The 115,958-nt window shown below is 54.2% G+C and overlaps 4 protein-coding genes across 7 annotated transcripts; 1 reads left to right on the plus strand and 3 right to left on the minus strand.

The window, feature by feature from the left end:
- Positions 1 to 4,390: 4,390 nt before the first annotated feature.
- FMNL1 (formin like 1) lies at positions 4,391 to 27,035 on the plus strand. Of its 4 annotated transcripts, none has more exons than XM_040989316.1 (27): positions 4,393 to 4,759; positions 12,081 to 12,164; positions 13,257 to 13,370; positions 13,882 to 13,955; positions 14,237 to 14,320; positions 14,571 to 14,699; positions 14,958 to 14,975; positions 17,171 to 17,279; positions 17,636 to 17,712; positions 17,831 to 17,924; positions 18,901 to 18,975; positions 19,268 to 19,378; positions 20,894 to 21,043; positions 21,369 to 21,470; positions 21,588 to 21,804; positions 22,114 to 22,425; positions 22,560 to 22,684; positions 23,253 to 23,455; positions 23,765 to 23,999; positions 24,131 to 24,199; positions 24,675 to 24,755; positions 24,842 to 24,971; positions 25,084 to 25,247; positions 25,446 to 25,547; positions 25,681 to 25,776; positions 26,010 to 26,130; positions 26,644 to 27,035. In XM_040989316.1, the coding sequence occupies exons 1-27, from the start codon at positions 4,631 to 4,633 to the stop codon at positions 26,736 to 26,738; spliced, it is 3,300 nt and encodes a 1,099-aa protein (XP_040845250.1). In that variant the 5' UTR covers positions 4,393 to 4,630; the 3' UTR covers positions 26,739 to 27,035. The 4 variants fall into 4 exon arrangements, with proteins under 4 accessions (XP_040845253.1, XP_040845250.1, XP_040845252.1 ...); XM_040989318.1 differs by having other exon boundaries at positions 13,257 to 13,340; XM_040989319.1 differs by lacking the exons at positions 14,958 to 14,975; positions 26,644 to 27,035 and adding an exon at positions 26,311 to 26,625 and having other exon boundaries at positions 4,391 to 4,759; positions 22,093 to 22,425.
- Positions 27,036 to 27,114: 79 nt separating this feature from the next.
- On the minus strand, positions 27,115 to 29,963 carry LOC121162292 (spermatogenesis-associated protein 21-like; the record flags this gene model as incomplete). The annotated part of the gene is given in 9 exon segments (XM_040989210.1): positions 27,115 to 27,134; positions 27,583 to 27,642; positions 27,784 to 27,946; positions 28,147 to 28,265; positions 28,342 to 28,413; positions 28,604 to 28,732; positions 29,335 to 29,387; positions 29,500 to 29,694; positions 29,914 to 29,963. Coding segments are annotated over 9 exon segments (861 nt in total), but the record flags the coding sequence as incomplete, so codon positions are not given.
- Positions 29,964 to 31,915: 1,952 nt separating this feature from the next.
- Positions 31,916 to 37,795, minus strand: SPATA32 (spermatogenesis associated 32). The gene is made up of 4 exons (XM_040989211.1): positions 37,783 to 37,795; positions 34,477 to 34,531; positions 32,537 to 33,517; positions 31,916 to 32,000 (listed from the first exon to the last, which is right to left on the minus strand). The coding sequence occupies exons 1-4, from the start codon at positions 37,793 to 37,795 to the stop codon at positions 31,916 to 31,918; spliced, it is 1,134 nt and encodes a 377-aa protein (XP_040845145.1).
- Positions 37,796 to 38,997: 1,202 nt separating this feature from the next.
- MAP3K14 (mitogen-activated protein kinase kinase kinase 14) lies at positions 38,998 to 83,995 on the minus strand. The gene is made up of 16 exons (XM_040989320.1): positions 83,924 to 83,995; positions 58,072 to 58,346; positions 57,005 to 57,074; positions 55,452 to 55,665; positions 54,802 to 55,368; positions 53,859 to 53,996; positions 47,868 to 47,997; positions 47,532 to 47,663; positions 47,061 to 47,165; positions 45,081 to 45,244; positions 44,503 to 44,653; positions 42,808 to 43,146; positions 42,067 to 42,173; positions 41,621 to 41,765; positions 40,721 to 40,821; positions 38,998 to 40,430 (listed from the first exon to the last, which is right to left on the minus strand). Exons 2-16 carry the CDS (start codon positions 58,325 to 58,327, stop codon positions 40,266 to 40,268), a joined length of 2,784 nt encoding a protein of 927 aa, XP_040845254.1. The 5' UTR covers positions 58,328 to 58,346; positions 83,924 to 83,995; the 3' UTR covers positions 38,998 to 40,265.
- Positions 83,996 to 115,958: the final 31,963 nt, after the last annotated feature.

The following is a 115,958-nucleotide window of genomic DNA, read 5'->3' on the forward strand; positions in this document are numbered from 1 at the left end:
AGGAGATCTCATAGAGGATGCGACAGGTTGTTGATGCCCCGTGTCTGTGTGGATGTGCAGAAACAGGTGTTGGCTGGGGGAGACTCTTCAGAGGGCAATTTTGTGAGAATCCACCAGATGTGTAAAAGCACACAACTTCAAAATAATTTTAAAAATGCTTTAATAGGGGTCTGGCATGGTAGCCTAGTGGCTAAGTCCTCACCTTACAACTGCTGGGCTCCCATAAGGGCGCTGGTTCATGTCCTGGCTGCTCCACTTCCCATCCAGCTCCCCGCTTATGGCCTGGGAACATAGTAGAGGATGGCCCATAGTCTTGTGACTCTACCCACGTGGGAGATCTAGAAGAGGGTCGTGGCTCCTGGCTTTGGATCAACTCAGCTCTGGCTATTGCGGCTGCTTGGGGAGTACATCAGCAGCCAGAAGATCCTTCTGTCTGTACCCCCTTCTCTCTGTATATCTGGCTTTCCAATAAAAATAAAATAAATCTTAAAAAAAAATAAGTAGAGCAGGGACTGGTGTTGTGACCTAATCAGTTAGGCCGTCGCCTATGGTGCCAGCATCTCCTACGTCTGCCAGTGTGAGTCTCAGCTGCTCCATTTCTCAGCTGGCTCCCTGCTCATGTGCGAGAAGACAGCAGAAGATGGCTCAAGTGCTTGGGCCCCTGTATCCTCCTCTTCAACCATTGTGACCATTTGGGGAGTGAACCAGAGGATGGAAGGTCTTTGTCTTGTCTCTCCTTCTTTATCTATAAATCCTCTTTCAAATTAAAATAAAAATGGGGCAGCTAAGATTTGAGCTGATGTCCGTATGGGATGCCAGCGCTGCAGGAGGCAACTTAGCCAGTTACGCCACATAACTTAACCCTGATCCCCTTGGTTCCTGACTGGCATTAGCAGCAATGGCTCAAGTATTTGGGTTCCTGAACCCTCTTTGGATTCCTTGGCTGAGTTCTTGGTTGAGGTTTGGCCTCAGCCCAGGCCTGGCTCAGCCATGACTCACGTACGCATTGGAAGAGAGTAAAACCTGTAGATGGTCTCCCTCAAAACAAACAGGGCCTGGCACGGTGGTGCAGTGGTTAAGGTCCTCGCCTTGCACGCTCGGGATCCCATATGGGTGCCGGTTCTAATCCCGGCGGCCCCACTTCCCATCCAGCTCCCCGCTTGTGGCCTGGAAAAGCAGTCAAGGACGGCCCAAAGCTTTGGGACCCTGCACCCACGCGGGAGACCCGGAAGAGGCTCCTGGCTTCGGATTGGCCTAGCATCGGCCGTTGCGCTCACTTGGGGAGTGAATCATCGGACGGAAGATCTTCCTCTCTGAATATCCGCCTTTCCAATAAAAATAAAATAAATCTTTAAACAAACAAACAAACATTCCATGGCCTTTACACAAGCTTTGTGCCTCGTTTTCTTTTACTAAAAAAAAAAAAAAAAAGATTTATTTATTTATTTCTTTACTTATTTATTTTTGCACCTGGCATGAGATATAGTGGCTAAAATCCTTGTCTTGTGTCTACTGGAATCCCATATGGGTGCAAGTTCATGCCCTGGCTGCTCCACTTCCCATCCAGCTCTCTGTCTATGGCCCAGGAAAGCAGTAGAGGATGGCCCAAAGTCTTAGGACCCTCCACCCACATGGGAGACCCGGAAGGAAGCTTCTTGCTCCTGGCTTCAGATTGACTCAGCTCCAGCCATTGCATCCACTTGGGAAAGATTTTCTTTGTGTATCTCCTTTCTGTAAAATCTACCTTTCCAACAAAAATTTAAAAATATTTAAAAAATTATTTTTGTTGGAAAGGCAGATCAAATTTAAGGAGAGAAGGGGATAAGGCAGATAGAAAGGCCTTCTGTCCACTGGTTCACTCCCACAATGGCCAGAGCTGAGCCGATCCGAAGTCAGGAGCCAGGAACTTCTTCCGGGTCTCCCACAAAGGCGCAGGGTCTCAAGGCTTTGGGCCGTCCTCTACCACTTTCTCAGGCCACAAGCAGGGAGCTGGATGGGAAGCAGGGCTGCCGGGACCCGAATCAGCACCTGTGTGGGATCTCCACAATGGAAGGTTGAGGATTAACCAGTTGAACCATGGTGAAAGGCCTGGGCCTTGTTTTTCTTAGCTGTGTACATGTAACGCTGTTTCTTTTTTTAAAGAGGCGTCTGCTCAGCAGTGGGGAGGAAGAGGGAGGAGATTCATGGGAAGATCTGTTCTGTTCCCTGAGCCCTGAGTGTCCCCAGGGCCTGTAAGATCCTTTCATCAGATGGCAAGGTGACAACAGCCTATCCATCAACACAAGACCTCGCCCTGTCTTGGCTGTCATATCGCCCCCGCCCAGAAGAGGGCAGCACAGACCCACCTAAGCGTTGGTCCCACGTTGACCATCAGCCTTTTACGATTTCCTGCTTTGTGGAGCATCATTGAAAAGATGATTCCTGCCAGGCCAATCACGTTTATTAAGTAACAATTGACTGCATTTTCACCTTTTTTTTTTTTTAGTAACTTACATTTCCAATTGGAAAGAGAGAGCGAGAGAGAATGAATGTAGGCATGTTAAAAGGATGTGTTACTTAGCCCAACCTTATTTCTGCTCTGTCTTGGGTGGCATCAGGAATGGCCAAGACACCTACCCCCTCCCCAAGCTGCAATCAGCTGCCCTGGAGGGTCCCTGCAGGCTGTGCTGTTGGGCTCTCGTGCCTTGCCCCCACCTACCAAGGCAGCCCCTCTCCTGCCTCTGCAGTGTCTGCCCCTGCCAGGCTGTGGGGTATGGGCAGGGAAGGCGTGGGCACTCTGACAGGCACACTTCACCCAGGACCCAGCACCGCGCTGGGCACACAGCTGGGGTTACGTGAGGCCAAGTTAAAAATGACAGTCAGACACCCACCTTTCTGAGGAATCAAGAATGAATTTCCTTTTAAAAAAAAAAAAGTCCTGGCACATCTCAAGGGCAGACAAGGCTCTGGCCTGCCTCAGGCTTCAGGGCTGCCGATGACCTTGGCAAAGGAACAACCCCAATTAGGCCAGCCTGGGGGCAGGGGCAGGCTCATCCCCCATCACCAGCCAGCACCTGCTTCAACCTTGACAAAGGCTGTGGATTTGAGGGAGGGAGATGGACGGACACTTAAAAGGCCCTGGCCTTGTTCACTGTTCCCCTTCACAATGCCCTGTTAGTATGTCTGCGAGTAGGAGAGGGTGGGCCACAGCTGTATGCTGGGGTGGAGTCTATGCCTGCCTCCTCTCCCTCCCCTCCCCTATATGAAATGGGCAGGGGAGCCCAGGCAGCAGCTCTGAGGCAGGATGGCCCCAGCAAGGCATCCTCTACTGCCCTTGATCAGCCACATGCTGGCCAAGTCATTTGGCTCCCCAAGCCTTAGTTTCCTGTCTCCATCACTTACCACTTTGGGGCATCATCAGGAGGATGTCAGGAGGAGCCCCGGAATTGTCTCTAAAATGAACAGAGACTAGACAGTACTGTTCTTCAGGATGGCTGACCTCGCTGGGTCCTTTCACCCCTTGGCCAGGGCGCCTGCTCCTTTCCAGCTTGGTTGCCCCCCTCCTCAGTCCTTGCTGCTCTCCTGACCACCCTGGCGCTTCCCAGCTGCTGGAAAGGGCACCGGGACTGCCCTTCTCCAGGAGTGCCTCATCCCACAGCCCCCAGGAGTGTGGGGTGTGCCCCAATGCGCACAGGCACAGTCACACAGTTGGTTGGGTGGCGGGTCTCTTTTGGCCTGGATCTACCGCGTTGCCAAACCCTGTACTGGGGCTCCCGCTTGCGGATGGTTCCCTTTGGTCCATGGCTCTCCGCGAGCAGGCGAAACTGAACGGATGAGACGTGGGGGGCCTGGAAGGGGGCTTCCACTTTTCAGGCAGGGACCCGAGAGGGGGATGTAGCCCTGTGCCCTAGTGCCGAACCGCCACGGGACTCCAAGTCGTGCTCCCAATAGCTGAAAAGCCTCCCCCTCGGGAGCTGTGCCTCTGCGCCCCCTGGTCGTGACCCCTCTACTCAGACTCGGCCGACGCCCCCGTAGCCCGCGGTGCTGGAGCTGCGGTTCTAGGACCCGGAGGCGCCACGGAGCGCGCCGCCGCCTCGGCCTCGCCTTGGTCGCCTCCGGCTCCGGCAGGTGAAACGGCGCCGGCCGCCCCCTCTGCGGCAGGTGAAGCGGGGCGGCAGCCCCCTCCTCGTCGCGCCATGGCCTCCGGGGGACCCCCGGTCCGCGCCCGGGTGCCCATCCCCTCCCTGCAGTCCGCCCCGCCTGGGGCAGGGGCAGGGCGCGCGGCGGAGGACTGCGGTTTGCGCGCACGGGGAACGACAGCAGAAGTTCGAACATCACCGAGGGGGGAGCCCGCGCCGCAGCTTCCTGCCCCCGGCCCGGCCCTCTGGCCCGGCGGCCTGCAGCCTGACTTCCTCCCCCACCCTGCAGCTCGCCTCCCGACTCCTTCGGACGGGGCCGCCCCGATGGGACGCCGCGCCCTGGTCCTTGCGCGCCGCTGAGACCAGCGCCCGCCAAGCCGAGCCGAGCCGAGCCGAGCCCCGTCGCCTGTCGCTAGCCCCTAACCCTCCAGGTCGGGAGCCTCGTTCCATCCCCCCCTGGAAAGCTGGATTTCCGAGGCTGGAGGCGCCTGGCCGACTGGGTGGGGACCACCATGGGCAACGCGGCCGGTAGTGCCGAGCAGCCCGCGGGCCCCGTCACGCCGCCCCCCAAACAGCCCGTGGCCCCCAAGCAACCGATGCCCGCGGCGGGAGAGCTGGAGGAGAGGTTTACACGGGTCCTGGTGAGTGTGGCCGTAGCGAGGGGGGCCGCGGCGGCTGGGCTTGCGTCTCCTCCCTTGGGGGCTGGAGTGCCAGGTGAAGAGCCCAGCCCCCCGCGGCACTCCTGGGGGTGGGGGTGCAGCGATTGTGGCTTCTTTCAGTGACTTAGCACTCTCCCCCCAAAACTTTCTTCTGCAGTGGTTTTGGCCTTCCTCCCACAGAGCCCCCCACCCCACTTCTCTGACACGCTCCCTGGGTCTAAGGGTCTTTTACCAAAAGTCCCGCGATTAAGTTGGCAGCAGGGTGCTTGGGGTGATGGTGGGGACGGGGCCGCGGGGCGTTCCCCTCCCCCTGCACAGGTCCAGCCGCCTTCGTGCGGGTCTGAAGCAGTAGCCTCCGTGTTCCTGGGTGTGGAAGATAGAAAAGGTTATGTCTTAGCCTCTGGGGAGCACAAGGGTTTGGTCCTGATTCATGCTCAGGCTGCCAGGAGATGCGTTTTTAGACTGGGCAGCTAGCTGGTGGCTCTGTGTCCCATCTCTGCTTCCCAGATTTGGGGGGGGGGGGGCGTTTCAAAGGTGGGCTTTGGCTTGGTCATCCCTTTCCAGGCTCTGATAAGGTCCCAAAGGGTGGGGTCAGAATGCCCTGGTCCCCTTGGTTGGGGTAGAGCAGGAGTCTGGAAACCCCCTTCCCTGCCCTGGCTGTGTTGGGGAGCTGGGGGAGTGTGGACCAGCAGCTCGGGGCTGAGCAGTGAGAATGTATTTGACGCGGCAGGGACTTCAGAGCAGAGGTCCTGGAGTGGCACAGCAGCACAAGCAGGGAGGGGCAGGGTCACTGAGTCTCACTTCTCCCTCCTGGCTCAGCCCTGCCCTGGCTCCCTCTCTCACCAACTGCCCGGTGGCCTGTCTGGTGTCAGCATTGCCTCGCTGGACAGTGGGGCGCACACTAAGGCCCTGCTTCTTCCTGGAGGCGCAGGGCTGCGGGGCAGGTGCAGGCAGCCAGAAGAGTTGACTCCTCCTCCGAACACCATTTCCCCACCGGCTGCTGACCAGGCAGGCATTGGGCCACACTTGCAATGGCCTCAAAACAGAGCCTCCAGGCAGTTCCTGAAAATCTTGGCGGCTGCTGCCTGCTCTTCCCCTCCCCCACAAGGTGAAATGCAAACTGGAGACTGCTGGAGAGGAATGGGGTGTGCCTGGCTGTCAGAGTGGGAGCTGCTAGGGATGCCCACCCCAGGCTGGCCCCCCACTTCCCCATCTCCCCATCTGCCCCCACTTCCCTCCTTCCCAAACTCAGGCCTTGGCAGAGCTGAGTTGAGCAGATGAGGGAGGGGGAGGATGAGGTGACACTCTGTAGGGGCCATCTGGGGATCCTGAGTTGGTGGCAGGTCCCTGGGACCTCTCCCCCACCCCCTTATTTCCCCCCAAGTGGTTTTCCATGGGTGGGAGGGGGTGGTATTTGCGCCCCCCGTCTGTCCTGGTCCCTATACGGAAGGGGAGGGGCCCAGTGAATAACTCACACCAGTGGAAAATCCGAAAGTCAAGTGGCCACCTCTGATGCACGTTAGGGGCCTGGCTTTTGCCCTGCTGGGGTTTGTGGCTACCACTGGCTGAGTTCCACACGAAATGCCAATGGGAGTGGCTGGGCCTTAGGGTGTGAAGGGAGAGGCCCACAGATGGGTCTTAGAGGGTGAGGAAAGGAAGATGGTTGGGTCGAAATCTGGGGCAGCAGCACCCACAGGAGCTCACACTCTGCTCCCCCCACCCTTCTCCCAGGCATCCCTGCGTGTTCATACCCTTCCCAGCCTCAGGTCTTCCCAGCTGAGACCCTGGCTCCTTTAACAAGCCAGCAGCAAGGGAGACATCCCACCCCTTGCCATTCCCCAACCTGCCCTGCCCTCCTCTGCTCGGGGATGGTGGCCTGACTTCTGCTGGAGCTGTTGCTGCCACAGACTTGCCTTAACCCTTAGGCGTGGCCCAGAGGTCTCAGGGTGGGGCTGCACCTGGCCATCACTACACTCCCAGGGCCCAAGCTGACTCCTGTCCTTAGTCAATGTCAAACGAGGAGCAGAGATTGCTACACAACAAGGGGCGCTGTCCTCAGGCTCTCCCAGACTGGAGAAGCACGGCTGTGTCCTCAGTTGGCCTCTGTGGACCTCTTCCTTCCCTGATGGGGAGTCACATCCCACCCCCCACCACTCCTCCTCTCTACCTGGTATTGGGGGGGGCTGCTGTTCCTCCTTGCTGAGCCCACAGCTAGGCAGGAGGTGCAGGGAACTTTTCTCCTCTACAAGGGTGAGGTGATGGTTGGGGGCACCCTTTCTAGCAGGCTAAGGATATAGGGGCGCCCCCAGTTTAAAATGGGGGTAGGGAGAAAGAGCAGGTTGAGCCAAGGTTCTGGCTGCTGCCTTAGCAACTGCAGAGGAATGAGGGCTGCCCAGCTCCACCGCCTGCTGCGCTGGCGGGACACCAACCAACCCAGCTCCCAGCTCGCGCCTCTCCTACGCCCGTGCCCAAGGCTGGGTGTCTTCCAGCGCCTTGCAGCCTTCCCCTGTGCAGAATGGCAAGGGCCCCCCCTCTCCAGGCCTGTGGCAAGGGGCTACCTGGGGCAGAGGGATCTGGTGCAGGGCAGGGCCATGTTACTGGCTAATGGCCTTGCTGGTGTCTGAGAAGCTGCCCAATTCAGGCAGGAATGAGCCTGATGGGAGCCTGACACCGAGCCCTTAGCTTGTGCCCAGTGCCAGGCAGTACAGGGAGGTCAGGTCAGGCCCCCCGAGTTCTGTTCTCAAGGGGCTGGTAGAGAAGAATAAGAGAGGGGTCTTCATTCTGCCCCACGAGGCCAGCTCCCTCCTCTGGGATAAGGCAGAAGTTTGGGGACAGGTGGCTCAGGCCTGGTGCCTCCCACCTCTGAGGTGTGTCACATGGGGTGTTTCAGTGGCATGGCCCTGTGGTCAGAAGTGGGGCTGGGCAGAGGCCATGGGTGGCATTCCCAGCAGGCAGGACTGGCACATGTCAACCCTGGAAGCCGGGGATGTGGTGGGCGTGACTCACAGTAGCATCTGGGGCCGGAAACAGACAGGAGCAGGTGTGGCTGCTCTCAGGGCCACCTCTGCATTTCTCCTGGGGACCCGGGAACCCTGGAGAGTGGCTTGGGCACTCTGCCTGTGAGGGGAAAGGCTCGGAAGGTTCCTGGGTGTCTGGGGGCCGGGAGGGTTGCGGGTTGAGCTTCATCTTTGTCATGAGTGCCTGGGTGACCTTGGGCAAGTTGCTCAGCCTCTCTGAGTTTCCATTGAACTTTCATGTAAACAGAGTCCTGCTGGCATGTGCCAGCCTCTCAGGGTTCTGGAGGGTTCTACAGAGCAGCTGTCGGCCGGGTCAGACACAGCTCTCAGCCACTGGCCAGTGGTGGAGCTAGGCAGTGTCTCTCTCTCCCTGACCTGTAAGGTATAGGGGACCAGATCCTCCGCCCCTCCCACCCTGACCAGGAGCACCCATGCACAAGGAGCACAAGGGTTTTATACATCCTGGGCTAACCTGCCTCCCTGCCCTGGTGCAGGTTAATAGCCATAGGGCCCCCACCGAAAACGGTGGCCGGAAATCCGGTGAGGGAGGGCCCACCTCTCTGAGGGCGGGGCCGTGCTGGTGCTAACGGAGCAGGGTGCTCATGGGGAGGGTGTGGGGAGGCCTCCACTTCCCCCTGAGAGAGGGTGTGCTGGCGGTGGGGGGGGGGGTTCCCCAGTGAGTAAGAGCTCAGTGTGGGCAACAACAGGAAGTGCAGGGTGCTGGGTGGCAGGAAGCCACACCGTCTCTGGGATGGAGCTCGGGGGCCAGGCTGTCTGCCGAAGACCCCCCCGACCCACTTTTTGCATGCCCTGTCCTGCACTCTTTCTCCTGTGGAGATGAGGGTCTTCTTTCCAGCCCTCCATCTAAGTGAACCCGGAGAAAGCCACGTAACCTTATGCCTCAGTTTGCCATTTGTGAAATGGAGTTAATATCTACTCGGCAGGCTTCTTGCTGTGGCTTAAACGAGTTAGCGGCTCTAAAGCACCCCACCGAACTCTCAGAGTGTTTGACAACAGTTCAAATGTTCAGAGATTTGCTTGTTTATTTGAAATGCAGAGAGAGCTCTTCATCAGCTGGTTCACTCCAGGCCTGGGCCAGGCCGCAGCTGGGAGCCAGGAGTTCTGCTTAGGTCTCCCATATGGGGGCAGGGCCCAGGCACTTGGGACATTTTCTGCTGCTTTCCCAGGTGCATCAGCAGGGAGATGGATAGGAACTGGAGCAGCCTGGATTTGAACTGGCAGTCCAGTCTCTGCTGGGTGGCTGTTGTGTCACAGCACTGACCTGAGAGCACTGATGATGATGATGATGATGGCTTTGGTGATGAGGATGATGATGGTGGCGTTGATGATGTTTTGTGATGATGACGAGGGAGTTGGTTAATGTTCTTCTGCCAGCCCAGGGTTTGTGCCAGGTGTCCCGGCTCCTGCCTTGTTAAGCCTTGGCTTTGCTCTCAGTGGGAGAAGCTGTTAGTTTTTTGGAGTTCTCACGTCTGATCTAGGACTCGGATCCCTCACAGTCTTCCTCGAAGCCTAGACTGGCTTTTGTGAGAGTTTCAGAAAATCGATAGGCCAGAATTTTAAGCAGAGGATAAAATGGATTGTTTGGGCAGATTGGCAGAGAGCTCTTACCACAGACAGGTGGGTGGGGGAAACGAGGGAGAAGTGGGCAGATGGCCTAGGTCTAGGCTGACGTCCAAGTTCAGGGGAATCCTGGAGCTGGAAAGGCCAGCCCTTGGGAAGAAGGTGGCCAGGTGGGTTGGGACATTGACGCAGCTCAAATTGAAAGTGAAACTGGAGGGTGTGGACCTCATCCCTGTGGTCTCCAGGGGCCTCAGACAACAGCGGTCCTGGAGGGGCTATGGGCGAGGCCTTGGAGTGCAAATCCAGAGGCTGTCTCCTCCGGTGCCCTGGGCAGTGGGAGCAGGCAGGGAGCACACCCCCTGTCTTCTAATAGGAAGATGTGGGAGGCAGCTACCTATCTGGGCCATCTCTCTCCCTCCTCCTGGGAAGCACAGCTCCCTTCACGCATTCCTGGAGCTTGGTGCATGCCAGGTGGCAAGTAGTGGCAGACTGTGCCCATTTTATAGGGGGAGAAACTGAGGCTAAGAGAGTGACAGAGCTGTAGGGTGGGGTGGGCCTAGAAGCTCTGGTTCCTCCCAGGACACACATACCTGTCCAGCCAGCCTCCTGCTAGTCCCACTTAGCACTTGGCCAGGCTGCTTGTCCTCCCCCGGGCTGACTCTCAGCTGATGGCCGCGGCAGCAGGGGTGGGGGTGGAGGTGGGAGAGGGGATCTCTTCCTGTTTTTTGCCATGGCCTTACCCCACCTCGTGTGAGTGGCATCCACCGGCCCCTCTCCCGCTCCTTGGTGTGCCCAGCTCCTGGGTGGGCACAGCCACAGCTGAGGAGCAGCTGCTAATTAGCTCTCGGAGCTGTCAGAGCTATTTTTGATTTCCGAGCCTAAATTTAGCCTGTCTGGCAGGCCGCATAGGGGCCTGAGGAGGCCCAGGTGGGGAAGGGGCCAAGGGGGCCTTGCCTCCCATCACTGCTGGGCAGATGTGCCAGGTCCTGATAGGGTCCCAGTCCCCAGAGGGGAGAAGCCCAGGCCAGGCTCACAGTCATTGGGCTCTGCCCTGTTGTGGTTGGTAACCTTGGGCCAGTCCCTGAGTGCCTCTGCACTCTCACCTGTGAGATGGACCCAGCGGTGAGTGAGCAGGCAGGTGTCTTGGCCAGGGCCTGACACAGGATCCCACACACTGCACAGGGTCCTGCATCTTGGTGAAGCTGGGGTGGGAGAGGGTCTGCAAAGACCCACCTCGGTCAGACGAGAGGGCTCAGCTATGCCACTCTGCTCTGTCTCTGCGCTGGTCCCAGCGCCAGAGTCCCTGGCATTGCCCCTCCTTTTCCCTCTTCCTCCCAGTCTTACCCCCTTTGGTCTCTGGGGTGGGGTGGATCTGAGAGGGGCGGGTGGAGAGGGAGCCAGGGGAGGCCTCCCTGACCAAGCAGGTGCCTCCCCACAGCCCCAGGCTCCTTCCTGGGCCGTCCCTCCGAGTGGCCACAGCAGGGGCTGGCTGTGGCATCGGGACTGGTTTCCTGTACCCCAGCTCAGTTTCGCAATGAGGGAGCGTGTAACGGCCCCACCCTGGCTGGACAGCGGCGGAGCCTGGCTGGCTGGAGGACCAGGGCGTGAGTCGTGCTACCTCTCCAGTGGGGCTGGCCGGAAGCAGTGGGGCTGAGAGCTGCCAGCTTCCTGTCGCCTGGGGCTGACCCCAGGCTGTGATTTTTTGGGGTGAGATCTGATCGGAGGCTCAGAACTAGGCCTGACCCACCCCCCACCACACACAGAGGAAGCTCCTCTTGTTCTCTCTGGGCCTTGGCTCAGAGCCATGTGATGGGCCAACAGACGGCTGAAGACCAAGCGCCAAGCTGGTGCCAGGTGCACCGACTCTGGGCTGGCCTCTGAGGATGCCTCAGACACCCAGGAGCTGTCCTGAGGGGAAGAAAGCCTGGGGGTATTGGATCAAGGGTGGGCCAGACTCTTCCTGGGGGCTCATCAGGAATGCATACGTGCTGGGTCCTGCACTGGCACCATTTGGTTGAGACAGCGATACCATGCCTTTGCTGCATGCAGCCGGGAGGACCTGGCAGGGCTCTGCTGACCTTTCTGAACTGCTAACAGGGGTCCTAGCCTGAGGCACCAGCCCTACAGACCCAGCTGGCCAACAGTCCCTAGTGCCCATGGAATCTTCATCCAAAATCCCGCCCACCTCCATGGCTGTGTTGATTCCATCCCCCCTTCACTGCCCTGGGGCCGCCCCTCCTACAGAGAGGGATGGCACACTCCTTGCCAAGATAGTCTGTGGCTTGGGAGACCCTCGGCCCGGACTGTGCAGGTGACAGAGCCCGGGCAGACCCGATCCAGCTGCTGGGCTGCAAGGTGCTGTGCCTGCCTCCATGGGCCACTGGCTGATGCTGTTGACCGCAGGCTGGGAGCCCAAGGGGGCTCTTGCTCAGCTGCACCTTGGGCACAACACAAGAGGCAACCTTGAGTGCAGTGTGAGGACAGGTCTCCTCTGGGGGACCTCAGGGGACAACTCTGCTTTCATGCCCCGCCCCCAGCCCCGCCCACACCTGCCTGCATTTACTTTGGGGTAAAGGGCCTGGTGCTCCTGGGGGAGCTCAGGGGTCTTCCCTTTGTCACTGCTTTCCACCTGTCTCTCCCGCCCACCCTGCCCACCCTGCTGCATGGACTTGATCCCAGTTTTTTCTCCCTTTTCCCCAACCCAGGACTGCATGAACTTGCCTCCAGACAAGGTGCAGCTGCTAAGCCAGTATGACAATGAAAAGAAGTGGGAGCTCATTTGTGACCAGGTTGGTGTGCCTCAGGACCCAGCTACCTTCGTTTATCCGAGCAGGGTGTCCAGCCCTGAGCAGTCCATGGTGCCAGCTGCCCAGGAGGCTGGATGCTGGGGGGCATCTGCAGGACTGTGGGTCCTTCTGTCTTGGCTGTGAGTCACACAAGAGGCAGGGTCCAAAGAACTGGCAGGGCCTGGGCCAGAACACTGCCTGCGGGGCTGGGGCTGGGTCCCCGGCCTCTCTCCAAACCTCCTCTTCGGCCCTCATCTGGGCTCAGCATCCCACTGTGGCTCATGCATCGTCCTCTGCTGCTGCCCAGCTGGCTGTTGTGGCGGGACCCAGTGTTGGTACGGGATGGAGCCTGGCCGGGGTAGTGTCAGGGAAGCAGGCTGGAGGCTGCGGCTGGGAGCCTCCGCCTCCCTCCCCTGGGAGCCACAGCCCCTGCTAATGGACTGGCTGGTTGGGCCACTCTGCTGCTGGGCAGCCATCGGATGTAAGGGCCTGGCCGTGAGAAGTGGGTGAGGAACCACTCCCAGAGTCTGGGGCTGTGTTGGGGGTGGGGTCCCCTGATGAGGTCCTGCAGGTTGGGGCCCCTAGGCTTTTACACATGTTGGAACTAAGGATTGGCTAGAATGGGAGCTGCACCCCTCCCGCCCCACCTCCCATCCCTGGCTCTGTTGTGGGGTCCAGGGGGATACAGGTGAGGAACACACACAGTTTCTGTGACAGGATGGTGGTGTGGGGGAAGTCTGGGGAAGGAGGCCTCAGTGGGGGTTCCCCCCCCCGCCAGGCTATATAGTCCAGGGAGGGCAGGGAGTGGGAGGGTACCCACTGGACTCAGTGTCCCTGGGGGCAAGGTCTCCCGCAGGGCTGCCCCCTTCCACAGGGCACCTGGAGGTCGTGCTGGGGTGTGGTATGTGGGCACAGTGCCAGGCCAGGGACTGGGGCCTTTGCAGGTGGCCTGGGGTATTGTTTGGTTTCTGCTTTTGGGATTTCAGAGGCGTGGGACCTGGGCCTGAGCCAGATGGGCACTAGTGCTGACTTTTACCCTGGGAGTGCCTGGCTGCTTCCCCCCACCCCACAACCCACTACTCTGCCTCTCCCCAGGAGCGGTTTCAAGTCAAGAACCCCCCTGCCGCCTACATCCAGAAGCTGAAGAGCTATCTGGACACAAGTGGGGTTGGTCGAAAGGTAGCAGCCGATTGGATGTCCAATCTGGGGGTACATGTCTCCCTTTTGATTCTGACACTTTCCTCCTTCACCATCCAGGCTGAGTGGCTGAGAAGCTCTATGTGTGTGTGTGAGTGTGTCTGCAGGGGACTGAGCGCCCGGGGCGTCAGTTGGTTGCAGGGTCCTCGGCACGGATGCTGAGTGTGTTTGTGGATATGCCTGTGTGCGAGCAAACATGTGTACTTCCTGTCTGTCATGGCTTTGTGTGTGTGTGCTTCTGTTTGTGAATGTGTGTGAGCATGTGAGCTTGGGTGTGCAATTCCCCTAAATCTAAACCTGGGAACTGTGTATGCGTGTGTGCCTGTGGGTAGATGTGCTTGCATGATCTCTGTGTGTGTGTGCTCTGGGTGTCTGTGTGTGTGTGCTCTGGGTGTCTGTGTGTGTGTGTGTGCTCTGGGTTTCTGGGAGTGGGTGTGCCCGGAGCTGCTGAAGTGGTGAGGGAGGCTGAACGTGACAGGCCACACCTCAGCAGCATAAGACACCCCTGTGTCTGGCCCCCCAGTTTAGGAGGCGAGTTCAGGAGTCCACGCAGGTGCTCCGGGAGCTGGAGACCTCCCTGCGGACAAACCACATTGGGTGAGCGGGGGCACCAATTTGCTCCCCCCCAAGCCATGAGGAGGGACCCCTTGCTACTCCCCCTGCCTGTTGTCTGTCTTCTGATACCATGCAGGGATCCCTCCTCGGCTGCACCCCAGTTGTGGCTGGACCGGGGTCTCCCCATCCCCGAGCCTCCAGCATCCTTGGGCTTTCCTGAGTCTTCTGTGGTTGGGGCTTGCTGGTGGGCTTCCTGGGGGAGGGGCACCCCAGTGGGGGCAGAGCCCTGTCCTGGCTGGGGCTCAGGCAGCCGTGATCTGCAGGTGGGTGCAGGAATTCCTCAATGAAGAGAACCGCGGCCTGGACGTGCTCCTGGAGTACCTGGCCTTCGCCCAGTGCTCTGTCGCGTAAGCCCCGCCCTCCCGGCCTTGGCCCTGGCTTCCTAGCACATCACCCCCTCTAGCTGGTGCCCAGCAGGGCAGCTTGAGCCCTGCACATGGCCTTGAGCAATATTCCTTGCCAAGGCTGTTCTGCACAAGGAGTATCAGTCCCACCTCCATTGTGCTCGGCAAGCCTTGCCCTAACCCACCTGCCCACCTGCCCTCCTGTGGGTCTGTGTCCTGCTCCTTTGCCATGTGCCCTGCCTTCTGTCCCCAGGTATGACATGGACAGCACTGACAATGGTGCCCCTGCCCCGGAGAAGAGCAAGTCTCTGGAGCAGTCTGTGGAAGACCTCAGCAAGGGGCCACCCTCATCGGCTCCCAGAAGCCGGCACCTGACCATCAAGTATGTGGGTCCCAAGGTGGGGTGGCAGGGAGCAGGGGCGGGGATCCTTGCCCCACACCACATCTGGCCAGCTCCCAACCCTCAGAGCCCTTGGAGTTACGGGGAGGGTAGCTAACATGGGGATCTGAGGAAGCACCTCCCGTGGGGTGCGGGGATGCAAGAGCCTGGAATCTGAGTGGCTCTGAGATTGGGGTTCTGGGTCTGGGGGCCTCCTCTGGTGCACAGCTAACCCCCTGTTTTCTCCCATGCGGCTTCCAGGTGCCCCCCTTCTCCCCGGTACGTAGTCACGTTGGGGGCGGGCAGGTGCACAGTTGGCTGACTCCCTGGGTTGGTGCTGGGGTTGGGTAGGGCTTGGGTCCCCTAACCTAGCCAGGCCATGCTGATTGGGGGGTGGGTGGGATGGGAGGGCAGGGAGGACATGACCTGCAGCACCCTGCTGACCCCTGACTCCCCTCCTTAGGTTCAGGGACAACTGCCTAGGAAGCCCCATACTCTCACAGTGTCACTTTGTTGGTTTGCTCCTGGGGCGGAGAATGTCTGGTTGGCCGTGTAAGGCCTGGGAGATTATTCCTACTGACAGCTGCAGGCAGGACTTTGACTAAAGCTAGAACAGGCTAATCTTTTTGTTTTTTGTTGTTTGATGGTGTTTACATAGTTGATCAGGGTGGGAAGGGTCAAGGATCAGGGGAAAGTGGACAAGAGTATTGCTTACACATTTGTTCTTCCTGTATGTGGGGAAGGGGGAAGTATAATGGGAGAGACCACACCCAGCCTCCCAAAGGCCTCAGTTCCCAGGGATGGGGAAGAGCCACCCGATGTGATTCCAGGGTCCCTGTTGTGCAGCACTTACTGAAGGTTCTGGTCAAGTGGTTTTGATAGTTCTGAGATGCTGTTGCTATTGCTGAAGAGCAGGCCAATCTTTAAGATGATCCTTAGAAGTGTCAAAAAGCCCTTGCCTTGACACAAGGATTCCCCACCCCTGAATTCAGCCACAAGGTTTGTTTTTGTTTTTGGCACTGTGTGTGAGGTGTGAGGCCTGTCCTTGGGGACCTGGAAGTGTGACAGGGAACTCCAAGGAGGAGGTGGCTTCTGCCGCCTGGGGCACCTGGAACACTCCCCCAGAAGTGACACTAGCTGCCAGGCCCCATGGGGCCGGACGGGGTAGTGGGGAACCCAGGGTTAGGGAGAGCGAGGGGGCAGAGAAGGGCAGCCTGGGCCTACCTGAGTGTGGCTGGGCAAGGGAACGTGGCAGGTTAGGGCTGATGGAGGTGTGGAGGTGGGTGAGGCTGCGTGGAGGTGGGCCTGGGCATTGTTGGAAATGTGACAGCATATGTTTCTTTGGCAAAGAGTAATCAGTCTCAGACAGCACTTAACTTGGGGCAGCCGAGGTCCAGGCCCATCACCTGGTCCCGACTGCCCTATCAGAAAAGGGGCTATTTGCCTGGTTGAACAAGGCAAGGGAGGCTAACTTGGTAGTGAGCTGGGGAGGCCTGCGGGCTCCCAACTCAGACGCAGGAGGAGCCGGCGTGCTTATGAGCGCCACCTGCTGGACTTTATCTCCGGGTGCTCCCAATCTTGTTTACCTGCTTGTAAACAGTTCCCCACAAGACAGTTCTCACTTTTCTTCTTGTTCTTGTCCTTCTTCTTCTTTTTAAATATTTATTTATTTGAAAGGCTGACTTACAGAGAGAGGGAGATATAATATATGTATGTATGTATGTATACAACATATATAAAGAGAGAGAGAGAATGGCTTCAATGGCTGGAGCTGAGCTGATCTAAAGCCAGGAGCCTGGAGCCTCTCATGGGTCTCCCACATGGATGCAGGGGCCCAAGCACTTGGGTCATTATCTGCTGCCTTCTCAGACACATTAGCATGGAGCTGGATTGGAAGTGGAGCCAGTGCTCATATGTGATGCCAGTGTCACTCGTGGAGGGCTAGCCTGATATGCCACAAGGCTGGCCCCATCTCTTTTTCTTTCTTTAATATTTATTTAGTTATTTACTTGAAAATCAGAGTGGGAGAAAGAGATCTTCTTCCACCTGCTAGTTTACAGCCGTTTTGGCTTGGCCAAGAGCCTGGCACTCTGTTCCACCTCTCACACGGGTGGCAGGGGCCCCAGCACTTGGGTCATCTTCTGTTGCTTCCCCAGGGACATTAGCTGGGTGTCCGCCATGGGATGCTGGTGTCCCGAGTTGGGGCTTGATCTCCTGTATTCCTTTCTGATGCTGAGCTGCTCTTAAAAAAAAAGTCCTTGCTTCCCTGTTTTCGCCCCCCGCCCCAATCCCCAGCATGCCAGACCCTGAACCCAAGGACCAAGGTGGCCCTCTTACTTCCACCAGCCTTAGGTTGGGTTCATGGGTGGCAGTGGTGCCCTTGTACTCCAGGGGAGACCTGAGTGGTGGGGGGCTTGGGGCACTGGGCATGGGATGCTGAGCCCTGTCCACTGCCTCCCTCACTCCCCGCCCAGGCTGACCCCAGGCCACAGCAGGAAGGCCGTGCGCAACTCCCGCATCGTTAGCCAGAAGGCTGACGCACATGTCTGCATCATGTGCCTGCGCGCCATCATGAACTACCAGGTCAGGCGGCCGGTGGGACTGGGAGGGGTCCGTTGTGGAAGCCTGAGTGTGTGCTGCCTCCTGGTCTAGGAGCCTTGGAGTTGCCAGCAGCGGGTGGGGGAGTAGACAGACAGGTGCCTCGTGTGGGGCTGAAGCAAGGCTGGGCAGCGAGGCCAGGGGCAAAACAGCCCCTGGGCTGTTTCATGGGAGGACTGATGGGGAGGACAGATGGGCCGAAGCTGGGCCTCCCTCCGTCGGGCAGCCGTCAAGAATTCAGGGTCCAAGGTGCCTGGTGCTGGCTCTTTGGCTATGGCTAGAAAGAACATTCTAGGCGTGTGGCCACTGGATGCCAGGCCGTGTGACACCTCTCCCTGCAGTCTGGCTTCAGCCTGGTCATGAACCACCCGGCCTGTGTCAATGAAATCGCCCTGAGCCTTAACAACAAAAATCCCAGGTGAGGCCACACCACTGGACCCCTCACTGTCCTTCTGTCCCAAGCTGGGGGACCTCCCTCCTCCTCGTGGAGCCAGGCCCACCCCTGCCCACTCAGCCCACTTGTGCTATCTTCCCAGAACCAAGGCCCTGGTGCTGGAGCTGCTGGCAGCCGTGTGCCTAGTGCGGGGTGGACATGACATCATCCTGGCCGCCTTTGACAACTTCAAGGAGGTACCACAGCCCCCTCCCCCAGTCCCATCACTGTTCTCTCAGGCCCCTGTTGGAAACATTGGGAGACACATCCCCCATCTCCCGTAGATGTTAGGGGGACCCAGAGGACAACCTGGAAAGGAACATTCTGGAAGAAAGTGCAGTCAGGCAAGGGCACCGCCTAGGGCCCACTCTGGGGATCTGGACTTGATCCTTGCAGCCTTCTGGTGCTGGCTGTGGCTCTCCAGGTTGGCAAGGAGCTGGACCCAAGGCAGGGGATGCATCTGGCACGGTGTGGTCACTCACTCCTTCAGATTGAGTGTCCACAGTGGGGGGGGCGGCAGGAGTGGCATTATGGCTGTATCGGTGAGGGGGATTCAGAGGAGGTACAGGAGGGATGGTGAGTGAGGAGACAAAGGGGCAGAGTGCCATGTGGCGTTGGAGGATGGTAAGTACCTTGGGAGGGCAGGCCAAAGAGGAGGAGGAGGAGGGAAGGCTGGGACTGGGTGAGGTGGTTCTGCTGGGGAAGGGCAGGCCAGGCAGCCAACAAGCAGTGCAAAGGCCCTGAGGTTGGGAAATTGCTGCATGCTAGTGAGGCCTGATGGCATGGGTATGGAGACTGAGTCAGTGGAGGCTTTTTAAGTCACTTTCTTTGAAAGAGAGATACACAGAGATCTGTTGGCTGGTTCAGATGCCCACATTGAGCTGGGGTTGAGCCAGGCCCAAGCCAGGAGTCCACAATTCCATCAGAGTCACCCATGGACTTGAACTATTTCCTAGCGCCTGGCAGGGTGCACAAGAGCAGGGAACTGGGATCCACAGCAGAGCTGGGGAACAAACCCAGGCTTCCAAGAGGCGTGCTGTGCACCCACCACTGCACCAATGCCAGGTGGAGGGTGGAGGCCTGAAACAGAAAGAGACATGGTCTGACTCAGACACAGTCTGGGAGAGTGGGGCTTGGTTTGGGTACTCGGCAAGAGATCCACTCTCTGCCCAGGTGTGTGGGGAGCAGCACCGCTTTGAGAAGCTGATGGAGTATTTCCGGAATGAAGACAGCAATATCGACTTCATGGTGAGCACAGGCGCCTGCGGAGGGGCCCCCTGGATGCAGAGAACAGCCATGGCCTGGGGGTCTGGGCTCTGACTCTGCCAAGTGCGAGGGCTGAGTGGTTGATGCAGGCAGGACTGAAGTGTTGAGGGGCAGGGTTGGACAGAGGGAACTGCATGTCAAAAAGTGGTAGGGACGAAGTCAGGCTGCTGAGTGAGAACTGTGGATAGGGTGGGAGATGGGCGAGTCTGTGTGTGGGGTGAAGGCACGGCGTCCCCTACCCCATCATGCACCTGCTCCTGTGCCTGGCCCCCAGGTGGCTTGTATGCAGTTCATCAACATTGTGGTACACTCAGTGGAGAACATGAACTTCCGTGTCTTCCTGCAATATGAGTTCACCCACCTGGGCCTGGACTTATACTTGGAGGTAAGCCCTGCACTGCCCCTCAGGGTGTAGCTGAGCAAGTGGCATGGTTGTAGGGATCAGGCCGACTTGGGTTCAAATCCCACCTTCGATGACTTCCTCATGTCAGTTTTCCCATCTGTAAAATGGAATCGCAGAGATCATGGTGGTATTTAAGTGTCACACAGAACAGTGTGTGGTAAGGCACAGGCTCCAGCCCGTGGAGCTGTGTCACAGGCACTGCAGCAGGCTCAGGATGGCTCCGGGAACACCAGTTGCAGAAGCTCTGGTTCCAGTACCTTAAAGGGATGCCCAGAGACAGTGGGTGGCAGTAGGGCTGCCTTGTGCCAGCTAGGTCCAGGTCACGGGTGTGGCAGGCAGAGGAGCGTGATGCTGCCAGATCCAACCTGAGCAGAGAAGCTGCAGCTTCTCCCCTGGTTCCTCCGGGAAGGGTGGGCTCTTTGGGACTGGATCTTGGAGGGTCAAGACTAATAGAAGGTAAGGAGCTGATATGGCGGCATAGTAAGTTAAGCCGCCACCTGAAGTACTAACATCCCCTGTGGGACCTCATTGAGTCCCAGCTGCTCCACTTCCCATCCAGCTTCCTGCTAATGGGCAGCGGAGGATGACCCAAATCTTTGGGCTCCTGAGCCCACATGGGAAACCCAGATGAAGTTTCTGGGCTCCTAGCTTTGGTCTGGCCCAACCCTGACCATTTGGAATGTGAACTAGGGGATAGAATAGCTTTCTCTTTGTACCTCTACCCGCCCCCCAGCCCCGCAACTACCTTTCAAATCCTTAAATAAACCACATGGGAGGGGTTCCTTTGAAACAAGCTTTCTCGAGTGGATGAATCCCTGGAAACAAAGACTTGCAGGGACTGGGGTGGGACAGTGGGGTGGGCGGGAGTGGAGTGGAGAGAATGGGGAGTGACTGCTAATAGACACAGGCTTTCTCTTGCCAAACACGTTTATTTTTAATGCAGAGAGACAAGGGAGGGAGGGACAGATGGACACTGAGAGAGCTCTGGTCTGCTGGTTAATTTCTAAAAGCTTGCAACGGTGGGGCCGGGCCAGGCTGAGTGAGGCAAGGAGCCTGGACCTCAGTCAGGGTCTGCTGGATGGAGGCAGGGACCCAAGTTCTTGAGCCATCACCTGCTGTCTCCTTGTGGGTCCGTTAGCAGGAAGCTAGATTCGATGTACAGCTGGGGCCTGGACCCAGAGACTCTGCTGTGGGATGCTACTGTCAGTTGGTCTTAACTGCTAGGTCAAAGTCCCACTCCAGGGCTCCTTATTAAAGAGTCATCAGAATGTTCTGGAATTAGTGCTGATGCCCAATCTGGTGAAAATATCCAATGCAACTGACTTGTACATGTCAACACGTATGTTGACTTGTACATGTCAACACTTCATGGTATGTGAATTTATGTCAGTAATAAAATAACAAAACAAAGCCGGTCAGAGCTCCTCAGGGTCCCTGGGCTAGTGGAGGAGACCTCCCCCCAGGGAGCCTCACTTGGCCCCTTCCACCTGGGGACAGAGGCTGCGGCTCACCGAGAGCGACAAGCTGCAGGTGCAGATCCAGGCCTACCTGGACAACGTGTTTGACGTGGGAAGCCTGCTGGAGGACACAGAGACCAAGAACGCGGTGCTGGAGCACATGGAGGAGTTGCAGGAGCAGGTGGCCTTGGTGAGAGCCGGTTTTGAGCCCAGCCCCAGCCCCTAGGCCTCTCTCCCCAACCACCCCGACCCTGCAGGCCTGTGGCTCCAGGCAGCGCAGTTCTAGCTTTTGGACCTAGCTAGGTGCCCAGGCAGACCTCTCCTCTACTCACTCAGATCCCAGGCCCTCTCTCAGCTGAACCGGGGCCCAGGTTGCAGCCTGCCGGAGGTGGGCTGAGCGGATCTGGGAGCCTCCCCCGGCCCTGCAGGCAGGAAGGCCTGCCTGCTGCCGCCCCCTCAGCTGGGGTGCCAGTGCCTGGCCGCGGCTGTTAGCTCACCATGTGCCGGTGCCACAGCTGACAGAGCGGCTGCGGGACGCTGAGAACGAATCAATGGCAAAGATCGCCGAACTGGAGAAACAGCTCAGCCAGGCGCGCAAGGAGCTGGAGACCCTGCGGGTGAGGCTGCGGGGGCGTCAGGCTGGGTCTCCCTGGCAGCGAAGGGGGCGGGGAGAGGGAGAGCTTTGTGCCCGGGATCTAGCTAGTAGGCATTGACCCATCTCTTGGGACTCGCAGGAGCGCTTCAGCGAGTCGACCCCCATGACTGCCCCTAGACGGCCCCCCGAACCCGAGAAAGTGCCTCCCCCCGCCCCGGCGCGTCCCTCGGCTCTTGAGTTGAAGGTGGAGGAACTGGAGGAGAAGGGGTTAATCCGCATCCTGCGGGGACCGGGAGGTGACGTCTCCATCGAGATCCTCCCAGGCGCCGTGGTGACTCCGGGGGTGCCCAGCCCAGGTGGGCAAGAGCTTCCGTGGGACGGCAGGGAGGGGTGAGGGCGCTAGGGCCGCAGCCGGGCATTGGGAGGGAAGCAAGGGAGGTCAGGGGGTCGGGGTGGCATGGGGAGGAACCCGGGGAGCCCCCCGTGCGGCCCGTCTGTAGGGAGCAGAACATTTGGATCGTGGGCATGGCGCAGGTGGATACGGGCGGACCGAAATGGGCCTGTAGGCATGTGGCGCGGGGTCGGAGGGAGGATGCTGGGAGGTGAAGACCCATCCTTCTCCAACCCCAATCCAACAAACTGAGAGGACCCTCCCCTGGCCGCAGGTCTCCCACCTGCGGCAGAGCCGGTTCCCGGAGGAGCTGCGCAGCCGCCACCACCACCGCCCCCACCCCCGCTGCCCGGCCTCCCCGAGCAGCAGGAAGCGCCGCCCTTGACGCCCCCTGCGGCCCCACCCCTCCCGGGCAGCCCCGAGCCCCCACCCCCACCGCCGTTGCCAGGAGACCAGCCGCCACCACCACCCCCTCCGCCACCGCCTCCTGGCTCTGAGGGGCTAGTGCCTCCGCCCCCACCGCCGCCGCCTCCTCCGGGAGGGCCCCCTGATGCCCCTGGAGGGCCTGGTCCAGAGATGGGCGTAGGTGAGTGGCATGATCCGCCTCGGACTTGGGGGAGGGCTCAGTGTGCCCTCCCAGGACACTGTGTCTGGGGGTCTCCCACTGGCTGCACATGGCCTTGCCATGGAAGGGTGCTTTACCACTCTGTGGCCTCCCAGGAGTGAAGACCAAGAAACCCATCCAGACTAAGTTCCGGATGCCCCTGTTGAACTGGGTGGCCCTGAAGCCCAGCCAGATCACAGGTACTGTGTTCACGGAGCTGGACGACGAGAAAGTGCTGCAGGTGAGTGTGGGTGGCTGGCTCCCTGGCAGGGCAGTGGAGTGCGCTCCTGGGCACTGTGGGGGATGTCTCCTCAGCCACCCCTCTCTGCAGATGAAGGTCTGGAGACTGGGGAGGGCATGGAAGCAGCAGTATCCTCACCGGCCCTGCCCAGTCTGGCCTCTTAGGCACTATGCCCCACGCCCCCTGCTTCCCACAAACAGATCAGGGCTTTAGCTTTCCTCATCCCTCCTCTGGTTTTCCAGCAGTGATGGGTTCTCTTGCCCCTTGCCCCTGCTGGTCCCTCCGACCTGCACGCTTTTCTCTGACCTCTGTTTCCTGCTGGCCGCTTCAGCCAAACCATCAGCTTGGAAAGCCTTGACTTCCTGGTCCCCCGGACTAAGTGGTTGGCCATCTCCTCTTGCTTCTCCGTGCTGTTGGGCTCCCTTGTGCTCCTCACACCCCCCCCATCAGGACCATGGACAAGCTCAGTTCCTGGCTGGTTGCCCTGTTGCTGGCCCAGTTAGGAGCCTCCCTCTGTAGCTTGAGAACAAGTGCGGTGCTCAGCCCACTCCTCTCTCTGCCCCCTCAGGAGCTGGACATGAGTGAGTTTGAGGAGCAGTTCAAGACCAAGTCCCAAGGCCCCAGCTTGGACCTCAGTGCTCTCAAGGGCAAGGCATCCCAGAAGGCGCCCAGCAAGGCGATGCTCATTGAGGCCAACCGGGCCAAGAACCTGGCCATCACCCTGCGCAAGGGCAACCTGGGTGCTGACCGCATCTGCCATGCCATCGAGACGTGAGTACCCAGGTCCCCCCATTGGGCAGATAGCTTAAGGGGAGCGCATTGGGCCAGCCCTGGTCAGGGTGCCGTGTCCCCGTTTTGGCCCAGAGAGCCTTGGGCCATCCTGTGAGTCCCTGACCCCTTGTTCATCATGGTGGACACCTACCAAGGAGGAGAGTTGGGGAACTGAGCTTGCTAGCTTCCTATGCTGCTCGACTCCTACCCCTGTTTCCTGTGATGCTGTTGGCAAACAGCAAATACTGCCTTTGGTGCATCCATTGGACGTGCTGGCCCACTCTGCTCTCACCTGCCCCGTCTGCACAGGTATGATCTACAGACCCTTGGCCTGGACTTCCTGGAGCTGCTGACCCGCTTCCTGCCCACGGACTACGAGCGCAGCCTCATTGCCCGCTTTGAGCGGGAGCAGCGGCCGCTGGAAGAGCTGTCAGAGGAGGACCGCTTCATGCTGCGCTTCAGCCGCATCCCACGCCTGCCGGAGCGCATGGCTACGCTTACCTTCCTGGGCAACTTCCCGGAAACGGCCCAGCTGCTCATGCCGGTGTGGGCGGGGCGGGCAGGGCATTGTGGCCTAGGCCGGGGAGGGGGAAGGGGCAGCTCTTGGCCTGGGGATCCCAGAGGCAAGCTGGGGAGGCTCCAACTCACTCTGCTGTCCCCATGCCACCCTCTCAGCAACTGAATGCAATCATCGCAGCCTCCATGTCCATCAAGTCCTCAGACAAACTCCGTCAGATCCTGGAGGTGAGGGTGCTGGGCTGGGAGCCGGCGGGTGCATTCCTGTCTTGCACGTTCTGTGTAGTGTGAGAGGGAGACCCAGACCTTGCCCACCTCTGATGGGCAAAGATCATGGTCCTGTTTCTTGCCATTCATTCTCAGGACACAGTTAAAGTAGGTGGGAATGGGCTCCAGCAGCCATGGTAGACCATAGCAAAGCATCCCTGAGACCTCTGGGTACTGCTGCATGTGGCCATGGAGTGCCCGAGAACCCATGGTGGACGTGAGAAAGGCCAAGGTTCCAAACTTTGGAAGGGATGCTTGGCAACACAGTTCTGGATAGCACAAGCAGTGGAAAACATCAGGGGTGCCCTGGTGCTGTGCGTGTCCTTATGTGCCATGGTTTTGTGTGCCAGGCACCTAAGGGGTTCAGGGGCATGGTGGGGGGCCTGGTTTTCCTCCCTTTTCTCCTCCTCATGTTCCCACCCCCTGACTCTTCCAGATCGTGTTGGCTTTCGGCAATTACATGAACAGCAGCAAGCGTGGGGCAGCCTATGGCTTCCGGTTGCAGAGTCTGGATGCGGTGAGGAAGATTTCCTGTCTGGGAGTGGGGAGAGGTGGGGCGGGGTCCAGCAGGTGGACTGCGGCTTACAGCAGGTATCTGTGCAGCTGCTAGAGATGAAGTCGACTGACCGCAAGCAGACGCTGCTGCACTACCTGGTGAAGGTCATTGCTGAGAAGTACCCGCAGCTCACAGGTTTCCACAGCGACCTGCACTTTCTGGACAAGGCGGGCTCAGGTAGATGGCAGGGCTCTACCCTGGGGTCACTGGGATGAAATGGTTTGGGAATCAGCAAGGAAGGGGTCCTTGACTCTGTACTGCGCTCCCTCCTACCTCCCTGCCCCTGCAGTGTCCCTGGACAGCGTCCTTGGTGATGTGCGCGCCCTGCAGCGGGGCCTGGAGATGACGCAGCGGGAGTTTGTGCGCCAGGATGACTGTGTGGTGCTCAAGGAGTTCCTGAAGACCAACTCGCCCATCATGGACAAGCTGCAGGCTGACAGCAAGACCGCACAGGTGGGCTGGCCGGGCCCTGTAGCCCTGGTGGGAGGTGAGGGGGACGGGATGGGGTGGGGGACTTGCCCAAGTAGCATCAGCTAGAGGCCTGGAGGGGTGTGGACTCTGCTGGGGCCCCGAGCCTGGGACCCGAGATAGCCCTAGTGGAGCTGCTGCCTGGGCTCTGCGGGAGCCGGGCTGATGGGACTGTGCCTTCAGGAGGCCTACGAGTCGGTAGTGGAGTACTTTGGCGAGAACCCCAAGACCACAGCTCCCTCTGCCTTCTTCTCCCTCTTCAGCCGCTTCACCAAAGCCTACAAGGTATGTGGGCCTGAGAAAGGGCTTGGAGCCCTGGGGGTGTGGTGCTCTGGCCTGTGCACAGGGCCTGCAGGAAGGGTGGGCAAACAAGGAACATTGTCCTTACCCACTGTCCTTACCTGCCTGGGTACTCCAGAAAGCCGAGCAGGAGGTGGAGCAGTGGAAGAAAGAAGCTGCTGCCCAGGAGGCGGGTGCTGACCTGCAGGGCAAGGAGGAAACCCCGGCACCCAAGGTGAGCAGCTGTCCCTGGGAGCAAGCCTGCAGCGGCCCCAGTGTGGTGTCCCTGTTGTAACCCCCCCCACACTGCTAGGGACAGACACTGCCCAAGGGCAGGAAAAGAGTGGTCCTTGCTCAGGGTTGGGGGTGGTGCTGGTTCCGGGACAGTGGTGGCAGAACATCCTGGAACTGGGGGCGCCTTGGGTCGTAGGGTGGGGCATCCTGGAGCTGAGGTTCTGCTGTCCCCAGTCCCCACCCAAGGCTCGGCGACAACAGATGGACCTCATCTCTGAGCTGAAGAGGAAGCAGCAGAAAGAGCCGCTCATCTACGAGAGTGACCGAGACGGGGCCATTGAGGACATTATCACAGGTGAGGGTGGGCTGGGCCTCCGATCTGGTCAGACTGTCCTGCTGTGCTAGCCTCTGAGCGCTGCTCCCCTGGGCGGAAGGGGGTGTCCGACTGCCTCGTGCCTTTGCTACCTTTTCTGTTTTTCTCTTTCCGTTTTCCTTTCTGTTCCCCTCTATCCCCCACCTCCTCCCATCCCTTCAGTGCTCAAGACAGTGCCCTTCACGGCCCGCACTGGCAAGCGGACATCCCGGCTCCTCTGTGAGGCCAGCCTGGGCGAGGAAGTACCCCTCTAGCCCCCAGGTACCCTGCCAGCCTGGCATCCTATGGCTGTGCCACAGGCCTGGAGTAGGGTTGGGGGTGGGGGATATAAGTCCGGTTGCCCTGGCCTGGGCTGCTGCATGCCTGGGGTACCCGAGAGGGCGAGACTGTCCAACAGTGCCTCCTCCCAGGAGCCTACCACCTGGTTCTTGAGAAGGGTGCCCTGTACCCTGGGGCGCCCCCCGGAAGGGCCCACATGTCTCTTCTTGCTCTCAGACCTGCGCAACCAGCCATACATCCGTTCTGACACCGGCCGCCGCAGCGCTCGTAGGAGACCCCAGTTGCAGGTCACCACGGACCTCTCAGTGTAGCCGCCGTTTCTGCAGGTGAATTCTGCAGTGGGATGCGTAGAGGGGGAGCTGTGGGCAGGCTGAAGCTCGCCAGTTGGCTTCCAGGCCGCCCCAGGACGCTCCTGCAAAGGGGCCAATGCTGTTTCTTCTCATTGGCCTTTGGCTGCCTGCCTGCGGCGCTCCCCACCGCCCCTCCGAGAGCTGCAGTTGGCGGGAACCCGGCCTGTAAATTGTAAAGTACACCTCACCGCAGCGCGTGCCCCAAGAACACCCCTCGGACCTTATTTTTATACGAAATGAATAAAGATGTTTGCAGAAGACCTGTGTCCGTGCCTTCCCGCCCCTACACCGCACGCAGCTGGTTCTGCTCAGCAAACGCTTTGTCTGTGCCAGATCCTCATCGGTGGTCGGTGGTCGCTGCAGCCAGGTGGGTGAAAGGGCCCAGGGCTGCTTTTGCATCAGCCTCAGCGGGGAGCGAGGCTGCTTCCAGGAGGACCAGTGTACCAGTGGCTGGCCCCGGGGTCCTTCGAAGACAGGATGCTTGCCACAAATGTGCAGCTGTGGGCCAGACCCTGTGGTTACTGCCCCTGCCCCGTTTCCCCATTCCACATGCTACTGGGTCTGCCCTACCTGAGTCACGCCTGTGAGGGATCTGTGTTCACACCTTCGCCTCCAGCTGCGCCTGACGCACCTGCTACATTCTCTGGCCACATCATATCCATGTGCCCCGGCCGTCCCCGGAGCCCCGTTTCCTGGCTTTCACCTTGACAGAGTGGCCCTAGATTAGACCTGAGAGCCCAGGGAGGCTGAGTTGGTGGCGCTTGGCAAGTCAGAAGTGGCGGCAAGAGGTTTGTCTGGGTCCTGCATTCCGGCTGCGGGCGCCCTGCCAGTTTAGGTATCTGAGAATAGGGGCTGCGCGTACCTGAGGCAGGCACGTGGGGAGAGGCTGAGGAGGATTCAGTCCTGGCTGCGGGTCTTCCTGAGCCGGAGGCGGGACTGGGGGGTTCTGTGTAGTTGAGGGGGCTTCCTCCTGCGGGCTCCTCCCCGCCCGGGTCGGGCGCATCCGCCTGCTGCAGTCAGTGCAGCGAGCGCGCCAGCTCTGTGCTAGAGAGGCCGATGAGGCGTGTGGTTTGGCAGAAGAAGTTGAGACCTGCGCGTGCGCGCGAGCAGTGGTCCTGACTGCGTGACCCTTCCTTGCAGCCCAGGGTGCCTCGCAGGGCCAGTGGCTTCTTTCAGAAGCAGCTTGGAGAAGAAGGGCGGTGTTCCCGCATTAGATTCCACACTGCAACTCTCTCCATCTTACGATGGAGGAAACGGCAGCAGTGGGGCAGGAAGCCACTCAAGTTTGGCCTGGGTCAAGGAAAGGAAACCAGCCCGGCTTGGGGGCGGGGTGTGCCTGAGGCGGAGCCCTGCGCTCTGAAGCTCATCTTATCATCTCCTGGCGGGACTTGGAGGCCACCAGGCTCTGGGAGAGCGACTTGAATAGCATCTCTAAGAACAAGGTTTGCAGGCCCTCGGGGTCCTGCACTTGGCTGCTTCTCACCAGGTCTGGGCACACAGCATGGGGCAGGCTTCCTCTAGGCCAGACCCCCCTGGGGTGTGTGTTCCCAGCCTTGCTCCTCACCCATACACTGAGCCAAGCGGTGGTCATCGGTGAGGACACCCAGAAAGTCTTTGAAGCTGATGACCCCATCCGCTGGGTGGAAGAGAGGGGTTTGTCAGCAATAGCAGGTGCTGGAAAAAGTTGCGGGTGGACCCCAGTGTGGGTGGGGGTAAGGAGTGCTTTTCTCCCAGGGAGCCCCAAGGCAGGCTGAGGGGGACCACAGCCGCAGGAGCTGTGAGGTAAGGAGGTGTGTTGATAGGGCAGACTTCCTGGAGGAGGAAACTCAAAAAGAGTCTCGCACATCCCCTTGGACTCAGCTGGATGCCCGCGCTGTGCAGGGCTAGCTTCATGCTGCGCATGTCCACTGTGTGGGTCAGGCCGGAGCTAAATAGGCTGAAGACGTCCTGGAAAGCTGAGGGCGCGTTGGGGGCAAGCCAAGGGGTGAGCTGCCCACCAGGGCTTGGGGCTGCCTGCTGTGGTGCACGGGGGTGTGTGGGGGGACTGCAGTGCCCTGGATGTTGTGACTTGCAGCGCAGTTCATCTGAGAAACATTCACAAGTCAAGCCCAAGGTCACACTCGCTGGTCTGGTTTGCAGCCCTACAGGGAGTGCTGGAGTCAGAGCAGACACTGGGTGTTGTTGAGAGTCAGAGGGGCACCTGCCAGCACTGGGGCCTGACTTCTTCTATAGCCCTCCGGCTCCTATGCCCGTGGCTCAGACCTAAGTCAGCCCCATCCTTTGCCCACCCCCCTTTTCTTTTCTGTCTTGTCCATCCTTCCAGTCCTTCAAATGCTTTCATTCGTGTAAGCTCTCTTTCGCGTCTTCCTTTAGAGGAAGGCTTGTGCACACACGCACACACGCATACCTCTGCACACATCTGAGAGTCCTCAGGTGGTAGAGGTGATCAGGCTAGACTGTCACTGAAGGCAAGTTAGGGTGATCACGGCCTCAAGGCTCGCATCCCTGAAGATGGTGCCCTGAGCATTTCCTAGCTTTTCTCCTGCCCGTGGCTCACCAGCTAGCTGCTGGCATGTCAGGGCCTGTAGGTTCTCATTTGTCAAGATGCCCCTGGGGGATAGGATGGAAAGGGGTGGCACCTGCTGCAGAGAGAGGCCAGGGCCAGGCAGGCCTCCCCCTACCCAGCACCCCCAGGGCTGGCCAGCAGCTCCCCTGCCCTTGCCTGGGAAAGTCAGCCTCTTGGCCCAGCTGGATGACTGCTGCAGGGTCCTTGGCTTCTCTGGCCCTCTGCATGTTCGGCTTAGTCGCCATGGCCATGGTCACCACAGACTCCATGTGGCTCAGTCCTTGGTGTGTGCCAATGGCCTGTTGTTCTGCTGGCTCTCGTGGCAGCAGCCTCTGAGGCTTCCGTGGAGACCTTCAGGGCAAGGAGAAGACATGTTAGTGGGCTCAGACACTAGGGCTCCCGGGTTCAGGCTGGCAGCTGCATGGCTTCCCCCTGCCCTTCCCACCATACTCCCACCAGCTCTTATCTCTATGGGGGTTTCTGGGGGGTGGGGTTTGGGCAGTGATGACTCCATCCACCTGCGACCCAGGGGAGGGGCAGGGCTTCTTGCTCTGCGCTGGTTCCCTGTACCTTCTCTTTGTTGCTGGAGGTCTCTTGGTCTGCTGCCCTCTGCTGCCTGAAAGGCAGAGTCACAGCCTCTTCAGCTGGTCCAGGGCCTCAGATCCGCAGCCCTGAGGCTGCCTGGGTGGTGGGGTTTCTAAAACAGTATTATTTATTTGAAAGGGGGTGTGGGGTGGAGAGAGATTGATCTTCCAGCCACTGCTTCACTCCCCCAAATGCCTGAAACAGACTTGGTGGGCCAGGCCAAAGCCGGGAGCCTAGAACTCCATCCAGGTCTCCACTGGAGGCAGGGGCCCAGGAGAGTTCACCGGTCCACCTCCCAGTGTATGCATTAGTGGGGAGCTGGAACCAGATGCAGAGCATCTCAACCATGGCCCCGAATGTCTCCTAGCACGGTGAGACGTGCTGTCCTTCCCTGCGGTGGATGGGCCCCCGGTTGGTGAGATATATATACACACATATTTAGCAATCATCGTGTTTACAGTGGTTTTATTTTGCCTTCCCAAGCTTGGAAAGCCACCAAGAGGTCCTTCCCGGGGCAGTCGACAAGTCGAGGCCCTCTGGAAGAGGGTAGATGGCTCAACACTAGAAGGAAATGAGCTGTGCAAGCCATGAAGCTCCACACCCCCCCCAGGGTGGGAGGGATTGGACGCACATGTGACAAGGTGATGAGGTCCCTGAAAAGGTCACCACTCTGTGGGGTTCCGCTGATTCTGGAGGAAGCATGACCTAGAAGAGCAGTGGCTTTCTGGGGCAGGGAGGGAAGAAGATCCAGGGCCGCATGGGGGACTCTGAAGGCATGGAGCTTCTGCATGGGGCACCACCCTGTGAGCACGGGTGGCACTGATGGTCTCTCACCAGGAGAGGGATGCTGTGGAACTTGTGAGAAGGAGCGGGCATTGCAGCTCCCTCCATTGTAGCAAACATGCCTTCCTGTGGGTGGGGGAGCAGCTGTGTCTGGTAGGATTCTGTGGCAAATGGCAGCTCTTGTACTTTTTGTTCAACTTTGTTGCAAACTTAAAACTTCTCAAAAAGTAGACAAAGCTGAAGCCAAGTCCTAGAAAGGGGATACTGCCTGACACTGCTGTGTCCCCTGGCCTTCCTGCCCCTTTCTCCTTCGAGAACAGCCCAGCTGTTCATACATGAGGCCCTTCCTTGCATGGCCTCCAAGGCTGGGTGGCTCCTGAGGGTATGCAAGGCTCTGTCATGAGGCCAATCAGTGCCCAGCTGAACCTACATGCCCAACCCCTTCCCTCACTCGTGCCTCTCTCCACCCTGCTGTGCCCTGGGCCCTCAAGGCTGGGAGCCATGTGCATACTGATGTGTCATATACATGTGACTGGGTCAGAGGCCTGAGGGCTTGGGGGTGTGTATGTTTGAGAGAGGGAGAGAGAGAGAGAAAGAGAGAGAGAGAGAGAGAGAGAGAGAGAGAGAGAGGTGAGTGTCTATGTGGTATTCATGTCCACTGGGTTTGTATGCACCTTTCGGTATGACGTGGGGACATGCAGGTCACCATGGGCTCACTCAACTCCAAGGCTGGGCCACCTAAGGGACCAGTCCTTCAGCCTCAGTTCTTCTCCCTTCAAATCCTCGGACAGCAGGAGCCCTTCCCCTGTGCTGGGCCTGCCCTGTGGAGGGACAGGAACTCTCTTGAGACCTGCTTTCCACTCACCCAAGGCCAGAGCCTGGGGGATCACCCCATTGGGTGAGCCCCACATGGCCCTGAAAGCCCATTTCACAGTTGGAGACACTGAGGCCTCCCACAGCTCCTTAGGAGTCTTTCCGGTTGGCCTTGTGGTCAGGTCAGCTGTCCCTGGGGCTCAGTAGCCAGGAGCAGCTGCTGGCTGAGCCTTTGGCAGGCAGGTGGGGTTGGGGCAGCTCCAAAAACAGGGTTGGAGGTGTGGTTGTGTGTGACATTCCTACAAAAACAGGCTGGGAGGTGACAGCCAGGTGAGCATAAGCACAAAAAGTCTGCGAGGCCAGCGCTGGAGGCTTTACTGGTTTTGTCTAGTCATTTCTCTGGGGTGGAGGGGGACGACAGCTTAAAATGGATTTTCAGCAATAATGGATTCCCTTTCTTGGTTCCCGGCACCGAGCTGCAACACAAGAGACACACGGTCACAGAGGCCCTCCTCCTGGGCACTGGCTAAGGGGAGAGGAAGGTGGTGGGAGTGAGGTGCTGTCCATGCTGGTGGCTGGCGCTCTCTTATTGTGTCCACTCAGCCCCCAGAAGTGAGGGGCATGGCTCTGGAGAGCCCCATGCCTCCTTCTCCTCTGGACAGAAGTACTGGTGGACACCAGGCTCTCAGTAGGACTGACACCCGGGGCCTGAGCCTCTGATGCTGGCATGGCTCTTGCTGAACCCAGGTCCCAGCCCTGTAATGCTCATGGTTCCAGCCCTCCATGGTTCCAGGGTTTTGTCTAGCCCTGGTCTTGCTGCTGCACCCTGGTCTACTGGAACCTGGCTCCCAGCAGCCTTTATGAGGTCACTGAGCTTCAGCTATCGCTAAAGTTTACATGCACCCTGCCAAGCCCCTCATTCTGCTGCCTGTACTCTACCTGCACTCTCAACCCTGCCCTGCAATAGGAGTGGGTGGAGGGGGAGGCTGCCTGGCATGGGGGCCTCACTCACTCTTCCCTGGCTCCCTGCAGCTGGGAGGACCTGGCTGGTGGCTGGAGAAGCACCACTTCCCCTTCAATGTTGGCTCGCTTGACTCCCGGCTTGCTGAAGTCAAGGTAATGGCCAGGGGACGTCTTGTTCTCTTGCTTCTGAGCGTTCTGCTGCCCCTCTCCTGTAGGTGTTTTCTCTAGCAATGTCTCTGTGCATGATTCTGGCTCTGGCTTGTCTTCTGCTGTGGCCTGGGCCGGCTCTGGAGGAGGCTCCTCGGCCTTCTTGGGGGAAGCTTTGACAATCTGCTCCAAACTGGGTATGTCCATCTTACTGGAGGAGGCCATGGCCAAGGAAGAAGCTAAGCTGACCAGCTCTGCCAGACCGAGGCCCTGCAATGGTGGGGAACTGGCGGACACGCTGGGGCTTGGGGTCTGTTGGAGTTCTGTGGCTGGTTGCTCTGGCAAGACATCGGCGCTCTGGGAGCTGGGAACAGTGTCCCTGGCCTCGGCGCCCTGGCCTGGGCCACGCTGGACCTGCTGCCTGAGGATTGCCTGCTGCAGGCTGTGCTCCGAGGCCTGAATGAGTTTGTCAGCCCAGAAGAGGTGCTTGGAGGTCTGCACGCGGATGGAACGGTGCTGACTGGATGCCAAGGTCTGGTAGCTCTGCTGTGCCGAGCTCTGCAGCGAGGGCAAGTCCTCTATGCGGGAGGGGAAGGATTCAATCTTGTAGCCCTGTGGCAGAGTGTCCTCACTGCTCAGCTCCGGGGTGATGGCCTGCCATGCGGGCTCCAGGTCCGGCTCGGGGTCGGGCTTGGCTGCCGGGAGCAGCTCCTGCTGCAGCATGTCTAAGTCTTTCTCTGAGACCACATCCAGGTCTGGGACCGTGTCCAGATCTAAGTCCTCTTCATAGGGGGCATTCTGTTCCATCAACTCTGCCTCCAGCTGCAAGGGTACAAGAGACAGGTGAGGGAATGAGAACTGGAGGCCTTGCCATGGAGGGCCTCTGTGTCACCAACCCTTCCCCTCCAGCCCTGCCCTCTGGGCACCTGTGCCTGGTTCAGGAAGGCCAAGCAGGGCAGGGACTACATCTGGGTGGGTGGAGCTGGCCCCTTCCTGGCTAGGCCCTAAGTCCCAGCAAGGTCAGAAGTAGGGGCTGGCCAGGATTTAGGGAAATTCATCCCAGAGAACCCTGCCTCTTGCCTTCCACACCTGCACCTTCCCCTTAACCCCCTGCACAGAGCAGGTGACTCTGCCCACTCTCACCTCTACCTCTTTGTCTTGTAGCTCCTGCGGGTTGACCAGGTGGTGGCTAAAGTCATTCCTAAGACAAGAGGAGGCAGGTAGGTGGCTTCAGGGGGAGGGGATTGAGGCACCCCCTCCTCACCCCTCCTGCCTTGAGAAGGAGCTCAATAGGCACCCCTGCTCTTTCACTGCCCTAGCCCCCATTCCTGCCATGTGCCTTGAAGAGGGATTAGGCTGGGGGGGGGGAGGGACAGGAAGCTCCTGGCAACTCCCCAAAGTTGGAGCCAGGATCAGGACTCTGCTTTTCACCAAGAACAGCTTGCCTGGAGAGTTGGGGCCCAGAAATGGGCTCCTCACCGAGGGCCAGGTCCCTGGACAATGCCCTCTCACCCAGCTGCCCAGGCCCCGCTGGATCTGACACGCCAGAGGTGCCTGTGGGTGAGCCATTGGTTGCCATGGAGTCTCCTTTCTGCTGCACCTGCCCCTTCCCACTGGTACTGCTCTGTCAGTGCACAGGAGGGTCAACGGGTCCCTCCCATCCATGCTCCCTGTGGGCCTCTCTGACTTCAAGGACTGAAGGCAGAGACAGAAGCGGGTAGCAGCACCCCTTCCCTAGCCAGAGATTGGCAATGGGGAAAATTTGGAAATGGGCAGGATGGAGGGAGATCTAGCTCAGTGGGTCCAGAGTGTTGGGGTTCAGGTTGGAGGCTTTGTTCTTACGGTATCTCCACAGTCTCCACTGACTTCTGGCCGCAGCATGGAAACCCATTGGGACCTGGTAGGGAGAAGGAGGTGAGGGCAGGAGCTGCAGGGGGCTGCCTCCAAGGGCTTCCAGAGCTAGAGTCCTCCTCTTGCCCTCATCCCACTGGCAGCCCCTCTTCTACTCCATCTGTCTGCCCTGGATCCCGACGAGAGAAGCAGCTCCCAGAATTCTACTGCTAAGGATAATCATGTGCTGTGGCCTCTTCCTGGAGCCAATGCATGCCTGGCTGGTCCTGGGCACAGCCAGGCTTTAGCCTGGGGCTGGGGGACCTTGGCTCAGCTGAGTGGGAGGGGCCTTTGGGAGCACCCTGGCAGATAGAGCTTCCAGCTAGCAGCTTGCCGCTGGCCACCCTTCTTCCAGTCCAATTCTTGCACTGCCCTTGGACCCTGACAAGTTGACCACACTTCCCTGGTTCTAGAAGATGGGGGAAGCAGAGAAGGGGCCAGAAGCCATTCTAGCTGAGGAGGAGAGGAGTCAATTCAGAGGAGAATGGACCTAGATGGGCCAACTCAGGGATGCCAGGCAAGATGGTGTTTGGGCACACAGCACTGAGTTAGGCACTTGCAGTGAACAGAGGGGTATTACCCCGGTCAGATATCAGGAGACACCCTCTTCTGGCACTTAGGAGAGTTCTCCTGCTTGTTCATGCCTGCCAGGAAACTAGATGGGAAGTGGAGGTGCGACTCAAATCTGGGCACTCCAGTGTGGGATACCAGCAAGCCAAGCAGTGGCTTAATTTGTTATGCTACAATGCCAATCTGGAAATATTTAAAAGCTAAGTCTAAGCATATTGATTCTACAAAGGGAGTTGGCAAAACTGAAACCAATGGCGTCTTGGGGCCTGCGGTGCCTATGATGCAGGGAACTGGTGCTCTTGGGATGAGAGCCAGCCCAAGCCTGCAAGCCTGTAGGGAGGAAGAAGACACCAGTCAGGGAACAGCACTGGATGACAAGACCACAGCTATGCTGAGGGCGAAAATGGGGATGGGCCGGCTCTTTTCTACACTGAAGTGCCTCAGCACACTTGAGCCATCTGCATAGGCTCCTGTGTGAAAGCTACAAGAACTTTGTGTGTGGGGGGGAAGATGCAGGGCTGAGCACAGTCCCCACCCTGCAAGTCCTACTCAGGCCTGTGGCTATGCCCGGGAGAGCTGCTCAACTGTTCCATTCTCGCCTATACTCCAGATGCAAACACCTTTCCCTAAGATGACTTCCAAGTCACTTGCTCAAAACTCCATGCAGCCCTTGTGAGAGGCAGGCTGTGTCCTCTCTCCAGGATGCTATGATGCTCCCTTCCATGTGGGCGCAGGTCCTGCCACCCCCAGTGAGCACGAGGTCCTGCTGGCCCTCAGGAAGAGACCCTGGGCCTGTGCTGCTCACTTTAAACCTTTGACCCTCAGGTGCATGCTCAGCAGGTGTCCCTGCCACCAAAGGACTTCCACTTCTTTCCCATGTTCACACACTGGGATTTTTGTACCACGTCCCTCTTCCTGCCCTGCCCTCCCCCATCCCCATACATCTTTATTTCCAACCTCTCGCCCCTTGGCATATTCCTCTCCTTCTCCCTGGATTCATCCTTGACCCCGGTAGCCAAGTGAGAGCCCTGTCACCTGACACCCTTGGATGCATCCCTGTTCCATCTCTTTGGCCTCTTTCCTTGTCTCCCTACACCAGAGCCAATCTCGACCTGTCCATGCTGGAAGCTGAGAATCTGGGGCCGAACCCAGGCCCTGCCCAGGGTGCCAAGTGCCTCGTGGCTGTGAGATGCTGGGGGGGAGTCTTCTCTCACACAGAGGTCCAGCTGTTACAGCAGCACATGCCTGAACACAGGCGTGTTTGGCTCCAACTCTGTGGTGCCGATTACCACGCTGTCTTTAACCTCAGGCTGGAGCCTGTGCGGAAAGGCAGGCCCTGGGCTTCTTGCCTGTCTCCTTCAGCCCTATGTGTCCTTGCCTAGCCTCTCTCCCTGAATTGAGGGGGTTTGACCCAGCTGTCTCTGCAGGTTCCAACACCAAACTCAACAGGTCCTTTGCCTCTCCCATAGATAACACCCTAGAAGCCAGCTTCGTCCCCAGTTGTGAAGGGGTATCCCAAGTCCGGGGCAGAAGCAAATCCCTGTTAGAATGCCTAGACCATCTGTGGCCCAGCAGGCCATCAGAAATTCCCTAGAGGGCATGGCAGCCACTGGCCAGAGTAGGCCATGGGCACCACTAACCAGCCAGGGTCTAGGACTGGCTGATGAAGCAACTGTAGCCCCAACTGTACTCTATGGGAACCCTCAGCTCTCACTCTTCAGGGACCTGGGGGGATTTAGCAGTTGCTGCCTGGCTCCTTGCTCTGCAATAAATGCCCCCTTTTCTTACAGCACCTTGGTGTCAGTGCACACAACCAGATATGGGGACTCTACAGCAACACCTCCAATGAGGTAATCCCTTTAGGTCTGCAGCAGGGACCACAGCAACCTCATTCTCCCTGCCTCTGGAGCCTCTCACAGACCCCAGGGTGAGCCTTGCCTTAACCCCGCCCCCTTCCCCGTATCCAATGAAGCTGGTAAATTTGCTGCTGGTTCACCTCTCTGGGCATTCTGCTGCCTGACCCCCCAAGCTCCTGGCAAGCCTGGTTGTGTCTTGGTGCCTTTGCATTTACTGTTCTTGTCTAAAAAGCCCTTTTTGGCAAAAGGCAACTTAATACCCCAAACCTCAACTCAACTGTACTGGGGCACGCTCTCTGGGACAATCCTAGCTGTCCATCACCCTACCCCTCGCAGCTGCACTGGAGCAAGCGTTGAGGGGGTCCAACCAGGGCTGCTGGCCGATGTAAGGGTCCTGCATCAATTCCTTGCCAAGCGGAAAGCTGCTCTCTGGTGACCGATTCTCGGCGCGATGGCGGCGCTGGCCCACGTCCCCCTGGAGGGGAAGAAAGTCCAGTTCCATGGGGACTGGGCATCGCAACCTGGTGCCCAGGGAGGAGGACGAAGGATCAGGTGCCCAAGCGCACTTGGGCGGAGGGAGCCGGCGTCTCTCCGCAGCAGGGTGGAGGAACTAACCCTAACCCGCTGCGCGCCAGGATTGGCCGTGGTTTGATCATAGCAGCTCTCTGCTCTTTCTGAAGACGGGGAATCCCTAGCGGGATGCGCGGGGAGCCTGCCCGGGTGTGTCTTCCTTTCTGGCGCCTGGGCAGAGTCCAGCCTGCCCGCCGCCCCTCCCCGCCACCTCCCGCTCATCCCTTGCAGGCGCCGACCCCCGGCGCCCGCCCGCTCCCACCTGTCACCCCCATGCTGACCGAGGATTTGTCAAGGAGGCGGGGAGCCGGCTGGTGGCTGCTGCCCCTCTGCCTCCTGTACGCTGTTTGGCTTAGGGGTGGGAGCTGGAGATGTTGGGATGCCGGCGCCTGTGATGTCCCCGCCACTGTGACGTCCTCACTGCTGCGACCCCTCTTGGTGGGAGGGCGGCGGGCGCCAATGATGTCTCCGCCCATCTGTGGTCCCCGTTGTGGGCAGGAGGCAGTTTAGGTTTCTGTGCGCTGAGCCGCTCTGGGTTGGTGGTGGCCGAGAAAGCCCCTTGATGTAGGTTGCCCACCGCAGATCTTGGCGAGCAGCGTCAGGCAGGTGAGCCTGGTCTCTGTCAGGCTGGGTCTAGGCACTGCAGCTGCAAGTGTGCGCCTGTCACAGCTGTAGGGGGTGCCGAGCCAGGTTAGAGGAGGTACCCCAAGTATTTAGAAATCCATCCTCACAAATGACCGCCCCATGATCAAAGCACTGGCTCCAGGCAGGGCTGAGTTCCTGGGTGTCAGGCCTCAGGGACAGGAGGCAGGGGTGGGGGCTCTGGGGAGGTGTGGGGTATGTACTGCTCAGCCTTTTATCTGGCCTGGTCCATGCCTAGCATACCCTTTTCAGAAATTTCAAAAAGAGAGATGGGTAGGGGAGGAAAGCTTCGTTGTGTGGTTCACTTCCCTAGTGCCCACAACAGCCAGGGCTGGACAGGCTGAAGTTAGGAGCCGGGAACTCGAACCCTGAGCTCTCCCATGGGTGGCAGGGACTCAAGGACCTGAGCCATTCCTGCTCTTCCTGAGGTGCACACCAGCAGGAAGCTGGACAGGAGGTAGAGGAGCTGGGTTGGTCTTGAATCAGGGACTCCAACGAGAGCTGGAGTTTCTTGGCAGTGAGCTAACCACTGTGCCCTATGCTGGTTAGGCACCCGTTCTTGTTTGCTATCTGGTGGGCCAGAGTGGTCCAATATGCAGACAACACAGTGTGCTGGCCGGCCAGGGACCAGGGCCTGGCTGCCACTGGGTGGGCATTTCCCCCAACTGGTCTGAATGATGGTTCCCAGGTAGGAATGGGTGCACCCTGCAGGTATGGCAGGAAAAGTGGCCCCTGCTCAAGGACTGAACATAATTTAAAAGACCCCCAGGGAAAGGCGGCTGTCCGGGTCAGGAGGGAGGCAAGGCAGGAGAGGAAACACTCACGGCTAGAAACACATCATCACCTCACACTTTATTGCTCACAAAGATTTTCTCCACCGCAGACTCCACAGTACCAAGGGGCTGCAGCTCCTCCTGAGCTGGGGGCTGGGGCTCGGCCTCTGCCTCGGAGCTGGCTGGACAGAGGTTGCCAAGGCATGCCGCAGGTGCCTGCCCCCAGCAATTCACAGTTGATTTAATGCTACATGAGTCCTGAGTGGCGCCCCTAGACAGGTGTGGCTGGGTGATGGAGAAGGGTGCTCATGGGAGTCCCATGCACCAGGCAAGCCTGAGGCCCTCTGACCCATCCCCTTGCCTGCCTGTGTCCACACAGGGCCCCTGGCTTGCCTTGTGGAGGGTGGCCAAGAAAGTGCTTTGGGGTCATTAGAGTGCAAAGTGGAGCTGGTGGCACGCTGGCCAGGGCCAGCGCGAGTGTGTCCAGGGAGCTGGTGAGCTAGAGGCTGAGTACATGGCCTAGGGGGTGTTAGCATTGGTGTCTGCTGCTCTCTTTCGCATCTGGTGTACCCCACCTGCAGGCTGTCCCTGACAGCTTGGCCTCTGTCCCCTTTCTCTTCCACAGGTGAGTGTTAGCCGCCTGGGGGTGAGGGTTAGGCCAGCTGCTCCAGGCAGGAGCACAGCCCAGTGAAGGGGCATGCGCTTGGGGCCGAGAAGCACTTCACTCCGTCACCCTCTGTGGCCCTTGCTTGGACCAGAGTCCCACTCAGGCCGAGCGCTGCAGTGCCCTGACTGGTGGCATACTGGGTGCTTTCCTCCTCGACTCAAAAGACCAGGGGGAGGGGAAGGGCAAGTGGTCAGGTAGGGGGTGAGAGGTCTCTCATGAACCAAGGGAAGCACAGCCACTGCTCTGATTCCGCACACTCCAGTGTGGGCCTTAGATGTTGCTATTCTCTCACTTCTGGAGGCCAGGGAGCTTGGGGCTTGCTCACCCCTCCTGCTCCAGGCAGGTGTGCTACCCCATGACTACTATAGTGGTCACTGACCACAACAGCCCTGACTCCTTCGGCAGGAGCAAGGCAGAGAAGATCCCACACGAAGTCCTCTGTTCTCCTCCTGGGTGCAGAGTGATCTCTTGGGCAGGACTCAGGTGGACAGTCCTGGGAGGCATTGGTGAACCTCCCCCTTGCACCGCCCCTGGCTGCTGCTGGCCTGTCACACCACTGAGCCAGGGGTTGGCAGATCCCTGGAGGCCTCTGAGCCTCTGTCTCTGCACAGCACTGAGAAGGAAGGCCGCTGGGGCAAAATGGAGCCCGAGGTAAAGGCAAGGTTAGGGCCTGTTCTCCAGCTGCCCATGCTTGACCCTCCAGCTCCAGGCGAAGCTACCATCAGGGGCCAGCGTGCACTGCAGGTCGATGCCCGAGTCTGGCACCTCCATGTCGTAGCCGACGGGTTGCCCGTCCTTGGTCACCAGGCTGAAGGCTGCAGCAGGGATCTGGGGGTGGAGGAAGCCGGTGGACTGAGTCAGTGGCCCAGGACCACAAAGCCTCCCGGTAGAGCAGCTCAGACAGTTCCCACCCTTGGAGATGTCTCCTCCCAGCTCAACAGGCAGCCCCAAGGACACTGCTGTCTTCCATTCTGGAGGACGTGGGGAATCCTGCCTGGCCCAAAGGCAGGTCCTGAGAACCCCTCAGGCACCACTGCTAATTGCATTCTTCCTGGAGGGCAGGCCCAGGGTCCTGGCTCTTGGGACTCTGCCCATGAAGTGTGTGCCTGCTCCCTTACCTGGCTGCTGATGCCTGTGGCGATGTCCCCCACCTTGACCCGGTGGAACTCTCGAATGTGCAGGTGTTCACCATTAAGAGACTGTATTTGGACTTTTACACCTGGAAGGTAGTAGGCGAGGTGATGGTCAGGGATGGCTGTTTGCTTCCCAGGAAGCAGGGCTCTGGCAGGGGCTGGGGAATGTGTGAGTGTGTGTGTGTGTGACACACAGAGAGAGACAGATACAGGTGTGAGAAAGTGGTGGAGATGAATTCTGGGCTGAGGTGGCCTCATCTTAGGCACCTGCTAGCTCTTCCTGGCTGTGCACACCTGAGTGTGTTGGCCCTGCATGTTGCTAAGAGCTGAGGAGTTTACCAACTTGGATTTGAAGCAGTAAGGAATGCAACACAAAGATTCCTAAAGTGGACAGTGGAAAATCCAGGCTGTCCCCTGGGTTGAAACTGTGTCCAACCAGACAATGGGGTCCTGATGTCACACATCACCATGGGGACAGATAGGAAACTATGTGTTGAAGCCCTTGCAGCATAATTATAACTATGCAGCCAGTCTTGAGAACTATGAACTTGCATGCTGTCTTTCTCATCTTCCAACCTCCAACCCCAGAGGAGCATTGCAGCACAACAAGGCTGTGGTCTTGATGGTAGGGCCTCTCAGGCAGTCAATACCTTCAGGCTGGGAAAGCCTGTTCCTCTTGCCGAGCAGGAGGGCAGTGGTTGGGGGTCCAAGGTCCTCCCTCATCCCACCAGCGGAGACCTCTGCCCCGTCAAGTTTTTTCCTCTGCACCTGACTCACTGGCCAGATGTGACGCTCTGGATATCGGGTGCTGTCCTCTTCCCTTCCCACCGCTCCAGGAGCCCTCCCTGTATTCCCTAGGCCGTGCAGCCCAGCCAGAGCCTGTACCGTTGAAGTAGCTTGGGGTGTCAGTGGGCCGACCCCGGGCCAGCACCATGTTCCAGCTGGAGCTCCGCGCCTCGGCTTGGCTGCCCCATGAGTGTACACCAGAGCTCAGGGTGTCTCGTGAACTCTGAGAGGCCTTCGATGGGTTCTGAAACCAGAGTGGGTGCAGACTCAGTCCAGGGCCCTCCCCAGGTGAGGAGCTATGCATGTGTGCAGCTGTGAGGGTAGGAGTACTGCGTGGGAGAACAGACCCTGACTCCTGCTGGCCCTCATACTAGTCCCCTGTCCTAATTCCAGCATGCTCAAGACACGTGGTCATTCTGGGAAGCCATGTTCCCCCAGGCCTGGTGAGGACTCCGCCCTTTTCCCACCACTTGCACACAGCCTGTCCCCCAGCCAGCGTCACCTACTCCGTGCCAGGACAGGGAGGGGCCTGACAGGTAACTCACCTTCTCGCTGTCATCTGACAGGGAGAGGCTGTCAACACTGAGGCATGAGAGAATCTGCTCCTGCTCCTCCAGGGAGAACGGCTGGGACATGCTGTTCAGGAACAACTCTGGGGAGAGGTGGGAGAGGTGTAAGGCTGGAGGCCACACTGTCAGGCTTCTTTCTGCCCACACTGCAGGGGAGGGGCTCTGAGGAAAGCTGCCTGCTGTGTCTAGAGAGGCCGAGGCCTGTGGGGCAGGCAAGGACCAGGGCTCAGAAAGCTGGAGGTCTGGGGGTCATGGTGTGTATATATGCATGTGACAGTGCTGTGTGCATGTGTGAGCCGGTGGTACACATGTATATGAGACAGTACTGTGTGTACACACATGTGCATGTTGCATTTGACAGCTGTGTGCATGTGTGTGTGTGACAGCGCTGTGGTGTGACAGTGGTGTGTACTGTATATATTACAGCGCTATAGTGACAGCAGTGCGTGTGTGTCACAGTGCTTAGTCTGACAGCGGTGTATGTGTGTATGTGAATGTGACAGTGTCTGCTCTGATGCGGTGTGTGTGTGTGTGTGTGATTGTGACAGTGTCTGGTCTGATGGGGTGTGTGTGTGAGTGTGTGTGTGTGATTGTGACAGTGTCTGCTCTGATGCAGTGTGTGTGTGTGTGTGTGTGTGTGTGTGATTGTGACAGTGTCTGCTCTGATGCAGTGTGTGTGTGTTGTGTGTACCTGTGCTATGGCAGAAGTTCCCGTACCTATTTCCAGCTGCTGCAGCTCCTGCTCAGGGAAGGTGGCCTTCCGCTCGGGTGAGCTGGGGTTTCTGCCGGGGCTTGGGTCCAAGGAGGACAGAGGCAAGGGTTCCCAGGTGCCAGACTCCTCCTTGCTCAAGTTCAGGGTAGGAGACTTGTTTGGCTCTGGGGGCTCCGGTGGCTCTGGTGGTAGTGGAGTCTGAAGGTTGGGGGCCCCAGCTGTGGTGTCCCCTGACACGGGCTCCCCCAGCTGGGCGTGCAGGGCTTGCTGACAGCTGGCTAGGTTTGGCGGGGGCGGCCTTGGTTCTCTATAGTCGCCTCTCCAGGGGCTCCGCAGACCACCCACTGCAAAAGAACACAAGGGGCTGAGATGGGGCTGTGCCCACACAGGGCTGCTGGACCAGGTCAGCATGACCTCTGGGTGGGTGAGGGCCGGGGGCACCCTACTGAAGCCCCACTTTGGCAGACAAGCAGACAGGCAGCCTGTTTAGTTAGGGCAGGAAGAGGACTCCCTTTCTGTCTTTTGTTTCGTTTTCCTCCAGATATCAGAAATTTCATAACTACACAGTCAGCACTAGTTAAACCTTTTGCTAATGATCAAGAGACTTTAAAACAAGCCTGGGAGAGCAGGCATCTTGCCTGGCAGTTAAGCTGCCCATCTACAAGGGAGTGCCTGGTTTCCAGCACATTCCCCACTCTGGCTCCTGATTCCAGCTTTCTGCCAATGCACATCTGGGAACAGTGGATGCTGGCTTTGCCACTATGCGAGACCTGGACTGCATTCCCGGCTCCCAGCTCCAGCTTTGGTCAGCCCAGGGCAGCAGGCAGGAGACAGAGGGAGCCTCTCCAGTAAGTGGGCTATGGGGATGGATAGTCTGTCTCTCTGCCTCTCAAAGTTAAGAATTACAAGTGCAGCCCCTAGATAAAATAGCTGAGCAGGTGTCTCCAGCTGCTTCTGCAGGGAGAGTGTGGCCTGAGGGCACTCCTTCTCTGACATTGCTCTGGGGACCGTGCACCTGAGTGACCACCTTTGTAGGAGGGCCAGGCCTGGTGTCTCCAGTTTGGTTCATACCTTCACTCCCATGATGATTGTCTTTGCCTGCTTTCCCCGCCTGCCTCCCTCCTGCCACCCCTGGTGACACTCATGTGACTTTGAATCTTGCTTCTGCAAGTTGTTGCTGTCAGTTACCCATTTTCAACATACAGACAGGACACCGTGTTCCTGGTCTCACGCTGAGGGCTCCTCTTGCCCACAGCAGCATGGCTTTCAGATCTGCCTGAACTGCCCTGTGGGGTTCCAACCCCATCTTCTGCCCCTCCATGCTCTCACTGGTGGACCCTCAATTCTCACAAACAATGCTGCAAAGCCTGTCCTTTGGCATGTGGGCTTCCTCTGGCCCATGCGACACTGGGCACCACCCACTGTCTCTCCCAGACCAACAGCTGTCATGTGGTACCTAAGCTTTCTTTTGCTTGCTCTGCTCCCTCAAGAGTGTGAATCCCCGCCACTAAGTGCCCTGACATGCTGCAACCCCTCTCCCTATCTCCTGAGCCTGAGCCCAGCACCTACACTCATGTCCCCAGAGTGACTGTGTGCTGAGAGGCCAAGGACCTTGTTCTTGACTGATACCTGCCCTGGCCCTCCTTGGTGATGGTTCTACTGTCCCCGCTGGGAGGGTTCAGCCCACACCCAGTTCTTACCTTGCTGCAGTGCCCGGCTGACCTGTCCCCCAAGCTTTGCAGCCGATGCTCGGTGGATGGGCTCTTTCTGCAGCCCCTCTTGGATGGCCTGGGCTGTGAGGGGGGCACAAGAGGGTGGGATCTCCCTCACTGGTGGAGGCTCACTGGCAATCTGTGAACCAAACGATGACATGTGAGGCCTGCGGTCCCCCTGCCCCCGACTTCCCAGCACAAGGCCTCTGATCTTGCTCTCTACCCTTGAATTCCCCACATTGTGTTTAGGTCTGTCATGAGAAATAGAAATAGAGAGATTTGGGGTAGAGCCTAGGATGGGGCATTTCCTTCAGAGAGGGAGAAGAAACCCAGGCAGTCCAGGCAGGAGGATGCCCAAAGTCTCCAGGCCCAGCCTGTCAGATGGTGGGTGGCAGAGGACCATGAGGGTAGGATGCCAGCTTGGCCTGCCTGGGAGCCTAGATATTTCCTCAACATCCCATGATGACAAGGCCTCCCTCTGCTCACATCTGACATGGAAATGGGGCCAACATGGGGCTCTTGAGTCTGTAGCCTGGATCCAATGACCAGCCCCAGGTATCACTGACCTTGAGGCAGAGCGGCCCGTGGAAGTACTGGGTCCACGGGTGGCACCCGTTGAGCATGTGCAGCATCATGCAGCAGCTACTCCACACGTCCACCTTGTCATCGCAGCGCCGGCCCATCACCACCTCTGGGGCCATGTGTGTCTCCGTGCCGGGGATGTAGTCCCCTGAGAAGACCAGGGCAAGATGCAAACATTGCCTGTGAACTTGGATGGCTATGAGCAGGCAAAAGCCATTCCTGTTCATCCCTGAGGATCCTGGAATTTGTTTGGTTAAAGTACTTTTAGAAAGATGAAGTTCCTGGGTCATATCCGCCAAGGATGAGTGGAGCTGGGACTGGGCCTGGGCTGGGCCAGGCCCGATCTATTGTTCACACCTACATCCCATTTGAGCAATGGCTCAACTCTCAGCTACTTCACTTCTGATCCAGCTCCCAGCACTTGGGAAAGCAGCAGAGGATGGTTCAAGTACTGGGACTCCTGCACCCACGTGGGAGACGTGGGTGGAGTTCCTGACTACTAGTTGCAGCCTGATTCAATCTCAGCCATTATGGCCAAAATTGAAAAATTCTTCTTTAAAATGAAGGAAAGGGGCTGGACAGTTAACATGAAGTTGTTAAGCGTTGTGATTATTCTAAAATACTGTTGTGATTGTTCTAAAATACTAGTGAATAAAAAAAGCTATAGAAAATGTTTACACAAAAAAGACCGGAAGGATCAATAGCAGATGGGAATTATTTTTTCCTGGTGATTTGTATTTAACATTTTTTGCCTTGCTCTACTTAGATCTTAGGAAAGATTACTTTTTGCTATCAACAACAATAACAACAACAACAACAACAAAATCCACCAAAGTTGCTTTAAGGTGAAGTTTGATTATGCATGCCTGTTTACATTTGTAGTATCAGGCTAGTGGCTCAGAGTTTCAAATTTTGGAGTATTTTGGAATTGTGGATAGAGATGCAAAACCAAACTAAACATCTAAACTTATATAAGATCCGCCCCCCCCATTTGGTTACAGTGCAATCATTTTAGGGGCCATTGTCATGGTGTAATGGGATAAGCCACCACCAGAGAGGCCAGCATCCAATATGGCACTGGTTCATGTCCCGGCTGCTACACTTTCAGTCCAGCTCCTTGCTCAAGCGCCTAGTGAAACAGCAGGATATGGCTCAAGTGCTTGGTCAGAAGCAGAGCAGTCAGGACTTGAACTGGTGTCCATAAGGGATGCCGGTACTGCAGGTAGCTGCTATCTCTGAACGACCAGGCTGGGAGCTAAGCCTGAGATGTCTGCCTCTGAGGCCTGCTGCTTTCCAGCATGTCACATGGCTGCTCCCTGCTGACTGGCAGCTGTGTTTGTGGAGAAGTTTTGGACAAGCTCCCTGGTAACTTGCTTGGGCAGGCAGCAGAAGATGGCCTAAGTGCCTGGGCTCTTGTACCCATGTGGTGAAGCTCCAGGATCCCAACTTTCACCTGGCTGAGCCATGGCTGTTGTGGCCATTTGGGGAGTGAATCAGTAGATGGAAGATCTCTTTTTTCTCTCAACTAACTAAATTTGTTTAAAAAGAAATGTTAAAAAAATTACCTTTCTGTATTATGCTACATATACACAAACATAAACAAGTTGGGCAAAACTGTGTTATAATGAATTTAACTGGGCACAGGGAAAAACTGGGCAGAGGAATGGTAAGGGTTTTTCCTTTTGTTTTATGTCATTTAACTGTTCTTGCTAAACCACCTTATGGTGGGCACAAACTATTTTAATAATCAGAAAACAAGAAGCCTTGGTCATGGGATCATCAGCATGAGCATGCGCGCCCATTGCTGCATGCACCATTAAGACAGGAACCACCCAGGGTGGTGGTGGGCTTAGGAGTCTGGGAGACAGCAAGAACACCATGGATCCCCCCTCCTGCAGAGCCCATTGGGTACGCAGCCAACATTGGCTCTCACCAGGTGGGGAGTCGTCGCCTGCGGGTCTTACCTGTGAGCAGAGACTTCCCCAGACCATCGGGGTGAAGACACACAGCATGGCCAAAGTCGCAGAGGGCTGCGCGGTTCCCATCGCTGGACAGGAGCACATTGTCCGCTGCCGGCCAGGTCGGGGAGGAAGAGTGACAGGTGAGTCACGCTGGGCCCTGGCCCACCCTGGATCCTCTCAGCATGGCCCGCAGGGTTTCTGATTTGTTACAGAAGGGAGAAAGGCACCAGTGCAGGCCAGGGGCAGGTGGCATCTTGGGGACTGTGCCACTCTCCTCTGCTGCCCCCTCTTTCCTAGCAGTCACCAGTAGGTAGGAGCTAACACCATCCACTGGAAACTGCAGCGTCAGGTTGAGGACCAAAAAATGCCATTCCCTTCTCCCCAGGCCCAGCCTGTCAGGCTGACTCGGGCCCTCCCCAAGGAAACAACCAGGCAGGCTAGTGTGGGAGCAGCCCATCGGGAGCAGGGCCTCACCTTTCACATCTCCATGTAGAATCCTTCGTGTATGCAGGTATTCCAGCCCCTCCAGGGCCTGGCCCAGGTAGTAAAGCGCCCGGTCCTCCGGCAGACAGCCCTTCTGCTTGATGAGCTGGCCCAGTGAGCCACCTGGGGGACCAGTGGTCAGGCTGGACACAGGGCGTCCCCAGGCCTCCCAGCAAACCACATACAACAGCCGAGGGCAGTAGGGGAAATGGCCCCTCCCACAGGTGTCAAGGGTAGGGAGGTTAGCTGTGGACTAACTGAAAGCCAAGGTCAACTTGGGAGGAAACATGGTTTTAAATTCTGAAGAATGAAGAATGGGCCTCTTACCTTCCAGAAGTTCCATGAAGATATTGACCCAGGGGCCTTCTCTCACAGCTCCATACAGGGGGACAATTCTGGGAGAGGCCAACCCCGCACAAGCCATCAATTCCTCTGCTCGGAACACCTCGACCCGCACCTGCAAGGGCCCAGAGGTGGCTTGAATGGGCACGAAGGGAGCAGGCCAGTTTGGGGGTCCTGTCCGGACTCTTGGTATTCCCAGTGGGAAGCTGCAGCCAGGAAGCCTGCTGGCCCCCAGGGACTAGCCTGAGTATCAGGGCACTTGGTGCAGAAGCTGCCTCCTGACAGTTGGGCAGCACCAACCATCTGCATACATTCCCTGTCCCTGCTACCTGCATGCTGCTGTCCCCAAGAACCAAACACAGGACGGGTCCCCCTCCAGTTGAACATCTGGGTAATTTCTGGGCCACACGGCCACAGTCTATCACCAGTGCTGTGTCCTCTGCATCTCTCAGCACTTTTCTCAGTCCTCATCCTCCCTTTCGTAGAGGCCTGGAAAGCTCATGCAGACAAGGCAGTGTATGTGTGTCCCGACTGCAGTTGTTTCCCCAGGACAGGTCTAGGGTGCTCTCCCCACCCGTCATTCAACAGGAAGCAGCAGTGTGGCATGCTGGGAAGCAGTAGGTAATGGACATCTCAGGCTTAGCTCCTGGTGTGGCCACTCAAAAAGAATGCTCCCCACTGACCATGGGTGTCCTCAGCCAAAGGGTTGGAGGAGTCGGATGGACAGTGACATATGCTCATGGCAGCGTGAGGATTTGGGAGGAGGGCAGCTGGCACCATGTCTGCTGACTGATAGAAATGCCAGTTCCCAGCTTCCTCCCTTAGCTGAGCTGACTTCTCCCTGATGGCTGTCACTGGTTCTCGTGGAAGCTCTAAATGGCACCACCAGGGGGCGCTGCTGGAAACAGGACCAGCAGGGAGGCTGGCAGCTCAGCAAACAGCTTTGGAACTTGGGCCTGTCAGTGGAAACACTTCTGGTCACATGCAGAATCTGGCCTGGTTAACCAATTCTTATGATCTGTGACTGTGTTTCCAGCTTTGACAGGTCTTGAACCTAAGCTGGCACACATTCACCAAGAAGGCTCATTTGGGTTATTGCCATGAACCTGTCCCCACCCAAACAGAGCCAAAAATGCCAGCAGGTGCCAGAGGACACGCAACACCTGAGGAGTCCCAGCATCTGTGGGGCACTACGTGAACTACCCACTGGATGTGGCTCAGTTACAGAATCAGCTCCTGTGTCCCTCAGGGTTATGGAAGGAAGGACACTGTGTGAGGGAATGCTGCCAGCAGAAGAGGTGGTCTCCCTTGTGACTTCGAGGGCTGAGAGTCTGCCTGGTGCTCAGGTTGGCATCCACTGTGAGTTATGTGGTATTCATTGAGAATGGAAGGAAACTCAGTCTTTCAATTTCTGTGTCCTGCCCTTCAGATGGCCACTGAGCTTATAACATAAAGACTTATTATGTTGGGCCTGGTGTGATAGCTCAATTGGCAAATACTCCCCTTGCAAGCATTTGGATCCCCTATGGGCACTGATTCCTGTCCCAGCTATTTCATTTCCAAATCAGCTCCCTGCTTATGGCCTAGAAAAGCAGTAGAGGACGCTACATGCTTGGGAGACCTGGAAGAAGCTTCTGGCTCCTGGCTTTGGATCTGCTCAGCTCTAGCCTTTGCTGCCATTTGGGGAGTGAACCAGTGGATGGAAGATCTTTCTCTCTGTCGTTCCTTCCCTCTGTAAATCAACCTTTCCAATAAAAATAAATCTTTAGGGCCCGGCGCGGTGGCGCAAGTGGTTAAGGTCCTCGCCTAGCACACCCGGGATCCCATATGGGCGCCGGTTCTAATCCCGGCAGCCCCGCTTCCCTTCCAGCTCCCTGCCTGTGGCCCGGGAAAGCAGTCGAGGACGGCCCAAGGCTTTGGGACCCTGCACCTGCGTGGGAGACCCGGAAGAGGCTCCTGGCTTCGGATTGGCATAGTATCGGCCCGTTGCGCTCACTTGGGGAGTGAATCATCGGATGGAAGATCTTCCTCTCTGTCTCTCCTCTCTGTATATCTGCCTTTCCAATGAGAAAATAATAAAAATAAATCTTTAAAAAAAAAAATAAATAAATCTTTAAAAAAATTTTAAAAAGGGCCCAGTACAGAAGATTAGCAGCTAAAGTTCTCGCCTTGCTTGTGCCGGGATCCCATATGGGTGCTGGTTCCAATCCAGGCAGCCCCATTTCCCATCCAGCTCCCTGCTTGTGGCCTAGGAAAGCAGTTGAGGATGGCCCAAAGCCTTGGAACCCTGAACCTGCATGGGAGACCCAGAAGAGGCTCCTGGCTCCTGATAGGCTCAACTCCAGCCATTGCAGCTACTTGGGAGTGAATCACTGGACGGAAGATGATCTTCTCTGTTTCTCCTCCTTAGAGAGACAGAGAATAAATGAAAATCTTCTGTTTGTTCACTTCAGGTGTGGGTGAAGGCAGGCGCTTCTTTTGGATTTCCCACATGGGTACAAGCGTCCTAGTACTCGGGCCATCTGCTGATTGTCCAGGTGCATTAACAAGGAACTGGATCCAAAGTGGAACAGCCAGGGCTTGAACCAGTGCCTATATGGGATGCCACCACCACAGGTGGCAGCTTTCCCAGCTATGCCATAATGCTGGCAGTTTGAAGTGAAGTGTTATTTACATTTTACAAGTTATAGGATGGTGGCATCATTTTCTCCATTGTTTATTTTTTATTTATTTGAAAGGGAGAGAAGGAGAGGAGAGACCGATCTTACATCGTGGCTCTTGGCCAGGCCAAAGCGAGGAGACAGGAACAGGAACTCAACCTGGTTTCCCACACAGGTGGCAGAAAATGGTGAGCTGTGAGCACTACCTCCCGGGTGCATTGGCAGGAAGTACAGAGCAGCCAGAAGCTGAACCAGTCTCTCCACTGCAGATGTGGAAGTCCCAAGCAGAAGCTTGCCATAAAGCTGTGTCAAATGCCCACCTAATCATGTCCACTTTATAGATGAGGAAGCTGAGGCCCGGGCAAGTACCCCATGCAAGGTCACCGAGTGCAAGGCATTGCAGCAGAACCCTGGCCAGGGAACCTGACACCAAGGCTGCCAGCTGGATGACTTGGAGAGAACTCCCCAGGCAGGGTCCTCACCACCTCTCACCTCAAACTCACGGGTGCCCCGGGGGAAGCATGGCCAGCAGTCATCTGTTGCCACAGCCATGAGCCACGTCCTGTCATTGAACACCTGTGCCTGGATGCTGGCACGCTCCCTTGGTTGCATATTCTCATCTATTTTATCCCAATAGCAAAGGGGGTGGGGTAGCAGCAGCAATTCCATAAGTTCTCTGGAAGATTCCAGGACAAGAACTATATGACAGCGACTAATATAGAACAGGACACACAGGTGTCCAGAGCACAGGAGGGACCCCAGCCCCATCTCCTCATGGACATGCAGTCTCCCTTCAATGCCCACTCTGTTGTCACTCTTAACTGTGATGGTGGATTCCCCTTTGCGTCACGGAAATGCCTGTTGCAGCTCCAGTCCCTCCAGGACATGCCTGGGTTCCATACCTCTGTCCCCATCCCCTGCACAGCGTCTGGCACAGAGCAAGTGCTCCCAGACAGCTGATTTGACTTGGCACAGGCTGAGGCCAGACTATTCCACATCAGTGACTGAGCCAAAGGGCGGCTCCCAGAACTCCACGCATGAGCCAGGCACCCTAAAATGGAAGGGCCTTCACCCTCTGGGTCACTCGCACCTCGGAGAATTGTATAAATGATATGGAGCCTTCTCTGTCACAAACGTGTGTGCCACAGACGTGCTTTGGAACAAAGTCCCAGGAATTCGCTAAAAAGCATGAGAGCTGTGCCTGTACCACCTCTCCCTCCATAAAAGCCACTGCAGGTTGATACAGGCTCAATTAATCTGAAAACAATGTCATGTTCAAGGTCTGGCCCCTCCGGAAATGGGATTGGGGAACAGGAAGACTTTTTTTGGTAGCCTGAGAATGCTTTTGATAGCAGTCTATGTTTGCCTATAACTAGAAGATCACAGAATACCTTCTGAAAAAGTAAAAAATTCTGCATTAAGCCCTGACATAAAGAATGGTCCATGATGATGTGATCTAGGCCAAGAATGTTTTAGAACAGGAGAGGGGAACCTTTCTTTGTCTAGTGCCATTTGGATATTTACAACATCAGCCTCGGGCCGTACACAATTAGCAACTTAAAAATTAGCTGCTGAAGATTTACTGAATTTGGAGTCTTGCTGCAGGTGTTTTGGCAGCCCTATACAGACCGGATGTTCCCCACTCATTCTAGGAGTGAGGGAGAGCTGGCATCACCACCTCACGTTACATGCCCTGGCTTCTCCTCCAGGAGCATCAGATCCCGTGTGCGGGCAGGTTTCTGGCAGTGGCCCAGCTCCCAGTCCCTACCCCCACATCAGGACACAGCTTCCTGTGAAGTCTACCAGCTCTTATGGGCTACCACTGTCTCCCCTCTTCTCCCCTGAGACAAAGCAGCTGCTGTCTACAAGTGGGGGTCGGTGTGGGTGGGGGAAAGGCAGACCTGAGAGGGCCCAGCTCTGGGGCAGGGAGTCTGTGTCTTTGCTGATTGTGGGAGAGTCAGAGTGGAGCATTTTCTCCTCTTCCACTGTGCTAGGACTGTTTATCTTGTTGCCTGGACTCGCAGGGCCTTGGAGGGGTAACAGCTGAGAAGCTGTGACTAAGCTCTCCAGGACACTTCACACTCTCTCACCTCCTCCCACTGCCTCTCAGCTGGGACAGCTGGGTCTTCTCTGGTAGCCTGGGGAGGGGCACCGCCACTGGATTAGGAGGTCAGGATGCAGCCCTGGCCTCTGAATGTAAGAGGACCATCCACACTAGCAAGCACATGCACTGTGCTTTGTCAGTGGGAATGGTGAGGGTGGAGCTTGCCAGATGTTTGGGGTAACACCTGCACACATACTGTGATGTCCCAATTCACAATATGACACCCTAATTCAAGGTCAGACCCAGTTAGCCAGGTCTGTTCATGTTGTGTCCTCATCCTGGAAGTCGCAGGCCCCTGGGCCACCGTGGCAGAGCCCACTCTGTACTGTCTGGGCTGGGCTGGGGGCCATGTCCATTCCTTGTGGGGATCAGTATGTCACTTGACCCTGACCACAGGCCAAGAAAACAGTCCACATAAGTGTTCCAAGATGGGGCTCAGGACGAGGTGGCTTCCAGCAGAGGAGGGCCGCGTCATAGGCCAAGGAACTGACACTGCATGGGCTGGCAACATGAGGTGCCAGCAAGCTACATCCTCCTCTCTGGGCCTGGGCTCTGACATCAGTGAGATGAACGGGTAGTTGGTGCCTTCTGGTACTAATCAGAACTACAGGCCTCTGACCCTCCTTCCCTGTCGCCTTCTTGAAGGGAAAACAGGAGCTGAACTCTAGGGTCAGATCAGCCTGTGTCTGGATCTCGGCTCTGTCATCAGGCAGCGACCTAATCACACCTGGCCACGGGCAGGCAGAACTTGAACCTAGGGCAAATCTAACATCCAAAGTGCCAGGCCTCTTCCCAGGAAGCATCTTGTGGCTAGGACTACTGTAAGTGTGGGGAGTACTGTGCTAGATTTAAGGGTCTAATCTCAGCATGAGCTCTGTGACGACCCATCTACCCTCCAGGCTTGGATTTGCCCACAAGGGCCTTAGCACCAAGCATAGCCCGGGCTGGGTTCACACTCAGAGGCTGTGTGCCTACCCTCCCTGCCTCTTTCAGGTATGCATGCCAGTGGAAAGTGCCAGGGCCAGTATATATGGCAGGCTGCTCTTGTCAGCTCCAGCTGACCCAGGGCGGCTAGCAAAGGTCTGATTCTGCTACAGGGTCAGGAGCATAGCTCTCCTAGGTTACCCTGGCACAAGCCAGAGAACACAACGGGCCCTGCCTGCCTTTGCCCTTCTGTGCCAGGAGTCCTGGCGTGTCACTCTCTCGGCCTACCTTTTTGACGGCACACTGGAAGCCGGTTTGCTTGTCCTCCATCCTGTGGACCTCTCCGAAGGAGCCCCTGCCTAGGCGGGGCTGATGTGTAGCCCAGTGCACTTCTTCCCGGTACTCGTAGTCCAGTGGCTTAAGTTTCTGAGGTGGCAGGAGAGAGAGGGCAGTTTTAGAGGACAGGACAGCTCAGGGACAAAGGAGGTACTCAGCTGGCCAGAGCCAAGCTTTGGGCTGGGAGCCAGTCACGGCAGAAAGACTTCTAGCCTACGGTAGGATTCTGGGGGCCAGGAGCAAAGGGGCTGACAGGACGAAGGGGAAGGCCAATCAATCTCGTGATGAAAAGCCTTCCAAGACGTGAGATGGGGGGACAGAAATGGAATTGTCAGCAACTTTGACGACAAGACAGACCTTGGAAGCTGGAAGGTGGAAGAAAGGCAGCAACACAGAAGAGAGGCAGGAGTCAAGGGGGAAAATGGGTCCACAGATTCATGTTTGACAAAAATCACCTAAAGGTCCTGAGTTACCTATAAACTCAGGACAAGAAACATGCTGTGGGTGGGGTGATGGCACAGGCAAGGACCTTCCTCATCTTTCGTGTGGGGACCACAAGGCATGGTTTCAGGCTGCCCCCATGGGTCTCCTGTGTACATGTACAGAATGCACTCGAGTTAGCAATAACGAAGTGACTAACCAGAAGAATGGCAAATGGAAACCACTAGAAGGGCTATGGAAGGTGAGGCTGGAGGTGGCGAGGGAGACTCTGCTTGTCGCTCAGCGCAGTGCATCATCTGATCTGTGACCTGAAGCATGAGCTGACTCTGACGGCAAGAAAACCTATCCCCGCAGTCTGGCTGGTGACAAACTGGCTACTGCTCTGCTAGTGGGTCTGGCCTGGCCCTGGTGGTGGATGGGTGGGTGGGCGGACAGGGCTTTGGGGATTAGTTACCTCAGTCAGCAGGACCCCCTCGCAGTCCTCAGTTTCGGGGCTGGGCTTCCGGGGCCGGGAGCCCACTGCCGACCAAGTCTTTGCCAGGCTGGTTAGGCTGTGGGCTTGGCCTGAGCTCACGCTGCCCTGAAGGGCATGGACCAGGTATTCCTCCACCGAGAACTTCTCCCGGGTACCAGGGGCCAGGTAGCTGGGCTCCAGCGGTGGGCCAGGCAGGGACTGCTGGCTGTCTACACAGGCCAACTTGCCCAGGACGAAGGACTCCAGGGGCTGAGGTTTCCGTGGCTGGAGAGGGTAGAATGGGAAGGGGTGGGGCAGTCTGTTGTATGGGAAAGGGTGAGGTGGCTGGGGCAGGGGGCCCACGTCCTGGGGGTGGTGGAGCTTCCACACGTGGTTCAGACATTGCAAGGGGCTGATCAGTTTGTGGAGTTCCGATCGAGGCAGTGCCGGCCGTAGGCCCTCACCAAATTTCTTAAAACAGAGCTGGCCAAGGTCTGGTTCCTTCAGAGGCTTGGTGAACTGGGGGTTGTTTTTAATATATGGGGTGCCTAATGGAGACTCATCCTCCTGTGGGGGAAACACAGGTGTTAGGACAGGTGTTTGTAAGGTCCCAAGAGCCTGGGGTCTGGCCAGAGGCTGGCAGGCCTCACCTGCACCGGGACTGTGCAGCTCTCCTGCTCGGGGGTTCGGGGGCGCGCTTTGGCCAAGGCCAGCCCTGCCTGCGCCGGAGAATTGGAGCTCTTCTTCTTCTTTCGTTTCTTCCGGGCTTTGCTGCGACGCTTTCCCTTCCAGCACACACGGGCTGTTCTGCCTTCTGTTGCATGGGCCACATTATTGGGGATTTGATCAAGGCCCTCAGACTGGCTGTCAAAAAAAGGTGAGGTGGGTGCGGTGAGGGTGGGGAAGCAGGAGGCTAGGATGGGTCAGGGAGCAGTGGAGTTCACAGACCTGTGGTCTAGTCCCTCTGGGCTATAGTGGTTGCTTACTGTTATCAGTATGTCTTAGATGTGCCTGAATTTGACATGCTCACACAAACCTGGGTTGCTACAAAGTCACAGGGCTGTATAACAATGTTATGAGACACTCTCCCATCATGTGACATGCAAATTTGGGAAAGGTCTTAAGACTTGAGGAAACCTCGGTTTTCTCTTTAACTTTATCTGCCATGCAGGGAGGAGGTGAGGTTCCAATGAAAGAGTTCATTAAAAAGCCTACCTCCAGGGTCATTCCCCAGCCCAGGTGCAGATAAATGGTACCTAGGACCCAGTTCTCTCAAGGGGGCCAGCAGAGACATGGACCTCTCGGCACTCTCTCCAGGAGGGCTCCTAGCAAGAGGTCAGGCTCATCCGGGGTGTGCTCAGCTCTGACTGGTAGGAGTAGTCGCTGTCACTCATATTATCCAGTAGGTACCCAGGAGCTGCCTGCCTGCCTAGTGCCTGGGGAGCAGGGAGTCTGCTCAGAGGCCTCTGCCCACCACTGTCAGTTAGGAAAGGGACTGAATGTGGAGAATCTCTGAATGTGGTGTGTAGCAGACCACAGCCTCTGTCACCCTCCCTGGACCTCACCTTCTGCCCTACAAAGGAGGCAGGCTCCCCCAGGCCTGGGAATGGTGAAGTCCCTTCTCTGTGAGGAACTCAGCCAGAGTCTGAAGCTTCCTGGGTTCCCAGTGGCACCTTGCTATAAGCAGCAGCTTCCGGATCACAGTGGTAAAGAAGCCAGCCTACGGCTGGGGGACAGAAGCATCTCTAGACTGAACCCTCAATGGGCAAAAATTGTCTCTGGGAGAGGGCAGAGGGAGCTAGGATCAGCCAGTCGTACCCATACTCCCCCGCGTGCCTGCTCCCTGCCTCCACAACCTGACTCCCTACCCTGTGTCTGCATGTATCAGTGGGAAGTGGCTCCTGTTCCCAGCACCCTCCCTGCTTATGGGAAACCAGGGGTGCCTCAAGGACTCGGCAGAGAATAAAAATAAAATGTCAGGCTGACGGGACCCAGAGGCAGTCATCTGCGTGCCCTGAAAAGCTTCGGAAAGGCTTATTTGGCTGAGAGAGCAGTTCAGCCAGGAAAGCCTGGGTGTGCGCCAAGAGCTGAGCCACAGGTGTTGGAGGAGAGAGCCAGGGCTGGCTGGGAGCAGCCTGGGCATGCGCAGGGCAGGGAGGACACCGATTCCAGGTCCTGGGCCTTGCCCAGCAGGCCTTCTTACCTGTACTGTTTTGATCCTGCGATGAAAATACGTTCAGAAAAGGTGGGGCTGAACTCTTGGCTGTTCTCACCTTTGAAACAAACGGAAAGAGGGTGAGTTTGCAGAGAGAAGGAAAGGAAATTCAGCAGCAGGAGGTGCATGTTCCAGTCTTCCTCTCCCTCCAGACCCAGGCCTCCTTCTTTCAGTAGACATCAGACACTCCTCCAAGCTTCACAGTCAGAAGCAGCAGGGATGCTGAGAATCTGGGGATCAAAGGGTGCCCACCTCATTTCTCTTACTGTGGTGCTTACATGAGGCAGTCTGTACAGTTTACATGCCACAGTGCCTGGTAAAGAGCCACAGCTCTGTCAGTGTACTAGGAAGCTACTGCAGGTCTACAGTATGAACATGTGTGTTCTACACAAGAACAGATGTGAGTGTGTATGGATCTACACACAGCCTTTATTACACAGCTTGCCCCGTTTTCACCATCTCCTTCAGCAAGCAAACAGCGGCAAGCAGGAGAGGAAGGCTGCTTGGGTTACTGCTCACCGTCAGGCCCTAGAAACTTCTGGGGTTAGGTGCCAGGTGTCTGAGACTCCTGGTCTTCCCTGGCCCTCCCTCCAATGCCTATCCTTTTGAGATGCTGTGAGTAGAAGCTGAAAGCACCAGGTCCGGTATCTCTGGGGTTCCTAGCGGTATCTCTCTGGTGGTTGTGGTGCTGGACTGGGGGCAGGGGCACACCTAGGTGGAAGGTGGCAAAGGACCTACAGGTCCCAGTGGGGTTTCCAGAAGGCCTGACCTTCCTGGCTGGGGCCGCTCAAGGTTACTGGCACTCTTGATGATCCTGCAAAGAGCCCCCAAGTTACCTGCCTATCAGTGCTGCTCCCTGTTCTAGTCATCACGGGTGCAAATTCTGGTCCTCACATCACCCATTTATTTCACACTAATTCTGGGCCATGGCTATGTCTTGGGAGAATTCTGTCTACTGGTCACCTTGATCCTTTCCTTTCATAAGAGACAGCAAGCCTGGCCTCCCCTGTGTCCTGCCCATCACCTGCCCCTGTGCCCACAAGCCAGGCCCTTACATTCAGCCTGGGCGATGATGGAGATGGCGGCCAGCCCGCCCCCAGAGCCTTCTTTGGCTGTGCCTTTGGTAATCACATCATTCAGGGCCTCCCACTTTCCGCAGAACACAGGGTTCTTCTCCACGGCCTCAAGATGAAGGAGGGAGCTCTGCTTCTTCCCCAGTGACTGCGTCTTCTCCTTGGCTTGGGCGAGCTCCTTCTGCTGGCCGACTGTGGAGCCAGGGGCGCCCGGGCAGGCTGTTTCCATCACTGCCATCTCCCAGGCTGTGCTCACGCTGGGGGAGACAAACACAGAGCAGGTCACTCGCAATCCCAGACCTTGCAAAGACTGGGCTAGAGAAACTCAGAAGACAAAAGGTCTCTGTTGTTGCATTTGAAAGCCATCTGCTGGTTCACTCCCACAACAGCTGGGATCAGGCTAAGGCTAGGTGCTTGGAACTCTATCATGGTCTTCCACATTGGTAGCAGGGTCAAAGACTTGAGCCACTACCTGCTCTTCCCAGGGTGTACCTCAACAGGAAGCTGGAATCAGGAGTGGGGCCAGGGCTGACTGATATGGGATGTAGATATCCCAAATGATGTGTCAATCACTGTGCTGAATGCCTGCTCCAGGTCTCTGCCTCTTTATGCCACCTGTACCATTCTCCAAACAGTCTAAGAGGTAAAAGGTCAAATCTCTCATCACACGTACCTAGCCCTGGTCCTACCAGCACCTCAACACGAACACACCAACAAGGAGGATCACAGCCCACTCCTGCAGCATACAAGGAGACATACCTGACTGCCCGTTTTTCAAATGACTGTGAGGAAGGCAGCTTTACTTCCTTAGGACAGGTCGTGGGACCCCTCCCCAAGACCACCACCTCACTGACCCTGCAGAAGCTGGCCTTCTCAGAGGACAAGTCTACATTGTCCACAGTAGCTTTTCTCCAAGTGGAGAGAATCTGGGCCTTGTTTTATATCCTAGCAGGAGGTGGATAGGTGCTGTGTATTACATGTCTTACATGTCTAAAAGCACGCAAATGGCACTCAGCCCTTGGCTCCTTTCTTAAGATGCAGCTGCCTGTGACGCTCCAGCGGAACCGACACGCTTCCTTCTCATAGGGCAGGCTCATCAGCTCAAAGTTTCCAGCTCTCATTTTTCTTTCAGGCGAAGTCAGCAGTAGTTTGTATTAGAGGCCCTCACACCCGTCTATGCCTCCATAAACACAGGGACCAAATGCAAGAACCGGTCTCTGGGTTCTACTCTGACTGGGCAATCCCATGCAAACAGCAGGCAGCGTGGTTGTAACCCAGAACCACACCCAGCTCCAATCGTTACCATTCAGAAACCTTTCTAAAATCTGGGACTTTCTCAAGGGCAGGGCGCCTCTTGGGTGTGACTTGTTTTAGACCCACCTGAGAAGGTGCCAAAAGCAGGCCAGTTTGAAATAATCACTCTCTGATGGCAGGCTGTGGTCTTTGTGGCTGTTGCACCTTCCCTCCACCCCAACCACAGCTGCTTCAGTTGCCAAATCTCAAATGCCCCCAGCCGTGTGTCCTCACCTAAAGGTAAAGGTTAAGGGGAAAGTAGGAAGCTAGGACATGGGAAGCCTTCTCTCTGGACCTGTCCACTGTCTTCTCCTGCCATGATGGCCATGACAGGCTGAGCTGTTTGGCTAGGAGTGCCATGGGTTTTGTTGAGCTCTATTTAAATCCAATCCTTTGGCTCCACCTTTAGAAGCCTCCTGGCTATGAACTCAGAGCAGCTCCAGGACCCAGCAGAGATGCTTGGGTTTGGCTCTGAAGGCTGGATGCTGATCAGGCTGAACCGGCAGGTCACTGCTCCCTGAGGCATTCACAAAGCTAAGAGGTGTCTGACAGCCAACCAGGCAGAGGGCCTCTTAGGCAGGCTGTTTGTCTTGGAGCTATATCTTCATTCCCTGCCCCTCCCCGCTCCATCCAGTCCACCTCCAAAACAGAACCAATTTAAGGTCCACTATAGCTCCTGCCTGTCTCAGCCTCTTTATCAGAGGAAACGAAATCTTGGGAACAAACTCCCAAATCTATCTGCCAGTAGCAGAGGTGTGTGCACAGAGAGCTGATATGGTTTTAACCTTTTCTTTTTTTATGTGAAGGACTTGAGGCCTCAGGAAGTGGAGGCATGTCCAAGGTTGCTCAGCTGGGATGTGGGAGAATCCAGGATCTGTGATGTGTTACCCACTCACCACCGCCTCCCCCTCAAGTCTCCTGAGGGTACCTGGGGCCCTACCCATGGCACATCTCCAGTCACCAGCACGGCAGGGTGGTGGTAAGACAATTGATGCTGGCTGAATGAGAGTCACAGGGCGACAAGTTCCTTTCCATGACCTTGAGAGGCAGGATCCTGAGCACCCAGCATGGAGAGGAAACCCATGATGAATGAGAAAAATGAGGCTACCAGCTATTCTAGGGCATCCAGCTGTGCCTAGGCTCTGACAGCCTGCCTCTGCTGGCAGGAGCCTGCCTTCATGTTGGAGGTTAGCTGGGCAGCTGACCTGGCCCTCACCCTCCCTCCATTACCTTGCTGGGCTCCCCTCTCCCTGGAAAAGCGGAGGCTGAGGCAGCGGAGCTCAGAGACTCCTCTGCACTTCCCTGATGACTCATCCCACAGCCTGGCAGGTTGAGAGGAACGAGGAGGCTGCTGAGGCGCTGACCCAGCAGATGGCAGTTGGGCCTGAGAAGGGCATGGGGCAAACAGGCTGGCCCTCACCTCCCAGGGGCACAAATTCACAGCCTGGGAGCTGGGAAGCTTCTCCTGTGCCACATGACAGTGACTCAGACTCTCTGCCGGCCTCCAAGATCAAGAGGCTATTCTGGGGACAACTTGGCCTGGCGGCAGCTCTCTTCCTCACATCTCCACATTTGGTACCTCCCTCCTTTCCTACTCCCATGTGGATTCTAGTCTTCCAAAAGCAGCATTCTGCATTAGGCATGGCTGCCAGCCAGGAGGTCTTCCCAACTGGTCTTTGGCCCTGGCTTGTCGCCCAGCTCACAGCCTGGCCACTGTGCTCCACTCTGGCAGCATGTGGGGAGCGTGGACTAAGTGAGAACCAGTTCTGCCCCTGCCTTTGAGAGCCAGTTGAGTTCCTGGCCCATTACTCAGCCTGGACACCTTCCCGAAGGCCAACTAGGCTCAAACGCATCCAGGCCCTGCTCTCTGCATCAGGGCTGAGAACGCACACAGTGGAAGCAAAAGAGGAAGGCAGCAGCAAATTCACTTAGTATTTTATTCTACCCGTGCCCTTCTCTGTGGTGTCTCCATAGCTCCTGCAGAAATGCCTGGAGTGGGACCCAGCATGATGGCTCAATTGGATAATCTCTCCCTTGCAAATCCCAGGATCCCATATGGGTGCTAGTTTGCATCCCAGCTGGTCTACCTCCCATCCAGTTCCACGCTTATGGCCTGGGAAGGCAGGCAATGGAGGATGGCCCAAAGACTTGAGACCCTGCACCTGCAAGAGAGATCAGGAAGAAGCTCCTGGTTCCTGATTTTGGATCAGCTCAGCTCTGGCTATTATGGCCATTTTGGGGAAATGAACTAGTGGATGGAAGATCTTTCTCTCTCTCCTTTCTATAAATCTATCCTTCCAACTAAAATAAATCTTTAAAGAGAAAAAAAAAAAAAAAAGAAAAGCCTGGGTGGCCCAGGCCAGTCAGTGGGTGATCTGTGTGAGTTCTGAAACTGGCTTTGGGGAGTCTGCAAGAACAATTACATGCAATTTTTTGAGGGGATAAGTCCCCAGCCCTTAACATACTCTCCAAGAGTATGTTGGAAAGTGCCATTCCCCAGGCTCCCTAGAAGGCAGGGCCAAGGGTAACATTCACTCCAGGGAAGGGCTCTCTCACTGCAGTGATTTCCAAGCTGACTGCAAGTTAGAATAATCAGATCAGCTCTTGAAATGCGCTCATCCTAGACCTGCTGAATCACAGGCACTGGGCATCAAGCCCAGAATCTGTGCTTCTGACAAATTCTTGGGATAATTTTGATACTAAGAGACCAGGGGCTGCCATCTAAGGTGACCCAGTCCAAAATGGTAGCAACATGTGGCTATATACATTAAATTGGAATCCGAGACAATTTCAAAGCCAGCTGCTTTGTCACCCTGGCTCCCAGGCCAGGCTGGAGCAGGCAGATAAGGAACATTGCTATCACTGCAGGAAGTTCCACTGGACTAAGTAAGCCCTCTGGCTAAGGCTGTGACAGCAAGCTCTTCTCCAACCACAAAATTTGCTGCTAGAATTCTGGCACAGGCTTGGCTAAACACATTTCTGGCTCACTGAAAGGTACAGGAGTCTTGTACTAAGGTTGATTTTCTAAGATGCTAACCTTCCCCAGATACACATTTCAGTTCCCTGTTTCAGTGAAAATGCCAGGCAAGGAACCAGAAGTTACAGGTTCCAGTCTTTACAGAGAGAGGAGAGGGAGGGGGGATAGAGAAATCTTCCATCAATGGGTTCACTCTACCAAACTGGATAACAGCTGGAGCTGGGTCAATGTGAAGCCAGAGCTGGGAGCTTCAGTTGGGTCTCCTATGTGGATGCTGGGGCCCAAGCACCTGGGCCACCATCTGTTGCTTTCCCAGGCATATTAGCACAGAGCTGGATGGGAAGTGGAGCATCTGGGGCTCAAACTGGTACCCATATAATATTTTGACATTGTAAGTAGTGGCTTTAATTGCTATGCCATAACATCAGCCCCACCCTGGCAGCTTTTAAACAAAGGGCAGTGGAACTCTTTTTTTGTCAAATGAAATCATAGCTTAGCCCCCAACACACCCATAAAAGAAGTGCTAGGGGCACTTGTCAGAAACAGCAGCTCTGGTGGAAGCAGTGGACAAGGGCTTCGCACCAAGAACCCCTGTGGCATCCTAGGCCTCCAAGGAAAGGGTCTGGAAACCAGCTGCTTAGAGAATCTTGTGAAGTTTCCGGGATGCAACAGGTTTCTTGAGAATACTTGCAGGCTGAGGATCCCAATCCTGAATAAAGCTTGTCAATATTTACTAACATCTGCCACCATTGATCTCTGATGTGGCTTAGAGGAGCTCAGTTGCATGCCAAAATCACGGAACAGAAAGATGGGGTGGAGGGGTTGAGGACGAGCAGCTGGCTGGCCTTGTGATGAAGACACTGGGTTGATACTCACATTCCGTATTAGGGTAGCTGGGTTCGAGTCCAGCTCAGCCCCCAATTCCAGCTTCCTACTAATGTGAACCCTGGGAGGCAACAGCAGCTCAGGTAATCGGGTCCTGCTACTTCTGTGCCAGACCAGGGTTGAGTTCCTGGCCCCCAGGCCTCAGCTGTTACAGGTAGCTGGGGAGTGAAGCAGTAGATAGTAACTCTCTGTTTCTCAAATAAGTCAAAATTAGAAAACAAATAAATGACGAAAAAGAGGTGGGGATGTCACCTCCAGAGCTTGTTTCTCAATTGGAGTAGGTGCTGTGGCATAGTGGGGGTAAGCCACTACTTGGCATACCAGCATCCTATATCAAAATTCTAGTTTCAGTTCTGGCTCCTCTATTTTTTTTTTTTTTAATTCTTGGAAAAATTTTAAAAGACATTTATTTTTATTTGAAGGCAGATATGCAGAAAGAAGGAGAAAGAGAAAGTTTTCTATCTGCCAGTTCACTTCCCAAATGGCTGTAATAGCTGCACCTGAGCTGATCTAAAGTCAGAAGCCACATTGGGGGTCTCCTATGTGTGTACAGGGGCCCAAGGACTTGAGTCCTCTCCCACTCTCCTCCTAGTTCACAAGCAGCAGTCTATATTGGAAGTGGAGCAGCCAGGACTGGAACCAATCTCCATATGGGATGCTGGTGCTGCAGACTGAAGGCCAGCCTGTTGAGCTCCTATGCAGGACCTGGCTCCTCCACTTCAGATCCAATTTCCCACTGCTGTACCTGAGAGACAGCAAGAGGTGGCTCCAGTACTTGGTCCTGCCACTCATCTAGGAAACCATATGTTGTTGTTCCTGGCCCTGACCTGGCCCAGCTCCAGTGGTTGGGGGTTATTTGGGGGAACATTTCTTCTCTGTTATTCAGATAAACACAAAAACCTTGATCGGAGCCATTTCTTTGAGTTTCTTTAGTTATTCTGAGGGAGGGAAAGCATAGGAAGAGCCAATGGTTTGTTTGGCCAACAGAGATACCAAATAAATGCTTGGTCCCTTCCCTGTCACAAGACTACTGAAACCATCCCTGAGACGACTAGCCTCTGTTCCAGTACCACATAGTCCCCATGTCTGGAGCCTTCCCTAAGTGTCCCTATCTCCAAGGGACACAGAAATCTGCCTCACAGGTCCATATCAACACTGGTCCCTGAGGGGCCCAGGCATATCTCTCTCCTGATTGAGATCACATCTGGAAGTAAAGACTTGTCCTCCTATGAATGCCCAGAGGGTATAAACAGCAGAAGCAGAATGACTCAACTTCCTTAATAAGCTACGGCTTGAAAACCAATCTCATCCTGATGCTTCCTCTTTTAAGCCCGTAGCTTGCCAGGCCACCAAGTCACGCTGGGCAAGCCTCTGCCCATCCACCACGAGAGCCTGAGCAGGAAGGGGAACCAAGGGCCAGTGCCAGACAGAGCGGCTGCCTGGCCAAGCAGCCATCTGGCCAGGTGGCACCAGAAGTTCTCACACACAGCCTTGACTTCCCTGTCTGCTCTCCCTGAACCCAGCCCCCAGCCTCTGTGCCAAACAGATGGAGCTCCTTACGTGCCTGAGCAGGGCAAGAGTGGGCAAGCCTGCAAGTCCCTTTCTTTACTCACCTGCTCCTCCTGTCTCGGGGAATGCCTGCCCAGATCTCACCCCTGCTTTAAGACAACAGTCACTCTATAGTGTCTTTAGTGGCAGGTCCTGCTTGGACTCGATGCCAGGGAATGTGATAACCACTACCATCCATGCACAGGTGTCTTCTGAGTGCTGGGGGCTGCTCTGGCTGCACTGCTACTGAAGCCATGCACAGCAGTCCTACGAGGTTGGCAACACCAAGCCCTTCCACAGAGGCAGAGACTAAGCCTAAGGGAAGGTACCAGGTGAGACCTGATTCATACAGGGAGAGTGTTTGCCTAGGGTTGAGGGCTCAGGTCAGGATATAGCTGACCCATTCTCTTGGCTCATTTTTTCTAGATCGAAAGCCTGAGGGCAGAAAGCCCTGAGACATACAGGGCCCAAGCAGGATTACTACCCATGAGACATTCCACCCTTATCCCACCACCAAGAGTTGTCCACATAACATTGTTGGTAAGTTTCTTAGACAGTGTGGGAAGCAGCACAAGAACCACAAAGCAGGAACTTGCCAGGAAGGGCCAAATCAGCTGCCAGCATGTCTGACTTTCAGCTCAGTGGCACCAGTTACAAGCTCCTGGGGTGCTATCATTTTTAACCTGATCGATTTTAACAGGTTGTTTTATGCTCTTAAAACAACCACATACATCCATACAGGATAGACATATATGCAAACAAAAGTTCCAAATATGCCTCTCTATCCTCACTAAAAGAACCCCTAGGAGCCATTGCCATGGCATAGTAGGGATAATCTTCACCATACAGCACGAGTAACCCTTACAGGTACTGGTTTGAGTCCTGGCTGCTCCATTTCCAATCCAGCTCTCTGTTAATGAAGGAAAGCAGTAGAGAGTGAGTCAAGTGGTGTTTGGCCGCTCCATCCATGTGGAAGACCCAGGAAGAAATTCCTGGTTTCGAACTAGCTCAGCTCTGGTTGTTGCAGCCATTTGGGGAATGAACCAGCAAATGGAAGATCTTTACATCTCTCTCTGACATTCAAGTAAATAAATAAATAAATAATTATTATTATTATTATTATTTTATTGGAAAGACGGATATACAGAGAGGAGAGACAGAGAGGAAGATCTTCCGTCCGATGATTCACTCCCCAAGTGAGCGCAACGGGCCGATACTATGCCAATCCGAAGCCAGGAGCCTCTTCCGGGTCTCCCACGCGGGTGCAGGTTCCCAAAGCTTTGGGCCGTCCTTGACTGCTTTCCCGGGCCACAGGCAGGGAGCTGGAAGGGAAGCGGGGCTGCCGGGATTAGAACCGGCGCCCATATGGGATCCCGGGCGTGCAAGGCGAGGACCTTTAACCACTTGCGCCACCGCGCCGGGCCCAATAAATTAATTTTAAAAATTCAAATTTAACTACTATACAAATAGAAATACAACTCAGGGTTTCAAACCAGAGAGTAAAGAAGGAAAAACGGAAAATTTTGTCTTTCTAGCAGAAGACAACGATGAAAAAGTAAGCAAAAGGGATAATAAATATGAAATCACAAGTTAAAGTAGCATATATAAATAAAAATGTTAATATTTTGTTACAGAATATACATGCATAAATTAAAAGGCCCATAATCAGGGCTAATGGACACAGGCATCCCAGGTGGGCTGCTCCACCTCCCATCCAGCTCCCTGCTGATGAGCCCAGGAGGGAAAGCAGCAGGGGATGGCCCAAGTGCCTGACCCTTGGGATGCCTGTGAGAGATGCAGATGGGGTTGCAGGCTCCTGACTTCACAAGGCCTTGTCCTGGATGATGCAGTCACTTGAAAAGTGAACCAGCTGATGGACGATCTCTGTCTCTCACTCTGTCACTGTTCCTTTTAAATAATGTCTTTAAAAAAAATTGCTTAAAAAAGAATAAGAGCAGACAATCAAACCGCATTTAAAAAGAACCAGCCAGGGCCCAGTATGGGAGCCTAGTAGCCTCTTGCCTTGAATGTGCCGGGATCCCATACGGGCACCGGTTCTAATCCCGGCAGCCCTGCTTCTCATCCAGTCCCTGCTTGTGGCCTGGGAAAGCAGTCAAGGACGGCCCAAAGCCTTGGGACTCTGCACCCACATGAGAGACCTGGAAGATGGTCTGGGCTCCTGGCTTTGGATCAGTTGAGTTCCGGCCATTGCGGCTGCTTGGGGAGTGAATCAAAGGACAGAAGATCTTCCTCTCTGTATATCTGACTTTCCAATAAATAAATCTTTAAACAAACAAAGAAAAAAAGTCATTGCCTTGTGCACGCCAGGATCCCATATTGCCGCTGGTTCATATCCCAGCTGCTCTGCTTCCCTTTGAGCTCCCTGCTTGTGGCCTGGGAAAGCAGTAGAGAATGGCCCAAAGCCTTGGGACCCTGCACTTGCGTGGGAGACCCAGAAGAAGCTCCAGGCTCCTGGCTTTGGATCAGCCCAGCTCTGGCTGTTGTGGTCACTTGGGGAATTAGCAAACAGAAGATCTTCCTTTCTGTCACTCCTCCTCTCTGTATATCTGACTTTGCAATAAAAATAAAATAAATCTTTAAAAATAAAAAAGACATCCAGATGTTGGCTAAAAGAAAACAAAATTATATGGAAAAGCTGAACATACGGGGAAGGAACATGAAGGGAAGGTGACAGTCAAGACTAAGAAAAGACAGGTCGTATTCACATCAGACAGAGCCTTAGGACAAGAAGATTTTAGCAGTGTCTCACAGGCCCCTCATGGTTCGATGACTGCAGCAGGTAGAAGCTTTGGGGTGAGCAAGGTGGCAGCCTCAGGTGCCCTGTCCAACAGCAGGCTCTTAGAACACATGCTGGCCCTGCTGGCTGCTGGGCCCTGGGCAGTATTGGGGTAACCCCAAGGAAGACTATGCAGTCCCAGGGGAGCTCAACCCGGTGTGGACAGACTGAGCAGTCAGACACACAGTTTGTACAGCAGAGGAACTCAAGGACAGACTCACAGAGGGACACCCAGTCTGGAGGGGTCTTACAGGACGTGGTGCCGGGGCTGAGGCTCAGCAGTGAACCAGAATTGTCCCAGAAAAAGGGAGAGGGTGATCCAGATGGAGGAGCCACAAGGGGCAAGGCTCTATGGCAAGTGCATGGAGGACACACAGCTTCCAGGTACAGATGGGAAAAGCTGAAGTCAGGCAACTGTGGGAAGCGAGGCTGGAGGTGAGGCCCAAGGATGTACTTGGTCTTTATATATCCTGAGGGCTTAAGTTCTTAAAAGAGCCAGGCAGGTATCATCCTCCCAGGTTCTTGGGGGCAGGATTGCAGATGGAGGACATACAGGGAAGGGACACCTGCTGGGCATTAAATGAAAACTGTGTTATAGGCACAAACCCCTCCCTCTGGCAGGGTTAGCAAGCTCCTAGGCCACAGGCCTTTCGGAGGCTTGTCCAATGCTTGGAGCAGGAAGACAGAGTGGGCCTGTGATGGGTGGGGCTTAGAAACATACAGGGAGGACCCAGCACAGTGGCCTAGCGGCTAAAGTCCTCATCTTAAATGCTCCGGGATCCCATGTGGGCGCGCCAGTTCTAATCCCGGCAGCTCCACTTCCCATCCAGCTCCCTACTTGTGGCCTGGGAAAGCAGTTGAGGATGGCCCAAAGCCTTGGGAACCTGCACCCACGTGGGAGACCCAAAAGAGCTCCTGCCTCCTGGCTTCTGATTGTTGCAGTACTAGCTGTTGTGGTCACTTGTGGAGTGAACCATCAGATGGAAGATCTTCCTCTCTGTCTTTCCTCCTTTCTGTATATCTGACTTTGCAAAGGAAATGAATAAATCTTAAAAAAAAAAAAATAGAAAAGAAACATATGGGAGGATGAAGGAAGGTATAGCACGGGGGTCCTGAGAGTGTAACATAGCTGAAGGATCCTTGCAACCGGTCTCCAGGTCTGCTTAGAGTTGGTTTCCCAGGAGAGCCATTGCTGAGGAGGCATTTCTCATTAAGGAGGATATGAAATGTGAAGGCACATTAATCATCCAAGTGTCACAGATCAATTCCACAGAAAGAAACCTGACCTACCCACAAACACTCAGTCTCACTGCCAGGCCCACAGACCCTATGGCTGGGTCAATACACTTTGTGGAGACAGATTTATGCCTGCCTTCCTGCTCCCACGATATGCTGGCTGTGGTCTGCAAGTCTCAGGATCACAGTCACAGACACTGAGGAGGCACCTTTGGGTGCCTGGGAATGGGTCTCAAGCAGCTGCTCCCTGACCTTGGTCCATCCTACATGGATGCTGAGCTAGTCCTAAGACATCATGGCCTTAAGACAACCTCAAGCTCAAAGACATCTGCTGGCTCTGCACTGCTGGCTCTGCACTGCTCACGGGCCCCGTCCCAAGTCTGTGGTCCATAATCTATCTGACCACTGCTTCCCTAAATACAGGGTTTGGCTCTGGCCTGCCTGCTTTCTCTACAACCCCAGCCACTCAGCTCTACAAGTCTCTGGAAACGGGGGATGGGGGGGTGTTGTACTTCCTGCTCATCTTCCAGAGACCAGGCTCTGGCTTTCTGTCCTACCTGACAACCTGACGGCCTCCCATTCTGACCATCATGGCATCTGCTCTTCTCTCTCTCTTTTTTAAAGGATTTATTTATTTTTATTGGAAAGGCAGATATACAGAGGAGTGAGACAGAGAGGAAGATCTTCCATTCGATGGTTCACTCCCCATGTAGCCGCAATAGCCAGTACTGTGCCAATCAGAAGCCAGGAGCCAGGAGCTCTTTTGGGTCTCCCACATGGGTGCAGGTTCCCAAGGCTTTGGGCCATCCTCGACTGCTTTCCCAGGCCACAAGTAGGGAGCTGGATGGGAAGTGGGGCCGCCAGGATTAGAACTGGTGCCCATATGTGATCCCGGCATGTGCAAAGCGAGGACCTTAACCACTACACTATTGCACCAGGCCCCACCTGATCTTCTCTTACAGATGAAAGAACCTGAGACACAGTGAAGTGCCACACCAAATGAGGACAGCTGCATTCTGTGTGTACAACTGCAATGCACAGCTGGAACAAGCAGAAATACAGAAATAGCTGTGTAACCAAGGATGTTCCAGCATTTTTTTGTAATAGTAAGAAACTGAAGCAAAAATGTCTAGTTATAGGAGAAAGCTAATTATAACATAAACATAGCACACTCATTAGTTATCAAAATTAAAATCAATTTTAATAATATGAAGAAATGCTTACAAGATATAATGTTAGCAGAAAAAGGATATGTGTTATACCTAAAATACGATTTAGGGCAGGCATTTGGCCTGGAGGTGAGGGCACTTCCATGCCAGATGGACGCACCCAGGTCTGACTTCTGGCTCCAGCTTCCCGCTCCAGATTCCTTTGATGATGACAACAAGCTAAAGGGAGCAAGGATCTCTGGGGACAGCAGGAACATCTAGGAGGCAATGTTCCTGGGTAGCGTCTCATCACCACGTGGTGTGCTGACCTTCCCCTGTCACCCCAGCATTCCCTCCCCAGAACCTTGCAGGCCAGTCACTGGGCTTGGCCACTAGAGGACTGCAGCTGTGTGAGCCCACCTCTCCTGGCTTCAGTTCCCTTCCTTCCTTCTTTCTTTTTTTCTTACCTTTCCTTTCCTTTCTCTCTCTTTCTCTTTCTTTCATTATTTCTTTCTTAGATTTATTTGATTTGCACTAGAAAGCCAGAGATACAGTGTACAGAGAAGAGGAGAGAGAAGGAGGAAGATCTTCCAGCCAATGATTCACTCCCCAAGCGGCCGCAATGGCTGGAGCTGAGCGGATCCAAAGCCAGGAGGAGCCAGGAGGAGCCAGGAGGAGCCAGGAGCCTCTTCCAGGTCTCCCATGCGGGTGCAGGGTCCCAAGGCTTTGGGCCGTCCTTGATTGTTTTCACAGGCCATAAGCAGGGAGCTGGATGGGAAGCAGGACTGCCGGGATTAGAACCAGTGCCCATATGGCGTCCCAGCGCATGCAAAGCAAGGACTTTAGCCGCTAGGGACTACTTTGGGTCCCCTGGTTTGGGTTTTCATTTCACTCCCTTTTTTTGTCCCCCACCCTGGGAACTGATGATTTTCATCAGTTGTGGCCCCAGAAGTAGCAGAGAGCTTAGAGACACCCCACCAAGCAGACCCTGCCGCCAATGGTCACCACTTCCTCACTTTTATTTATAATCACCCAATGACAAGTGTCTGTAGTGGTTACAGGCTTGCTGTTGGGGTGCAGAGGATGCTATTGGGTGTGAGGGAATCCCATTAAAAAGGGGGAGCACAGGAGAACTGAACCAGACAGTAAACTAGTACCCCTCTTCAGCTGCTGTTGAAACATGAGATTGGAAGGTTTGTCCCAGTCTGGGAAACCTAAAGGAGGCTGGGCTGGCTAGCTTTTCCTATCTGTCTTATATCTAAATTCAGATTCCATTTTTTTAAAAAAAAGATTAGTTATTTATTTGAAAGAGTTACAGAGCAATATCTACCATCTACTGGTTCACTCTCCAAATAGCCACAATGACAAGAGCTGCTTCCAGGTTTCTCACCTGAACCATATTTTACTGCTTTTCTAAGCACATTAGCAGGGAGCTATATTGGAATTGGAGCAGCCAGCACTCACACCAAATGCTGGCTCTGCAGGTAACGGCTTAACCCACTGTAACACCAGCACTCTGACCTTGCTTTAAAAAAAAAAATCCACTTTTGAAAAAAAAAGGGGTTTTTGAAAGAACAATTGCTTTTGTAAGCAATAATTGCTCACTGAAAAAAGCAAGCAAACAGTTTATGCAAAACTGCACAGACAAGCCCCATGCTGTTTCTACCTCCTGGCACTGTAAGACATGCTGAAGTAGGCCTGCTGCTCAGTCCCACGCCTGGAGTCCTTCCACGACTTCTACTCCGTAAGATACCCTGGTCCAGACAGCCTGGAATTTAGACACTTCTCCAACACATGGAAAAATGTTTTCATGTTTTACTTCTAAGTAATACTGCATAAAGCCCTGTCCTTATTCACACTGCTGTGTAACTGTAGGAGTACTTCCAAGTGTTGACTTTCTGGGACAGATCTTCTGTGCAACCCTCTGGACTCCTTCCTCCTGGTACTATGTCAGGGAAGTAGGCAGCACTAGATTGTGGTCCCCAAACCCTGAGGTTGATATTTGCTGAAAAGATACCATCCTTGCCTTCAAGGTGCCTGTAATCCAGTTGGGGAACATAGTTGGGTAGATGGGCAAGTAAATGATAAAGGAATCCCATAGTGATTTCTGGATAAGCAGGCCACTTGTGGAAATTTATTCTAATACATCACTCACTATTGGGATGGCTATTAGTTATAGAATAGGAAGGTCTTGGAGTCAAAAGATTTGAGTCTTAGTTTCTCAATATTCTGATCAATGAGCAGGGCAGGTCACTTAATTTGAGATTCAGGTATTTCATCTGTAAAATAAGATTCTCAAACCTGTTATAGGTTGATTAACTCCAAGAACTAAGAGTGTTTCAAACAGTTCATGGAGAGGTCAGTGCTGGGTGTGGTACAATGGGTTTACGATGCCAACAGCCCATATATGAGCACTAGTGTAAGTCCCAGCTTCCAATCCAACTTCCTGCTAAGGCACCTGAAAAGGCAGCAGAAGATACCTTAAGTACTTAGGCCACTGCCACTCCCATGGGAAATCTGGATGGAGCTCCTGACCCCTGGCTTCGGCCTAACCTTGGTTGTTGGGGTCATTTAGGAAGTGAACCAGTATATACAAGATCTCTCTGTAAATGTCTTTCTGCCTTCCAAAGAAACAAATCTTTAAGAAAAAAGTGAAGATGTTTATTTTGGTGTAAAAAGATGTTAAATCTATGCCTGTTTAACACGAAATATTCTCAACGAGCTTTTCCAGGACTCTTTCAATGCAGTGCCTGGCAGGCCGAGGACATCTGACCTGTGCATGTCAGCAGGAGCCCGGGAGTGGAAGCTATGACAGGGTCAGTGTCCCACCTGTGCAGGCAGTGCTGATGCCCACCCCGCACAGCTCTCACCAAGGGCCCTGTGTTAGGAGAAATGTCTAGAACTGACACTGCCCAAGGAGGAGGTAAAGAGTCCGAGAGCAGAGGGGCAGAGAATGGTCAGCAAGAAAAGGACAATCTAGGCCCGGCGTGGTAGCCCAGCGGCTAAAGTCCTCACTTTGCTCGCACTGCCCAGGCAGTCCTGCTTCCCATCCAGCTTCCTGCTTGTGGCCTGGGAAAGCACTTGAGGACGATCCAAAGCTTTGGGACCCTGCACCCAAGTGGGAGACCTGGAGGAACCTCCTGGCTCCTGGCTTTGGATAGGCTCAGTTCCAGCCATGTGGGGAGTGAATCAATGGATGGAAGATCTTCCTCTCTGTCTCTCCTCCTCTTTGTATATCTGACTTTCCAATAAAAATAAAGGAAATCTTTAAAAGAAAAAAGGAAAAGGTCAACCCATAAGACTGTCCTCTAAAGAGCCTTCTATATGTGGAGTGGACCAGCCTCTGCCTCCATTGCTGCTGCGGTGACCTGGGACCTACCATCACGCTCAGCAGCCAGCTCTGACATGAGCTGTACTCTGGTCAGCTCTGGCTATTTTCTGCAATCCACTGCCATCTGTATACACTTAATTACATGTTAATTGTCAATAGTAATGCAAATTAATAATGCTACCATTACTGTTTGCTATGTATTAGGCAATGTATGAATCACATCTTGAATTTCACAACCCCACCATCAGGGTACCAATACTGTTTCTTCTACATGAAGGAAGAAACTGAGTCTGGGTAGGTCAAGAAATTTGCCCCAGGTTACTGCAGGGAAGTGGCAGCAGCAAGCTTTGCACATGGGACTTTTATGTCAAAGCCCATACTCTTAGCCATGACACTGAATTCACTTTCAAGTGATCTAAGCTTTAAAAATTGGGACCTAAATGCAGAAGCTGTCACAAGCCAAAGATTTGTTAGTGAGAAACCCAGGGACTGACCCAGGAGGAAGCAACTTAATTAGGAAGCATGAACATAGCTGACAATGTTTGGGGGAAAAGCAGCTTTAAAATGACAATGGGGGAGCAGGGGTTCCAAGAGGGCTTCGTGGCAATCTCAGCCCACAGGTACCCCGTGTGACGGGGCCCTCTCAAGGGCTAATCCAATCACAAAGTTAAAATGTGCCACTCATTTCATAAAGCCTAGCTACAGGCTCCTGGAGCTTATTTTACTATTCTTCCATAACAAAGCATTGAACATCAGCTGCTAGCTTCGTAATTATGATCACACTATTTTGTTCCTAGATCCCTGGCATACAACTTTTGATAAGCTTTAAGAGTATGACAGTGGCTAGCTTTGTGGTAAATTTGATTAAGCCACCACCTAGGACCAACATCCCATGTCATATCAGTGCTGATTCGAGTCCCAGATGCTCCAGTTTTCTGCTAGTATCAGTGGAAGATGGTCCAAGTATTTGGGTCCAGGCCACCAAGCTGCAAGGGCTGGGTGAAATTCCTGGCCCAGCCCTGGCTATTGTGGACATCTAAGGAGTAAACCAGCAGATGGAAAATCTCTGTGTGTCTTCCTCTCTTTCTGTAATTCTACCTTTAAAGTGAATAAATAAATATTCCTAAAAAAGTGTGACAACGGTATCTTAAATTTAACTTTCAAATCTTTCAGAAGGAAGCTGACAGCAAACAAAAGATGTCACAGAGGGCATCACCAAGCTACTGAGATCAATATGGAACTGGAATATGTGAGTACATGGAGGTAACAGCAGCAAAACAACAAAACTGAACCACAAGTCTACTTCATTTTATGCAAAAAGCACAAGGAATTTTGTGCATTCATTACACACACAAATATCAAATGTCATTGAAATCTATAAGCTGGGGTATTTTGTGTAACTGAATATTCAGTTTTGGGGAGGGGCCCATAGTGAGTTTCATCAAATAGTAACTAACTCCTTAAGATTGTACTGCACACTACTCTCACCAGAACCAAGTAGCTTCTATGATAAATCAGAATGCACTTTCTGATCTTGCCAACCCTTGAATCATCACTACAAGCAATGTTTACGTATGTGAAAAAACACTCTCCTTATTTAAACTATTCAGATAGGATTCTGGGCAAGGAGCAGCTCCTCAGGCTACTGTCGATTGCACTGAAATCCAACCCACTGCCCTTTTCTGGGTTTCTAGACCTGGCTTTCACAGGTGGAACTGGCTTCAAGCAGGGTCTACAAGTCTTTAAGAGATGAAGCGAGACAGGTTTAGCCACCTTGTGAGGGGAGAGGCTTCAAGTTCATGCAGTCACCATGACTGGTTCTGAAATTGAGGAACTAGTTTGAGGAACTTCAGAATAAACAAGAAACCCAGAGACTCTCAGCTTTCCACAGAAGACTTCCAACACTTAGGGGAGATGGAAGGAAATACACCGCATGGCTGGCCCCACCCTCTGGCAGTGGAACCCTGACTATGACCTAGTTTCAGAGGTCGTACATTTAACCCATCCCCGATGATAAAGGGTCATACTTTTGCCTTCCCCTTGCCATGGAGCAAAGGGTTTGGCACCCGTCTATGACAGGGAATATTCTCAGATCTCAGAGCAATGCTGGGTAAAGGAAAGTAAACTTTCAGGCAGCCCGTAGCTCTCTCATCCTCCCTCTGGCCAGTGGAGCCTAGTGGGAGAAGTTTGGCTTGTAGCCTTGTATTTTCATTCAACAACAAGTAGCTACCACATTCCAGGCACTGCGCTGGCCTGCAGGAGCAGGATGGCACCCAAGACTGCTCAGAGGTTCACTGTGGTCACCCTTGAAAGGCCTTGAGTGCAAGACCTAGTTGCCAAGAGGCAGCACAGCTCAGGACTCGAGTGGTTTTTTGTGGCACCAAACACACAGGGTTTTGTCAGTGGAAGGGGAAAAGCCAGCCATGACTCTTCCAGTTGGCCTCTTATTATCTGCCTCTGCTCTGGACTCTTTCAGCACACTCTATGATACAGCCTGCATGTTTGAAAATATTTGCCTTTAACCAGGGCACTGAGGTTTACAGATTGTGACCAAGCTTCTATTCTAAGCTGACAAAGGTCCAGGCCCCAGAGTAAGAGAACCTGGAGGATGCTCATGCTTGCGGAGCGAGGAGGGCTCTGCCCTGAGGGAGCTCTGTGAGTGGCAGGTGGATCGGCTCCGGCTGGAGAAGGATGGGGCTGGGCGACCTTCTTCATTTCTCACAGCTCCCAGTCAGGGCTCCCATTCAGCAGCACTTGTCATGTTCCTGCCTCCCTGTCCATCTTTACCCAGCTCTGGCAAACACCTTGAAGGCAATGCCTCGGCAGTACTTGCTTTTACAGACATTCCTCCACTTGTGATGGGGGTTCATGACAGAAACAAGACCATATAGTGGCAGCCCGGGAAAAAAATCCAAATTCAAATCTAAATTGTGGGGCCTGGTACAATGGTTCAATGACCTAATTCTCCCCTTTATTTTTTTTAAAAAAGATTTATTTATTTTTATTGATAAGTCAGATATATAGAGAGGAGAAGAGACAGAGAAGAAGATCTTCCATCTTCCCCAAGTGGCAACAACGGCAGGTACTGAGCTGATCCGAAGCCAGGAACTTCTAGGTTTTCCACACAGGTGCAGGGCCCCAAGGCATTGGGCCATTCTCTACTGCTTTCCCAGGCCACAAACAAGAAGCTGGATGGGAAGTGGGGCCACCAGGACACAAACTGGTACCCATTTGGGATCCTGGTGTGCGCAAGGTGAAGACTTTAGCCACTAGGCTATTACGCCAGACTCTAATCTTTCCCCTTCAAGCACCAGGCTCCCATATGGGCATTGATTTGTGTTCTGGCTGCTCTGCCTGTGTGTCCATGCTATCAGCTAGCACAGATGACAAGCATTAACTGAGTGAAAGAAAGACCAACATGCTCCTGAGGAATACCGAGTGCGGTGGGCTCTGAGACCTGGCTGGCATGGGGCACTACTGTCCACACTGTCCAGCCACCTGCCCTCCTACCTGCACACAGGGGTCACAGCATGACTGCACTCTGACTAGACCCTGGCAAGACGATGTCCCATGTACCTGCTGCTGAGCCATCCCTATTTGATGGCTGACCTGGACCCCCAACCATTTCTATCACTTGAGAAGACGACCTTTCTGAGCCGGGCAGGATCCATCCAGGCTGACTTGCATAAACATGCCAGGCAGGGAGTTGTACATGAATCTTTTACATTCATTTCTGTAAAGCTCTCAAAGCACAGTTAACTGCCAGCTGAGATTGCTACGCATGGGTTCCAGGAACCCGATTCATCTGATTAACCCCTGGGCCAAAGGATTCCATCTGTAATTCTAACTGGCAATCACATTCTCATTGAAGCCTGGTTACTTTTCCTCCCAATTACCCCCAGCATCAACCACAAGATCAATTCTGGCATGGCAAAGGGAAAAATCAATGTCAGCAGAAGGTAGGTGGTGGGGCTTGGTTACAACAGCCCTTCGCACCAACAAGGAGCCAACTTCCGATATGACATCACATTTTGCCCTCGAGGAGGAGCCTCTCACTGAGAGAAGTCAGGCAGACACAGCTGGGATGGTGCCCAACTGTGGCTGCCCTGGCCACCTGCATGTCACAGGCAATATGCCTCTTTTTCAATGGAAGAAAGATGTGGGAGAGCTTCCTGGTGCCCAGTGGTTTTGGATCTTCATCATCAATCAGAACTAGGTTCTGAACGTTCACTCAGGGTTAGGACAGCATTTGCCAAGCTAGGATTGTGCTGTGCCAATGCAGACAACCTTTGAGACTTCCGGGTAACCCTGCCCAGAACTGTATTTTCTTATTAACCTTGACTGCTTTTTGATGAGACGAACTTCACGGTACAAGAAAGCGTCAACTAACAGCTTTGTGTTGACTTTTTCTCAGACGCAGAGCAGCAGCTGCACTGGCTCCACCCTTTCCAGGCCTGGCAGAGGTTGCAGAGAGGCTGAGATGGGGGCTGTGAGGGGAGCACAGGGAAGAGCTGGTTAAGAGAAGAAAACTTCTGCGGCAGGAACAGTTGCTTTGTCCAGTGAGGAGAGCTGGGGTGTTAACTCCAGCCCTGCCACTAGCCAGCAGAACCCACTTGGCTTCCTAGGGTCACTTTCTCTTTTGCAAAATACAGGACTCTGCAAAGGCTAGTAATCACTCTCTCTTTGTAATTTCAGAGCTTTCTTTTGTTAATTTTAAAGATTTATCTGAAAGGCAAGAGGAGACAGGGAGTTTCATGTCCCAAATGCCTGAAACAGCTGAGTCCAGGCAAGGCCCAAACTGTGGGTCAGAAACTCAACCCGTCTTCCATGGAGGTAGAAACCTAAATACTTGAGCCATCACCTGCTGCCTCCCAGGGTGTGCATTAAGAGGAATCTGCACTTAGGAGCAGAGCAGGGACTCAAACCAGGCACTCTGATACATGCCAGCACTGCAAGTAACACCTTAACCCCTGTGCCAAATGCCCACCCCGCTAACTGTTCTTTTTTACAAAGTGGTGAAGATTCATAGATTTGCCCATGCCAGTCTGAAGAGATACTACTGGGCTGTAGGTGCAGGGTTTAGGGGGTCAAGAGGGAAATGGAAACAGAACACTGGCAAGGGAACAGTGGTCCTTCTGTCGCAAGTTCAGTCAGGTCAAGTCTACTTTGGGGGTGACCCCCGACACATGCATGTGTGCCCTGATTATCAGCCATCAAGCCCAGCAGGTTCACCAGTACAGAACAAGATCTGAACAAAACCTCTGCCCTGCCAGATCCCCGATCATGGGAGGATCAGCAGAAGGTACAGTCACCAGATGCTGGGAATGCATGGCTCAGTTATCCCACTGCTGCTGAGTCCAAACAAGAGTGTTAGGGAAGGTGGCAGGTTAAAATTCCAAAAGCTTCCTGCAATCTAGGATTTAACTTAGCCAGGTTCCTCAGAATCCCACCTCAGGTGGTTTAAAACAACAGCAGGTGGCAAAGGATTCCCCCAGAGGTCTTTGCACCAAAGTGCAGCTTCTCTCTCTTTGGTCGATGCCAAGGGATTTCCCAGTGCCCTGGGGCCAAAGCTCCCCTCCACTGCTTTGCTGTCACTGGAAGCGAGCCACTGTCCTCCCTGAAGGTGGCTGGACTCTGGAGTGCAGTGGCACTGCAGACCTGGGCCCAGGGCTCTGACCTCTGCCTCGGGGGTCTATTGGCAGCAAGCCTAGGGGGCCTCTCGTCTGCTTCCTGCTGCCCCACCCGCCACCTTCCCTCTGAGCTCTTGAGCTGGGAAGGAGTGGTCTTCGGCAGTTGACTTCTCAACCAGGTCTGCTCAGGACTTCCTCTGCCATTGTGCTGGGGAGCAAAGGGCCTGTCACCTACACCCCTGAGTGACTCACCTTCCAGAGAAGATGAGCTCTACTAAACCTAAGCAAGGCTGCTTGGGAAACGACTAAGACATCTATCAAACGCACTCTGCAAGGCCAACCAGGGAGCAAGCTAGGGAATGGGGTCCAGACATACGGCTTCTCACTTCTAGTCTGGAGGCAAGGGCTGAGCCACAGCCCCAAGCCTGTTGCTTTCATTTTTGTCTGAGCTGAGCTCCGCGTGAGGCTTGACATCCGGTGATCTATTTTTTCTAAAAACTAGGTTCACTTTAGAAATGACTCTTCGGCCATCAAGACAGCTTCCCCAAGAGACAACACAATGCTATTTAAAGGGAACACCAGCTTGGTGGGAGCTTGTATTTTTGTTTTGTAGTAAGGGGTAAAAATGACTTGAAAATCTATTATGAAACTTTTTTTTTCTTGTGAGATTTAAATGTATTTTTGTGAGTCCCTGAGTACAGACCCAGGGCTCCTGGAACCAGGGTTGGAAGATCAGCTCACTGAGACATACTCAAGAGAAAGAAGGCGGGGTGGAGGGGAGAAGGGGTCCAGTGGGGTAGGTACCTTGCCCTGTAGAACCATGGGTTCCCTCCTAGCCCTCCAAACAAATTCTGTTGATTTAAGGCCGAAGAAGTATCCTCATCTGCTTCTCACTCACAGAGCTACAGCCAGGGTCCCCCTAATCACGTGTGGGACACAGGGAGCCCCCAATAGCCCTAGTTTTGCTGTAGTTCAGAGTCCTGGAGGCGCTGAGAGGTGCCAAGCATGGGCAGAGCCCCAGCCTTCTTTGACTCATCTATAGTTGATGATGGAGGTCCTGGGTGGGTGACAGGGAGCACTGACAGCTAACTACTTCAGGCTGGAGAAATATCCTCCCGGAGGGGCGACTGAGACAGCGACTGTCCTGCCTGGCAGCGTGGCTCTTCCTGACATCATCACCTAGAAAACTGATCTGGCCACAACGTGGTAATCAGCAACAATGGCGACGGCTATCACCACCAATGCTACCACCAACCGCAGTCACAGTGCCCCGTGGTTTCTGTGCCAGGTGCCAAGCTCAGCACGTCATAGACCCTCTCGCTGCAGACTTCAAGCAGCTCTGTGAAGCATTTCTGATGGTAGGAATGGAGGCGGCGGCCCAGCTTCAGAGGGTGAGGGGGTTAGCTGAGGGCACATGGTTTGTGGAAAGTAGCAGTCTCAAGCCTGCACCCCCTTCACAGGGACTCGGGCTACTGCTTCAGATGAGCCACGTGACATCTTTGCTTCTCCCATTTCTGAGTCTGCACAATGGGCTTACACAGATCTGTCTAAAGGACAGGCTATTCATGATTCAGTTTTTAAAAATTAATTAGCAATCAATATCAATGAATAGTTAGTTGATAATACAACTGATGCTGATCATTGATTATTGCAATAAATAGATAAAGCCGCTATCCTGGTTATGTTGTTATGTTCAACATCAACACATTCTGGGGGTAAAAACCCCATATCCTTGGATGAGCAAATTACAAAAAGCAGTGAGGTGCATGGCAAGGCAAAGGGGGTTGGATTTGGGCAGGACACTGATTTCCTATCTTTCCTACTTGAATTCTCCTTACAGGCTTCACTTGTCTCATCTTTGGTCTTATTTTTTTCTTGTAAGTATTGTGTGAAAATACAAAGAATGCAATCACTCCTGAAGTCACAGAAGTGCAAGGAATTTACATCAGGGAGCTAAGCAATTGCAGGATGTGAAATAGAAGGGAAGATCTTGAAACCCGAGTATACAGGAGGGCACAGGGGCTGCAGAGGGAGAGCATCCAGGCAGCGAGCCAAACCTGGAGCCAAGGCCCGCCCTCAGCACGCTCTCCTGCATCACCTGCCCCCGTGCTGGCCATGGCCTTCGGTCTGGAAGTCACTGCTCTCAACACAGCCGCCAGGGCCAGCCAACAAAGGGAGGCCTCACCACACACCGCATTCAAAGCTCCCCTATTCCTAGGAGATGCTTGGCCTACCTCCTCTCCCTTCCTCACGTCCTGGTGCGCAGAGCCCCAAGGGTCAACTTATCCCCAGGACTCCCCAACTCTACCGGCACGCAACTGCACCCCTTTCCACCCATTTTCCACACCAGGGCCATCAAAAGTGCCCATAATGCTCAGAGGTTTCCAGTTTAACTGAAATACTAAAATGGGGCAAACAGGAAGCATCAGACACAACTGCGGTAGTGACTTATTAATCATGAAAGCAGAATTTTACTTGCATTTTAACCTTTTGCCAGGAAAAAAAAAAAAGAGCTGAGGTAGGGCAGCAGCCTAGAGAATTGAGTTGACTTGGACCTTCCATTTCAGCCTGAATTTGGTTTTAAAATATCTGAACTGGGGTTGACACTGCCAGGATAGCAGGTAAAGTCACCCGTTTACAGCGCCAGCATCCCATTAGGGTCACTGGTTTGAGCCTTGGCTGTTCCATTTCCCATCCAGCTCCCTGCTAAGGTACCTAGGAAAGTGGCATAAGATGGCTAAGTGCTTGGGCCCCTGTACACACATGGAAGCTCTGCGCTCCTGGCTTCTGCCTGGGCCAGCTCTGTTTCAGCCATTTGGCAAGTGAACCAGGAGGTGGAAAGTGACTTCCAAATAAATAAATCTAAAAAAGAAGGAAAGAAAGAAAAGATATCTGAACTTTCCCCCAGAAAGAATACCTGATAAACCAACCAATTAGGGATCTATAAGCCCTTCAGCAAGGCAGATCTGTCAGGGAGGGCCATGTGCGAGCCATCCGGGTAAGCAATGAGCAAGAAACTCAACAGTGGCAACCCAGGCTCAGGCTATAGGCGGCACTAAGGAGGGTGCCAGTAGCAACAGGGACAAGGCTGGGAGGAACTCTGACCTCTCCTCAGCTCCCCCAGAGCCAGGTCAGGGGCGGGTGGCCTGTTATCTCTCCATAGAAGCAATCATAAGGGCTGCTGAGGGCTTGCACACCCAATCAGGACCAGCCCTCCTCAGCACCAACTGCTACACAAACACTTGGAGCCGATCACAAAGGAGCCAGTGTTCATCAGCAGAACCAAAATGAGGAACTAAATCTCCATCTGTGGGGGCACACGCCCTCCCCCCAGACGTTTTCTGTTTAATAGGAGGGCTCCCTTGGCAGGGTCTCTGTGGGGCCACTCCCACAGATGCTGACAGTACCCGGGGGCAAAAAACCCCCTTTGAAACGGCTCTTAGTAATCAGACAAGAGCCAGGAGATGACCTAGCGCTTGACAAGCTTATTGCTGGCTGACTGCACAAAAGGCCACACTACCTGGGTGCCTCTTTGAACTGACAGTATGAGAGAGCTTTCAAACAGTTCGTGTAAGCATGGAATGTAAAATCCTTGGATTTTGAGCCCCCGCCCTGCCTGTATTGCATTTATTTGGAGATCTTCTCAGAGTTTCATCACGTCCTTCAAGGATGCTGTGAAGAGGTCCAAAAGGAACCCTGGCGTTGCTTCAAACGAACCGAACAGATATCAGTTAAAAAACAAGAGCCCCTCCAAAAATAGGTAGCGCCAGACAAGCCCTCCGGAGGGGCACTCTCCCTATGAGCAGCGCAAACACCATGCCAAACACGCCTCCCTGCCTCAACATCAGAGATCTAAACCGTGCACCCCATCCAGGAGTCCCAGTTAGGTTAGAAGTGCCAAGTGCGCCTGCGCACAACACCCGCCCCAGTTGCCTCAAGTCTAACCCAGGACAGTCCCACCCAGCTGACCATACAGGTGTTTGATGGAAAAACGAAGCTACAGGTATGCTTACATACTAAGTAAAAACACATCACCCACACAAAGATACTATCTCCCCCTGATCTTTCAGAAAGACTGTCTTTCTAGTTACTGGGTTTTCAACATTTTTCCTGGAATAAAGTTCAGACTGCCATTTTGTAACGCGGCCCTGCTCTCAAACTTAATTTCACTTGCTCTTACAATCTTTCACTGCTAAATTCAGGGCTGCTCTAAGTGGCAGAAACAGTTTTGTCATTTACAACACTCAAGTCTTCCTCACCCACATTCACACCTCGTCCACGCTTCGGGCAACATTTTAACCTTGCTTCAAAGCAAACACTTTCTCAAGTTATTGAGAACCAAGCAGACTCCCGGGTCACTGCACAACGGCCTCGTTCTGCTGGGGACCCGCTGCATGTAGCTGCCCGGGCCACGGAAGGTCTCGGCGAGGAACCGGCAACTACGATCCGACAGGTGAAGCGGGGCGCGGGAGCACAGAGTTTGAGCCGGGTCGGGGTCAGCTTAGGAAGATGCTGCGGCCGCCCCAGCCGGCACTGTCCCACAGGGCGTCCTCGGCCAGGCTGTGCTCCTTTCCCCCAAGAACTACCCAGGGAAGGTGACACAGGTCTCAGGGGGCACGGCGCCTTCTGCAGGGTCCCCCCCGCCCTGGGGACCGGGTCAGGCAGGCGGGGTGGAGCGGTGCAGCGCCGGCGGCCCAGGGCGCCGAGGAAGGGGAAGCTGGGCGCTCCGGCGTGTGGCCTGCGGACGAGCGCGGCCTGGCGGCTTCCAGGGAGCACGGCGGCGGCGGCCATGGCGCGGACAGCGCGTGGGAGAGCGTCCCGGCCCGGTCCCCACCCGGGCCGCCGACCACCAGGACCACCAGGATCACCAGGCCCACCAGCACCCCGGGGCGGCGGGCCAGGCCGCGGCGCTGCCTGGGACGCAGAGGAGACCCATCCCGCCGCTCCCTCAGCGCCGCCGCTCCCTCAGCCGCCCCGTCAGTCACCTACCGGCCGAGCGCTGACGTCCCTCACCCCGCGAGTGGCTCCGCTCGGGCGGCCCGCGATCTCCCACCGCCCGCCGCCCACCACGGCTGCTCGCGGCCCGTCGCCCCGCCCCCGCCGGCCCCGCCCCCGCCGGGCCCCGCCCCCGCCGGCGGCCGCCGCTCGGGCGCTCGCTTCCCGCCTCCTTTCTCTGCCCGGCCCGCGACCCTTGTCCACACCCACTCTCCCAAGCTGGCTCTTGAGACGGCCCGTCCTGACTGGCCCGTCGTCCCGCTCCCTAGCAACCAGAGGCGAACGAACGAGGCCTAGTTTTCCAGAAATGGGCACCAGTTCCGGACAAGGTTTATACAGAGCAGACAGAGGGAGGACGATTTAGGACTGAAGACGGAGGCGGCTACGCATGCGCAATCGGCGTCTAAGTTTTTTTTTTTTTTACCGGTCTTGTTCTGGAGTTTACGGGAAGGAAGGGAGCGTGTGCGCATGCGTGGGAACTCCCAGCACTCTAGCTCCGGTTACCTTGGAAACGATGGCGGTTTGGGTTCTGGGTCGCGATGGATTTTATTTTTTCTTTGCAGGCGGTGGCGGCTGAGACGGGGCTACATAGTAGGAGTTTTGTTGAATACTTACTGTGTGCCTGCTGCTGTAGAGTCCCATGAGAATAACTTAGGTGCCAGTCCCTATCCTCAAGGGCCTAGGCAGATGTAGTGATGGCATGGAAATGCAATGTGGCGTTAGCGCTGTAGCGTTACAGGCTACACAAAGATGATAGAGCAAAGTCAGGAGCTGGAATTGGAATACGCACCGAGGGACACAAGTACTTCTGTTTGAATGGGGTGGATGGGGGTGGATGGTAGGAAAAGTATGATGTTTTATTTGCAATAAAGCGTTCTAGGGGTAGATGTCATGGCACAGTGGGCTAAGTAAGGGTGATGTGGAATGCCCACACCCCTTGTCGGAGCACCTGGAATATGGAGTATGGCTTCCCTTACACCACCCAGGAAGCATATGCTATCTCAAATACTTGGGAGAGCCAGAGTTCCTGGTTTGTGGCTTGGTCTAGCCGAACCATGGCTATTGCCGGCATCTGGGCCATGACCAGCAGCTGGAAGCTTCCGGGCTCTGTCACATTCCATGTTAAATCAATCAGTAAACCCAAACTTTAGAGCTTGGGTTCGCGGCAAGGCTGGGAAATAGCTCTAGTGTTGCAGCTGGCTCGAGAAGTCAGCACCCCATTTCTGGAAGTGTTTGAACCCAGGCCTGGCCACCCAATGCCCAGAGCCACTTTGCAGACAGTCTGGGGTGGGAGTGGAGGGGGCACAAAACCTCTTCCTGGAGCTCTGCCCCCAACCCAACATACTGATCATTCCATTCGTTGGGGCATTAATGGAACCCTTATAATATGGAGGAACTCCCCCTCCCCCGCCACTCACCCATGCCAAAAGTATGTTCTGTTTGGTTGACTCACTATTTTTTTCACTACAGTTTGAATGCCTTACAATGTTGTGGTCCCTGTCCCCTTGTCTTACCCTCCAGCTTCTTACCTTTTGCCACTTGTCTGGTCCCTGGGATCTGTGCTCAGGAAGGTTCCCTTGGCCATTCATCAAGTCCCTTAGACTTTAGCACCAGCCAACCTCTGGTGTATCTGTTGTCTATACCTCTGACTGCCTGGCTGGGCAGGTGGGTGAGTGCTCCCCCCAAGCTGGATCCACCTCCAGAGCCCAGAGTCATCCCGGTGACTCAGGAGGACCAGTACTCAGCCAGCTGTGCGAGTTGATGTTAGTCTTGGGTGCCATCGTGTTCCTCCCACTGCCTGCTTGCCTCTGGGCACACCACTTCTCAGGAAAGATGTGGGCATGTCCCAAGTCTGCAGATGCTCTCTGCCTCACCTCTGCCATCTCCCTCTCTGTCTTTTGAAATGTTTATTTTTGTTTTATTTGGAAGCCAAAGATGGAGATTGTCTGACTGCTACTTTAGGTCCCCAGATGCCAACAATAGCTGGGGATGGACCTGGTCAAAGTCAAAAAGCCAGGACTCAATTTGGGTCTCTCAGTGTGGGAGGCAGGGATCCAAGAGATTGAGCCAACATCTGCTGTTTCCCAAGGTGCACTCAGAAGCAGGCCAGTACTCAAACTCAGGCACCCTAATAGAGCAGGTGGTTATCCTCAGGGACAGCTTACCTCACTGAGCCACAATGCCCACTCCTTACGATCCGTATTTGTTAGGACAGTATTCCCCATTTTCCCTTGTTGCTTCTGTGGTTCAGGGTCCCCTCCATAGTCTCACCTCCTTCTACACTCCCTGTCTCCATCTTTCTACTTATGTGTATGCTCGTGGGTAAGAGTAAACTGGGTTGATCTGAAGGTTGCTGGCGGGGGAGCAAACCTCTGTGTACTAATAGGGGAAGTATTTGGGGCAATGGGACCTCTTGGCATGTGACACCTTTTGTCAGGTCTTTCTGAGCTTTGGCAATGTAGAGAAGGAGACAAGAAACAAGACAACCTTCCCAGCCCACCTGCCAGCTCCAGAGTGGGCACCCTGGTCCCTGAGTCTTGCCTCTGAAAGGAGGACTTTGGGGGCAAAATAACTTCGTCCTGGCCCCAGTCACAGCAGCCTGGGAAGACTTGCAGCCCTGAGTCATTTATGCAACCTCAGCACCACTTGAAATAAAATTGGTTGACATTTACAGGATGACTCACACCTGGAGCGTGAGCTGGCTTCACAGTACTCTGGGGGCTCTCTAATGAGGAGGGCTAAAACTGTACTATCCCAAAAGAAAAGTAGTAGCTGCTGTGCTTTGAGAACTTGGAGAAGTCGGGGAGACGCTCCTGAAGGTTGCATGTGCTCCCCTCACGGAAGAGATCCTCCAGTCTCGAGTTTCTCAACTACCTGGGGACCTGTTTTTGGACTTGGGGGTCAGGTAGCTCATGGTGGAACGGTGGTCATCCTGGCCACTGTTCCCTTTAACACTTGGGGCATTACTGCTCTCCCCCAGTGTGACAACAACACAGAGTGTCTCCAAGTATTGCCTGACCATCTTCAGGGAGCAGCATTGCCCTTATCTGTAGTCTAAGGCCATGTACTAGGGATAACTCTTCTTCAGAGAGAAGCAGACGGAGACTCAGAACAAAGTTGCCCAGAGTCACAGGATCACGACAAGAGACCTGAGATTCCAGCCAGGCATGGCCCCAGCACTCCTACCATCCTCGCCAAGGACTTGACAGAGGGACTTGGGGTTGCAGGGAGCCAGCTGCTCTTCCGCTCTGCAGGAGAGTGGTGAAGAATGAGTAAAGTTTTGAGCCTGAGTGGGAAATTCTATCCTTGGATCATTTTTCCTTTTTCTGTTTGCCTTAGAAGAAGGGAAACTGTTTTCTAGTTCTTCTTGTCTTCGTCAGCTGGTGTCCAACCACATCCAGAGAGAAGGTGGTTGGGAACAACAGTCTGGGTTCTGTGAGTCTCGGCCGTCACATTTTCATGAGAGCTCAAGTCACAAGTGAGAAGAGCTTGGATGTGAGGCTAGGGGATAGGGGCCCCTGCAGGAGGAGCAGTTTTACTTCCCCTGTGGCAAGCACTGCTGTGGGACTTCCACCTGCTCCAACGTGCACTTGCCTCATTGCTACCGTCAGTCCGGAGAGGTAGGGAGGAGTCAGGGAGCCACAGAAGGAATGGACAAACAGGTACAGGCAGTAGTGTGATAGCACTCTCCTTCTACTCTGCCACTGGTGATGGCTTGTGGGTAGCTTGAAATTGAGTATGAAGGAGTCTTTACACCATGGAATTTGGCAGGTGCTATATAACCAGGGCTACCTACTTTCCAAGCTGGTTATTTCTGACACAAAAATGTATTTATTTGAGAGACAGAGTGATGGTGAGAACAGGGACACAAACACACACCCACCCACCCACCCACCCACCCACACACACACACACACATGAGTATTCCATCTGGTCTGTTCCCCAAGTGGTCATAGTAGCCAGGGCTAGGACTAGACAAAGCCAGGAGTCAGAAACGCCATGTAGGGTGGAACGCAGGGGCTTAGCTCAGGCTAGCCACTGTCTGCTGCCTTCCTAGCCAGATGAGCAGGAAGATGGATCTGAAACAGCAAACAAGACTTGAACTGGAACTTGAGAAGGGATGCCAGTATTGCAAGTGCTCACACGGCTAGCCTCCCAAGCTGGTGGTTAAGTATTTACCAGCACACCATACATACACCATAGTCTGGCCTCAGGCTATGGTTCATTAATCCCATGCCACATATTGATTGGGGGCCATGGTGGTCTTGGAGAGGAGCAGAAGGGTGGTGATCTGAGCAGAGGATAGAGCTGCCACATGGTGTTCTCATGGGGCACCGGGCAAAGCTGACCTTACCAAAGGCAGCTACTGGGCATGCATTCCTAACTTTGGGGCTTTCCTAGGTAGCCTTGGCTTGATCCAACTTCTCACTTGGTGATGGGCTTCCTTCCCCTCAAATTCCCTCCTCACCTCCAGTCTCCTCCCCTACCACCCTCACCCTTCTGGCAGGTTTTAATTTTCCCAGGAATCCACTTGGGTCCTGTTGTTCCACATCAGTGTCCTAGCCTCTCCCACCCTTCTACAACTCCCTTCAGCTCAGTCTCCAAATGTGTCACTCAAGCGCTTCAAAACTACACAAACAGACTGACTTTCCCCAAGCCCTGTTATGCTGGGCACCATTAGCCCAATTTTCTTGCCCTTTCCCTCCTGGCCTTTGTGATGCTCCGGGCATTTGCTTCATCTTCCACTTGAGTGTACCCCTTGCAGGTGGCTTTGGCCCAGTCCCTTCTCTCCAGATCTTCCATTGGCCTCCCAATTGGAGGTTGTGGCTTAGTGTCCTTCTACAGCCAAGCACAGCTGAGAGGTACCAAGCAGGAGACTGTCCAGGCCAAAGCTGGAAGCAGAAAGCTCAAGCCGGTCTCGCACATGGATGCAGGAACCCAATTCCTTGAGCCATTAACATTGCCTCCTAGGGCCCGGCGCGGTGGCACAGTGGTTAAGGTCCTCGCCTTGCACGCCCGGGATCCTATATGGCCGCCGGTTCTAATCCCGGCAGCCCCGCTTCCCTTCCAGCTCCCTGCCTGTGGCCCGGGAAAGCAGTCGAGGACGGCCCAAAGCTTTGGGACCCTGCACCCGCATGGGAGACCCGGAAGAGGCTCCTGGCTTCGGATTGGCATAGCATCGACCGTTGCGGCTCACTTGGGGAGTGAATCATCAGACGGAAGATCTTCCTCTCTGTCTCTCCTCTCTGTATATCCACCTTTCCAATAAAAAAATAAAATAAATCTTTAAAAAAAAAACATTGCCTCCTAGGACGTGGAAAGCTGGAATTTGGAATCAAATTCAGGCTCTATGATGTGTGGGATGCAGGCATTTTAAGTACTAAGCCAGATGTCCACTCCACCTTCTGAAGTTGTAGACAGTTTAACAAAGGAAGTTACTTACGTAGAGGGTGAGTGAGTGGAGAAACACAGCCGGAGACATCAGAGCATCCAGGAATCCGTGATTCCCCACTGGGGTGGCAATGTCATCAGAGGCTTAAGGCCAAGGTCACTTGGAAGGAGCTAGCTGTAGTGGGGACACTGGGATTTCTGCAAAGACCACTGGAGACCCAGAGGGAAGGGTCTGATTCCCCTTCCACTGGGTCCTCTTGTGTCCTCTAGGGCCTGGGAGCTGGCCTGCCTCTGACAGTGTGGAGCACAGCAGCCCAGGTGAGGGCTAGAGCCGGGTTGCACAAGCGAGGCTGAGAGGCTGACCTTGTGGGGAGGTCGGAGACAGCTTCCGGGGAGAGCTAAGCTGTGACAGGAGAGCCAGAGGGGAGCTGGAGAGGGGCAAACACTCTGACAAACACTGCCAAGGGGTAAACCTTTTCCAGAGGCTTTTGTGTTACTGGGCTTTCTGTTTTCTTCTCTGATACAAATCAAGGCACTTCACAGGTTTCAGTCCTAAACCCCTCACTTCTCTACCTTCTCTGCCTTCTCACTCCTGTTCTCTGTTTTAATCCATCAACAAACATTGAGTGCCCACTGTGTGCCTGACACTTCACTAGGCCCTGGTCAAAGAGAGAAATGAATTACCAGGCCTGCTCCCCGGAGCCCAAGAATGTGACTGGATGAGGTGGGAGTACACAGGGGAGATCAAAGAAAGCTTCCTGGAGGAGGTGATGTTCAAGCTGATGACTGCCCCACCCATCAGCTGTAAGCCAATGAGCAGAGGCAGAAAGATGAGGGGCTGTGAAGGTGCATTTAGGGAACTGGGTGTGGGATGCAAGGCACATGGGGAGAGAGAAGTAGCTGGCCTGAGGGAAAGGCAAATAAGATGACTGGAACTGGGTGTGCGGGGCACTTCTGTGTGAGGAGGTAGGGGAGTGCAGAATCCGTTCCAGGTGGCTGGGGGTTGTGCAGTGAGCCACATTATTTCAGTTATTTATTCACCTGCCTGTCTATCATGGCAGGCAATGGTGCCTTGATGGCACCGTGTCATCTTCATTTGGGGAACACGGCAGGTGATGGCAGTTAAGGACGGCCCAAGGCCTTGGGACCTTGCACCTGCGTGGGAGACCCAGAAGAGCTTCTGGCTTCGGATTGGCTCAGCTCCAGCCGTTGTGGCCACTTGAGGAGTGAACCATCGGATGGAGGATCTTCCTCTCTGTCTCTCCTCCTCTGTATATCCGCCTTTGTAATAAGAATAAATAAATCTTTAAAAAATATATATGAAGGTTTTCAGGCCCAGAACAATGGCTCAGTGGCTAAGGGTTTCCACATGAGTCCTGGTTTGTATACTTGCTGCTCTGTTTCCTTTCCAGCTCCCTGGGAAAGCAATGGAGGATGACCTTGGGACCCTGCACACATGTGGGAGAGCCAGAGGAAGCTCCTGGCTCCTGGCATCAGATAGGCTCAGCTCTGGTCATTGCAACTACTTGGGGAGTGAGCCAGCAATGAAAGATCATTCTCTGTCTCTCTTCTCTCTTTCTGTAAAACTGCCTTTCCAATCAAAATAAATAAATCTTAAAAAAGAAGGATCCTGGCCCGGCGCGGTGGCGCAAGTGGTTAAAGTCCTTGCCTTGCACGCCCGGGATCCCATATGGGCGCCGGTTCTAATCCCGGCAGCCCCGCTTCCCTTCCAGCTCCCTGCTTGTGGCCTGGGAAAGCAGTCGAGGACAGCCCAAGGCTTTGGGACCCTGCACCCGCGTGGGAGACCCGGAAGAGGCTCCTGGCTTCGGATCGGCATAGTATCGGCCCGTTGCGCTCACTTGGGGAGTGAATCATCGGACGGAAGATCTTCCTCTCTGTCTCTCCTCTCTGTATATCCGCCTTTCCAATGAAAAAAAAAATAATAAAAATAAATCTTTAAAAAAAAAAAAAAGAAGGATCCTTTCCCAATAATTTAAAAAGAAGAAATTTACTGAAAAAAGAAAGAACTAGAAAAGGAAAGAAAAAAAGAGAAGAAATTTACTGAAGAAAGGTTAACCACAGCACAGGTAGGAGTCGCTGAAGATGTTATGCAAGTAACTCAGAAATCACCAAGCAGGAAGGAAAGGCTGGGCTCTTTACCAGGGTTCGATGTTTATATATTTTTTATTATAACATTTATAAAAGATTTATCTGAAAGAATTTCAGAGAGTGAGAAGGAAAGCTAGAACTCGAGAAAGATTTTTCATCCATTTTTCATCCCACAGAAGTGCAAGGTCCCAGGCATGTGGGCCATCCTCTGCTGCCTTCCCAGGTGCATAGTGGAGCCACGAGGACTTGAACCTGTGCCCATATGGGATAAACTGCTGGCCCCCTCAATGTTTATTGCTTGTTGCCGTAGCCTCTCTCCTCCTTGGTCTCACATCCTAGGCAGCTTATCTGCTTGACATTGATTTAAGATTTATTTATTTCTGGGCCCAGCACAATAGCCTAGTGGCCAAAGCCTTCACCTTGCATGCGTCAGGATCCCATATGGGCACCAGTTCATATCCCAGCTACTCTACTTCCCATCCAGCTCCCTGCTTGTGGCCTGGGAAAGCAGTCAAGGACGGCCTAAAGCCTTGGGACTCTGCACCCATGTGAGAGACCCAGAAGAAGCTCCTGGCTCCTGGCTTCAGAATGACTCTGCTCTGGCTGTTGCAGCTTATTGAGGAGTGAACTAGCAGATGGAAGATCTTTCTCTGTCTCTCCTTTGCTCTGTAAATCTACCTCTCCAATAAAAAAAAAAAAACTTAAAAAATACACTTAGTTATTTTTATTGGAAAGACAGACTTACAGAAAAAAGAACAGACAAAGCGATTTACTTTGTTTATTGGAAAGGCAGAGCTAAGGAGAGAGGAAGAGAAAGAGAGAGAGCTTTCATTTGCTGGTACTTAAATGGCTGCAATGGCCAAGGCTGGGCTAAACCATAGCCAGAAACCAGGAACTTCTTTGGGGTAGTCCATGTGGATGCAGGGGCCCACGCATTTGGACAAATTTCTACTGTTTTTCCAGGTTCATCAACAGGGAGCTGGGTCAGAGGTAGAACAGCCAGGACTCAAATTGGTGCCCAGATGGGATGCCAGTACCTCAAGTAGAGGAATAGCCTGTATGCTACGACACTGGCCTCACGTTTAATTTTTTTTTTTAGATTTATTTTTATCTTTATTGGAAAGGCAGAAATACAGAGAGGAGAGATGGAGAGGAAGATCTTCTATCCAATGGTTCATTCCCCAAGCAGCCACAATGGCTGGAGCTGAGCCAATCCGAAGCCAGGAGCCAGGAGCCAGGAGCTTTTTCCAGGTCTCCCACACGGGTGCAGGGTCCCAAGGTTTTGGGCCGACCTCGACTGCCTTCCCAGGCCACAAGCAGGGAGCTGGATGGGAAGTAGAGCAACTAGAAAACAAACCAGCACCCATATAGGATCCCGGTGCATTCAAGGAAAGGATTTTAGCCTGCTATGTTATCACACTGGGCCCCTCACATTTAATTTTTTTTTTAACAGTCCAGCGAGCCAGATTTCTTATGCCATTTTGTAGATGAGAAAACTGAGGCATAAATTGTGCAATAGCTTTGAGCTAGAAAGTGGCAAACTGGAGAGTTGAGCTGGGGTTTGTCCCTCACTAACTGTGATCCTGGGGGAAAACTGTCCCCTGTGCCTCTGTGAGGATTGTCCTGTGACCAGCCAGTTTTCCTCCTCTGGCTTGTGATGGATTTGCCTATCTCTCCTGGGCTTGGATCTGACCGACTGGTTCTCACTTGCAGTGACAATGACTTCAGAACACTTTCCCATATTGTGGTGACATTCTTTTTGTTTGACAAAGAGAGCACCCCCATTCACTGGCTTGCTCCCCACATGCCTGCAATGGATGGACTTGGATTAGACCAAGAAGGTGGCCAGGAACTCTGTTCAGGTCTTGCTGGCAGAGGGCAGGGACCAATTACTCGAGTCATCACCATTGCCTCTCCCAGAGTTTGCATCGGTTGGAAGATGGATTCAGGGATCAGAGGTGGGATTTGAACCCAAGCAATCCAGTGTGAGTGGCATGCTAACCTGCTCCTTAATGGCTAGGCCAATGCCACCCCTGTGGTGGCATTCTTCCTTTGTTCTCGCTGGGCTGTGCACTCAATGAGGATGGACATCACATCTAAATTCTAGACGCACCCTCAGGGCCTGGAACAGGTGCTCAAGGAGTTTTGCTGGAGAAAGAATGGCATAAATTTACAGATGGACATCTCACCAGCAGGTTAGACATACTTCATCCTGCCTGGAACTCTTTGTAGCTCCAAGGAAGGAGGGCAGGGTTCTGTTAGGAGAGGAGAGGAGGTTGCAAGATCATGCCTGGCATATGCTTACCGAGCCTGTCGAGCCTTTCAGGATTAATCACAGGCCAAGAAGAGTCTCCTGCTAAATTCTGCAAAGATGTCACCACCACCACCCCCTTTTCCTAAAGTCATTTTTTCATCTTCCATTCACTTGCAACTCACATATTCCATTCATTAGTCTCACTAGATATTCCTTCTAGAAATTTCCGTACCTCCTGTGCTGCTGGTGTGTTTTTCTTCTATCCCGGGTTACAGAGCCTAACAACAACACTGCATCGCTATCTCCACACACACACACACCCTGTGTATTTTGTCACCTCCAGAAACAGTCCTGGGTGAAAGGGCTTGGTACTGGGGAAATGGCTGCACTTCCTGAGGCTAGGGGAGGTGGGAGCATCAGCTGGAGCCCACCTCCCTGGTCTAGGGGCTCTCAGCTTCCTCTTCTGTCATCTATACGGTCCTTTCCCGTGGTGACCTTCTAGGACTTTCAGAATCCCAAAAAGGGAGAAGTGTAATTGCGGGTGGAGGCAGAACTGAGGCAGTCAGCCAGGATTCAGTGGGGGAAGGTCAAGGGCCCGAGCTCCTGCCCCAGAGACCTTTAAGAAGCAACAAGGAACTGAGAAGGCAGCCAGGAGCCTGCTCAGCCTGGAGTTCCTGGAATTCTGCATGGTGGCTGAGCTTCCCACGACAGCCACCTGATTAACAGGAGATGACAATGGGAAGCAGGGAGGGTTGCCGGGAGAGGCAGCTTGCTCTGCCAGCTCCCTGTCCCAACATTGAGGCAGACATCTGGCAGCTTCCTGCCAATGTAGCAGGAGATGGCTCAAGTCCTTGGGTCTCTGCCCATCCACATGGGAGACCCAAACTAAGTGCTGGACTCCTTGCTATGGCCTGGATGGCTGTTGTGTGCACTGTGTGGAGTGAACCAGCAGATAGAAGCTTCTCTTTTTCAAATAAAGATGAATAAACAAATAACTGTAAAGCATGGTCTTTACCTAGAATAAATACCTGGCCCTGGAATTTTGATGGTTGGGTAGTTGCCACTTGGGAAGCACTGCAAGCCTTGGCCAGGCCACAGGACCTGGTGGATTTTAAGGACAGTGAGAGTAGGGAGAGGTGGGGGTGGGGAGCAATGCGGGGCATTAGGGAACCCTGGCAAGGGCAAGGTTTCCAAGGGACCAGCGCCACGCACAGGCTGCAGACAAATCCAAGAGTCCTTCTCCCTCCCTCCACCCAACATTGGTACAGTTGAAATCTCATTACAATCAGAACCAAGGTAGGCATGGTGGACCAGGGGCTTGTCACATGGCCACAGCAGTCACTCACGCACCTGTCTTCCCTCTAGCCTGTGGGGTGAGGAAGACAAAGGTCTGGATTGTAGTCACATGTGTGTGCCAGCATCCTGCTGTGAGCCTGGCACATGGCATGGGCTCAGGACCCATCCCATGAAGGAGTGAATGAACAAGCAGATAGAGCCAGAAACATGAGGGATTAGACTTGGAGTGGGATGACGTTGGCAGAAGGAGCTCCAAGCAAAGTCAGGTGGCTGATCCTGCTGCTACATTGAGGATTTTAGCAGCTTTGAGTAGCCCACCTCCCGATCCCTGGAGCTGTCCTGCCCTCCCCTGGTAGCTTATTTATCCATCCAAAAGCTGCTTCTTGGAACCTGCCACCACAGGCCCTGGTTCTGTACAACTGGGAGCAGAGTCTCCTGGAGCTCACAGTTAACTGTCGTGAAACGAGTCTGGACTGTAAGTCATGGCCAATAGCATGACCAGCAGGTGTCATGGACACAAAGGGGACAGTGTCAACCACTATCCTGGTGTGCACACTACTGAGAGGGAAAGTACAGGCTGCAGGTGGAACTAAGGTGGAGCTTCCTAGACTGTGGCATCAATGCCATGAAAAAGAAGGAATGGGAGCCATGGAAAAGAAGAGAGAGGCCAAGACATGATGTGTTCTCAGCCAGGGCCCCACCAACCCACAGTGCACCTAAGGAAAGTGTGAACTCTTCAGCAATGCCTCAAGACAGGATGAGGGGCACAGCCTTGGTGCCAGCCTCTCTTTTTATTTTAAGGATTTATTTATTTTTATTGCAAAATCAGATATACAGAGAGGAGGAGAGACAGAGAGGAAAATATTCTGTCTGATGATTCACTCCACAAGTGACTGCAACAACCGGTGCTGCACAGATCCAAAGCCAGGAGCCAGGAACTTCCTCCTTCAGGTCTCTCATGCAGGTGTAGGATCCCAAGGCTTTGGGCCCATCCTCCACTGCCTTCCCAGGCCACAAGCACGGAGCTGAATGGGAAATGGAGCTGCCAGGATTAGAACCGGTGCCCATATGGGATCCTGGCGCATTCAAGGCAAGGACTTTAGCCGCTAGGCCACCGTGCCGAGCCTGGTGCCAGCCTCTTGGTCAGCCACTGGGCAACAGTCACCTCTGAAACAAGGTGTGATCCCAGGCAAGGCTGTTTCCTGCAGCTGAGGCAATCTCCAAAGATACCAGCAGACATCATCTAGCAGCCAGGACAATTGCTGGTAGCCAGGAGCGGACAACAAGCATAAACCTGGCTGGCACAGGTGCCCACAGGAGGTGTCAGACCAGGTGTCACAGCTAGAACCCTGTACAAACACAGGCCTGCATCATGCTCCTGGCAGGCAGGAAATAGCTCATAGCTCATATACCCTGCAGCCTGTTGGTAGCTCTCACTCCTCTCCCTCACTTCAGGACCTGTGTGGTTTTTGCAAATCAAGTGCATATCCTTTCATTTGGGCCTAAGTAGGCATAACTACGAGTATTCTGCTCAGAAAGTCCTCTATATCAACATCTCAGAAAGTCCTCTCCCTGTTATCTCCAATGCAAAGCCTTAAGCCACTCACTGTCTCTACCTTTCCCACTCCAGCCTGGTGCCATCTGCTGCCATCTCTCTCTTCACTCTGACACTGCCCTGATGTTGACTGAAAGTGGCCAGTAGCATGATGGACTTGCTGAGTTCACAGGTAGCAATATGGTTCTAAAGAATAAGACCCCTGCAGGTGACTCAAGTGGATCAGCTGACCTGGAAGTAGAGGGTAGTCCCAACCTAGGGTACAAGTGTTGGTGTAGGGTTGGGATCCTTGCTTGGCATGCCTGTACCCCATGTCACAGAGCCTGGGCTTGAGCCTTAGCTTGGCTCTCAGCTCCAGCTTCCTAGGATGCCTGCCTTGGGAGGCAGCAGGTGCAGGCTTGTGGGCAGCTTCCTGCCACCTCCTTGGTCAACCTGGAGTGACATCTCAGTTCTTGCTTTCAACCTGATGCAGCCCTGGCTGGTATGGGGATTTGGAGAGTGAACCAATGAATGGGAGGTCTGTCTATCTATCTCTTTTCTATTTGTCTTTTAATAAAAAAAAATAATGAATCCAGTTGAGTGGCAGAAGAATGCAATAGTTAATGCACAGGCCTCTCGGGCCCAAGTGTCTGGGTTTGTGAAATCCTGGTCTGCTTCCTCGTGTCTTTAAACCTCAGGTTCCTTGTCCGTAACACAGAGGGATGGTGATAGAGCTCTGATGCAGGGCTACTAGGAGAAGTGATGAGTCACTGAGGTGAGATAGTCAGTGCTTGGCGCACACAAGGAAGTGCTCTGCTGGGGTGAGTCGGTGCTGCCCCATGAGGCTGCCATTTTGGTCCACATTCAGCATGACAGATGTGGCTGTTGGTATTTCCAGCCTTCTTCCCTCTTCAGTGCCATCCACTCCAGCCCCCATCTGGAGTCTTGTACCCATTCAATAAATATTTCACACTTGATCTTAGTCAAAAGGCCAATAAGCAATCAACAAATATTTCATGAGCCAAGCACCATACTCTGGCTCTATTTTTCAACATCCCACAGGTTCTTGAGCTTGTAGGTGGGCTGCCCTTGGCTTGCTCTTGTTGGAGATGGGAGGCTCCCTAATGTACCATTTAGTCATCCAGATAAGGAGCCAGGCTACTTCTTCCCTTGCCTTTGGAACTTGGGCTGTTGGATCCGAGTCCCTGGGCTGAACGTGAGCATGAATGCTCCCATGGAACTGTCCTTATATTTAAGGAGGGGGATTGAACAGGAAAGGGGGCCAAAGGTGTTCCCTGGGCTCAGTGTAGTATGGAACACTGTGCTATCACGTGGGTGCATTCTCCTATGGGGTCCTACCTCAGCCGTGGCCTTGAGTACTCCTGAGTATTTCTGGGCCCACCTTTCCTGGTTGTCACCTTCACATCTCAGGAAAGGTACTGGAAGGGATGGAAGAGAGATAAATAAGAGTGCAGGAGGTGGGGTGGGGTAGAGAGTGAGCAGAAGGAAAGAGTGAGGCTGGGTGCAATGGTGAAGCCACCACTTGGGGCACCTGAATCCCATATTCAAGTACCTTCCAGCTAATTTGTACCCTGGGAAGTAATAAGTGATGGCTCAAGTACTTGATTCCTTGCCACCCATGAGGGAGACCCAGATTGAGTTCCAAGCTCCTGGCTTCAGCCTGGCCTAGCCCCAGCTGTTGCAGCAATAGCAGAGTAAACTGAAAGATGGGAGATCTCTCTGGGGCTGAGAGGATAAGAAATGTGTGCAAAGCCTATGGGCCAGGGCATCCTGAGAGACATATTTGGTGCACAGCAGGCACCCATGGAGAGTGCCCATGGTGGGTGGGTAGCTGAAGGCTGAGGGCTGGCTCCCTGTGTGGACCCTGGGTGGCTCATGCAGCATCTCATTTTATTCATGTGGGGACTCCTCAGCCAGGGTGCCACCACCTGCCAGGTAGAGAGAAACCTGGATCCCCAGGACCTGGGCTGACCATGACCAAACCATCTGGGAGAGAAGGAAGGTGGCTGTGATGTGAGCAAAGGCCCAGCATTGGTCGTGCCCACTCTTGCCACCATGAGCCAGACATAATCAGCGTAGCATCATATGGTTGTCATGACCATGGGACTGCAGTGGGCTGGACAAGGCAGCGTGGGCAGGTGCTGCTCCTGTTGCTGTGCAGGTGGCTGCAGAGGTCTTTCTGTGACTTGTATCCTCCCAGCAGATGACAAGCACCATGGAGCCACCCTTTCTGGATGACAGATGAGTGAGGGGAAGTCGGGAAGGGTCTGCGGGGATGTCAGGGAGAGGGGAAGGGGTCCAGGAGCCCAGGCAGTCTGCCATCACCTGCTGTCAGCACTGAGCCCGTCTGTCCATGTGGCTGTGAGCTGCTGGCTCCAAATGGTCCCCAAGTCCCTTGCCAGGAGGAGCCTGACCCCGTTCACTTGGAGAAAAACAGGAAGCCAGGCTCTGCCGGGAGTGGCAACATTGCTCTTCCTCAGTGCTGGGTGTTGAGGGTGCTGGGAGGGCCAGGGGCTCTTGGGGAAGGATACGGATTGGGTGGGGCTCTGCTGGCAATGCCAGGGTGCCAGGGCCATGCCCTGACCTCCTGAGCTGCTCCGGGTACTACCGGGAAGCAGCCAGGTGGCCAGGGAGAACAAACTCCTGGCCCTTCTAGGCTTTTCTTTCTGAAATTGAAAAGCAGAGACAGAAAAGCAGACTGGCTAAGCAAGCACATATCTGTCAGTGCTCTTCCCAAATGCCTGCAACAGTCACAGCTGGGCCAGATCAAAGGGCGGAGCCTGGAACTCTAGCTGATTTCTCAGGTGAGTGGTGGGGACCCAAGGATATGAGCTGCCTCTCGGGGTGCACATCAGCAGGAAGCTGGAGCCAGGAGTGGAGCTGGGACTCACTTGTAGGCACTTGGCCGTGGGATGTGGGTGTCCCAGGCAGCATCTCACAGCTGCGCCAGATGCCTGTCCTTGTCCTCTCATTCTGTCCCTTGCAGAAACAGAACCAGAGGGCTCCAGCGTCGTCTCTGACGTTTGCTTTCTTGGGTACTGTCTTCTTTACGAAAATAATGAAAAGTATAATCTTAGTGTTGCTGAAAAGATGAATGTAATTCAAGCAGGGTGCATGATTATATTTCCATTATCATCTAGTTCAATCTTTTAAAAAAGATTTATTTACTTGAAAGGTAGAGAGAGAGAGAGAGAGAGAGAGAGAATCTTCTGTTCATTGGTTCACTCTCCCAAATGACCAGAAAGGCTGGCACCTAAGGCAGATTAAAACCAGGAGTTAAGAACTCTGTGTTTTCCATGTGGGTGCAGAGCCCAGTACTTGGAGCATTTTCTGCCGATTTCCCAGGTCATTAACAGGGAGCTGGATTGGAAGTGGAGCTGGCCCCTCGACTTTTCTTATGATCTTAAATAAACTAAAGCTAAAACATTTTCATGGTCTCTTGAAAGTTTTGGGCCAGGCGGCATGGCCTAGTGGCCAAAGTCCTTGCCTTGAACATGCCAGGATCCCATATGGGCACCAGTTCTAATCCTGACAGCCCCGCTTCCCTTCCAACTCCCTGCTTGTGGCCTGGGAAAGCAGTCGAGAATGGCTCAAGGCCTTGGGACCCTGTACCCGCATGGGAGACCTGGAAGAGGTTCCTGGCTCCTGGCTTCAGTTTGATGCAGCGCCAGCCATTGCGGCCACCTGGGGAGTGAATCATTGGACGGAAGATTTTCCTTTCTCTCTCTTCTTCTCTCTGTATGTCTGGCTTTGTAATGAAAATAAATAAATCCTTAAAAAAAAAAAAAAAAAGAAAGTTTCATGGGCCCGTAAGTTCGGCTTTGCAACATAGCATGTAAAGGTACCACCTATAATCTCAGCATCTCAGTGCTGGTTCATGAGATATTAGCTTCCTGCTTATGGTCTGGGAAAAGCAGTGGAACATAGTCCAAGTGTCTGGACCCCTGCCACTTACATGGGAGACCTGGAAGGAACTCCTGGATCCTGGCTTTGTCCTGGCCCAGCCCTGGCTGTTGGGGCCATCTGGGAGTGAATCAGCAGGTGGAATATCTCTCTTTTTGCTTCTCTGCATTTTAAATAATAGGTAGATAGATAGATACATCCATCTATCCATCCATATATACATACATAGATTTAAATCTGGGCCTGGCACCATAGCCTAGCAGCTAGAAGTCCTCGCCTTGAGCGCAGCGGGATCCCATATGGGCACCAGTTCTAATTCTGGCAGCCCTTGCTTGTGGCCTTGGAAAGCAGTCAGGCACAGCCCAAAGCCTTGGCATCCTGCACTCATATGGAGGACCTGGAGGACGACCCTGGCTCCTGGCTTCAAATTGGCACAGCACCGGGCGTTGCGCTCACTTGGGGAGTGAATCAGTGGATGGAAGATCTTCCTCTCTGTCTCTCCTCTTCTCGTAAATCTGACTTTGCAATAAAACTAAATAAATTGGGATGTGTCGCCTTGGCATCTAGCTCTTCCTCCCTGGCTGTCTCCTTATTGCTGCTGGCACAGCCAGGCACCTGCTGTATGCACAATCCAGAGAGCAAAGCTGCTCAGGAAAAAGCCTGCTCTTTTTGTGTCAGCCTAGGCTCACCTTTCACTTTTGATTCTTTGATATATATGTATTATATATATATATATATATATATATACATATACGTACATGTATGTATATTTTATTGGAAAGGCAGATTTATAGAGAAAAGGAGATACAGAGAGAAAGATCTTGCATTCACTGGTTCGCTCCCCAGGTGACCTGGAACTAAGCTGATCCAAAATCATGAGCCAGGGGCTTCTTCCAGGTCTTAAACATAGGTACAGGATCCCAAGGCTTTGGGCTGTCTTCAGTTGCTTTCCTAGGCCACAAGCAGGGAGCTGGAAGGGAAATGGAGCAGCCAGAACACAAACTGGTGCCCATACAGGATCCCAGTGCATGCAAGGAGAGGATTTAGCTCCTGGGCCATCACTCTGGGCCCATCATTTTAAATTCTTTATTGTAAAAACAATTTACTGTCTTCAAATATGAGAGATTTCACAGAGAGAAAACAGCCAGTACTTGTGTTCAAGTTCAGGGAAGATCCTGGCTGCAGGTACCTATCAAGTGCATGACTATATTTTCATCATCATCTAATTCAAGCTTTTCCCAAAGTCATGGCCGACAACCTAGCATGCAGAGTGGTGGCAGCTGGGAGAAAACCCTGGAGATGCAGATGGGCCGCCTCGGGCCGAGTTTTTATCTATTTATTCTTTAATTTCAGTTCTGTTTATTTGAAAGGTAGAGATACAGAGAGAAAGAGGTTTCTTACCTGCTTGCTCACTCCTTAAATGGCTGCAACAGCCAGAGCTGAGCTGATACAAAGTCAGGAATCAGGAACCAAGAGCTTTTTCCGGGTCTCCAATGTGGGTGCAGGGTCCCAAACCTTTAGGCCATCCTCCACTGCTTTCCCAGGCCACAAGCAGGGATCTGGGTAGCAAGGGAAGCATCTGGGACACCCATATGGGATCCTGACGTGTATAACGCAAGGATTTAGCCATTGAGTCATTGCGCTGGGCCCAAAAATACTTTTTCAAGATTTTCTTTTTTACTTATTGTTTGAAAGGCAGAATTAGAGATGGATGAGCCTGTGTCTCCCTACTGAGCCTTGGCAGCCACTTCAGTGTAAGCACATTCTTTGGAGAGCCCGTGACCTGCAACTGAGGCCACAGTCCCAGATGACCGGCCACCCAGCAGTCCTATAGCCTGCACAGCCATGTGGCTCCCTGCAGTCTAACTCACGCCGTCCACTGGCACACAGTCGCTTTCTGACAAAACTTCACTTCCAGAAGGCATCACTGTACTTTGAGATTAGGCTGCAGCACAGAATAAATTCACAAGGCATTGATGGGCAGAGGCCACAGGGGAGAGGATGGGGTTTTTATTATGAAGGACAGTTTCAAGCATCAGCTGTTTATCTGCACTTCAATGTTGCCAAAAGAAGAAAAATATTTCCCTTTCTGAGCAGGTAACGCAGAACCGTTGCAATTAGGACACCCAATTAGGACACCGTGCTCTCAGCTTACCAATCTGTTACTGAGGTTTTATAGTTCTTGGAAGAAAGAGGAATGGAAATTCCAAAGAAGGCAGGACACGCAGCAAGCACTTCTAATGAGATGCAGGAGTGAGTTGAGCTGGGTGTAGTGGGGCGTCCTGGCGGCAGCCGGAGGGTGCGGCCAGGAAGCAGTCCCTGGGCAAATATTCTTGGCTTTCCGCTTTTCCCAGTTGTGCCTGAGAGCTTTGCAGCTGGGCAGCTCGTCAGGCCGTGATGATCGCAGAAACCACGGACATCAAGCGCCGGCTCCATCGGCAGTTCCAAATGCAACTCCTTCTCAACGTCAGGGCTGGCCCATTTGAGACCAAGCTCTGTTGGATGCGAAGATGAAGGATATCTGAGAAAGGGACAGACTTTTTCCAGGAACTCATTGGCATTCAGTCTAGCAGCACATTGGAGAGCCAGACCCTAACACCAAGATGGCTCCGAGACCCTTTCTAGATGGAAGGCATCCAATCACCGCAAAGCAGGCATCAGCTGAGGCTCTTGGTGTCCAGCTGTGCGTGAGAAGTTGGAGTCAGACTTGGTGGAGGGAGTAAACAAAATGGGCTTTTTTTCCTGTGTGGGCCCTCCTGGGTGGCTCCCCTGGGGATGGGGAGCTCAGAGGTGAGCAAGACCTGCCCCACCTCTGGGACCTTCACCATCCACCAGAGAGATAGACAGAGGCTTGGCCCAGCCACCTGCTGCTCCATCAGGCCAGTCCCTGATTCTTGGGCCTACTCATGATGGTCAGTGGGCATCGTCCTCGCCAGTGGTTCCACCAGCTGCCCCACAGGCTGTGTGGTTGACCTCTCCCCACCTGCTCGTGTATCTTGATGACTGAGGTGGTGGCACCTGTTAGTATTTGGGAAGGCCTTGCTCATCTAAGCCTAACCCAGGCCTAAATGTGGCCCAAAGAGCTGAGACCCCAGCAGCGTGTGGAGGGACCGGGCCGTGATGCTGAGCAGTGTTTCCAAGAGCAGGAGCTGGAGGATAGCCAAACCATGGAATAGAACAGACATCAGAAAGATCCTCATGTTTATAATCAACTGACTTTAGGTATGGATACTAAAACAATTCAAGGCAGAAATAATTTCAACAAACAATGCCTGGAAAGCCACATACAAAAGAATTAGGTTGGATTCCCTATCTCACACTATATTCAGAAATGAATTTTAAATGGATTCTACATCTAAGCTAAATCTGTAAGAAGGAAAAGCAAGAGTAAATCTTCATGGCTTTGGCAGAAACAATGAGCTCTGAAATGAAAGCACCACAGCACAAGGAAAAAGAGAAGTTGAATGTCATCAAAATGTCAAACATTTGGGCTTTGAAGGACATCACCACAAAAGCCAAAGGCAACTCACAGAATAGGAAAAAATATTTGCAAATCGTGTTCCTGATGAGAGCCTAGCATCCCAACTATAAAAAGAACTCTTCTAACTCGATAAAAGCACAATAAGATTCAAAAAGAAGTAAGTATTTGAATAGGCATTTCTCCAAAGAAGATACAGAAGGGGATAAGCACCATTAATTATCAGGGAAATACAAATCAAAACCACAATGACATAGCATATTTGTTAGGCTTGCTATAATAATTCTAAACAATCCTTTTTGGTTGTTTTTTTTTTAAAGATTTATTTTTATTATTATTTTTTTTTATTGGAAAGGCGGATATACAGAGAGGAGAGACAGAGAGGAAGATCTTCCGTCCGATGATTCACTCCCCAAGTGAGCGCAACGGGCCGATACTACGCCGATCCGAAGCCAGGAGCCTCTTCCGGGTCTCCCACGCGGGTGCAGGTTCCCAAAGCTTTGGGCCGTCCTCGACTGCTTTCCCGGGCCACAGGCAGGGAGCTGGAAGGGAAGCGGGGCTGCCGGGATTAGAACCGGCGCCCATATGGGATCACGGGCGTGCAAGGTGAGGACCTCCAACCACTTGCGCCACCGCGCGAGGGCCCTTGGTTGTTTTTTTAAAGATTCATTTATTTGTACTGGAAAGATAGATTTACAGAGAAGCAGAGACAAAGAAAAAGATCTTCCATCTGCTGGTTTACCCCCAAGTGGCTGCAGTGGCCAGAGCTGAGCTGATCTGAGGCCAGGAGCTTCTCCTGAGTCTCACACGTGTGTACAGGGTCCCAAGGCCTTGGGCCGTCCTCCACTGCTTTCCCAGGCCACAAGCAGGGAGCTGGATGGGAAGTGGAACTGCCGCGATTAGAACTGGTGCCCGTATGGGATCCTCGCGCGTTCAGGGTGAGGACTTTAGCTGCTAGGCCACTGTGCCGCCGGGTCCAAATGGTGTTTATGATGAGAAGTTTTTACTCTGATGAGCTCTAATTTATCAATCTTAAATAGTTATAGCCACATGTGTTTAGTCCGAAGACGCCTTTGCCTACTCTAAGTTTCAAAGATATTCTGTGTTTTCTTCTAGAATTCTTATGGCTTCTAGTGCTACATTAACTTCTAAGCCCTATTTAAAAATCACTTTGGAGGTGTTGATGTGTATTATTTTGTACATTATGGTACACAGAGCAGATGGAAAGATACTTTCTCAGTGTGAATAAAAAGACATTTTGTAAGAGGTCCCTGGAGCAAAAAGTCAGCTGGCCTATAATTTCTCAGCCTGTGCCTCACTAGGCTCCTGACTTGGCCTTTCCTAGACCTCACTAGGTGGGACGCAGAGTTCAGTTATTCCTCACTTGCAAAGTTAGTGGGAATTTCTCTGCTCAACTGCCTAAGACTGTTCTACTCTTCAATTGTTAAAATATGGCTTGTTCGAGTTATAAGTCTGTTTTGATTATCCTAAAATGCATGAAGTTCTGTAAAATCCTGCTTGAATACTATAAACTGCTAAGTTTAAATATAATAATAATAAAAAGATATCTACATCTTTTAACATATATACATGTTTTTTAAAAGATCATATATATGATTCACTCCCCAAGTGAGCTCAACGGCTGATGCTATGCCGATCCAAAGCCAGGAGCCTCTTCCAGGTCTCCCACGCGGGTGCAGGTTCCCAAAGCTTTGGGCCGTCCTCAACTGCTTTCCCGGGCCACAGGCAGGGAGCCGGATGGGAAGCGGGGCTGCTGGGATTAGAACCGGCGCCCTTATGGGATCCCGGGCGTGCAAGGCAAGGACTTAACCACTTGCGCCACCGCGCGCGGGCCTGATCTTCCTCTCTGTCTCTCCTCTCTGTATATCTGCCTTTCCAATTAAAAAAAAAAAAATGACTAACTTATGGGCTCTGTCTTGTTCCCTGGAAGAGACAGTCTTCCTCGACATTTTCAATGCCACCTGGCTTGCAAGTACTCCTCTTCTCTGGAGCCTTCTGAACGGCATCATCCAACCAGCCCTGGTGAAGGTTGTTGCCTCTATGGCCTGTGACGTGCGTGGCCCTCAGTGAATAGGATGATTGGCCTGGGCCATGGCAGGGAGCAGCCTGCCCTCTCTAGGAGGAGCCAGTGCGGAGTGGCCCTGGTCCTTAGTGGCCCCAGCCTGCAGGGCATGCATGGGGCATGTGTCTCCCAGGCTCTGGTCCTCCCACTGGCCCAGCTTGCAGGGAATACACGGGGCCTGCATTGTCCAGACCTGGTCTTCAATGGTCCCAGCCTTTAGGGAATGCCTGGGGCCTGCGTCCCCTGGGCCCCGGTCTACTCAGTTGCCACAGCAGCTCATCTCCATCTGTTCAGCATCTCCTCCCACGGACTCCACCCATTCCCCACGGACCTGGCTGGTGACACAGTCGGCTGCCTACATCTCTCCAAAGAGCTTCCAGCTCATGTTCTTTGGAAAGATTCTCAAGAGTCAGAAAAGCAGACAATCCCAGACCCTGCCTTTCCTGGGTCCTCTCCCCACCTGGTTTGGGAACACTGGGGGTGGGGAGGGAGAGAGGAAGGCAAGAGAACTGCCTCACTGCCTGGCTGAGGATTCATTCCACTGAACCCCTCACAGTGCTCCCAGAGCCTCTGTAAGGAAAGATGCACTCACCACACTGGAAGACAGGGCTGGTTGCTGTCCACCCCCACCTCACGCATGGTGCTTATGCCTCACTGTCACACAGAGCAAAGCAGGTGGGGCTGGCTTGCAGGTGGGGCTCTCCTCCAGGAAGTGGCTTAGGGAGCTTTTGCTTCCCAAGGCTCTGCCATCCCCTGGTGACCCTGTCATCTGCTGTATGCAAATGACATCATCCCTTCTCAAAAACCTTGGTCCAGTTGCAGCAGGCCTTACCACATCCCATGAGCCAGAACTTGTCAGGATGCCAAGGGGGGGCCTGGGGAATGTCTCTGGCTCAGGGTCTGCTTCCCAGTGACAACTCAGCGCTGGAGAGGAGAGCTCAGACTTCGCTGTCCCTGTGCCAAGACTTGGTCTTCATTATCAGCTTGAGATGTGAGTCCGGGGAGGGGCAGCTATTCTCACGCACAGTGACAGAGATGGGAGTGGTCCTTAGAGAGGGGAGGGTGGACCAAGGCCCTGGGAGGGAGAGAAACTGCAGGCCAACTAGCAAAGGTGAGCCATGGGCCAAGGGCAAATTTGCTGTGTTTTGAAGTCCTGTGCTGAAAAGCTTCAGTATTTTCTGAGCACAAGAGATCAAGTAGTGTCCATTTGTCAGTGTGTCAGCTCGGTATCACCAAACGTTTTGTTTTTCCTTTCTTTTTCAACAAAACAAAACAAAACATTTTGGGGGGGGGTTCTGGCGCAATAACCTAGTGCTACAGTCCTCACAGTCCTCATCTTGCATGTGCTGGGATCCCATATGGGCGCCAGTTCTAATCCCAGCTGCTCCATCCAGCTCCCTGCTTGTGGCCTGGGAAAGCAGTCAAGGATGGCCCAAAGCCTTGGGACCCTGAACCTGCGTGGGAGACCTGGAAGAAGCTCCTGGCCTTGGATTAGCACAGCTTTGACCCTTGAGGCCACTTGGGGAGTGAACCAGTGGATGGAAGATCCTTCTTTCTGTAAATCTGACTTCCCAGTAAAAATAAGTAAATCTCAAAAAAAAAGTGTTTTTTGGGAAAGTCAAAGGGAGAGGCAGAAAGAGAGAGAACTCCCCAAATCATTTTTTGCCTCCCAGGCACATTAACAGAGGTGGAAGTCAGCAGCTGGGAGTCGGAGGCAGGACTCCACTCCAGATATTCTGAGATGGGACACAGCTGTCCCAACAGGAGCTCAGCGCATCATACCACCATACCTGCCCATGTTGGTCACAGACTATGTAATGCTCCAGGTAAGACTGATGCTGAGGGTCTGCCCCAGTCTCGGGCTACAGGGCCAGCAAGCCTGGCTTCCTTTTCCAATCCCACCCCTGTCCTGTGCCAAATCTCCCAGTTGCTGCTGTCATTTTCTTGGGACATGCTTTTGTCTTTCTGTTCAGCATAGTTTCTAGACGCTGAGGCTCAGAGGCCACTGGCCTAGCTCCAGAGGTCCTTCCAACTGCTTGGAAGTCTCTCTGGACTTCTCATTGTCTTTGTGACCCTGAGGACAGCACCCTTGCAGAGTGGACAGTCCCTGCCTGTTAAGAGCCACCCCCTGCCCTACCCCTGGTCGCTGTGGTCAGGGCTGTGTAGGGCTGGAGAGGAAGTAGAGGGTCCTAGGAGGGTGTGATGTCCACTCCTCCTCCAGACAGTTCTGCACTCCCTGGCCCTGGGTTTGTTGCTGTGGGAGCACAAGAGGCAAGAGGTTGTGGCACCTGCCTTCCAGAAGCTTCCATCCTAGAACTTCCAGCAAGAAAACGAAGCACTGGGGGAAGTGTCCACCAGGGACAGGAGCCTAGTGCCTGGATATTTCGTTGAGAGAAAATACTGGTGTGGACTTCAGAGTATTATTCAGACTGCAGTGCTGTTTTTAAAAAAATGAGTGCATGTGGGTTCAGCATGATGGCCTAGCGGCTAAAGTCCTCGCCTTGCATGTGCTAGGATCCCATATAAGGCGCTGGTTCTAATCCCAGCACCACCACTTCCCATTCAGCTCGCTGCTTGTGGCCTGGGAAAGCAGTTGAGGATGGCCCAAGGCCTTAGGACCCTGCACCTGCGTGGGAGACCCAGGGGAGGCTCCTGGCTTCCAGTTGGCTCGGCTCCGGTCGATGCGGTCACTTGTGGAGTGAATCATTGGACAGAGGATATTCCTCTCTGTCTCTTCTCCTCTCTGTACATCTGACTTTCCAATAAAAATAAAGAAAAAATGAGTGTGTGTGTGTGTGTGTGTGTGTGTGTGTGTGTGTGTGTGTGCGTGCGCCAAAATAGAGGCTTCCTTTTTAGATGTTCTTATTGTGAAATCCTAGATAAGTTGAAATTCCAAGATTGTGTTTTGAGTTGGGCCATGGAATCTGACCAGAGGGGAATGTTTTCTCCTGATCCACTACCGAGATCCCAGCCTCGAGCTTGGCTGCACCTAGGTCCTTACAACACGTTGCATGGCACCTCTGGGCTCTGCTTCCTTGATTGGACTTCACTTCTGGAGTGATGGGATCCTGCCTCGTGCCAGTTCCAGTGGAAAGAACAAGCCCTAATTGGGCATGCCCCCCCCAAAAAATTGGTCGTATTCTGGCTCTCATGGGTCCCAGGCTTTTGAAACAATCATATCAGAGAAGATAGGGAACGGAGGCACATAGACAGAAAAGGAGATCAAGGGGGTCTCCATGGAGGAGGCAACATCCTGGCTGGAACATGAAGGATACCCAGGGTTGGGAGGGCAGGGAGCACTGGGACCAGACTCCTGGACACAAGCACAGGGAGCAGAGGACACAGACTGGATCAGAGTGGTGTTTATGGGTGGTCATGGGACCAGGGACAGGATTATCAGAGCTGAGCTCTGGGGCTGACAGTACTTACCACAGGGAGCCTGGCCTCTGCTTCCCACCCTGTGCCCAGCTTGCCCTGGGGGTGCGTGGATCCTGTTTCCAGCTCAGTCCAGGCTGGAAGCATGGCAGAGTCATCAGGAGGGGAACATTGGACCACAGAGTGTGGCCCCAGAGCTCCGCTTGCTGCCACTGAAGCCCACAGCCTCAGTGCCTCTAACATGCACCCTTTCCATCCTGCTAGCTACACCTGTGGCTAGGCCTGGGGTTGACAGCAGGCCCCAGTGGGACCCTCAGGCTCTCCAGGATCTGCTCCCATCCTTGGGCCTGGCTCAGGGCAACGGAAGCACACTCTGTTGTCCTCCTTGAAAAACCTGCCCTCCCCTGGAGCCTCAGTGCCCACCCAGTTCCCCCAGCTTGCTTCCTGCTAAGCCCAGCTGGAAGTCAGTGGAAGGCTGGGCTCATGCCTGGATGGTGGGGCTGGGCAACAAGCACAAATACAGGCTTGGGAGTATGACCCTACCTCCTCACCTCCTCTATTGCCCAGGGAACGCATGATTGGCAGCTTCCAGGACTGGGGGAGGATCACCTGGGATCCTGGATGTCACATGCCGGCACGGGGGATGTCCAGGGGAAATGGAGACAATGATGATGATGAAGGTGATGAGAGAACCAACCAGAGAGGGAAGTGCTGAGGGCAGAGCTTTTTCCCTGGAATGCCCTGAGTCCATCCTGTGCTGGGCTGCCTGGGCAGTTGTGGGGAAGGGAGGCAACCCCTGCCCCTAACCATGGTCCTGCCCTGGAAGTCTGCTTACCCTGCTGGACTTGGGGAACCCTGAATGAACACAGAACTGTGTCAGTTCCAGAATGAGAGCAGGGATGGACTCTGTCATAACAGAGGGTTAGAAAAGTCAGGTGGTGCCAACACTGCCCCAGGGGGACTCCTGCGGGACCCTGGTCAGGCTCTTGGGGGGGGTGGGGACGAGAGGGCTGCCAGAAGGGCAGGCTTCTAGCGGGGTTTCTACCAAGTTGGGCACTGTATGGCTGGCACAGGCCTGAAGGAGAGTGATGCTCCCACAGTAATGAGAGTGAGATGAGCATTTAGTAAGATGCCATGGCACGATACCTGCGCCCCATTTCCTAGGCCCTGCATTCAGATCCTGACCAGCCCCCATCACCAGCTTCCTGGTGAAAGATACCCTGAGGGGCGGGGAGGTGCCAGTGATAGCTGCCACCCACAGAGAAGACCTGTGTTGAGATGCCAGCTCCTTCTCTAGCCTGGCCCAGCACCAACTACTGCAGGCACCGGGTGACTGAGCCAGCAGACAGGAGATTTTTCTGTCTTTCCTGTCAGTCTTTCTGCCTTTTAAATAAATTAAGGTGCTAAATAATTTGAAGATATACTCCACCTAATGATTCAGTTATTTATGCCAGTAACATGCCCCGTTACACCAGTATATTATGACTGCTGTGTGTGTGTGCGTGTGTGTGTGTGTGTAAATAAAAGCAATATGAGAGGTTGATGTTGTGGCACAGCGTGTTAAGCTGTCTGTGAGGTGGACATCCCATATGACAGTGTTTATTTTGGTTCCTGACTGCTAACGCTCCCAGAAAGACAACAAACTGAGCCCCATGACCCAGAAGAAAAGCATGGATGGAGCTTCAGGTTCCCGGCTTCAGCCTAGCCTGTCTCTGACTGTTACGGCTATTTGGGGAGGGGGGAGTGATGGAACATCCCCCATGCCTTGAGTTATTTTTATTTTCAAATAAATAAGTAAATATCTTAAAACAGGAAACAATAGTTCACTTTCTCGAAGCCTTGGGCAGAGCCTGAGGTCCTGGCAGGAGGGGAGGCAGCGGAACTGGGCACTCTAGGACTGGCTTATGTCACTCAGTGCCACCTCTGGGCACAGGGTGCATGACCTGCCCCCACCACATTGTGTTTCTCCATCTACCCCTGCTGCCACCGACTCAGCCCGTTCTCACCTTTTGGCTGATGTGAACAATGCAGCCACGACCAAGGGTTGTGGGTCTCTCGGAGTGCGTTGTATGTCTACATTCTGCAGGTGTAGGAATATGCTATCTTTAGGGAGGAGATGAACAGTGTAAAGGGACTTAAATGCTGTCTGTTTGCACTTTTCCCTTCGGACCAAGAACCAAGGCAGGTGCAGTAGCCATGTGCCCCTCACTCACCTCCCACCTTCTGCCACCCCTGGGCTGCATTCCTGTCACCCCAGGAATGCAGCCACTGACTCAGAGCTCAGGAACGCCCACACCTGCCCTCCAGAGCACTGCCCGCTGCCAGGGCCCATTGCATCCTCTCTGGTTGGCCACTCCTCACTCCTCTAAGGGCTCAGCAAGTGGGTCTCCTCCTCCGTGAGCAAGGCAGGGCAGTCAAGGAAGCCTGGAGGCTGCAGATCTCAGGACAAAATGTCCCTTCTTGCCAAGATCAGCATCCACAAAGGCCTGGTCACCAAACCCCTGGGAGCTGAGGCTGCTGGGGGGAACTCGGCAGTGCTGGGGCGGAAGTGGTCACTCAGGACTAGCATCGAGGCCCCAGAGCATAGCTGCTCTCTGTCTGTCCATTTCTTGAACCCCAAATGCCTTTCTCAATTCCAAAACATTCCCGTCCTGGGGCAGGGGCCGGGGTGTTTTGTGAATCGGGAAACAGATTGGGGCTGTTGGTACCAACTTTACCCAACAGTCAAGGTTCAGAGGTGAAGTCACACGTGATAATGGGCGCTGATGTCTAACTCAGAGTCCTCGCCACTGGTCACAGCTGCCCACCCTCTCTGGACCTACTGCCCCAGGAAGTTTTTCTCCTCTGTCTCAGCCAAGCTCTTGTCTTTCTTGGCAAGTGACCTGTCCTTGTTGGACCCCACAGCCCAGCACCCTTGTCGACGCTGCTGGGGGCAAGAGTTCCCAGGAGTAAGTTGGAGATTGGAGGGTTTCCACTGACCAGGACCCAGCCTTGGTGGGGCACTTTTGAGCCATGGCCCCTACTTCCCGGAGCAATCCTTTCTTTCATTATTTCTTTTTCCTCTAAGATGTATTTATTTATTACTTGATAGAATTACAGAGGGAGAGACAAAGGGAAAAAGAGAGGGAGGGAGGAAGGGAGGGAGAGAAAGAGATTGAGAGAGAGATTTTTTGCATCCTCTGGTTTACTTCCCAAGTACAATGGCCAGAGCTGAGCTGACCTGAAGACAGAAGTCAAGACTTCTTCTAGGTCTCCCATGCAGGTGCAGGGTCTCAAGGCTTTGGACCATCCTCTACTGCATTCCCAGGCCACAGTCAGGGAGCTGGAAGGGAAGCAAAGCAGTTAGGACACGGACTATTGCCCACATGGGATGCCAGCACTTATAGGGGGAGGATTAACCAGTTGAGCCATCATGCTGGCCCCTTCTTATCCCTTCTGAGCTTCAGCTTGCTTACAAGTAAAAGGTACCATCATCATCATCATCGCCCCTGTCAGAAGGCTGATGTGTTGGAAACTGGGTTGCCAGGTGAAATCTTAGGCTAAAATCTCCCTGTGTTTCTCTAAAGTTCAGATTTTGAGCATCCTAAAGTTCTAGCTGCTGTGTCTGGCAACTTCAGCGTAGGCATCGGGTTAGTCCCCCCGGGTACGTGAACTGCTCTAACACGTGCTGAGTGATGGGAACAGCTTTTGGCCCTAGGATGTAGATGTGTCTAATCTTCCCCACTGGACAAAAGGTGCTTCAAGAGCACTTGGTCTTTCCCTCACGTGTTCACTTAACAGTGATTTACCAAGCACCTTGTCACGCAAGTGCTGTTCCCAGTCTGGGTCATATAGCAGCAAGCTTCCAGCCTGGCAAGGGGGAGCATTAAGGCCCACGTGATGATTGGCTGCCATTGGGCCAAGCCCTCAGGAGGGAGCCCTAGCAACGCTGACATGGGGCCTCCCTCCCAGCCCTGGCCCTGGTGGGTGCCTGAGCAGTGGTACTGAGAGAGAAGGTGGCTCCTGGCCTCTGGGGAAGGCGGGGTGATGTATCCAGGCCATGCCGTTTTTCTTGCCATCTCCCTTGGGAGTGGAACAAGTTGGTGGTGGCAGGTAGAACTGCAGAGGGACACTGCTGAGGTCAGCATGGCTCTGGGCTGAGCCTACACCTGCCTCTGGAGGTGTCTCCCACATGTGTGTCCAGCCAATAGGCTCTGGGCAAGGTGAAAGAAGGGGCACAGAGTCCACACGGGTCATGCATGCAGCGGCATCTACTGCAAGAAGGGTTTTGATTTTCTTTCTCATTACTCTTGTGACGCATTGGTATTTTTGTAGCATGTTTGTTAACTTCATGTTGATGAAAGCTTACTGTTTTTCTCCCTGTTTTGGACTATGTTCACTGGTTCCATGTTTAAGGGGATGTGTAATACAAGTGTAGTGGAGACTGACATGTCCAGATGTGGAGACATAGTGTAGCATGTCTCTATGCATCCAGAGCAAAGATGGACTTCCAGGGAAACAGTGGAAAACATCCTGACAGTAGGATGCTGGGCTCCCCGACATCGTCCATGCCTACGATGTTGGGAAACACTTCAATAGCGGCCTGGTGGACTTATGCCTGGTCATGAAGGACCTACCATTGTAACACTACAAGGGAAATCAAAGCAGGGGTAGAGAACTTGGGGAGTGGGACGGGAAATCCCAGAGCCTATGGAACTGTATCATAAAACAATAATAAAAAAATAATTTAAAAATAAGGGGGAGGACACAGGGTGATGCTGTGCCTGGTGATGGAGAGGGAGGAGCTAGCCTCAAAGCTCAGCTGCCCTGACATTTGGGGACAGGAGGAAACCGGGTGTTATACAGGGAAGTGGCTTCTGAAGGTTGTATGATCTTCCTTGGTGGTGCTGCCACCAAAACCTGTCCTCCCCCAGACACCCTTCACCCTCACCCGAGCTCAGGGCGGGGCTGTTCTTAAAGGAGAAGCGTCCCGTGAGCTTAAAGTCCAGCCCCAAAGCTGGGAATCCCCACAGGTGACAGGGGAGGGGGTGTCACCTGCTTGCTCACATCCCCTAGGTGGTTTCAGTGCCCCAGGCCCCATGCCAGGCCTCTCTGCTGGCAGGGGAGCCACTGGACGCCAACTTCAAATGAAAGATGAGAAAGTTGGCCTTGCCAAAATTTCCCTGCCCAAGGGCCAGGGCACCTCAGCACCATCCAGACGTGCAGCACCTGTTCTGACACCTCACTGCACCACCTGTCCCCAGAGCCACCCACGCAGTCAGCAGTCCCTGACCCTGTCTCTCCAAGATGGGCGGTGGGACGGGGGGGCGGGGAACCAGTGTTCACCTTCCCCACATGACTCTCCCTTGCTTCCTTTTCCAGGCAGCCTGCATCACCTACTGGACCCCAGATGTAGACACTGCCCACAGAGCTAAGTTCACTTCCTCTATCTCTAAGAAATGCCAGCCCCCAGTTCAGTGGTACCCTCATCCTGAGAACTGGGTCCTTGCCTTCTCGCCATTTGCTGCTGAAGCAGCCTTGGAGGGGATGGCGACAGAAGTGGCAGACGCTGTGTGAGGTGACCTCCAAGGCTCTCTCCCACTCCCCAGGGACACTCACCTTGGGAGCCCCGAGCCAGCAGGTGGGCATCTCGAGGCCTCCTTGTTGTCAGGAATCTTGCACCCCATCTCAGCCAGGGCCCTTGCCAACAGCTGGCCCCAGGGACAGTAAGGAGGGAGCCACATTCCGTAGTGGATGTGCCAGAGGTGCCTGCTGGGAGCAGAACCTTTACCTGATGCTAATGCCGGCTTGCACTTGTATGCAGCAGTCCTGACACAGACAGAAGCCCTGGCTTGGGTTTGCTGTGGCTTCATCTGTGCTCCCAGCATTCCTCTGCAGCAGTGCGTTGAGTAGACGCGTGCAGGCAAGGATCTGTGTGGCTGTGAGCTCCAGCTTAGCAGCTTGCAGTGGTGCCTAATGCCTAGTTGATGTTCACGCTGAGTAAACGAATCCACACAGTGTGGGGCCAGGCCAGCGACACCCTGGAGATAGCCTCCTGCTCACCTACCAGGGGTGTGGCCAAGAGCCCTTGAGAAATGAACTCCATTTTGGGGACCCATGCTTCCCCGGGCTGCTGACCCCCTGGGGTGACTCATGGCTGCCAGGGGCTCCCCTCCCCAAGGCTAGGGGAGACCAGTGCTGTTGGGTCATGGGAGAGCTGGCCTGGGGGGTCCTCCATCTGGGTAGCCTCAGGGTTTCAGGTGGCCTTGGAGCTGATAAAACTGAGCTCCAAGCTGGTTCTCATCTTCTCCTCCTTGGACAATGTCCTTGGCCACCTGCACCTGTGACCTTCTCTTGATCATTTGCCCCTGCTGCTCCAGCCAGGCCTCCTTTGTAGCCACTTTCAGGGTCCTTAGACTCTCGGGGTACCCCCACCTCTTGGCCCTGGGAGTAACTTCCCTGCAGCTCCTTCCAAGGGCAGCGCCCCAGAGCTGTGCAGTGGCGGCAGGTGGTGTCCTTGGCCTTCTCTTCAGCTCCTGACCTGTACCCCTCCCTGTCCTTTAGCCCCCACTCAGGCTCCTCTGGACCCACGCCCTTGCCCTCACT

Source organism: Ochotona curzoniae, unplaced genomic scaffold (assembly GCF_017591425.1).
Source record: "Ochotona curzoniae isolate NIBS_2020 unplaced genomic scaffold, NIBS_Ocur_1.0 contig_520, whole genome shotgun sequence".
Taxonomy (NCBI): domain Eukaryota; kingdom Metazoa; phylum Chordata; class Mammalia; order Lagomorpha; family Ochotonidae; genus Ochotona; species Ochotona curzoniae.

Coding starts and splice junctions, on each gene's coding strand:
- FMNL1 (XM_040989317.1), top strand. CDS start 4,631: ATGGGCAACGCGGCCGGTAGTGCCGAGCAGCCCGCGGGCCCCGTCACG. Junction 14,321..14,570: donor TTCGCCCAGTGCTCTGTCGC/GTAAGCCCCGCC, acceptor TTCTGTCCCCAG/GTATGACATGGACAGCACTG. Junction 26,131..26,643: donor CATTGAGGACATTATCACAG/GTGAGGGTGGGC, acceptor TCTTGCTCTCAG/ACCTGCGCAACCAGCCATAC.
- SPATA32 (XM_040989211.1), bottom strand. Junction 33,518..34,476: donor GTGGAGACTGTGGAGATACC/GTAAGAACAAAG, acceptor TTGGTGACACAG/AGGCCCTCCATGGCAAGGCC. Junction 32,001..32,536: donor CTGCAGGGAGCCAGGGAAGA/GTGAGTGAGGCC, acceptor CTTGTGTTGCAG/CTCGGTGCCGGGAACCAAGA.
- MAP3K14 (XM_040989320.1), bottom strand. CDS start 58,327: ATGGCAGTGATGGAAACAGCCTGCCCGGGCGCCCCTGGCTCCACAGTC. Junction 45,245..47,060: donor GGGGAAGTCTCTGCTCACAG/GTAAGACCCGCA, acceptor TGGTCTTCTCAG/GGGACTACATCCCCGGCACG. Junction 40,822..41,620: donor CACCCCAAGCTACTTCAACG/GTACAGGCTCTG, acceptor ACTACCTTCCAG/GTGTAAAAGTCCAAATACAG.